We start from the raw sequence: 117,682 nt of genomic DNA, 5'->3' as shown, positions 1-117,682 counted from the left end.
ATGGCAGAAGACACTATGCAAAGTACTGAAAGGTATTCAAGGTACGTAGTTTGTTCTCTTCTTCTCCTTTTCGGCTCTCTCTCTCCCTTTTATTTTTTTAAAGATTTCTCTCTTTTTCGAGAAAGAGTTTCTTTAGTTTTAATTTTTTTTAAATAAAAACTAAAAAAAGAGGCCAAGGATCGAGGTAGGGCGATTTTGATATCATATAGGTATGAATCTTCACATGTTAAATTAAATACAAGTGCTATTTCATAGTAGATCGAATATAAGTATTTTTATTTTTATTTAATAAAATGTGTTTCAAGAACACAGGTTGAGAAGACATTAATATTTTAAAATCTTAATGTTAAATCACTACCTACCCTTTTAGAAAGCATCTGTTAGATTCTAATAAGTGATGATCCCCTTAAATGTGATTCAACGACAAAAAAACGTTAACATATGTCTTAAAATTCTATGCTAGACAAACCCTAAATGTTTCAATCATGTTTCCTATCAGGCTCTATGAGCATCTTCATTTGCATGTCAGATAAGTTCATACTAGATTATATATCATGCTACGGCCTGCCTCATTCTATATATTAAGACGACTCCAACCGAATCCATGTAGTGTTTAAATTCTTAATAGTTGAGTATTGAGCTAGAAAGTTGATCATGTTGATCTTTTTATTTCCATGATAATCATATTTATTTTCTCCATATATGATTTTGTGTTAGGGGTGTCTTTCACCATCGACGCCAGCCGGGGGCGTGCAAGGGTCTCAGGAGAAGTAAACCCTAACAAACTTCTCCTAATTCTAGCCAAAGCAGGAAAACATGCAGAGCTTATATGGGTTCACCATGGAAATAGCCACAGCAATGCACAAAGCTATAGCCATGTATATGGGAACATCCCAATGGGTTATGGCGATGGCTATGGGTTTTACAATGATTATCCATATACTGATCCATATGGAGGAATGAACTATTATATGGATGATCCTCAACAGACATATTTATACTCATATTACCAAGATTACTACCCTCCACAGTACTACCCACCCTACTCATACTATGAGCCACCGGCCATGTATTTTCCCCAAGGGCCACCGCCAGTGCAGAACCAGCGGCTTCAATCTGTTTGCAACATGATGTGATCTCCTATGGAAATAAGCTACTGCATAATGCTTTAAATGCAGAGGCTTATTTTCCGTTGTTCTTTGAGGTCTTCTCCAAATTTTCGTTGGAGAAGTTTGGACTTCGGACCAAATTCTATCTTGCTTCTCCAAGTTCTCCAAGTCTTTTTAGGGAGAAGTTTGAGATTGAAGTTTTCAATGATGTAATTATTGGTGTGGAACTTTGAGAGATTTTAAAAGTATTCTCTGTTTTCTTTCATTTGTATGATGTTCTTTAATAGTGTCTTGTTTGCAATGCAATTGCATTTGCAATTGGGATGGTACTTCGTAATCTGATTTTATGGAAACTATTAGAGGAGATAATGATGATTCATTAATTGTCAGACCCCCACATCGCCATGTTTTTGGATGTCGAAACCAGATCAAAAGCAAGGACTTGATAATGTGCGATCAAAACACATTGCGGAAGATTAATGCTTCGTTTGATTTACGACGTATGCTAGTAAAAGTATCCATACTAATGAGTAGTGTTAGTTTTTACCCACATTGTAGTTTGAAATCTTAGTTGATTGAGTAAGTGAATAATTTGTGATAACTGATCATCATATATATAGTTTGAAGTATTATACTTATTATTTATTAATTTTTTGACGAGTTTTATTTTATGATATTTCTTGTTATAGTTTGATAATAAAACTTACTTGTAAAAATATGAAGCTAAATTTTTTATATATTTCTCATTGTTATATTACCTCATAATTGTATATTATTTACTTTTTAAATTGTTGAATTTACCCTCGTATTATTTAATTAGACTTGTAGTTTTGTTAGCAAGTTTTTTTTATTGAACTTTTAAAATTTATTTTTTTTAATTGTAATTGATATTATTTTGTTATGTCTAGTTAGTGTTTTATTTTTAACTGAATTGTATTAAAGATTATATTAAGATATTGATTTATGTTATAGACTTAATTATGATATCATATATTTTATAGAACTCTGATAGAGATAAACAAAAAAGTTTGTATATATATTTGGGTTTGTATGGGTAAGAAACCTGAAGGAAAAAATTATTTATACACCAATCATGAACCCGAGGATCGGGTATACAAAGCTAGTTAGGCCATGGTTGCTACTTTGAGTTCTTGGTTTTTCCAAGCTATTGTTCTTTAAGAACTGAATATTACGGTTTCCAGGACTTAAAACGCAATTTGGAGCCAATATCGCGTGCATGTTCTCATTTATTCATTATACAAGCCTAGATTCATGGCCTGCGTTAAATTATTACGGATCGATCAGTCTAATATGTGCTCACATTCGCATAACTATTTAATGAATAGGACTCAATTATGGCAGAGAGACTGGCACTTGCAAATGTCAGGGGAGGCAAGGAAGCACGAAGAGCCTGTAGCCTGAATTCTTTGTTTAATTGTTCGCAGCAGTCGCAAACATTATCTTCTCCTAAAGAAAGAATTAGCTGTTGCAAACTGTTGGGTAAAACTGCTACAATAGAATCAGAAAAGCAGTGGCACCTACATTATGATCACATGCTTGTTGCTTTTCATGAATAGGATTAACTGGTCACTGAATAACCATGTTCGTTGTGTTAGTTTCCTTGATGCAAACTTCCAAGGAAGGCTGGCGCGCGCGCCCACCAGAAATTCTAGGAAATTACCAAAAACTTATCAAGAAAAATCAAAATATATAAGATTAAAAAATTTGACAGTGTATTTTCTATTGATGAAGACTCCATTAGCGAAGAAAATTCAATTTAAAAAGGAAGATTCAAAATCAAATGTTTAAGGAATGAATTACAATTTTTCAAGGTTTAATTGAATTTAGTGAGGGTTTAATTACAAGAAAAATTAAATTTTAAAGTTATTTTAGGCTTTAATTGGAAGAAATTAAAATCTTGGAGTTGAATTGTAATTTTTAAGAGTTTATTTAGTCAAATCATGGGCTTAATTGCATAAATATTGAAGTTTGATGGACAATTAAGAACTTAATTGAAAAAATCCAAAACTAAGAATGAAACTAAAAAGGATGTGAGAATATAGGAGCTGAAATTGATTATATCAAGAACTAAATTGAAAAAATTGAGAGTTTGTTAGTTAATTGAGGGTTAAAATGCACACATTCAGAACTAAGGATTAAAATGAAAAAGTCGGTCAACTTTGGGGTTGACAATTGATTTTGGAAAGGGTGAAATTACATGAAACTAAACGTTTGGAGACAATTATGGATGCAATTAAAAGTAACTTGAAGTTCAGGGACTCAATTTAACTTTGCCAATCCCAAATTATGTTGTTTTCTCAATTATAGTGTAATGAAGCTGCTGTGATGAATAGAAAAGAAGGCTTCATAATGCGTTAATAAGATTATCCTTACAGTTTAAAGAAATTGAAATGGATGACTAAATTTCTCCAAGTAAATGCAGACACAAATCTAAATGGTGGGCTAAAATAGATGATCCAATATCATGCACAACTGACCTCATAGGCCAATGACAGTGGTTGAGCCAATGACTCAATAACTTGACTAAGTTACTGTCTTAGTCGGTTTCAATGACATTGGTCTGGACTCAAGGGAGTGAAAGAAGTTGCAACTGGTTTTAACAACAGAACTAACAAGAAATGAAAAATGGACTTTAACCATGATTCAACTATTTGAAGCTTCAACTCGAAAGGCATTTCAAGATAAGAACTCTGTTATGGCTTGCAAGATCGAGCATATACTAGGAGTTGCACGTAAAGAAATCATAGTTCATTGATGGTTCGCTTGACACAGATTGGGATAACGTATTGCTTTTCAAATTAACAGGAGTATTTCATGGTTTGGTAGATATTCTATTGCGTGGAGGACAACCTGATTCAAACATGATCATTAAAGATTTAATAAATGTGATGCAAGAGTATATCTGGAAGAATATGAGAAGGAATTGAAAAACGCAGAATTGGAGATGAGTGAATTCAAGGCTTCATATGGGTTTGTTTCAAAACAAGAGAATATGAGAATGCAGGCAAAGAAATAGTGGACATTATGCAGGTGCTATTGTTCATTTTCTATGAAAAATCCCTTCAGGGTTCCATTTTTGGAGTGCTCGAGTTAAGAATAACCTGAAACAACAAAAGGGGCATACAAGGGTGAAGCAGATGAGATTAATCGACCATATATTGCCAATCCATTAAAGCACACAGGTAGATGTTTGATTAGGTGAAGGTCAATGCAGAAGTAGGATTCATGATTGAGTACAGAACATATAATATTTATATAATAATTAAGAACAGTAACTATTTACTATTTGTTGGCACCAATCCATTGCAGTACACATGTGGATGCTTGAGTTAGGTTGATGTCACTGCAGAAGTTGGATTATGATCTGCACATCATCAATAATAAAATGAATACAAACTAAAGGATTTGGTATTATTTGAATTATATCTTAAAGGTAATGATTGGTTCTCTCATCCCCAATAAACCCTGATTTCTGATGTCCAAATCCTGATGATAAGAAGGGACTTGTTAGCATGCGATCAAGTCACTTGTTGAGGAGGGCGTCTGTGAGAAGTTCTGCAAGTGTTGGCAAATGGGGGCTATGTAGCATTTAGCAACCTGCTTCTGCAGTGGGCAGCAGATAGACCAACGTTTGCTACTTAAGGTGTTTATTTTTTTAATTTTGTTCCTTGAGCACCGAGAAAAGAATAATTGTACAGGCAACCAGCTGTGCTGTCACGATTTCATATGGTTTTCATTACTTAAACGCAAATTGGAGCTAACATCAATAATTTTGCCCAAATTGATTCTTGCTTACGAGCCTAGATTCATGGCCTATCATACAATCTTATTTTTTTCATCATCAAGAAGGGCGAGCCTGGCCATTTATCGAGCGCGTAATGATTCAATGAATAGCCACCTATTTGTGGTCGAGACTTGAAAGGAATGTACCAGCAATGGAAGGGGAGGCAAAGAGGCACTCTGTACTAATGCCCTCTAGCCTGCAATCTTCGTTTAAATATTCGCGGCAAACTATAATGTTATCTCCTCCTGTTTCCATGACCGAAAGATTAAAGAAAGAGTTAGATGCTGCAGATTGTTGGATAAAATTGCTACAAGAGAATTTAAAAAGCAGGGCGCAAATCTTACTTCAGGAAAACAGTCAATGAAGCACCATTTTTTGAGAGTTAATTCAAAGTTAAATCGAAGGGTAAACTACAGATCCCTCAGCTTGGTCGTGTGTGCATTTTAGGCTAACCTTTTAGGTCCTTTTGTGCGTATTCCTGTTAAGACCACCAGCCAGGTCCTGCTCTGGCAGGAGCCAGCTTCTGAATCCTAATATCAGAAAAAAGTTAGCAGTGATACAAGTGTTGATCTCGCGAGTAATACACGTATCCTTACCAATGCGGAAGATTGGTGGGAGAATCAAGCAAAAGAATTAATAATGCTGCATATGTTACTACAATGAAGTTTAATAAAGGCGTCGGCGTATAAAACGGAGACAAGCGATGCAAGCCACTCGTGCAAAGTGCAAACAATTTAATAGTGTCTTGAGCTTTAATAATTATCTAGAAATTCTAACAATGGTCCAAGTAATTCGTGTATATGTCGTCCATTTTTCTCTATCTCGACGGATCTGGATCTTGATTTATTTAATGAAGTTTGCAGCTCAAGGCGCTTCAAATGGAGACAATCCAGACAGACCATATTCTTTTAAGATGCTGAAGCTACATAAAATACTAGAGAGGTTAATGTGGCAACAGGGGAGGCGAAAATGAAGATGACTCTTCTTGTTATATTTATAAAAAACACAGAAATGAAAAACTAGCGAGACACCTCACACACATGACATAACCTTCAAGGACTTAAATATTGCGTATCATTGGAACTATGTTGGGCAAGAATATGACAAGGTAACCGAATTCAAAGGAGAGCCTTCTCTGGCCTCACATGCTCACCACGTCAACTCTGCACACAGCTGTCTCCTTCCATTACCATCTTGTGTCGCTATATAAAAAGAACCACATCATGGATTAAGCATCTCAGTTTCAAATCATCTCTCAAAACAAAACTTTCTGCACAAAAAAAGAAAAGAACAGATAAAACCAACAATGTCCGGTAAATACCGTGTTAGATCAGTTAGCTTGCCTTCAAGATCACACCCCACAACACTAACAGTCGAAGAAGAGCTGAACAAGCTCAAAGCATGGGAGGCATTGTCAACATCAGGGTCCATTTGCAATGGTCTATTGGGAGTGGAGGACTTGTACAAATATGTGGATGAGTTTCTCAACTTGGCATCAACCCAAGAAGTCCTCTCTCGCCATGAAAATGGAAAATGCCACAACGAATTATTGGACGGGTCAGTGAGGCTCTTAGATGTTTGCAGCATTGCAAGGGACACCATGTTGAGGTTTAAGGAGCAAATTCAAGCACTTCAGTCCTCTTTACGCAGGAGAAAGGGAGATTCAAGCATAGAAAGCAGTGTAGCTACTTTTACTTGCTTCAGGAAGAAGATGAAAAAGGATGCCAAAAAGTTGATTGCTTCATTGAAGCAAATGGATAACAAACTTGGGGCATCTTCACTTCTAGATCAAGACCAGCACCTCTCCGCGGTGATAAAGGTGATCAGAGAAGTTAATGTTGTTAACTGTTCCATCTTCCAATCCCTCCTGTTGTTCATGTCAACATCATCCAAGCCAAAACAAAGCAGGTGGTCCCTTGTTTCGAAGTTGATGCACAAGGGAGAAATAGCCTGTGAAGAGAAGCAAGAAAATGTTAATGAGTTGGTAGCAGTGTATGCTGCACTAAGTGAAGTGTCTGATTCCGAGAAGGTGAAAATTACCTATAAGAAACTTGAGGCTTTGGTGATCAGCATTGAAGATCTCGAGAGTTGTTTGGAGCGTGTGTTCAGGGTCTTGATTAAAACAAGAGCCTCTCTTTTGAACGTAATCTCCCTATAGAGTTTTCTCAATCATCCATAGGCATCCAAATATTAGAGGATCTGCTATGGGATTCAGTATTGAAATGAAAAGCTATGTACATGAATCAAACTCTGTAACTAATACAATGAAATACACACAAGTTTTGTGATCCATATCTTGATCATTCCAGTTCCTTTCTTACTTTCTCTTTCGGTTGATAAAGGGTCAGGACAGATTAACATTCTACTGAAAGATCCTTTTCCCAGGATATCCGAACACGTAACCTTACTGTCGATTAGCAAATCATAGTTCCGGACAGAGAAAATTGCAAGTTAGAAAATGCAATTTTAATTAGCTGAGACAGAATTAGCAAACTCACAGAAATGAATGTCTGCTGCATCTTGGATTCTTTCACAATAAGCTATACCCCTGCTGCAATCCCCCTTGCAGTCTTATGTCCTTCTGCTAGACTGATTTGATATTGTTTCCATTTTCGATAATCTTTTGATCTAAAAGCTAAGACTCTTAATCTTTTGCTAGATATATATATATATATAAATCAATATTTCAATCTTGGATTCTACGGCAGTAGAAGCTTCATTAGCAGTTAATTTCCTGAAAATTCTAGCTCAGCGTCTGTGCTACATGGAAAAAGGAGATGCAAGTAAAGAAACAAAAAAATGGTTCTTCATTATAAAAAAAAAAGGGGGGCTTTTTGTCCATAGCAGCCTGGATTTGCAGCAAATGATACACTGTCAAATTAATTAATGCAATTCACCCTTGTGTCCAACAAGCCCTGATTTCTGATGTTCAAAACCTAAGGAGAAGGTTTTGTAATTATGAGATCAAATCACATGCTGAGGAATCTGCATGTGTTGGCTAATTGGAACTGTTTCGCATTTAGCCATCAGCATCTGTGAGACACCTTCCCTGAAGTGGGCAGCAGACTAGGCCATTGTTTGCTACTTGAGGTCTCGAGGGTTTTTCTTCATCTCAGGAGTAGTCTGTCACTAACATTACATATGGTTTTCATTACTTAAATGCAATTGTTAGCTAACATTAATAATCTTGCCCTAATTGATTCTTACATACAAGCCTAGATTCGTGGCCTACTATTTATAAATTATTAATTGTCGTTCATCATGTAGAGCGAGCCCAGCAATTTTATCAAACACACAGTTACCATTCAATGAATAGGACCTAATTGTGGTTGAGACTCGAGAGGATGCTACAAGCTATGACAGAGGCGGCAAGGAGGCACACTGCACCGAACCCTGTAATAGCCTGTATTCTTCGTTTAAATATTTATGGCGAGACCATAATGTTATATTCTGCAGCTAGCAGCGTTGAGAATATAATTAGGTTCCGCAAAATTGTTGGATAAAAATGCGACAAGAAAAATATAAAAGGCAAGACAAATCACATAGCTATCACATGCATATTCTCTGTACATAAAACACCCTTGAATAATTAGTTCAGTTGATAAAAGAGTTAAATGGAGGGCTAGTCCACAAGTCCATCAGAATGATCCGATGTGCATGTTCTGGTAACCTAGATGTCCTTTCACGTACATTCCTGTTAAGATCATGAACTAGCTAGGTCCTTCTCCGGCAGGATCCTCTTTACGCCCATGTATACGAGACGCACCACTCTTGCCTAACAGCCACATTCTGAACCTTACAGCAATAAACACAACGTTATCAATAGCCAAAAAAAGAAGTTAGCAGCGATACCACGAGTGATGCACCCGTCCTTACCAAGACGTACGATCGGTGGGAGAATAACATGAAATAATTAACTACACTGCATATTTTTTGCTATGTCGTTTAACAAAAAGCATCACCATATAAAAAAGTAGACATCCACTCGTGTGAACAATTTGATAGTGACCTGAGCTTTAAATATAATAATCATAGGCTATATAATTCTTGTATCATAACATTTTTCTTCGTCATAAGAGATCTGGATCCTGATTTGTTTAGTGAAGTTTGCATTTCAAGGTTATTACGCGACAATCCAGACAGGTCGTATTTTATAATCTGATGAAGCTACATAAAATACTAGAGAGGTTAATGTGGCAGTAGAGGATCGAGGCGAAACCGGTGATGACTCTTCTTGTTATATTTATAACCTTCAAGGACTTAAATATTGCATATCATTGGAATATGTTGGCCAAGAATAAGACAAGGTAACCGAATTCAAAGGAGAGACCACAGTGGCCTCACATGCTCACCACATCGACCCTGTCCAGCCATATCTACTTTTATTACCCTCTTGTGTTTCTATATAAAGAGAACCGCATCATTGGCTAAGCATATCAGGTTCAAACCTTCTCTGAAATCAAAGCATCCGGCGAGAAGAAAAGGGAAAATATAAAAGCAATCATGGCTTGTAAGTATCATGTTAGATCAATTAGCTTGCCTTCAAGATCACATCCTACCACACAGAGAATCGAAGAAGAGCTGAACAAGCTCAAAGCATGGGAGGTGTCATCAAACTCAACATCAGGGTCGATCTGCAATGGTCTATCAGGACTAGAGGACTTGTACAAATGTATGGATGATTTGCTCAATTTGGCATCAACCCAACAAGTCCTCTCTCGCTATGAAAATGAAAAATGTCTCGACGAATTATTGGATGGATCCGTGAGGCTCTTGGATGTTTGCAGCATTGGAAGGGACATCTTGTTGAGGTTCAGGGAACAAGTTCAAGCTCTTCAATCCGCTTTCCGCAGGAGAAAGGGATATTCAAGCATAGACAGCAGTGTAGCTACTTTTACTTGCTTCAGGAAGAAGATGAAAAAGGATGCCAAAAAGTTGATTGCTTCATTGAAGCAAATGGATAACAAACTTGGGGCATCTTCACTTCTAGATCAAGACCAGCACCTCTCCGCACTGATTAGGGTGATCAGAGAAGTTAATGTAATTAACTGTTCCATCTTCCAATCCCTCCTGATGTTCCTGTCAACATCATCCAAGCCAAAACAAAGCAGGTGGTCCCTTGTTTCGAAGTTGATGCACAAGGGAGAAATAGCCTGTGAAGAGAAGCAAGAAAACGTAAATGAAATAGAAACTGTTGATGCTGCACTAAGTGAAGTGTCTGATTCCGAGAAGGTGAAAATTGCACAGAAGAGACTTGAGGCTTTGGAGATGAGCATTGATGACCTTGGGAATTGTTTGGAGCGTCTGTCCAGGCCCTTGATTAAATCAAGAGCCTCTCTTTTGAACATAATCTCCCAATAAATCATTCTTGATCATTGATACAATCCTGGCAATCCAAATTTTAGAGGATCTGCTATAGGATTCAATATTCATATCAAGTGCTATGTACATGAAACGAATTTTGTAATTAATACAGTGAAATAATTAACCACAAGGTTTTCTATCCATGTTGTGATCATTTCTTATCTTTTTGTTTCTCTTTTTTACTTTCCTCGCTTCTATCCTTAAAAATCCTTGTGCAAGCCATCTAATTATGTAACCATGCTGCTATAAACTGTGAATAGGGCTATGGTATGATTGTGATAGACAGAAATCTCAAGTGAAAAATGAAACAATAATCATCTCTGGCAGAGTTCTTTACAATAATTTTTACATTGCTCCCATCTGCCTCTCAGTGCTAAACTAATCCTGTCTTGTTTACAAGATTTTAATCATTTTCAAAACTTAAAAAGTTTTGGTTCAACAGATTCAAGTATCTTAATCTTTGAATCCAGGGTATAGAAGCTTCACTAGCAGCTAATTTTATGAAAAAATACAACTCTAGATGCGTGGCTACTAATGCGGACTGCAGGATAAAACAAAAGTTACAAGGCCAAGGGCTCAGGACACAGATGGTTGATCATTATAATTCATCAGTGAAGCACCAAATTATTCTTTGCATTTAAACTATGTGAATATGATATTGCCAATAAATATTTAACCATGGGTGTCATTAATCTCCGATTGATGTGAGTTTAAAATCTTTATGATAACAGGGTGGTGGTGGCGGCGGCGATGATGCCTTGCATTCTAGCTCTTCCTTCATCTCTTGCCTTTCTTTTTCAAATGTCAAATCAGTTTATTTCTTTTTTCAAGATTTTACATTTATTAATTTATCGTACTCCTACTCCACGTGTGATCGACAAATTAAGACAGCAAGGGAGAATATGAGCTAAGGATTTATTAAATACACACGCATATATACCGAGAAAGAGAGAGAAAAGGGAGAAACGATTATATATATATATATATATATATATATATATATATATATATATATATGCATGTTCATGTGTGTTAAATACATTATTATTTTAAATCAATTTAAAACTCCTATTTATATTTGTCGTTAACTCATAGGATCACCCCTTCTCGTTATGCAAATTTTAGATATAATGAAAAAATAAAAAAATCTAGCTATACATATTTATGTGTGTTAAATACATTGTATATTATTTTAAATCAATTTAAGTCTCGTATTTATATTTAGTAATGTTACATTATTGATATTTCATATCCCGTCATTACAGTACTTTATTAATTATAAGTATTTTTTAATCATGTTTTAAAAATTGATTATGTTTATAAATCATACATACTCATATTTTTATATTCTTCTATAAACAATCCTGTCTCTTAAGCTTCCATCATTGACTAATATTACATCCTAATTAATGAGTAAGAACTTACCTAATTAATTAGTTTTATTGGTGCTCTTTCTATTTTTTTATTTTATGAAAGGAAATAAAAAGTGTTGAAAATTGTAAAATAATGGTTATTTCAAACATATAAGCCCACTTAAATGGGAGATGACTAACATATTAGCTGATTTATGATAGAAATTTATAAAAAGTACTTGATTGATGATCAAAATTTACAAGTACAAGTATTCAAATAAAAAAATTTAGGTACTTAAATATAAAAACAATCATAAAATATAAATAATTTACATGTTATTATCCCTAAGAAAATAAAAAATAAAATAATATCATGTTAGACCAACCTGTCTATTGCTAACTATCACGCTATCATTTTTATAATAAAATCAGTAGAGATAGCTAATTGATCAAACATTAAAAGTTTAAGTATTGAAATAGAAGAAAAAAATTAGTGTATTTAATCAAATGAATAAATAATAAATTAACTACACGTAGTTTATAATGCAATTATCTCCTAATCATTTAGTATTAAACAATTTGTCACATAAAACATGGTTTGGGTTCAGTTGTATTCCCAGTATATATTACATTATTTAAAATTTTGATTACGTTGTTTAAAAATTAAAATGATTTTATCTTTTAATTTTGGTTTTGATTGGTCCACAGAAGAAATAGATTTATAATTTTAAAAAAAAGTTTGAAAATTAAGATATATATTATTTAAATCTTCATTATGTAATCCACGAGTTTTAAACAAGGGATTCGTTTGAAATAGGAAAAGTGAAGAGGTAAAAAACAAATAGTTAAAAGATTTGCGGCAATCCTTTTAATCAATGGATATCTGTTGTATTTGCCTCGAGCAACTTCTCCAAGACATTGTTCTATAATAGGAAAAATGCGAGACTATGACAGAACCAGTTAGCAATATTGAAGGCTGTGAATTTTCCATTCAATTCTATTAAGGTGGAAGAAGGCAACACAGCTTAATTATAATTAGCTGCTAATATTAATTTCTAAGACAAATGTTATATTTTTTCATAAAATTAAATGAAATATAAAATGTGAATTAAGTTTCTTTACAAGGCATTTATATTTATTCAAAATAACATAATATTTGCTTGCTTTATGATCTTGAAGAACAATTTAGCAAAAACTTTATTTTTTACTTTTATTTTTTATCATTTCAGACAAACTTCATTGAAAAGGGGATACATACATCAGATTTTAGTTGCCACAACAGCAATATCTGAAGCCAACAGATGCGTTTCGAGCATAACATTTTCCAGTATCTCTGGTATTTAAAGCTGCCTGTGCTTCACCAACTGTTACTGAAATCCGGCGTAATATCCATTTATATGCACTAAGCATAACCCGTCCGAAATCATTTCTGATAATAGCCCCTCCTCCACATTCCAGAGGACATGATGATGCATCAATATTGATCTTAAAACAACCCTCAGGAGGCGGCTGCCGACCTGAAATCTCCTTGTTGCGAGATTGTCCCCTGTTAAGATCAACAACTCCATGAGCTTCTTTGTAGTTAGTGTCGCACGTGTGCGGCGTCGTGGTGATCGTTCACCCTCTTAGTGTATGGTGTCTATGTCTAGTAAATGTGGGAAGACAAGGAATTCTTATCTTTTATCAGTGAAAAATTAAAATGAGAGTTGTCACCTAGTATTCTGGTCACTATAAACTCTAACTAGTCTCAGAAATCAGGTACGGAGACTGGTTGTGTAAAGAAAAGATATTAGCACCCTAACTACATCCTACCTAAGGTAAGCTGCATTGTTTTGTTGTCTGATAAAATTTAAGGTCTTGTTGTGGTTTCTAATTGTCGGTCTATCTACGGTTTCAAAAAAGTCCTCTTCTATAAGGAAATCCTTATCTTATCGGATAAAAACCTAATCGTTCTATGTCATTGAAAGAAATACCTTTTTTTTAATATCAGGAATACATTTTAGGTATAAATTCATAATTTCTTATACTAAAACAAAACAAAATATATATTTTTTAAAAATTTTTGAAATATTGGTCATATTCTCGTGACTTTAATAAACTAGTTATTAAAGCCATAATGCATGCTAAAATATATTTTTGATGTTTTCTTTGTTGTATGGAAATACAATATGATTTTTTAGCTTTGAGAAACTTGGTCGAATACATGAAACAAAAATATATTTTTTTTCTGAAAACCGGGTATTTTAATACCAGATTTGTATCTTTTACGGTACAAAAATACAAACCAATTTTACACAAAATTTATTAGAAAAATACATGGGACAATCACAAATTTTTCAAAATGATTTTTTTATTTTTGTTTTTGACTAGGTCGAACCTGACCCACCCATTTTGGGCTAGGCCTGAAAGTGAACAGTGGAGCAACTCTCCATTGTTCACTTACAACATGAACAGTCGAGACGGGGAGCAGAAGAAGAAGAAGAAGGAAGAAGAGAGCGGTAGGGAAGCAAACCTGGCAGCAACTCACGGTGGCGTTGCTTTCAGTGCTAGTGGCAGTGGCGCTGTTGTCGCGGTGGATGGTTGTGATGGCAGACAGTGGTTCTTCCTCCCTTCTCTTCTGTTTCTGCATTTTCTTCTTCTCTCTGTTTCTATTTCTCTATCTCCCGTTCAGTTTCTGATGGTGGTTATGTGGTTGTCAACGGTTGGCTGGGGCTGCGGACGTTGGCGTTGCAGTAGCTGTTCTTCTTCTCTCCTCTACTTCTCCCTTATTTTTTTTCTCTCTCTATTTTTTCTTCTCTTTTTTCTTTTTTTGCTACCCCCCTCCTTTTTCTGCTCTCTCTTCCCCTGTATATATAGGCAGAAAAACAGGGGAGAGAGAGGCCTACTACCCCTGCCCGGTCGCGGCGCAGAGGTAAGGTGGTCGGGGCGGCCACTATGTGACTGCCTCATGATCGCCCAAGGGGTATGTCCCCTCTGCTTCTTCACCATGTGGTAAACCACGAGTCAGAACTTTGAAAAGTGGGGAGTGATGTCGGTGTGTTTTTGAAGCTTTTAAAGAAAGAAGGAGAGGAGAAAAGCAAGGGAAAAAATGCTTCTTCTTCACCTGCCTCGCGTGTCTAGGGAAAGAAGAAGACCCACAATGCCGTTCAAAACGGCATCGTTTGGGGCCGTTTTGAATAAAAAGTGTTGTTTCATTTAAAAGAAAATGGCAGCAAAAATATGTTAGAGTCCAAATCAGTCCTCAATTTATGCTTTGTTCAATCAAATTCTCAATTGCAATTTTGATTTTAAAAATTAATTCAATTATATCCTTGCCAAATTCAAACGCCGGCACTGAAGTTGGCCGCCTTTTTCAAATTGGTCCTTGGTCTCGAATTTATGCAATTGGACCCTTAATTGATCAATAAACTTTCAATTTCTTCAATTCAGTCCCTGATTCTGTTAATTACAATCCTTTTATTTACGCGTGTTTTCCAATTTGATTCTTGATTTTGGATTTCTTCAATTAAGTCCCTAATTGGCCATCAAACTTCAATATTTATGCAATTAAGCCTCTGATTTGACCAAATCAACTCTCAAAAATTCTAATTTGACCCTAGAATTTTAATTTCTTCTAATTAAAGCCTAAATTGACTTCAAAATCAATTTTTATTGAAAACAAACCCTCCATAAATTTAATTAAACCTTCAATAAAATTTTAATTGAGTCCATAAACATCTGATTTTGAACTTTTCTTCCTCAAATTGAATTTTCTTTGTCAACAAGGCTCTCATCAGTCAACAAAGTACTGTCAAATTTCAATCTTTGTATTTTTTAACCTCCTTAACCAAATTCTAGTCATTTTCAGGGTGCTCCGGCATCCTCTTCTCACTACTATTATTTTTTTAGATTTTTTTTAGCTCGAATATTTTTTTTATTTCTTTGGAAGAGAAAACGTGAATTTAGGAAATAACCCAAAAATAGGTTATGACAGTTGCCCCCTCTTTACAATGCTTACAACAGAAAATCTCATAAGAGATTTTAGATAATAAGCTTTGTAAAGAAGAAAAATGAAAAGATAATGGACACACCATATCAAAAAAAATGATGAATTGTTTTGAAAATATTTGAAGTGAGGGTTAGAAAACGCACTCAATGGAAAAACATAAAGGTTTTTTTTGTGAAATTCAAATGTTTTTGAAATGATCAAATTGTCATGGGTAACTTACCCAAACGATGCATGTTGGAAGGAACTAGAAGCGAAAGATGTGGAAACTATTAGGCTTTGTTTGGATGATGACGTGATGTATCACATCATGAATGAGGAATCATCGATGATAATTTTAGCAAAACTGGAAAGTTGGTATATGTCCAAGTTGTTGATGAAAAAACTTTATCTTAAGTAGAAACGGTTTGATCTTAAAATGTTAGAGGGCACGGATATAGATTAGCATATCAACGTGTTCAATCAGAACATTAGTGATTTGAAATGAACTAATGTGAATTTCGATGACGAATACAAGATGTTGATGTTATTGAATTCCCTACCTGCTCTTTCTATGAATGAAACTTTGGTTACAACTTTGATATGAGAGGAAAAACACTCCAATTGAAAGAGATTACAAATGCCTTATTAAGCTTTAATAAAAAAAATAAAGCCGGTAATGAAAATTCATAAGGTGAAGCCATGTGGTGAAGAGAAATCAAGAATGTGTAAAAAACAATTCTTGAAGTGAATCAAGAAACAACACAGCTCAGTCTTGGAACCAAGTACATAAATGTGAGGTTTCACAGGATCATGGAATTGGTTTTTTCTACTGAACTATTATTTGAGAAAGTTCATACTTCTGATAATACAGCAGACATTTTGACAAAACATGTTACCATAGATAAGTTCAAGCATTGCTTGAACTTGATCAATGTCTCTAAGTGCTAAATGGGAGACATCCCAACCTATTTTTCTGGGTGGAGTTCCAGGTTATGGTTACTTTACTTTTCTCCTAAGAGGTGAATATTCATTAATGTGAAGATTGTTGTAGTTTATGGTTCTTAGGCAGATGTCAAAGCGGAGCAGAATAAAAAGGTTTATTATTGAAAATTACTAATAATCCACTAGATTGAAATCCACAAATCAGATATTTTATTTTTCTTTCTTTTTCTCCAGATCTACCTCTCTGTCAACTAATCGTTTTTCCTTCTTCATAGGTTTAACGCCACCATTGCTTGTTGTTGTCTTGAAGGTCAAAGATGGTCAAAGAAAAGGCTATCATGATTGGTGGCATGACAATACACGCGACGATGGGATCCGGGGGCAAGTAGACCCATCTGCAAGATGTGCAACGTTTTCTTCTTTCTCCTTGTGTTGGCAGTGCAGTTACCAATACCGAGGGAAGCAAATCGAGACTAGAGAAGGTCTGTCATTGCTCTCCTCTCTACTAGAATTTCAACAGTAGTTAGTTGCGAAGGTCCTTAACTAGAGAGAGATATATTGGGTCAATGAGAGGCGGGTTCCAGTGGTGACTGGATTAGTGATGAGTCTGGAAGTCTTGGCAATAGACATGGAAGTAAATGTGTGTGGCCAGAATAGAAAACATGAGGGGGTTTCGGTTGGAAGTATGGGGTGCTGGTTTTGGCAATGACCACGGCTAAAGGGGGAAAGGGAGATAGGTGTTGGTGAGGGACACGATGGTTGGGTGGTTGGCCGAAAGTGATAGGGAGGATAGTTGGGAGGGAAAGAGAGATGATACCCACCCCCCAACGGGTAGTTTTTTTTAGGTTTAGGTCTTGGGCTATGGTTTTTTTTATGTTTGAGAGATTTTGAGAGAAAAGTGTGGGAATGTTTTTTGTTTTTTTTTTAACTTTCTAGTTCCCTAATTAAATCCCCCCTATGTGTGGTATAACCACTAGGTAAATAAATTTCTTTGGATTAAATGCAAAGCAAATCAATATCAATCATTAAATTTCAAGAATAAATCACAATCATTCATTTGATAACTTATAGACAAAGTAAAGAAAAATGAACCATTGGATTAAAGAATGATTGTAGACCATTTGATTATACAAAAATGTGTTGCGTAGTGAGAGGGTTTTTAATTTTTAAATTAGTCATCTCCCTTCCACAATTATAATTAGATCACTAAAAATTAAATGTTTTTTTTTTGAATTCTTTAGAAAAGAAGCTGAAAACGACGCAAATACATCAAGAATATTTTTTAAGTTTTTTTGTTGGTTTTTTTGCTAGTTTTGGTTTTTCTTGAAAATGTTTTCAAAAATAGGATTGAAATTTGGGTTGCAACAACAATTATTGACTAGAAATGTCCTGTATAAAAATGTATACTTATAAAGAGTTCAATAAAGCATAGAAGATTTTGTGTATGTGGACAATGTACGATGTTATATTTTATTTTGACTCTTCAAAACTCGATAAAATATTTAGTGTATGTGTGTTGAAAAGTATTTAATTAAAAAAAAATTCATAACCAGGTAAGGTTGGGTATAGCTGTTTAGGTTTTGACCCAAAAGAGCATGGTGTTGATAGTTACCATGCAAGGCAAATCATTTTTTGCTAACATTTCTAGCTGTTCATGGCTAGGGTTTTATTATTATTATTATTATTGAAAAATTGTGTGCCATCACATATGATGAAATCTCTGCGACAGTTGCAGCCTGTGCTCCAACATGTGGTTCATGGTTCGATAAGATATTCCATATCTATGAATTTTAACCTCAACAATAATCAAATCACATGAACAATGACTCAGGACACCATTACAAGTTTTTGAAGTGACTCAGATTCTATCTGCCGCGTCTGAATTTTATCACGTTAACAAAGGGTCCATTCCTGTGAAAAAAATAGCAGCCTAAATGGTTCGACGGGAATCGTGCACCGGAAAAATTAAGCAATGGAATCTGAAAAATAAAAATATTAAAATGATGAAACAGTTCTTACACAACAGTTCACTTTAGAAGTTCAATGTTTTTCTTCTGATTGTCCTTGATCACTCCAACATACGGTTCAAGTTTCGATAAGATGCCTCATATCAAGAAGTTCCAGCCTTTTTTTTTATTTAATTTAAAGGGTAACCTCACTACTTATCCCAAAAATGACTTGATTTATTGAATTATTATGTAAATTTGGAGTCATTAAATCAGTATGGATCAATTATTTTATTAAATCAACATTATTTTATATATATATTTAAAATATTTATTTTTATTTAATTAAATTTGAATCAGATTTATCTAAACCACCTAAATTTCACCATGTCAATATCTTTTAAAATTTAACTCAAAATTTAATTTGATTAAAGTTTTAAATCATGAATTTTCTGAGTGAACTAGGTCAATAAATATGCTCTTATCTTCAATCACATCAGTCAGAATCCAAACAAGTTAAGGACACAATAATATCATCTAATGACTAAGACATTATCTAGACTTCAGGAGTTTCCTTGAATGAACCAAAGGGTTTTTCCTAGGAAAATAACAGCCTCAATAAGTTGGCTGAAAATTGTGCAAAGTAAAATTCAAACCGATCCCCTTGGATGGCCATTTTTGAGTGAATCATGCTCAGAATATAATCATTGCAACCAAAATTAAACCAATAATCAGAGAATTATTCTTCTATACATTGCAAATCCATTAAAGCAAACACATGTATTTTGAACAATGTAAAGGTCAATGCAGAAGTAGGATCCATGATCAAGTACAGGTATGATATGAACATCACAACAATAATATCAATCAACAAACATATAATCTAGCATAGGAAGGTTGTAGCCTTTAAAGGGAACATAGCCAAACATGCCACTCGTGCAACAATAAATAATTTACATTTTTCTTGGTTTATACTAACCACCGTATCCATGTAAATTTTCAACTTTGATGAACATACAAGGCTCCTACATCTTCCCAGATCTCAAAATATCCAGACTTTCTAGGTTACATTTTCCATATCCAGAGAACTTGGGGTGGCCAACCACTTCTTTAATGGTACCAATTTCCATGAAATAAAACGTTGACAAATTAGACTGGCGGTGGGAATGCCGGTGCGTGAGAGGGAGAAAAAGGGAAACAGCTAATGAATGCTAAGAATTTAGAACAGTGAGATACACTGTACCCATATAACAACAACCAGATTTTGTTGCTTTATTTTTAGGTGCCAAGGATGTGACAACATAACCCCATGCCACAGAGTAGCCCACTCTGTCCTCACATGAGCCTTGTTCTTGTAAATTCTGTTGAGTATAAATAGTCCTAATAATTCATATCACCAGTTAAGCTATTTAAAAAACTTGACCTTTCCATGTTAAAAATAGTAACCATGGCTGCTTTCTCTCCAAAATCTACTCCTCCTTACAATGTTCGTTCGGTTAGTTTTCCAGCTCGATCACATCCTAGTGTAGCCAAACTTGAACAAGAATTGAACAAGATTAGTTCTTGGCAGGTACCAACTTCATTGAAGGCAGAAACAGTTCTCGGTCGCCTATCAAGCCTTGGAGAGATATACAGATGCGTTGAGGATCTTCTCAACTTGCCAATGACCCAACAAGCTCTATTGCAACATCGAAATGAGAAATTGATGAACGACATGCTGGATGACTTGATGAGGTACTTGGATGTATGTGGCAAGACAAGGGATGCTGCTGTCTTGATGAAAGAAAGCATCCGGGATATTCAATCTGCCCTTCGGCGAAGTAAAGCAGGTGGAGAGTTAAGCATTGAAAGCAATGTCAACGCTTACTTTTGTGCGAGAAAGAAGATGAAAAAGGAAGTAGCAAAATCTCTCGCATCATTGAAGCATGCAGATAACATTTTCGGAGACTCTCCTTTGTTCAATGCAAGTGATCATCTCCTTTCTGCAATTGTTAGAGTGCTTAGAGAAGCAAGTCTGGTCACAGTTTCGATCTTTAGGTCACTCTTGTTATTCCTTTCTGTGCCAATGTTGAAGCCAAGGCCTAGTAAATGGTACTTGGTTTCAAAATTGGTGCACAAGGGTGTGGTCACATGCGAAGGCCAACAGGAGAACCTGAATGAATTGGAAACTGTGGATGCTGCTCTTGCAAGCTTAATGGTGCCCAACTCAGGTAAAGATTTTGAGGCAAGGGACATACATTCTGTTCAGAAAAGGCTGGGAATTCTGGATACTAGTATTGAAGAAATTGAAAATGAATTGGACAGCTTGTTTAGGCATTTAATCCATGCTAGAGTCTCCCTCCTGAATATACTGTCCCAATAGCTAGAGGGATTTCAGTGTAAATTTTTATGTAACTATGTATCATTGATGACATCCGAATTTTAGAGGATTTTCATCCTTTCAATTGTACAATTATGTTCACGAGTCCAGTTGTATAGCAGAAAGGTTGAAATAAAGCTTGAATCTAAGTAGATTAATTGATCAAACTGTTCTCTCTCTGTTTTTTATTTTCCCCCGATGGTTTCGCTCCTTCCTGAATGTGTTAGAGGGATTTGTTTCCTTAAGATTCCAAGACTTGATTGAACCTTGTCGTTTCTGTATATGAATTTTGGCCAAAAAAAAACAATCAAATACACAATGCAATACAATTCTTGAGAAATTATTAAAAAAACCAAAAAGAAACACCCTTTGTAGTATTGTCGAAAAGTTTAAGCTTCAAATGGCCATATGAGAGTCCCTCACCTTGAACAACTTCTTACAAACTCAAGTTTATGTATACCAGACCAATCAAATGTTCTGTTTAATGTTTACTCCAGTAGAGAAAAGAAAAGCTAGGAAAAGAGAGAATGAAAAGAATGAAAAGTCTGTCATTTTATCAAATTATCAAAACTTGTAATGTCTTAAAAGTTTTATATAAATAATAAATCCTAAACAATCACGGGTAATCCAGGAATTGTAAGCATAGCTAAAGAGGGCAATGGAAAGCGGTCCAGAGGAAGAAACTTCAGGGGTACTCAAGATTAAAGGATACACAAATTTTCAAGACAGAAGTAAAACACAGAACCCTTAGTGAGACATGAATAAATTAAGAAAATGTAGTTGCAGGGTCAAACTAAAATAAGAACTTGCATAATTAAGCTGCCCTTTTCTTCAGTCAGGGTTGGTGTAAAATTGATGCAGCAAGCTACCTTTCGCAATCTTTATGTTTCATTTGTGTACGCTCTGATAGCCAAATTTGTCAACCAACCTGCAGTTTTGACTTTCGAACAGAACTTTCATTGTTTCTTTCAATTTTCTCATTGCCCACAACTTTAATGGGAGGAGGGCTTTCCCTGATGGATCTTTTTCATTTCGGCAGGACTTGCTATACTTCGTAGCTCCTCCTCCCATAGAATGACAAATCAGTCTCCAGCTTAGTAGGATTTATTATTAAAGCTCTCTATGAACTCACTTTGTCGTCAGCTGGTTCATACGACTAACAAGATTGCCGGCACCGATTTCTTTTTCTATTTAGAAGTGATTGCGTTTTCCATCTCGTCATTCCAAGCTCACTAGGAATCTTCTTCCTCTCCTTCTGGACCAAGATTTTATGTGTGTTGAAATTTCCCAACACTGGTGGCACAAACAAACATAGATAATTAGCCCACACTTCAAGAGGTTTCAGTTGAAAGCTTCAAAAGAAAGATAGATTGATAGATACTCCCAGAAAAAGAAACTATTAAAGATGAGTGGGGCGATTGAGATGAGTGCAGCTCCCGTAATGCCAAGTCCGGAAACCAATGCACCACAAGTTTTTTGCATTGTTATAAACCCGGTCCAGCTTGACGGATACGAACCTTAGCTGAGATTTAAATAGACAAAACTTAGACTTGTAATTGATTGGTTTTAAATAGACAAAACTAGTTTAATAACTATAGTTTTTTTGTCCACCTCTCAAGATAACTCCCCATCTTTGTCTGGGCCGCCAGAGGAACCTAAAATAAAGAAAAGCCCGAGAACCCCACTAGCCTCTCCGTCTCCAAGGTTTATTACTCCTTTGGGTAGTCCAGTGAGAAAAGCTCTTCGCGTAACAAAGTTTGATCCTCAAGATGCTTGGTTACCCCTAACTGAATCAAGAAATGGCAATAAATACTAACAGTGATGGAATGACCAGATGCATGATCCAAACCCATCTAAACAGTGAATGCACCAACAGACATTTATTTGACAAACATTTCTGTAAACTAGACAGGGAGGCTGCTATCAGCTGCACTTGGAATCCTACTCTCTTTTTTCTTTTTCTTTTTTGCTTTACATGGCAATTTGAATTCGAAAAACCAACACCTTTAGATTGATTGGGGCGTGAAAAAATCAGTACACAAACAATTCTGAAAATCTCCATCAAACAAACATTACAATCACCATCCAATTCAGACTACAAAAACCTAAAGGCCCACAAAAGGCTCCAACTTAACCATCCGTACTGCCATATTCTGTAGCTAAAACAACTGGATGCTCGGGCACACATTCACATGGAGATCAAAAAACAAATTTGGAGGCAAAAATGTTTTCATTGATATCACAATGCCCTCACAACCTCAGCAACAACGGCAGGTCAAAAAACCTAAGCATGTGTAAGGTCTTGACTTGTCTTCAAGTTCCATTGCCGTGGGTAATCTTTCCAAACTGTATATGCTGCTTCGAGCACAACAAAATTTGTATAAATTTCTGCAAACTCCTTCATTGAATGGATACACTCGTTCAGGAATTCCTCTGCATATCAATGAAAGTTGGTGGACTAATAAATCAGCATATAAATAATGGTCAAATCATATTTGCTTTTCCCAGTAAAATATGGTGCCCTAAGCACCATCCAGTAGAAGGCTGGCACCAAATAATGCAAAGTGAATGCCCATAAATGAACCCAGCATGTGGTTTGATTTGTTATATTTTGTTGATCAGTAAATACAGATCCAACACTAAACAAATGGTTTAAAATACAAGATTTAAGAGTGCTAGCAAACCTTAGATATGGAATGCGTCTACGTCTTATGAGTTCATAGGTAGTTTGATTTGTCAGAATAAGATAGCTGCATCAAAAATCATGAAGTTAATTAATCATGCTGAAGCAGGCTAGATGTATTTCATGCAAGTAGACAATTTTTATGATCTTTATCTATTTATTGGGTGTAAGGCCAGTTGTTTTCTGCCATTGTCAGTGAACTTTAGAAGCAAACATGAATTAAGCCATAATCTGCTTCCAGCTTTTCCCTTTCATGCTGGCAAGCTGCAACTGGATATCATTTCCAATTCCTTATCAGCTTTTGCATGATCTTTACAGCATGAGTAACTATTCCTTGGTCCAATTGGGATTGAGCTTTAGAAGCTTAACAAGGGAAGATTTTCTATTTCTTCCCTCAGAACCTCGTGAACAATGGATCGTTTACTGGTCTCAATTAGCAAACAGGACAAGCACTATTGTAAGAAAAAAGATGAGCCAACTAATCATTTTTTGGACCTGGCCATTTCCTTTTCAAGTGGTATTCAGATTTATTCTTAAAATGGACAAGTTAATTCCATGCTCCTACTTTTCTGTTAAAACTTTCCCACCCATCAAAATGATATCATCAGAGAAAGCGTTAGAAAACAAACTAATATGACATTAGGATAACTAAGTCAGCTCACTAGAAGCACCAGAAACAATAAACGGGATATTCTAGTTACTCTTGTGGCTTTTAGAGTAAACATAAACATGACAAAAAAGAAGCAAAGCTGCTCAGAAACCATGTTTCTAAGAATCTCATGTGGGAAACAAAGTACTGAGTGAATGTAAACACTTGCCTATGGAAAATGAGGAGCAGCAGGAGAAAGATCACGGCAAATGACATAGTAACCAATAGCAAGATCATAATCACATCCTTCCACCTGACAGTACAGCATAATTTAGATTAAATCTAAAGCTGCAGGAGTCGTAAAAGCTGATCATATGTGTAGCTAAGTTAAAACTTCATCATTGAAACCGCTGGCACCAGCATGATCATAAAGCTCGATAACTACTCTTTCCCTTTTCTTCTTTATTAGCAAGGCACCAGGGCCTTTCAATGAAAGTAACAGAAGCGGTGAAGAAAAAACAGAAAGGACTTCTAAAAATATACTGTACCAAGCTCTTGAGATGTTAGCCTTCAAGTATGTGATGTACAAGATGCCAGTCCAAATGCATAGTGCAGTTTCTTCAAAAATGTACCACCTAAAAAGAACATAAATATTGGAAGTGCATTAGAAGTATACGGAAAATTTGAAAAAGTCAGCCTGTAGATCTAATTTGGATGGAAATTCACGCAGATGATTAATAAGATATCCCCAGGCTGGCTATGTCATTTCTCTACGTTTAGAGTGCTTCCCCGCAAAAAAAATAAATAAATAAATAAATAAAAAATAAAACATAAAATGGAAGGCAGGAATGATGATCCTACATGTTTCAACTGGCATGCTTTATCAAAAAGTAAACTATACAAACGTACATGTAATGTTGGGAACAACCATTATGCACACAAAACTTCTCTTTTGTCAATAAGACCATCCAAGAGCAAAGCATAACTCTTTAATCAATAGAGCTGGTCCATTGCAGCTAAATTTCAAGCAATCAAAATTCCAATTCCATGATGTAAATCATTTTATCCAATGCAAACGGAGTTTATCTGAATGCAAAAAGACTATGACATTGTACAACAAAATGTCAGCCTTTCTCTTCATCAAGCAAACATGTTAATGCTAGCATGTGGTGGGCATCAGATCCATAAAAGATAACTAGAACAGATTATAATTGACATTGAATTCAATCACTACCAAAGAGTATAAAAATCAATCATGAACAGCTCTAGCTTAAGCTTATGATGAAGTATAACCACTCTTACGGAATTTGAAGCAAGGCCCATTTTGTTTACAATCCATCCAACACAATTTTCTGTAGAGGACTTCCAAAGGATAAAATGCTCACCAAAATCGACAATGATTTCCCCAGCCAATGCATGCCCCAAGCCAAACACAATGATGGTCAAACTGAAGAACACATCTATCACAATCATGGCAATGCTTCGCTCGTGGAGGCTGCAATTATGGCAAAGAAAAAAAGTAAACAACAACCAAATGCTACCATAATGGTGAAATAGAGTTCCTTGAAAAGAAAAGAAAAAACAAGTTTGTAACAACACAGCTCCATCAGAAACTTCATAATTTATGCAGTCAATGACAATCAAAATACTAACATCGGGAGAAATAAGACCACGGAGCAGGAAAAGCAGGACGTCTGGAAATTGGCTAAATTTCTCCAGAGGTTTAAAGCATCATCAGTTAGGACCAAGGTTTTTACTCAGCAACCTAATGCAACCTCATGTTTCTATCAAAATTATTGGAAACAGATCATTAGTTACTTTCTTTGCACAAATTCCTGCAAAATGTGTGTTTTTAATTCATTGCAAGAGAAGAAAAGGTTGTCCATGAAGTAGATTGCAGTGAACTTTGAAAGGTTAGTGATGGGTAAGTACTACATATGATCTCTGATCATTTTTCTTCTGCATATTCATTTGTAGATTTATGAGATGATCATTTAATAAAGTCTATCAAATATTGGAAAAAATAAAACATAGAGAGAGCAATTTAAGTGCAGTTGTACTTCCAAGCTTAAGAGGGCATTGCACCAAGTCTTGGGCTTGCATTCACAGGGGTGTATGTTCAAGTCTTGGGGACCAACTGATTCGTGCAAAAATGCTGAAGGACAAAACACCATCCAAATTCTCCACCCAGAACTTTTCAATGGGCTCATAGTTAAGTAATTGCCTCCATGAGAAATAATTGGGAACAAAAATTCATTTAGGCACTATTAGATGCTCCACTCACCCTAAATAAGTCGACCTTCTTTCTTATATAATCAATAGAACAGTATGAAAGCAGGTAGTTCTAGATTTAAGCATTCTAGAGTTGGAATGAGATTTTAATTGATGCAACTGAGTGTATAACACAAACTAGGATGTAAACATGAGATAAGAAATACCTGTTCAACATTGCAAAAGGAACATGTCAAAGTTCTGTGAAAAAAGGCAAAGTAGTCAGTAGTAGAGTATGTTAGTTTTTAAATAGATACAGAACAACTGCATCTTCTTTTCACCTTTGTAATCATCACATGAAATCATATAGAAATGAACTCAGTGGCACTACAATCTATTCAATTTCCTGATTTATATCTCTGCTAAGATTTTGTTGAACATCATGTTATCAAATTGAAGAAAACAACAGAAATTAATAATGGGGGAACTTAAAAAGTTCATCATCTTCACTTTTCAAGACCTTATGTCCAGAACTTTTGCATCAAATCACATAATCTTCTAAATTCAAGACTCTGGATACAGTTAAGGTTTAGTCTAGGCATTGGCACTTTTTGAACAAACTAAGTTCTTTTTACATCGAAAGTTATCTCACTGCCACTGCAGTCAAGAACAAACAATGACTGTCTTCGGTCAAGTGGATAACAATCCAATCATCATCTAAGAGGTAACAATACACTAAAGCCAGCCAATCATCTTGTGACATAACAGACCAACAGGCCAAAGGAAGGGATTCCTGCATGTAGCCAGCATTCATAGTTGTCATTGATTAAAACATCAAGCACACATATCTGCAAAGCACTTGCATACCTAACAGACGTTCCAGGTGGATACAAGTCCAGAACAAGCTTTGTCCAAGATGTAACATTACTTTCTGGAATATTTCTTTCTGGCTGACTTCCTTCCACAGTAATAACCAAGCTTCCATTTTTGCTTGAAGCAGGCTGTCTTTGCTTAAACATTATAACAATTGGCAGTCAGAGAGATCAATTTGAATGCAATTCCACTCCAGTTTATTTTAATTAGTGTTATTTGCAATGATTTCCTATTAAAAGAAACTTCAAAATCAGGGCTTACTTGGACAACATTGATGCCTTTCTAAATAAAGAATTTTTCTCACTCACGTCCCTCATTACATCAAGGACATAGCTGAAAGTGTTGCAAAAATGGGGAAGAAAACAAAACAAAAGAGGAAGAGAGAATATTAGGCAAGTAGTTATATAAATCACAGAAACTAATGAAATATATTACAGAAATTATGAGTTCTAATCACAATTCAGATTGATCATGAGGCATTACAACTCCATCAAAATTTACCCGGGAGAAGAACATGATGCAACAAAGTATTGAATCAATGTTGCAACAAACAGCAACAGATATAATCCCGTGTAGGACCTGAAGGGGGGAAAATGGCAAATAAATTCTTCAACGTTATGCTACATTGCACACTCAAGTTAAAGCAAAGATGAGAACCATATCAAAGAAATTTTAACAAATTTTAAAAACACATCAGTAGTTACACCCTCCTTGCATAGATTCGATAACATCCACTAACAATCACATAATTATGCACTCTATTTACCATAACATTTACCTGAAGTTCCCATCACAAAGTAAAAATAAAAAACACCCTTTGATTACCATGCTAGCATAAATAAACATCAAAGGTTTGTGAACATGTTCACAGTGAATAATTAAGAATCTTGAAATTCCTAAATTTCCTCTCATTGTCAAAAGAAAAAAAGGCCTAATTCACCTAGCATTTTCCAACCAATTTTATAATTTCACCCTTTTTTGCGCAAACTTGCAAATTATCTTGCTGAAACAGTAATCAATGTTAGCTATTGACTGTAATTAATTCATTTTACCTCAAAAACTCAATTCATTAAATTCTTTTGACCAATTAACTTCCTAATCCAACATCACTAATATGATCATAACAAGCCACCTTCAACTAAATTTTCAATAATTCAATAACCCATTACAAGTTACACTCCAGCAATCCAATTCAATCAACTAAACCAAAAGGTAACAAACTTTCACTTTTTAACTCGATCATTACTCTCAAAAAAAAAAAAAAAAGAAACAACATACCATGGTTCTTGTTTTGTTTTCTCTATTAAATCACTGTCAAAAAGAAAGAGAATGCCCGCATATACAATATGCAACACCACTAATGCTGTTTTCAACCCCAACGAAGATCTCCTTGCTACACAAACAAAATGACACCATTAACCACAAAAACAAAAGAAACCCATTATTTCATTTCTGATTTTCTATCAGAAAGTCACCTGGATCGGCAAGGCAAGGAACAAAACGGTGGCAGAAATTGAAAATCGACATGGAAGGTAAAAAAATCATTAATTGAGAGAGAGAGAGAGAGAGAAGAGAGAAAAGAAAGCAAGAGTGATGGTTATCTAAAAAAGGACTGATTTTGAGAGAAAACTAAGTAGAATTAAAAAAGAAAAAAGAAAAAGATAGGGAAAATGGGAGAAATGATAATGTTGCCAGTTAAAACTAATTAGGACCTCTACGAGAAAAAGAGTGCGGATTCTTAGGTCGCGGACTTTCAGTAAGGGTATCTATATCACTTTGGAATAAAACAGGAGAGTGTCAAGAAGAAGCATTCCAGGAATTAAAGTCTATTTAATTTATAGGGTTGACCAGTTGCTGTAGTGGTAGTAGTTTGAAACGAAGTTTTACTGAATTCGTCGTCACAAAATACGTGTTTTTTAAAAAAAAAAATATATTTTTTAATTTTATACTAATATTAAATTTTATTTCTATTTAATTATTATATTTTTATTACATAAATTTTAGATTTTATGGGTTAATTTAGTTTGATGAATTATCTGGTTGACTCGGATTTATTTTGTTTACTTTTCATTAAGTTATTCTCATCTCATGATCTGAAAATAGTATTTAAGCGGCTATTCTAATTTAACTCGGGTTGTTTTTTGTATATTTTATTTAATTAGTTTTTTTTTTAATTTTACGGTTCAATATTGGATTAGTTGAAAATTAAACTATTTTAATTTATTTTTTTTATGAGAATATCTTAGTCTTAATCAAGATAACAAGTTTTGACATTTAAACTCTCGTTAAATATCATTAGTCAAATATTATTTTCAAGAATTGTATAAATTGTTTTTAAACTAATAAAATTAACCAGATTACATCTAATAACCGTCACATGATTTTATTTTATTTTTTTACTAAGAAGAAAACATTACCAACATTTTTACTATTATTAAGAATATTTAAAAAAAATTAAATACACGTACTTTAATAAAAATAGTGTACTCATAAAAGTATTGATTTGAACTCATAAAAATTTGGATCAATAATAAAATCTTAAACGAAGAAAGTAGAAGTTTTAACTACTTTTTATCACATGATAAATGTTTTCCCTCCACATTTCTTGGTTTTCGGACAACAGAAGAAAGTTTGTCGGGTGTATAGTCATAAGAATGTCTCATGAAAGTCCTTTCTTTTCTTTATTTTTTTATTGTTATCTGATATTGTTAAAAAAGCATATTTTTTCCTTGATTATCTTAATTATTAATACAAATAATATTATAGATGCTCAAATCCATTTTTTTTCCTTCAAGGAAGCTGAAGCTGAAGGTGATTCATTTATAATTATTATTCTCTTAGTTAAGGACATTAATTTTCTCAATTAACAGTCTCATCTTCTTCTTTATGAAGCCGACAGGATCCTCCGCGCACATCAGTGAAAAATATGGCCACATTATATATATTTTTCTCCTTGGATACTCACTCAAATTAGTAAACATAAGAAAAAAATGGTCAAGAAAGTTAAATAACACCACGTCTTTGAACTTATCATGGCTTTAGACATCAAAATACCATCGTGCTCGACATTTTCTGAGACACATTTGCAAGTTCTGAGCTCGCCAGTTTGCTTTGCGTTTGACATGACTGAAAAGATGAGTTTATGTTCAGATATTGGGGCCATGCTTGTTCCATCTGTCTGATTCAGTGTTAGGTCTATCTGCCCAATGAACCAGAGACTGGTAGCTGAAAATTTTGAATGTATATCATTGCAGGCTGGAACTGGGGACACTAACAGGTTCGCCAATTAAAACTACACCTGTGCTTCCAAACTGGTCATGACAGACCTTATAATTATCATATGACCATTGTAAGAAACACTCTTACAGCTTGACAAATTCCGTTAGTCAAATCAAATGAATGCATAAAGTATTATCGAACGTCCTGTTGAGATAAAAATGTAAGTGGTTTTTTTAAAAAAAATTACTTTGGCAGTGCAAAGAAACAGAAGAAATAAGCAAAAAGTGTAGACAGAATGAGAAAGAAAAGGAAGAAATATTCAAGATATATGTAAATGAAAAATTCTCCTTTGCTTTTCGACTTTTTTTTTTTTTTGCTCGATAATTATAAAGTGGGCCTCTATACTTCCACAGCAAACAGAGACAAAAATAGTCCGAGAAATCAAAATATTAGATTGTGCTAGTTGAAGTAATTAAGATTTAAAAATGGAATAATTTCAAAAAAGGTTAGAAAATGCTAGTAAAGGAACGCACACCATACTTCAAAAGAAGATATATAACTCCCCTAATCATCACCCTCACATAATTATTTACACCCATCAAGATAAAAGACTTTGTTTAACATCTACTTTTTATGGTGTCGCCTTCATACACTCGTACCTCCAAGAAGTTTTGTTTGTTTAACAAGAATAAATGACATGATATGAAAGATTGCTTCACAAAAAAATTGAGAGGCTGATAACCAAATGTTATCTAAAGCAATTTGTCAAAAGGCACGCCTATTTGGAACATGACAGGGAAGAGCCCAGCCAACCTGCCCAAACCCTACCTGAGATCAATGTGATTCTAGGTGGCACTTTAGCTAGGAGGGATACTTATAATGGCCAGAGAAAGTATAGAAAATATGTCTTCACAACGGCTCGTCAATAGAACCTATAACACAAGCTTGTAACTTTTATTTCAGAAGATGAAGAGAGGTGACTAACCCCTATAGGGATGCATTGGTAATTTTCATAGTTCTAGCCAATCATCAAGTCCACAGGGTGTTGGTAGATGATAGGAGCTCGGTTAATATCCTGTCTAGAGATGAGATATTGCAATTATTGCACTTTGACGGTATCCATTCATGATCAGCTAAAATTGTTATGAATAACCCATTTGGACAACGTAGGTCGTATTCCTTAACCAGCATCTATCTCAACGCAAACTCTTGCGCATCTAAGCCTTTTACGCAACAATATAGTATGATCAGCATGAAAGGAAACCCCAATAGCACTTGCTACACAACTCAACCCCTTAATAGTCTAATACTCGAGAGGAACATTATACAGCCTAACCCATACTGGAACTCTGATCAAATCACCTTTCAAAAATTACATGTTCGGTTGCTAACATTTAAGCACCAACGATATGTTTGTAATGAGGCTCTTTCCAGAACATTTGTGGCACGATCAACAAAATCAAAAGTGAAAAGGAAAAAACCATTATCCGAATATAAAACTTCTGATAGACCGTAGAAGCCTCATATTCTTTTGGCAATAACAGGATACGATAATTTCTAACCCACAAAATGACCAACTAGGGTAGATTTCCACAGTTCACACCCATCTTCAAATACATCAAGTGGAGGAGCTACTGTTACACGACCATCAGTCATAGTGGGGGGTGCAAAATGCAGATTATGAACTGGATTAATATCAATGGCCTTGCTAACCTCATTGTCATCGACATCATAACCCTTTAAAGCATTTAAAAAATTCAATTTGTGGCTAAGGTTTAGATGTTCTTGTTCCTGAAACCCTACCTTTAATTCATCAACTTTAGAACCCAACACATAATTCATTTCTAAAACAGCATGAGAAGCTTGGAAATTAGAGTGTTTCTCTATGCTAGTTTCAGAATCAGCTTGATTATCACTAGTAAACTAAGAAATCTTCATACCATGACTATTTAACATATCTTGTAGCTCTAATATTAAGGTATGTCAAGACTTAACTTCATTGTGTTGTTCAAAGTTATAGCTAACCATTGGAACAGATTCCACAGCAAAACACAAAAGCATTATGGCATCAGACAAATACTAGAGATAACAAAGTTCTAAGTAGAGAAACCGAGCCCAAGAAGAACTAATAAGTAACCTAAGCTCAAAAACAAGATGAGTTACTTGACTGAAACATTCATGTCCATAACTGCCATTGGAAAATCCAGTAAGAAAACCTACTGAAAATGATGCAACTGCTCTTTTTATATATACTCCAAGAATAAACAACAGAATTACGAGGTCAGTATCTCTCAGCTCATTGATTGGAACGATGATCCGTTCGGTCAAGATTTAGAGCATGTTCTGATGGACAACATACTCAAACATGGTGACGATCCAACGGTGAACAAACGATATCTAGCTTCGACAACACCACTTTGTAACTAGCAAGGAAATGAACTTTCTAATGAGCTGTAATATAATCTTCAAGGGTGGTAAGGGCCTTTCAATTCTAAATTCGAGATACTAATTTGAAACATTCATGTTAACTATTGAAAGTGAAAAGACAAAGAAAGGGCTAAGCTTAAAGAAGAAATGCTGGTTCAATTCAAACTGAAACATTATTCAGTTATTGGATCATAACTAGAGTTGTAGAACATGGATTTAGGTTTGATTTATAAGGATTGAAAGCTAAGACAGGCCTAAAACTTTCATTAAGAATTCAAGATTCAAAACGGTTGTTTTCAAGTTTAAATTGTAGCAACAAAAAAGAAGTTATCACTATGGAGTTTGTTTTAGGTTTACCTAGGTCAAAAAAAGATAGAGACTATTTTTGTTGTGGCTGATAGGTTTTCTAAGATAATGCATTTCATTGCATGCTATAAGACTAATAAAGCATCTTATATCGCATACTAGTTTTTTAGGGAGGTTCTATGTTTGTATGGCATTCCTAAGAGTATAGTTCCAGATCATGACGTTAAGTTCCTTAACTACTTTTGAAAGATTTTGTGGGGAAAGTTAGGAACTAAACCTTTACTTTCGTCAACTTGCCATCTAAAATAGATGGACAAACTCAAGTAGTGAATAGAATTTTATCACAACTTTTGTGCGTTGTTATTCTAAAGAATCTGAAAAGTTGGGAAGAATGTTTGCCTTTTATTGAGTTTGCTTATAATAGAAATGTGCATTCAACCACTAACTTTTTTTCCTTTTAAAATTGTTTAAAGGTTTAATCCACTAACTCTTATGGATTTAATTCCTTTATATTTGGAAGAAATGATAAGTTTAGATTGTGAAAAGAAAGCAAGGATGACGAAACAACTCCACGAGGGAGTTCGACTGCAAATAGATAAAAGGTTGAAATAAGCAAATAAGAGGCTTAAACAGGTTGTTTTCCAACCCGATGATTGGGTTTGGATGCACATGTGTAAAGAACGGTTTCCTTACCTTAGAAAATCAATGTTAAAGCCTCGTGGTGATAATTCATTCCATGTTTTAGAAAGGATCAATGACAATACCTACAAAGTTGATCTTTCAAGTTAGATTAGTGTAGAGTTACCTTTAATATTGTTGATCATACTTTGTTTGACACAAGTTTTGATTCGAGGTTAAATCCTTTTAAGGAGAGAGGGGATGATATGGATTGGTCCATGAACACCAAGGACCCATTACATGTTCCAAGTGGGCCCATCACAAGGTTCAAAGCGAAAGCATTGGAATAAGTGTTCAATAGACTAGTTGTGCAAGTTTCGGCCAAGGTTGAACTTGGAGATCCTTTGGAGCATCAAAAGGAGGCCTTAGTTCATTTAATCCATGTGCAAGAAAGGCTCAATCCACCCTTATTTTGGCCATAAAGTTTCGACAACAAGGCTGTCATTTTTGTATCAACTTCATCCAGCCTTGTTATGTGATGTTTTCATGTGTTTTATGGAGTACTAACTATTATTGGATTTCCTATTATGTGAGGGAATAATGATTATTTCCTTTAAATATTAGGATGTCTTTATTTCCTTGTTAAGTGAGGAGAAAACATAGCAAATAAAATAAAGGAACTCAAGGAGAATATAAATCAAAGAGTTATGGGCTGAACACTGAACAGTGTTTGGGCTGCAGAACAGATTCTGACTTCTCTTTTGTTGCTACAATTTGAACTTGAAAACAGTCGTTTTGAATCTTGGACTCTTAATGAAAGTTTTAGACCTATGTCTTAGCTTTCGATCCATATAAATCAAACCTAAATTCATATTCTACAGCTCTAGTTATGATCCAATAACTGAATAATGTTCCAATTTGAATTGAATCAGCATTTCTTCTTTAAGCTTAGCCCTCTCTGTCTTTTCACTTTTAATAGTTAACATGAATGTTTCAAATTAGTATCTCGATGTTAGAATTGAAAGGCCCTTGTCACCCTTGAAGATTATATTACAGCTTATTTGAAAGTTCATTTCCTTACTAGTTACTAAGTGGTGTTGTCGAAGCTAGATCTCTTTTGTTCACCGTTGGATCGTCACCACGTTTGAGTATGTTGTCCATCAGAACATGCTTTAAATCTTGACCGAACGGATCATCGTTCCAATCAATGAGTTAGGAGATATTGGCCTTGTAATTCTGTTGTTTATTCTTGGAGTATATATAAAAAGAACAGTTGCATCATTTTCAGTGGGTTTTCTTACTGGATTTTCCAACGGCAGTTATAGACATGAATGTTTCAGTCAAGTAACTCATCTTGTTTTTTTTTAGTTTAGGTTGCTTATTAGTTCTTTTTTTACTTAGTTTCTCTACTTAGAACTTTGTTATCTCTAGTATTTGTCTAATGCTATAATGTTTTTGTGTTCTGCTGTGGAATCTGTTTCAATGGTTAGCTATAACTTTGAACAACACAATGAAGTTAAGTCTTGACATACCTTAATATTAGAGCTACAAGATATGTTAAATAATCATGGTATCAAGATTTCTCAGTTTACTAGTGATAATCAAATTGATTCTGAAACTAGCATAGAAAAACACTCTAATTTCCAAGCTTCTCATGCTCTTTCAATAATGAATCATGTGTTGGGTTCTAAAGTTAATGAATTGATGGTAGGGTCTCAGGAACAAGAACATCTAAACCTTAGCCCCAAATTGAATTTTTTAAATGCTTTAAAGGGTTCTGATGTCGATGACGATGAGGTTAACAAGACCATTGATATTAATCCAATTCATAATCTGCATTTTGCACCCTCCCGCTATGACTGATGGCCATGTGACAGTAGCTCCTCCACTTGATGTGTTTGAAGATGGGTGCGAATTGTGGAAATCCACCCTAGTTGGTCATTTTGTGGCTCACAAATTATTGTATCTTGTTATTGCCAAAAGAATATGAAGCTTCTACAGTCTATCAAAAGTTTTATCTTCGGATAATGCTTTATTCCTTTTCACTTTTGATTCTGTTGATCGCGCCACAAATGTTCTGAAAGAGCCTCATGGCACATGGGAAACAGACCTTTGGTGCTTAAACGTTGGCAACCGAACATGCAATTTTTGAAATGTGATTTGGTCAAAGTTCCGGTATGGGTTAGGCTGTACAATATTCCTCTCGAGTATTGGACTATTAAGGGGTTGAGTTGTGTAGCCAGTGCTATTGGGGTTCCTTTTTATGCTGATCATACTACATTATTCTGTAAAAGGCTTAGTTACGCAAAAGTTTGCGTTGAGATAGATGCTTCGAACACACTAGTTAAGGAATACAACCTACGATGTCCAAATGGGTTATTCATAACAATTTTAGCTGATCACGAATGGATACCGTCAAAGTGCAATAATTGCAATATCTTTGGACACACCATAGCGATATGTGCTACTAATAAAGTAACCAATAGCAAGATCATAATCACATCCTTCCACCTGCCAGTACAGCATAATTTAGATTAAATCTAAAGCTGCAGGAGTCGTAAAAGCTGATCATATGTGTAGCTAAGTTAAAACTTTATCATTGAAACCGCTGGCACCAGCACGATCATAAAGCTCGATGACTACTCTTTCCCTTTTCTCCTTTCATTATTAGAGGCACCAGGGCCTTTCAATTAAAGTAACAGAAGCGTTGAAGAAAAAACAGAAAGGATTTCAAAAAATATACTCTACCAAGCTCTTGAGATGTTAGCCTTCAAGGATGTGATGTACAAGATGCCAGTCCAAATGCATAGTGCAGTTTCTTCAAAAATGTACCACCTAAAAAGAACATAAATATTGGAAGTGCATTAGAAGTATACGGAAAATTTGAAAAAGCCAGCTTGTAGATCTAATTTGGATGGAAATTCACACACAGGTGATTAATAAGATATCTCCAGGCTGGCTATGTCATTTGTCTATGTTTAGAGTGCTTCCCCGCAAAATAAATAAATAAATAAAAAATAAAATGGAAGGCAGGAATGATGATCCTACATGTTTCAACCGGCATGCTTTATCGAAAAGTAAACTATAGAAACGTACATGTAATGTTGGGAACAACAACCATTATGCACACAACTTCTCTTGTCAATAAGACCATCCAAGAGCAAAGCATAACTCTTTAATCCATAGAGCTGGCCCATTGCAGCTAAATTTCAAGCAATCAAAATTCCATGATGTAAATCATTCTATCGAATGCAAACGGAGTTTATCAGAATGCAAAATGACTATGACATTGTATAACAAAATGTCAGCCTTTCTCTTCATCAAGCAAACATGTTAATGCTAGCATGTGGTGGGCATCAGATCCATAAAAGATAACTAGACAGATTATAATTGACATTGAATTCAATGACTACCAAAGAGTATAAAAATCAATCATGAACAGCTCTAGCTTAAGCTTATGATGAAGTATAACCACTCTTACGGAATTTGAAGCAAGGCCCATTTTGTTTACAATCCATCCATCACAATTTTCTGTAGAGGACTTCAAAAGGATAAAATGCTCACCAAAATCGACAATGATTTCCCCGGCCAATGCATGCCCCAAGCCAAACACAATGATGGTCAAACTGAAGAACACATCTATCACAATCATGGCAATGCTTCCCTCGTGGAGGCTGCAATTATGGCAAAGAAAAAAAGTAAACAACCAAATGCTACCATAATGGTGAAATAGAGTTCCTTGAAAAGAAAAGAAAAAACAAGTTTGTAACAACAAAGCTCCATCAGAAACTTGGAGCAGGAAAAGCAGGATGTCTGGAAATTGGCTAAATTTCTCCAGAGGTTTAAAGCATCATCAGTTAGGACCAAGGTTTTTACTCAGCAACCTAATGCAACCTCATGTTTCTATCAAAATTATTGGTAACAGAACATTAGTTACTTTTTTTGCACAAATTCCTGCAAAATGTGTCTTTTTAATTCATTGCACGAGAAGAAAAGGTTGTCCATGAAGGAGATTGCAGTGAACTTTGAAAGGTTAGTGATGGGTAAGTACTTCATATGATCTCTGATCATTTTTCTTCTGCATATTCATTTGTAGATTTATGAGATGATCATTTAATATAGTCTATCAAATATTGGTAAAAATAAAACATAGAGAGAGCAATTTAAGTGCAGTTGTACTTCCAAGCTTAAGAGGGCATTGCACCAAGTCTTGGCCTTGCATTCACAGGGGTGTATGTTCAAGTCTTGGGGACCAACTGATTCGTGCAAAAATGCTGAAGGACAAAACACCATCCAAATTCTCCACCCAGAACTTTTCAATGGGCTCATAGTTAAGTAAGTGCCTCCATGAGAAATAATTGGGAACAAAAATTCATTTAGGCTCTATTAGATGCTCCACTCACCCTAAATAAGTCGACCTTCTTTCTTATATAATCAATAGAACAGTATGAAAGCAGGTAGTTCTAGATTTAAGCATTCTAGAGTTGGAATGAGATTTTAATTGATGCAACTGAGTGTACAAACTAGGATGTAAACATGAGATAAGAAATACCTGTTCAACATTGCAAAAGGAACATGTCAAAGTTCTGTGAAAAAAGGCAAAGTAGTCAGTAGTAGAGTATGTTATTTTTAAATAGATACAGAACAACTGCATCTTCTTTTCCCCTTTGTAATCATCACATGAAATCATATAGAAATGAACTCAGTGGCACTACAATCTATTCAATTTCCTGATTTATATCTCTGCTAAGATTTTGTTGAACATCATGTTATCAAATTGAAGAAAACAACAGAAATTAATAATGGGGGAACTTAAAAAGTTCATCATCTTCACTTTTCAAGACCGTATGTCCAGACCTTTTGCATCAAATCACATAATCTTCTAAATTCAAGACTCTGGATACAGTTAAGGTTTAGTCTAGGCATTGGCACTTTTTGAAAAAACTAAGTTCTTTTTACATCGAAAGTTATCTCACTGCCACTGCAGTCAAGAACAAACAATGACCGTCTTCGGTCAAGTGGATAACAATCCATCATCTAAGAGGTAGCAATACACTAAAGCCAGCCAATCATCTTGTGACATAACAGACCAACAGGCCAAAGGAAGGGATTCCTGAATGTAGCCAGCATTCATAGTTGTCATTGATTAAAACATCAAGCACAAATATCTGCAAAGCACTTGCATACCTAACAGACGTTCCAGGTGGATACATGTCCAGAACAAGCTTTGTCCAAGATGTAACATTACTTTCTGGAATATTTCTTTCTGGCTGACTTCCTTCCACAGTAATAACCAAGCTTCCATTTTTGCTTGAAGCAGGCTGTCTTTGCTTAAACATTATAACAATTGATAGTCAGAGAGACAATTTGAATGCAATTCCACTCCAGTTTATTTTAATTAGTGTTACTTGCAATAATTTCCTACTAAAAGAAACTTCAAAATCAGGGCTTACTTGGACAACATTGATGCCTTTCTAAATAAAGAATTTTTCTCACTCACATCCCTCATTGCATCAAGGACATAGCTGAAAGTGTTGCAAAAATGGGGAAGAAAACAAAACAAAAGAGGAAGAGAGAATATTAGGCAAGTAGTTATATAAATCACAGAAACTAATGAAATATATTACAGAAATTATGAGTTCTAATCACAATTCAGATTGATCATGAGGCATTACAACTCCATCAAAATTTACCCGGGAGAAGAACATGATGCAACAAAGTATTGAATCAATGTTGCAACAAACAGCAACAGATATAATCCCGTGTAGGACCTGAAGGGGGGAAAATGGCAAATAAATTCTTCAACGTTATGCTACATTGCACGCTCAAGTTAAAGCAAAGATGAGAACCATATCAAAGAAATTTTAACAAATTTTAAAAACACATCAGTAGTTACACCCTCCTTGCATAGATTCGATAACATCCACTAACAATCACATAATTATGCACTCTATTTACCATAATATTTACCTGAAGTTCCCATCACAAAGTAAATATAAAAAACACCCTTTGATTACCATGCTAGCATAAATAAACATCAAAGGTTTGTGAACATGTTCACAGTGAATAATTAAGAATCTTGAAATTCCTAAATTTCCTCTCATTGTCAAAAGAAAAAAAGGCCTAATTCACCTAGCATTTCCCAACCAATTTTATAATTTCACCCTTTTTTGCGCAAACTTGCAAATTATCTTGCTGAAACAGTAATCAATGTTAGCTATTGACTGTAATTAATTCATTTTACCTCAAAAACTCAATTCATTAAATTCTTTTGACCAATTAACTTCCTAATCCAACATCACTAATATGATCATAACAAGCCACCTTCAACTAAATTTTCAATAATTCAATAACCCATTACAAGTTACACTCCAGCAATCCAATTCAATCAACAAAACCAAAAGGTAACAAACTTTCACTTTTTAACTCGATCATTACTCTCAAAAAAAGAAAGAAAGAAACAACATACCATGGCTCTTGTTTTGTTTTCTCTATTAAATCACTGTCAAAAAGAAAGAGAATGCCCGCATATACAATATGCAACACCACTAATGCTGCTTTCAACCCCAACGAAGATCTCCTTGCTACACAAACAAAATGACACCATTAACCACAAAAACAAAAGAAACCCATTATTTCATTTCTGATTTTCTATCAGAAAGTCACCTGGATCGGCAAGGCAAGGAACAAAACGGTGGCAGAAATTGAAAATCGACATGGAAGGTAAAAAAATCATTAATTGAGAGAGAGAGAGAGAGAGAGAGGAGAGAAAAGAAAGCAAGAGTGATGGTTATCTAAAAAAGGACTGATTTTGAGAGAAAACTAAGTAGAATTAAAAAAGAAAAAAGAAAAAGATAGGGAGAATGGGAGAAATGATAATGTTGCCAGTTAAAACTAATTAGGACCTCTACGAGAAAAAGAGTGCGGATTCTTAGGTCGCGGACTTCCAGTAAGGGTATCTATACCACTTTGGAATAAAACAGGAGAGTGTTAAGAAGAAGCATTCCAGGAATTAAAGTCTATTTAATTTATGGGGTTGACCAGTTGCTGTAGTGGTAGTAGTTTGAAACGAAGTTTTACTGTATTCGTCGTCACAAAGTAGGTGTTTTTTTTTTTAAATTAAAATTATTTTTTAATTTTATACTAATATTAAATTTTATTTCTATTTAATTATTACACATGACTTTTAGATTTTATGGGTCAATTTAGTTTGATAAATTAACCTAGTTGACTCAAATTTGTTTTGTTTACTTTTTATTAAGTTATTCTCATTTTATGATTCGAAAATAGTATTTAGTCGGTTATTCTGATTTGACTCGGGTTGTTTTTTGTATATTTTATTTAATTAGTTTTTTTTATTTTATCATTTAATATTGGATCAGTTGAAAATTAAATTGTCTTAATTTGTTTTTTTATGAGAATATCTTAGTCTTATAATCAAGATAACAAGTTTTGACATTTAAACTCTTATTAAATATCATTAGTCAAATATTGTTTTCAAGAATTGTATAAATTGTTTTTAAACTAATAAAATTAACCAGGTTACATCTAATAACCATCACATGATTTTTATTTATTTTATTGAAAAAAATCATTACCAATATTTTTACTATCATTAAAAAATTTTTAAAAAAAATTATAAATACACGTACTTTAATTCAACTCATAAAAGTATTGATTTGAGCTCATAAAAATTTGGACCATAATAAAATCTTAAACGAAGAAAGTAGAAGTTTTAACTACTTGTTATCACATGATAAATGTTTTCTTTCCACATTTCTTGGTCTTCGGACAACAGGAGAAAGTTTGTTAGTTGTATACTCATAAGACTGTCTTATGAGAGTCCTTTCTTTTTTTTTATTTTTCTTTATTTTTTTATTGTTATTTATTATTGTTAAAAAAGCATATTTTTTTCCTTGATTATCTTATTAATACAAATAATATTATAGGTGCTCAAATCCTTTTTTTTCAAGGAAGCTGAAGGCGATTCATTTATAATTATTATTCTCACTTTTGAGTCTTTTATATATATATATATATATATATATATATATATATATATATATATATATATATATATATATATATATATATATATATATGCGCGTGTAAGCACATGAGCCTTTCTTAAAAGCCCATGATTAAAAAAGTTAAAAACATAGTAATAACCCAACATATAGTTGGGTTTAGAGAGATATCGAACCTAATATTTTTGGATTCAACTATATGTTGAGCTCAAGTGCATTGAATTTGACAAGATATCAGACCAAGCATGTAAACCCCTACAAAAAAAAAAGTAATTGTGTGAGCACCAGTGAAAAAATTGATAACTATAGTGAAATGATAAAAAATTTATAAATGAAGTGAATGGTGAAAAGACCAAATGTATAAATGTTATTGGTGATTTATTGAGACAATTGATATGATTTATGGAGTGATTGAACAAAAAATACTCAAATTTAGGTCTAAACTAATAAATTGAGGATGGACATTGTCGATTTAATTGTAAAGAGAATGAATTAAATTGAGTTACATAAAGTAGAGCATGTTTGATTAATGAAAGATTAGGAAGAAATTCAAAAGGGGAAATTACACTTGCCTTTATAGGCATATTTGGCTAACAATGAAGAAAGGAAGAAAACATGATTTGGATTTTATTAACAAATTGATATGTTCTTTATGTATAATATGGTAGCTTGTATTGACTTTTTGTGAAGAAATAATAAAAAGGAACCTAAGAAAAGTGATGTGTTATGTTTCGGACTAGATATAAGAAAAAGGTATGGGTTAGTTTGTATTAATTACCATGTAAAATGAGTAGAATTATGAGAGCATAGGTAATAAATGAATGGATAAGGTGTTAATTAAAAAAAATGACGAAGGAAGTGTTATGTCACCATTGTTCAAGGGATTAGTCTTGATAAGCTTTAAGGGTAAATGAAATTGACTTAATTGATTCTTTAAACATGTTTGTTTATGTGGAAAAGGAATAAATAATGTGTAAGTTGTGTGTATTGAAAAGAAAATAAGCCTTTATTGTTCAAGGAAACTTCAGCCTAGGGTTGAAAATGAGGAAAGAAATGGAATGTTTTAAGTTTTTAACTGTTTGGATACTTATATTAGATTGTGCTAGTTGAAGTAATTGAGATTTGAAAATGGAATAATTCCAATAAAGGTTAGAAAAGGCTAGTAAATGAATGCATATAATATTCTAAGAGGAGATATATAACTCCTCTAAACACTACCCTCACAGAATTTTTTGCAATCACCAAGTGAAAAGATTTTGTTTAATATCCACCTTCTATGGTGTCGCCTTCACACACACGTATCTCCAAAAAGTTTTGTTTGTTTCATAAGGATAAATGACATGATACAAAAGATTGCTTCACATTATAAAAAGAGATTGAGATGTTAATAGCTAAGTGTTATCTAAAGCAATTTATCAAAAGGCATGTCCACTTGGAACGTGACAGAGAAGAACCCAACCAACATGTTCAAGCCCATGTCCACTTGGAATGTGACAGAGAAGAACCCAACCAACCTGTTCAAGCCCTACTTGAGATCAACGTGATTCTAGATGGCACTTTAGCTGGGGGGGATACTTATAATGGCAAGAGAAAGTATAGAAAATATGTCTTCACAACAGCTCATCAATAGAACATATGATACGAGCCTTTAACTTTTACTTTAGAAAATAGAGAGAGAGTGACTTACCCTTATGAGGATGCATTGGTTATTTCTATAGTTCTAACCAATCATCAAGTCCACAGGGTGTTGGTAGATGATGAGAGCTTCGTTAATATCTTATATAAAGATGAGATGTCCTATACAGGGATAGATCCCTCAAGGATGACTTATGTAAAAAAACTATTTAAATGAGATTAAACAGTCAAGAGTGTCAGGACAAAGTGTATTGGAGATCACAATCACAATAAGTACTTACCCTAAGTGTTTTACCTTTCAGCAAATCTTTATGAATCACCTCAATAACTATTACTAACAGATTTTCTCTTCACCTATAAAACTAATTTTGCTTTCAACACTTTAGATATATCAGGGATCAGCCTAGAGATATATGTTCACAAACTTCAAGTTAATCCAATTTTCCTTTATATTAGATAGAAGAAGAAAAAATTTAGGCAGGAAGACAATGAGCAATAACTATAGAAGTGGATAAATTATTAGCTGTTAGGTTCATTCGTGAGGTCATGTATCCAGATTGGTTAGGTAATATGGTAATGATAAAGAAAAGCACCGGAAAATAAAAAATGTGTATGGACTCCACCTCTTTGAACAAGACCTATCTAAAGAATAGTTTTTCTCTCTCAAAGATTGACAAATTGGTGGACTCTACAGTTGGCCTTGAATTCTTAAGCTCTTTGGATGTTATTTAAAGGTACCATCAAATCCTTATGTATCTAGAAGATGAGGAGAAGACTTCTTTCATTACATAAGGATGAATTTTTTGCTACAATGCAATGTCATTTGGCTTGAAAAACACAAGGTCTACTTACCAGTAAATGGTTAACAAAGTGTTCAAACATGAAATTAGGACAAACATGAAAGCTTATGTGGATCAAATGTTGGTGAAAAACATGACTTTTGAACAACATTTAAAGGATCTAGAAATTATTATTTTTTGGGCAAATGTTAAATGAAGTTAAATCTTTTCAAGTGTGTATTTGTCATCAAAAGAGAAAAAGTTTTAGGTTTCCTAGTAAGCAGCAATGGAATAGAACCTAATCCTGAGAAGATTCAAGCAATATTGGATATGACTCCTCCTAAAAAGGTCAATGATGTTAATGCCTCACTGGTAGACTAACCTCCCCCAACAGATTTATATTCAAGTTGAAAGAATGCAACTACCATTCTTTATGATTTTGAAGATATCACAAACTTTAAATGAATACCAAAGTGCCAGAAAGCTTTTAAAGAGGTCAAAACATATCTCATATCTTTTAAGATCTTGTCACATCCAAAAGAAATTGAGAGTTTATTCCTCTATCTTGGTGTTTTTAACTAGGTAGTCAATGTCATGTTAGTAAAAAAAGAAGATGGCATACAATGTCTTGTCTACTATTCTAGCCAAACTTTTCATGATGTTGAAACAAGATACTTGAAAGTGAAAAATATAGCCTTAGCTCTAGTGAAAACCTCTAAAAATTTAAAATTATACCTCCAAACTCATCAAGTTATAATATTAACATACTAGCTTCTATGACAAATTCTCCACAAGGTATACATGTTTGGATAGCTAGTGAGATGAGAAATTGAGTTAGAAGAATATGAACTTTTATATTAACCAAGACCAGCTATTAAAAGGTAAGCCTTAACAAACTTTATAGCATAATATTCTTTTGAAAATGATCTCCAGGATAAGTTTATTTCAATAGTTGAACATTAGATCCTCTTAGAAAAAGCTTTGATCCCCTCATAGTCAATACAATTGATTCCACATTGAGAATTATATGTTGATAGATCTTTCAATTTTGAAAGAAGTACTTGTGAGCCCTCATAGGCAAGTCTTTGAATATGGAATTCAATTTGAATTTTTAGCCACCAACAATGTATCAGAGTATGAAGCTTTCTTAATAGGATTGGGCCTGGCAAAAACCTTTGAAGCTTTCCCTCTCCGAGTCCACAGTGACTCCTGACTCATAATTGAATAATGCCAAATGATATTTAAAATTAGAGACCCTACTTTAATAAAATACTTGCTAAAAGTCCAAGAGCAACTCTCTAAGATAGATAAAGACAAAGAAATTCTAAATGATCATATTTCAAAAGAAGAGAATGGAAAGGTAGATTTCTTGTTCAAAAGTCACTGACTTTATCATCAAAAAATCTCTAAATCTCATCAAAAGAGACTATTTTACAAGTATTGAGTCTTATATCACCAATCATCAACTTTATGAACTCTGAAAAAAAAATATTGACATGAATATGTAATTACTCTCTATCTAAATACTCTAAAAGTTTAAACCCGCATCGAGCATATTAGATTTTAAAACATCATTACCATTAAAGGTTTTCAAACTAATTAATATAAAAGGTTTGAACTCAAAGAAAAAAAAAATTTAATTTGTAAACATACACAGTAGTCTAGATATAAAATTTTAATTTGGAGGCCAAGGTATCAAAATAAATTATATAAAATAAGCTCCCTCTCGTCATTAAATATTATTTATAACAAATTTTAGTCCTAGATTTTTGAAACAACGGCAAAGGACAAAACTAAAACTTGTATTGATATCTTTTATGTATAGAAAAAACACAAAATTGTATTTCTTATTTCACAGTTTGATTTAATTTGTCCCGTTTGCATCTATAGCATAGTCTTTTCCAATCAACCTTATTGCAATTTAATCTTAATTGTTCATTCAATGCTATCTGCTGATAAAACACCTCCTAATATCCTACTTACTAAAATGTATGGGGGAACATGTTAAGATCTGCTTATTCATCAGTTGGCATTTTTTCTATTGGGAATATGAATAATTAAAAATTGAACATTAATAAAATAATAAACTCACACACACACACTCGGCAATGAAAAATGCAAATATAAGTTACCATCAGAACTTTTGTATTGGGAAGCATATTCTCGTGAAAATCTTGAAATGCAAGCTGGGAGATGGTGAAACGTCCAAGTCGTGTAGTAAACACCAAGACATTCATTTCGTTACTAGCAAGGACGGAATCAAACATGGAATCTCAAGTCCATTGCAGTCCATGAATTGTAGCCGCATAAATCAACCATTAAAATCAAGTGCCTGTATTTTAATTTTTACTTTGGAATATGTGACCTTGGAGAAGATCCATTTTGTTGTCTTTTATTTTGCCAAATGCCAGTGGATCGAGTCATCCCTTTCTTTGTGAGGAGGTAGGTTTGTTTTTTAAGATTATAATTTCGTTTTTGAATCTAAAAGGAGGCTTTGGATTTATAGATGTAGATGAGTCGTCTATAAATTTTGATTAATAAAGGAACTGCTCTCTGTGTGTGAAAGCTTACTCAAGAATACCCTCGTCATTAACCAAAGAAATCTTGAATGTGTACAAATTGGCATATAAGAGAAAGATGCATCAGTTCAAAGATTGTTCCAGACACATTTTGATTCAGTGGCTAGGACAATCCGCCAGCCTTTTGTTTTATAAGCCTAATTACCAAGAAAATGAACAGCATAAAACCTTACTCTCTTGTCCACTCCTAAGGTCACTGGCTATATAATAATTATATGCATTCATGTTCATAACACAATCACTTAAAGTGGGAGACACAGATTTATTGCACAACCAAATTCTAATGACAAACAGAAACACTTCATGCTTTTGTTTTCTTTCCTTATTGCTGGCCAATCTGGCCTTTCACTTGGCTGATGCTGCTGTACCAGCCATATTTGTATTTGGTGACTCAACTGTTGATGTTGGTACAAATAATTTCATACCCGAGTGCCGAGGAAAGGCGAACTTCCTGTATTATGGGATTGATTATCCCGGTTCGGTGCCTACTGGAAGGTTCAGCAATGGCTATAATTCTGCTGACAGTATCGGTATGGATCGACTATTTGTAACTATTAAACAAAATTTGCTACTCATTCAAAAAAAAGAAGAGCAAGTGGTACTTGATAGCACAGATAGATTAGCAATTTTCTGAAATACTAGCAATTCTTTCTTTCATAACGTAACGAGAACTTGTTTAACATTTCAGAACTTCATTTATTGTGATATAGAATTTATAGCTAATGATCAATGTTTGCTTGGACAGCTAAGCTCTTTGGTTTTAAGAAGAGCCCGCAATCCTTTTTTTATCTTCTCAATCAAACATCGAGTTTCAAGCACAACATACGCTGTGGTGTCAATTTTGCATCAGGAGGCTCAGGGATTATCGACACCACCGGATTCCAATTATTTGTAAGCCTTAATTTCTGTCATTGAAAAAATGTTACATTTGTGTTATCTTAGTTTGTTTCTAAATTTACATCATAGGGCAGTAACTAATGAACTTCATTTTATAATAACTTTGCAGACGAAGGTCGTGCCGATGAGAGAGCAGATTCAACAATTTTCAACAGTTTGTGGAAATCTCACAGAAATATTGGGTACAGAAGCTGCTGCTGATATGCTATCTAAGTCATTGTTTCTCATCAGTGTTGGAGGCAATGACCTCTTTGAATATCAGCTAAATAGGTCTAAGAATGACCCTAATCTGCCTGAGGCACAAGAGCTGCTACGCATTCTATCATCAATATATCAAATTCATCTACGGGTAAGAAATTGCATTTCCAGGTGATGCAAAATATGTCGCTACTTATGCCACAATGTTTCCAAAACCGTCGGCAATCATTCCACTTACTGATGCTTTTGACAGGCATCAACGGCAAATATGAAGATGATTTTATCCAAGCCTTGATTCTAATCTATCTCTAACTCCCTTAAATTGTTTTCTAAATATTAGAAGAAAAAAATTGATTATATCAATTTGGCATATATTGTGGCAGAGTTTGTACGACTTAGGGGCTCGGAAATTCGGCATTGTAGGCATCGCACCAATCGGATGCTGTCCGCTAGAGCGTGCTCTTGGAACTGGTGAATGCAACAAGGAAATGAATGATTTGGCTCAAGCATTCTTCAATGCCACTGAGATCCTCTTACTAAATTTAACCTCTCAAGTTCAAGACATGAAGTACTCTCTTGGAAATCTTTATGAGATAGCTTATGAGGTCCTTCAAAACCCACGATCCGTCGGTAAGTATTTCATTCTAACAAAGAAATTTATCAAAAATGCTCGAAGCACTACAAGAAATCACGTCTAAGCTGGCAAGTAGAGCTGGCAACCTTCAAGTTTTTGTCATTTTTAGCTCTAAGACAATAAAATACGATAATTTTGTCACATTAAAAATTATAGTATTATCTTAATTTAATCATCCTGATTTCTCAGGTTTCAAGGAGGCGCAAACAGCATGCTGTGGGAATGGAAGCTACAATGCTTCCCCATGTAATCGAGATGCAAAGCTTTGTCCGCATCGTCGAGAGTACGTATTCTGGGATGCAATTCACCCAACTGAGCGAGCAGCCAAATTAGCAGCCCGAGCCCTCTTTGGTGGAGGAGCAAAATATGCAACACCTGTGAATTTTAGCCAGTTGATAGGGGATTAATATCCTGATACAACTAATTAATAAAATGCAAGAATATGAGTTGTATCAATGATGTAGAAGATCGATGATCCTTCGCCAAATCCGGAATGTTAATAATCCCACTTTAACTATCCTATTTCAATAAAGAACTGTTACTTTCTATACTTTTGGATCATTGAACTCTTTATTTTTAAAAAAAAAAAAACGAAAGAAATATGTCATAATTAACAAATATTTAGGAGAAGATTTAGCAGCAATCATGTGTCGCAATTACGTATATTTATGGCGATTTTCTATAATATCTATAGAATAAACAAGTCAAATGACATCATCCTCTAAAAGGAAAGAAAAAAAAAACAAGATGAGAAGAAAAGGTCAAATGGCATCATTTAAATGCCTTTTAAAAAACTATTGTGTTATAGTTACTGTCTAAAACAAAAGATGATAAGAGTCAACAAAATATTAGTATTTATTCAACGTTTTTTTTATTTTTATTAAAAAAGCCCTTGACAAGAAATTAAAACCTCATTTAATATGTTAATTTGTTTGTCGAGGATATATATATATATATATATATATATATATATATATATATATATATATTTGTCTTTGTTTGTCGTGGATTTTTGAAACATTGAATTGTTGAATGCATGCATGGAGGCAAGTGAAGATCCCAAAGAACTTACTAGAGAATACTTTTTTCTTTCCTTTCTTTTTCTTTTTTCCTTTCCCCGTTTTCAGACATGAATATAAAGCATTCAACAATTTAGGAGAATATATTTATAATAACTGAAATTTGAATATATAAAATCTTGAAATCACTCGACTTGGCGCTGAGAAGAAAGCAAATTTAATTTATCATCATAACTCTAATATACCAAACATATTCTCGTGAAATTCTTTTTTTTTTTTTCGATTTACGTGGATTGTCCGGGCCAACTTGCGCGCACCATGACTATTCCCCACAGCCCACTGGACATCCTGCAAGCCCAGGGGCAGGTTAGGCACCGCAGGGGTGACAGGCGTGCACATAGAGGATCGAACCCGGGACGGGGGTGGAACAAGTCACACGGTTGACCACAGCAGCTAGGTGAAATTCTTGAATGCACGCTAGCTAGTTAGGAGTAATAGAGTGAGACAGCGAAGGCTAAATAGACATGATCATACATATCTTTTTTTTTTTTATTCGTGGAAACTCCACTATAAAGTGTATTTTATAAATCAAGATGAGTGAGTAAAATTCTGATTATTTTTAAATTTTTATAAAAAATATGTGTGTTGATTTGAACTCGAGACATGTTATGCACATCTTAAACTTTTTACCATTATATTATACCCTCTTGGGACCATGATCATACATATCGTTACTAGCGAAGATGGAATTAAACATAGAAATCCAAGTTTCTGTAAACAAACTTGCTCATAAACTCTCGCTCAACGTACAAGTATAGTTTAATTTTTTTCCTAGCTAGAACACCTTTCGATCGAAGCTTGGCTTAGGTGAGAGAAGCATGACATAGGTGACTATAGATAATTTCCAGTGGCAGATGATTTGTTTAGGACTTTATTACCGAGGGATCCGGTAGGTATTTGATGATGTGATAATGAATATTTTTAATTTTAAAATATATTAAAAAAATTATTTTTATATCATCATATGAAAATATAAAAAAAATAATTTCAAGTGAAAAATAAAAAAATTATTTAAAAAAAATTAAAACACAAAAATGACCTGAAAATGATTGAGAATACGAAAATAAAAATCTTACGACAACATCTCCTCGGAAACATGTGTTCCACTTTGTTCAGTTTTTAATTTACATATTTAATATTAACTTGGAAATCCCAAATGATTGAGTCATCTTTTTCGTATAGTAGGAGTATTAACTACATCGTTTTCTATGAATTTGTACAATTGGAATATATAAGGAATATACGGTGACTCATAGATGCTTCTGTTTTTTTGAAAAGTATTTTTTGAGAAATTATTTTTTAGATTTTTCTGTATTTATTTGCTATTCAAAAAGTTAATCAATAAAAAACATTTTTCAATTAAAGAAATATTTGATTTGATTTATAAGGAAATATTTTCTTTTTATTTTGGACGGAAAACACTTTTCAGAAGTTGTGAAAAATTTAAAAATGTCATATTATTTGCTGATTATATCAAATTTGGTCCTTAAATTTTTTATTGCTATATATATTTTGTTTTAAATATTTATTTTTCAATTTCATCCCTTAGAATTTAATTTTTATATTAATTTTGGTCTTTATTTTTATAATTGTTATTTTCTTTTTTCTTATTATTTTTTAATTGAAATTTTTTATCTATCAAATTTGATCCTCATTCTTTTGATTGTTACTTATTTTATTTGAAAAAATTTATGAAATGTTAATTATTATTATTTTAATTTTTTCATCTTTCAAGTTTTTTTATTTTTTAGATTTGATCTCTATTATTTTGATTATTATTTATTTTATTTGAGATAATTTATGAAATTATATTTTTTTTCAATTTCATTCTCATTTAATCTTTTAATTTGTATGATTTGTTCCTTATTATTTTAATAAACTTGAAAAAAATAAAATATTAATAAGTTATTTTCCAGCTCATTTTCCATGACATAACCTAACACTAGAAAGTCTTTTCCAACTTATTTTTCATCACACTACCAAACATCGAAAAATAATTCACTTTTCTAGAATTTATTTTTCTAAAATTTATTTTTAAAAAAAAAATTATTTTTCAGCAAACAAACAGCGTCTAAAAAAATCTGGCGTGTCTTAGTTTCACTAGCTTAGGACAATAAAAACATACACCTACTCTCTTGTCCACTCTAAAAGTTACTTGTTAAAATATATGGGAAACTTTAAAAAACTAAAGTATTTTTATTGGCATATTAATTAAATTTTCATAAATTATACTTTATATATTCCACCAACAACACTTAAGAAAAAAGATGAAAAGATATATATATATATAAAAAAAAAAGTCTATGATATTAATTATAACCCAAGCATGAAAATGTGATCTAGAAACACAATTATTCTCTCTTCATCGAGAAAAGAACGAAAGCCGACGAAAGCGGATACCTTTCCCTTTAGATGAGACAGGTCATTGCAAAATAATTGTAATTAACAATATTTGGTGATTTCAGACGCCCAACAATGAATTTCCAATGAAGGTAAAATTATTATTGGAAGCTCAATTAGAAGTTATGATATGAAACAAACCCTAACCCTAAATATCGATTTGTAAATAATATATAAGTTAACTATCATATTACCAAACTTTTGAACAATTTGACCTTGATCTGAGTTTATATAATATTATGGATAAATTTCTTATTTTTTTTTTACTTTTTCTTATTTCAATAAAAAATATTCCACAACCTTCTAAAACTGAAACTTCTAATGTGAAATTTCAATTGGTTTACATGAAAATAACTAGCGACAACTGTATGCTAAGCAAATTGTGATCTAAGTTTATATATATATATATATATATATATAATATATATATATATATATATATATATATATATATATATGCCTTTTCAACTTTATATTTTCTATATGTTTCTCTACAAATTTGATAAATATAAAAAAAGGTTTAATAAATAGCAAAATGTTTTTGGTTAATTCAACCCATGTATCTCACACTAACCCATGTACACACACTAGATTTACACTATATTATTGACTCGCGCTACAATACGGATCGGGTCATTTTTTCTTGAATATAAAAAAAATATTCAGATATTGTTAATACTTTTTTAGTGAAAAAAGATTTTAAACCGTGTAGGGGTTGACTCAATATGACCCAATTAACTTTGTGGGTCCAAAAGTAACTCGGACGACATGTAAAAATATAGTTTAACAAAACCAAATTCAAAATTATATTATTTTAATATTAAGATAACAACATATTGAATTGACTTGAATCATGAGACCGAGATAACCTCATACAAATAAATATTTTTTAAAAAAAAAACTTCATTTAATCCAGATTAACTTATCAAATCCACGACTCTGATCATGAGATTGAAATAACCCTATAAAAAAATTATAAAACTTATTTTTTTAATTGATCCTATTTGATCAAATGTTGAATCATGAAATTTGTAAAAACATTAATTAAGAAAATGATACAAAAAATGAGTCAAGTCAATACAGGTTAACCTATTAAGCACTATTTTCATGTCATGATGTTGGGATAACTTCATAAAAATCAAACCAAAATAAATCATGAAGTTTAATTCTCATTCAAACATAATATTAAATAATAAAATTTAAAAAAACCAATAAAAAATGAATTAATCAGATTAACCAAATAAAAAGCAAATACAATTTTGAATTACATGAAATCGAGATAACTTCTTAGAAAGAAAATAAATAAAAAATGACATGATTTAACTAGGGTTAAAATACCAAAACCTGCAGCCTTGATCATGAGACCAAGATATCCTTATAGAAAATAAATAAAAATAAATTATGAAACTCAATTCCTAACCGACCCAATATTAAATGATAAAATTGAAAAATAAAATTCAATTTTACTCGGGTTAACCTATTAATCATTATTCTCGGATCATTAGACTGAAATAACTTAGTAAAAAACAAATAAAATAAATCATGAAGTCTAATTCTTCATTAACCTAATATTAAAGAATGAAATCATGACAAAAAAGTTGAATAAGAAAAAAAAACCCTAAATAACTAGGTTAATTGACCAGACTCGCGGTCCGTATAATAAGAATGAGATAACCCAATAAAAAATAAATCTAATATTAAAAGAAAAAAAATAAAAACAACATTGATTGAAAAAAAAAAAGTTTTCTTGCATTTTAGTTATATTTGTTTTTACATTTCAATATTACTTTTAAAAAAAATTGAAAATTTTTTATTTTTTCATTTACTTCAAATTAATATTTTTTTAATATTTTTAAATTATTTTAATACAATAATTTTAAATATAATATTTAAAAAATAATAAAAATTATTATTTTAATATATTCATAAATAAAAATCACTTTAAAAAATTATTCTAACTGCACTCTCAGCCCGAGCAATTTAAAGCACTGGAGATTTGGAAATCAATTTCGAATTGGGATTATGTTTTAGTCTTTTCTTTCATAAAGTAACATCTTGAATCCATTCCTACAGCTACACGCGTATGGATATATTAAGAAATAGGGAGTCTCTTGGAGTTGGTGAGTCTCTTGGAAATCCACTTATCTTCTTTTTTTTTTTTTGCCCCTTAAATTGGTCAGTCTCTTGGAATCTGTCAAACATAGATTATCCACAATAAGATTGAAGCATTGGTGGAAATCTTTTTCTAATTTCATAGAAATACGTGGACCAAAAAAAAATAAAAAAATCTCATGAATTTAAACAGTATATCGACAAAGACATCAACCCTGTTACTACATGCCATGAGCTTTCTATCCAAATCCAATGACCGGTCAACGAAGCCCAATTTTCCACATGAATGCAGGTCAAGCCGTCTTGGATGACTGGCGGTAACTTAACATAGACTCTTAAAGGAATCGATATGCCTAGATCAGACAGAAGTCACTCCTTCTCTTTACTCTCTTAATAAAATTTCTGGGAAAGGAAGATGGAGGTTGATGATGGTAGTAATCATAGCTGGGCTGATCTTCCAGAAGAATTACTGGAAATGATTAGAAAACGCCTTGATTCTCGTATCGATGTGTACCGATTTCGTGCGGTTTGCACGTCATGGAGATCATCAATCTCTCTTTTCTACAAGCAGTCTCCTCGTGTGCCCCTTAAGCTCCCTAAACCAATCCGGGCACACGCCTATTTGTCTCAAGTCACAATCTGCCGTGTCGAACTTGTTGATGATAGTGAGGATTCAAGCTCTTCGAGCTCTATGGCCTGGTTGACTAAAGTTGAGGAGTCAACCTATGGAGATATCCAGCTTTTAGTTCCAGTCTCAAACCGCCAATTGAGGACTAATTCTCCAGGCATGATGCCAAATATGTTGAACTTGTTGCATTTTCGCTTAGTAGAAATAACTAAAGCATGTAGCCTTAAACTTGCTAGCGGTAGTCCTCTTGGGATCAATAAAGTTGTGTTGCTTCCATCTTATACTAATAGGAACACTAATGAGTATGGTGTTCTAGCAATCTTCCATGAAGGAAAATTGGGTTACTGGAGGTTCGATGAGGAGAAATGGAAGTTTATAGATGAAACAAATTTTCATTATGATGATATTATTGTTTACAGGGGACAAGCATATGTTGTTGATAGCTTGGGGACTGTTTATTGGATTGATTCATCTTTGAATTTGATTCAATATTCGCCTCCGCTATATGGCTGTGGTAGCCAGAAGAGTTTGGTTGAGTCAGATGGTGATTTTTATGTTGTTGATAGGTTCTTCGACGGAGAAAGGAGAAGTTGGAATGATGAACTTCACAGTGATGTCGCGTATCCATTTAGGTATCTCCCAATTTGTCAAGCTAAGACGGTCAGTATTAAAGTGTATAAGCTTGATGAAGAGTGGGGTACCTGGGTGAATATAAGCTCGTTAGGGGATAAGGTTTTTGTCTTGGGTAATGAATGCAGTTTCTCTGTTTCAGCTAAAGATTTCTCTGGGCGTGAAGGTAATTGTATATACTTCATAGATCCTCTCGATGCTAGTCGCCAAGGGGAGTTGAGTGGGCGCGATGCTCGTGTATGTGATTTAAGTAGTGGTAGAATTAGCAAAGTAGCAAATTTTCCTGGCCATTCTTGCATGTTGTGGCCACCTCCAAATTTCTATTGTTGAAATCAAGAGGGATGTGGAGACCAAAAGTAACCCCAGTAAGGATATAACTTACAGGATCGATGTTTTGGTTTTGGAAACATTACAGGTAAACTGTGTTTTTACAATCAATGCGCGTGCTTGTACCATTTAAATTTTATTAAACATGGTGTTAATATGTTGTTAAAGTCATTAGATTTTGGATCTGTTAATAATTATTTGTTTTGCCTATTCTTTAACCATGTTATTAGGATTAGTGGGTTGCAATCTCTTATGATTTAATTTTTTAAAAGGCTACTTAAAGTCAACCTAGTTGTTTAATTCAATAAGATCATTCTCTAATCTCTTTGGAAGATTACATGATTTTTTCGTTCTTTAGTGGCATGCTTGCCCGTGCTGCTCTGCGGGCTACACGTAACCTAGTTTATGTAGCCATAGAATGCGACCATCGGTGGCACTGAAATCTGATTTCTTTAATCTCCTGTGAAGATTTACTGAGGAATGTTTAAATTATTTGTAAAAGCGAAGTTATAGAATGATTGACCTTCAATCAAAAACTTGGTGAATCTTCGTGATCAATTACTATATCCACCGTTGACTTCTACATGGAAGGACTCTAAAAGCAGCATGATAGTTAACAAATTTGAACTAAAATACTTTAGCGGCAAAGCTGTGGAAGAACTTAAAGATGCAAAAGCAACCTTCTAGTGCATGAACAATATATGAACAGTCATGTTGTGGAAGAACATGCGTTGAAGGTTATTTATGAAGATCAATCAAGAGGAAGAGGATGAGGTCGTGGTGGATTTAGAGAAAAAGAACGAGGTAGAGAAGGATTTGACAAGTCTATCATTTAGTGCTTCAACTGCTACAAACAGGGACATTTTTATGTGATGGTCTGAAATCAGCCATCATCCATTATAGAAACGGTGCAAGTTATGTCTAGGAGAGCGAGAAAGAAAATATGTAAAAGAAATGCTTTGAAATGGAGATATTTGTAATGGGAGGTATATTTGTCCTGACACAACATAAAAATTGAAGCATAAACATTCTTTGAAATGGGAAGTTTATATGTTGTGCAGAGGAAATGGCAGACAAAAAGTTTATCTAAAGCATAAATCTAATTGTTAGTGATGGCTTAGAAAAATAGATGAGTGTAACCTGTTGCAACAAAAACTATTACGAATATAGAAGGATCCACGAGATCCTCCTCGAACCTTCTATCAATACTCAATCTCATGATTCCAGGCAATCCCTTGATTATAGACAATAGCTATAGATGGATATGTTGACTTTGTATGTAAATTCTCTTGCTGTAATATTGCTCTGTAAATTTTAAAAATAAGACGCGCACGGCCATAAAACCTTACGGTGGTTTTTCAAACCTTATCATGATATCAGAGCGAGCACCTCTAAGGATTCACCTTCGTCGATTCAAATGGCCTCTGAAACTTTGTCCCCTACCCTGTGATGCGATCCAGGGTTCGCATCACCCTGTCTTTCAATACCATGATCCACCTCCTGACCAACAAGTTATCTTCTTCCAACTTTCTCCTCTGGCGTAGTCAAGTGCTGCCATTCCTGCAATGTCAACATCTTCTTGGATATGTTGATGGCTCCATCAAACCTCATCCTGCAACTGTCGGTTCTGGTGCCTCTGCCACTACAAATCCAACATTTACTGAAAGGCAGCAGACCGGTCAACTTGTACTGAGCCTCCCCCTTGCTTAGTTGATGGAAGAAGCCATGTTTGTTGTTGTTGGCCTAACCTCTTCGCATGCAGTCTGGTCCACTCTGAGGACCACCTTCAATCATCCACTTCGCATGGATGATCTTGACAAAATACAGTACTGGTATTTATGTGCTCAGCTTTCTCCACTTTTTCTGCTCCTTTCGGATTGGTATACAGACACCAGAGCCACTGTGCACATGACTAATGATTCTGCTCATTTGGACAAGTCTGATACGTACAGTACTGGTAAGGGTCGTGTTAATTATTGTCGGTAATGGTGCCTCTCTTCCCATGTCTTATACTGGTACCATCTCACCCACCTCTTCCCTTACTTTAAAGGATGTCTTAGTTATGCCTGGCTTAACCAAAAATCTGATTTCCATTGGTAAACTTACCTCTGATTTTCCTTTTTCTATCACCTTTACCAATGACTGCTTTATTATACAGAATCAAGTCACAAGAAGGGTGGTGGCAACCGGACAGCTTGAGAATGGTTTTTATGCACTTAAGCGTGGACATAAATCTTTAATTTTTGCTTTATCTAATAATTGTCCTCGAGCTTCATTCGATGTTTGACCAAAACGACGGCCATGCCGAGCGCAAACATAGTAATATGACTGAAACTGGTTTAGCGATGCTCTTTCACTCATTTATCCCTCTGAAATTTTGGGTTGATGCTTTTAGCATGACTGCTTTCACCATTAATCAGTTGCCCACGCCTACGTACGCTTGATGGCTTGTCTCCTTTTGAGCTTCTGTAAGGTAAGACTTCCATTTATTCCAATTTTCATCCCACAAATTAGCCCCTCGCAGTTGTCCATGTGTTTTTCTTGGCTGTAGTATGTCTCGTAATGGCTTTTGTTATCTTGATCGTTCCACTAATCACAACGTCTTTATTTCAAGGAATGCTATTTTTTTTATGAACTTAATTACTCTTTTAAGGGAACTCCTTGCTCTGGGCCCTTGCCTAACTCATTTCTTGACCCTACTACAATCCCAGTGGCCGAATCACCAACTCAGTCCGATCCCATACCACAGTCGTGTCTTGTTTTGTGCCTCTTCCTATTTCGCATGCCCCTGATGCCGAGCCTGCTCTCCCTTCGGTGCATGAGCCTTTGCATGCCTCAACTCTTATGCCCACTGGCCCAGATCCTGTCACCAACGTAGCCTCCTCTACAGCCTCGGGCCGTCCTCCTCTAATTGACCTCGTCCAATTCAGACTCAGGCTAAATCAGGAATCTTCAAGCCTGCCCTCCGATCCTATGTGAGCACAGTTCCTCCCTCCAGCCTGCTCCCCTCTTTTCTCCCCATGCGCGAGCCCAAAGGCTTCAGGTATGCAGCCAAACATCACGGTTGGATTGCTGGATGAAGAAATTCAGGCCTTTCATAAGACTAGCAGATGGGATCTGGTACCTAAACAGCCCAATAAAAATGTTATGGGCTTCAAATGGGTTTTTTCACCAAATATCAATTCGATGGCAGGATTGTTTTGATTTTTTTATTCTATTTAATTTGAGTTTTAGGCTGATTATAATGCATTTTATTGTTAGAAATAAGGATATAGAGGTATATAAATCTTTTTTTCATGTATTTTAGATGAATAATGTTGAAATCTAAATTTTTAGAATTCAAAAACTTAAATCCTAATTTATCAATCACAGAAGATACTTTTGATATCAACAAAATGACAAATGGACAACATGTTGTTTATCCAAATAAATGATGTGTTGTCCATCAAATTTATATATATATATATATATATATATATATATATATATAATGAAACGGAAAAAAAATTAGAAACTAGACATGTGGATCTAAGTTACTGTACCCTAATGTGCATGTCTAGCCAATGCACTCCTAGCCCTTCATTTGTTTTATCCCATTGTTTTTTTTTCATGTTTTTTTATTGAATTTTTGTAAATAAATATATTTAAATGACATTTAAATAATTACCTAATTATGTTATAAGTTTTAAATGATATTATTGTATTTCATTGTATTATTAACAATTGTTTTTTGAATAGTTATATATGAGCCTAATATGCATAATTTTATAAATACATATAGTTTTTGAAATTTTTATTGTTAACTTTTCTATATTTTTTATCAACATTATTATTTTTATATTCTTAATATATTGACATTGAAATTATTAATTCATTATTTTATTTTAATAAACTTGCTTTTAAGATTACGATAAGCTTTTATTTTAAAAATATAACTTATGATAAAAAAAATATTTTATCAAATAAAAAGAAGAAATGCATTAATAGAGGAAAGAGATTTGAATAAAGAGATGTTGTTTTTAGACTTAATTCAAATTGTTAAAAAAAAATTGTCTTGATTTTAATTGTTTATAGTTTCTATGCAATAAATAACATAGTTAAAGGAAGATATATTTTATTTTAAGAAAACAAAAACAGAGAATTTATATTATGGATGTACTCATCTCGAATATGGATTCAACTCCGGTAGAAAGTGCTTTATATTGTAGAAGTGCTTTTTAAATTGAATAGGGCTCATCTCTGGTATGAATTCAACTCCGGTGGAAGGGAGAATCCATGACATCAAATAACAGTTGAATATAAATATGATTGGTGGTGTGGTAATAGTTGTTTTTTAAATAATTTTTTATGTGAAAATATATGTTTATAATTTTTTTTATTTTTTAAAAATTATTTTTGATATTAGCACATCAAAACAATTTAAAACACATAAAATATATTAAATTTTAATAAAAAAATTAAATTTTTAAAAAATGCAATTTACATCACATTTCGGTTTCGTGGCTGCTAATTTAGTTCACTTTTCCTTTTTAGCCCATGTTGATGACAACGTAATGTTGGACGGTTAGCATGAAATTGTATGGTCAAGCTTTGTTTCATGCCTTCAGCTAAGCTCAAAATCTTTCTTGAAACTTGAGTTATTTCACTTATTTGTGTGCGTTTTGTATTTAAATTCAAGAAATCTGGAAGACTTTTTTAATTTTTAGTTGTTTGATTTAGGTACTATATTCTAAACTTTTTCAAACACTGCTTTCTTCCTAATACCATATGCATAAGAAGAAGCAGCCTTTAATCATCATTATCTCCATCAAAGTCAAACCACTCCTCTCGGAAATGACTAGCATTCAATGGGCAGACCTTCCGAAAGAACTGTTAGAAATGATCGGCAAACGCTTAGATTCTCGTGTGGACACACTTCGCTTTCGTGCTGTCTGTACTTCATGGAGATCCTCTGTCTCCTTACCTTCATCGGATCAAGAAATCCCTCCTCTCATCCTCAACCTTCCTGGCCCAATTTCTTATCCCCCGCTTTTCTTTCAAACCACGATCTGCCGCATGGACCATGTACGTAAAGATCCAAACTCTTCTTCTTCATCAAAATCATGGTTGGTTAAAGTTGGAGAGTCAAACTACGGTAAGTTGAAGCTTTTCAACCCGCTTACAAATCAAGAAATCAAGTATTCTCCTATAGCTTTGAACTTACTTGAATTCAAGTTTGTGGAGTTGAGTAAAGCTTTTTTACTTAAATCGCCTCATGGGTTTTCTGTTGATGGAATAAATAAAGTTGTTCTGTTTCGTGTCTCTGCAAATTCTAGTGATGAAAATGAGTTTGGGATTTTGGCTATTTTTCATGAAGTAGAGCTGGCTTATTGGAAATATGGGGCTGAGAGTTGGATTACATTGGGTGGTGATGAGAATGTTCAGTATGATGATATTACTGTGTGCAACGAGCGGGTTTATGTTGTTGATAGATGTGGGACGGTTTCTTGGATTAGTCCGGTGTTGAATGTGACTCAATATTACCCGTCGCTGTATTGCTTCGGCGGGCAGAAGGATTTGGTGGAGTGTTGTGGAGATATTTATGTTGTTGATAGGTATCTTGATGGAGAAAGAAGAAGATGGGTAGGTATTGATGGTCTGATGGATAGCGATGATGAAATTCTACCTAATGTGGGATTCACCCCGACACATGCTCCTAAGGCAATCGATTTTAGAGTTTATAAAATGGATGAAGATTGGGGTAAATGGATTGAAGTCAAATCGTTAGATGACAAGGTCTTCGTTTTGGGGATGGATTGTTCCTTCTCAGTTTCGTGTAAAGAGTTTAATGGAGTTAAAGGGAATTGCATTTACTACATGGATGGTGATGATTACGTGGGTAGTGGACTAAGTAGTGGGAGCATTCATGTGTTTCAATTAGAAGATGGTAGCATTCACAAACTTGCAGCGATTCCCGAGTTCTCTGAGATATTCTGGCCTCCAAGCAATGTGTCCTCTGTGTAAATCAATCCGGGCCTGGATGCTTCGTGTATGCATGATTATGCTATGATTTTGTTAGTTATCTGATTTACGCAAATAAGATGCGTGTTTTAGCATCATTGTAATATTGAAACCTTGGCTTCGGTAATGCTTGGTGATGTAAACTTGTTGACGTTGATCAATATTGTTTATCTGCGATACTCTGCCAGTGGACATTGAAGCCAATCAAGCCTAGTTTTCCCTTCAAAGCAGGGGAAGAGATGAAGACCCAGGTCTCATCTTTGTACAGTTGCATGATCCCATCCTCCGCAACCAATCGAATTTAAGGTGATTAATTACTCTGGGGAAGGATCCTTTAACAGTCACGTTCAAAACCAAGAATTTAAGGTGAGAAATTAAAGGAATTCTTTTTTATTCATTGTACATTCGAGTGCAGTGTGCATGTATTCTTGTTATCATTCCTTTGATTCTTTGATCATGCGCTTTTCATTTCTTTTGCAGACCAAGAAACGAAATTAATAGCATTGAGAGTATGCTTGTGATTATTTTTTATTAAAAATATATTAATAAATATTTTATAAATTATTTTTAATATTAGTATATTAAAATAATTTAAAAATATATAAAATAAATAAATAAAATTTCGATTTTCTTAAAAAATATTTTTCAAAACTGTGAAGATAATAGTTTGGTAAGCCCTGGTCTGGGGTAAAACAAAGATTGGCCCAATAGTCCAATCTCTCTCTCCAAATCCACTGCTCTAAATCCAGGAAAATACAAATCCAATTTAAGACCAACCATTCTCTTAGTTTGACTTTACAAACCGAGTCGTGCATAAAATTAAAACAAAAACATAAGGTAGCGTCCACTCCCATCAGTGTACTGGCATCAAAAATCCGTTAGTCCTCTTCTATTACCAAACTTGTGAGGGACACAGATCTGATCAAAACACCATGTCCCAATGGGCAGATCTTCCAAAAGAACTGTTAGAAATGATCAGCAAACGCTTAGATCTTCGTGTGGAAGTACTTCGCTTTCGTGCTGTCTGTTCTTCATGGAGATGCTCTGTCTCTCCACCTTCATTTGATCAAGAAATTCCTCCTTTTTTTCTCAAGCTTCCTCCACCCATTCGTGCTCCTGATCCCATCTTTGCAGGTGCAATTCTCATGCAAACTACCATATGTCGCATGGAGTTTCTATGTAACTATTCAAACTCCTCCTGCTCTTTATCAAAATCTTCGTTAGTTAAAGTTGGAGAGTCTAAACATGGTAAACTACAGCTTTTTCATCCACTTTCAAATCAAGAAACTAACGACTCGTTTAGATCATTGAACTTGCTTGATCTTAAGTTTGTGCAATTAAGTAAAGCTTGTTTACTTAAGTGGCCAGGTGGGATATCTGTTTTTGGAATAAATAAGGTCGTTGTGTTTCCTCTTTCCGGTTGTATTGATAATTGTGAGCTTGGAATTTTAGCCATCTATCATGAAGGAAAACTGGGTTATTGGAGATATGGAGATAAGGAATGGACTTTGTTAGATGATAGGAACTTTGAATATGACGATATTATTGTGTATAAGGGGCAGTTTTATGTTGTGGACCGATGGGGGACAGTTTCTTGGATTGACTCATCATTGAAGGTGATCCAATACTCACCTCCGCTTTATGGCTGCGGTGGGCAAAAGAATTTGGTGGAATCATGTGGAGATCTTTACGTTGTCGACAGGTATCTAGATGGAGAAAGGAGGACATGGAAAGATTTTGAGGATGTTATGGATACCAATGGCAATCCTCATCGTTTTTCGAGATTGATGAGTAAAGCCAGACCTATGGCTGTCGATTTTAGAGTTTATAAGCTGGATGAGGAATGGGGTACTTGGGTTGACAAAAAGTCTTTAGATGATAGAATCTTTATTTTGGGTATTGATTGTTCTTTCTCGGTTTCATGTAGAGATCTTAGTGGAGGTAAAGGGAATTGCATTTACTTCTGTGATAGTCGTTATGGCGGTCAAGGAATGAGTGGTGGTGCCATTCATGTGTTTCGATTTGAGGATCATAGCATTGATAACCTTGCCTTGATTCCCGATTTCTCTGAGATATTCTGGCCAGCCAACACTGGTTCCTCAACATAAACCTGTCTTGGTCTGGTTGTTCATTGTAAGTAAGTTGTAGACTTTCTATCTGATTTACGTTAATTGGATGGATGCTTCAGTATTGTTGCCTGTAGTTCTAATTTTGAAATCTTGATTTAGCTTGGCATATTTGGTCTACACATGCTCTCTTTGATTATATATGTTTAGTTGTAATGCTCTACTGATGGAGACGTTTAAGCAGAGACACTCTTCATGCATAGCAAGTGAGAGGAGAGTAATCAGCTTCAAGTATTGTCCCCTCAACCTTGAACAGATGAATGTTGTCGTGATCCCCCTGACTTGTCTGATATTTTATGTCTTGACATTTTGTTTCAATCAAATCGCAGAAGATTATTGTCCTTAACTATGTTTACCAAATTAATCCAAGAAAAACTATTTATGGTAGAAGGATCTGAGAGTAGTGCAGTGTTAGATTATAAGCATAGATTTCTCCTGAAGCAAAGCGTGAAATAGGGACTTCTCTAAGACAGGAGCAGGCATGTGCATGCTTAATTCTGCTTGTATTTTATTTCGTAGCAAACAATTCTTTTTTTATTTTCTTCCTAATTTGTGGCTGACAATGATAATTTTATGATATCAGATATGTATGCAGATTGAAGCCAAGATCCCATTCAAAAGAAGTGCAACTCCTCGTTGTCTCTCCCCTCTTGCATGTATTCTCTCTTTTCTTTTTCTTATTTCTTTCTCTTTTTTTTGGTAATTGTGGGTGTCCGGACCAGCTTATGCACACCTCGACTAATCCTTGAAGCCCTGAAATTAACGATCATGTAAGTCTTTAATAGCTTTGGAGTCTATGACAGTTGAGCCACACCTCTCGAAACTTGATTGTCCTACATGGTGAACTAGTACCTCTTTAACCTATGTAAACTTGTATTCCAGAATTTAATTATGGATTGTGAATATTGAGATCCATTTTTAACTTCCTGATGATTTCTCTCACGCTTCTAACATAATATTACTTCTCTCATCAGTTGCATCGATAATCCAGTGTTCTGACTCCGCATGCTCCTCTTCACATTCCAAATCCAGAGCTCTATAAATAGTCAACTACAGATAGTAAGTAGTTCCCGGATGCTGGGTTTCCATGAGCAGGAGGGGAGGAGTGGAGGAGCGGAGCAATCTTCCAAAGGAACTGTTGGAAGCAATCCGGAAACGCTTGGATACTCTTCCCTTACTAGAATACCAAAACCATCGAAAAATACAACAAAAAAATTTATCCATACCAAGAATAATCATTAAATGTCATAAAATATTCCATATCTTTATGAGTTTTAATATTTAAAGGACCACGCTCATTAAAATGAACAGTGACTAAAAGCCCAACAAAGGTGGTTATTTTTTATATTATTATCGTAGGAGTAGAAGAATAATTAAGAGACACAATCATATAATCTAAAAAATCATGCAAACTACGTAAACCCTAGCTATTCAACCCGCAATTCATTTCGAATAAGATAAATATTTTTAGTAAAGATATGAATATATAGCTTTTTTCAATGTATTTTTTGACAAAAATATCTTAATAATAAATAAATAAAAGTTTATACATATATTTAATTAAATAAATTAAGAACTATCTATATCTATAAATACAAAAACAAAATTATTAACAATAACTAAAAACTAAACTTAAAAAACTAAGAAACTAAAAAATAAATATAAATTAAAATATCTGATTTTGCAACACAGATCATGTACATAATTGTGCTTAATGACTTTGTTTATTATAATCAAATTTTTATTTAATCAAATGATAATAGAAATAGACACACATAAAAAAACAATTGAATAAAATCAAATAAAAAAATATTACGTAAGGTTACACGTATTAGAAAAAAAAAGTTATCGTTTTATGTAAAAACCAAGTAAAAAGTAAATGATATTTAACCAAAAACTAAATTGAAAAATTAAAATATAAATATGAAAGCAAATATTTGATCTCAAAACACAGGTTATAAACTCGATTGTATTTAATAACTTTTTTTTAAAATCAATATTTTATTTAATAAAATAATAAAAAAACACGTTGAGAAAAGCAATTAAATAAAATTAAAGATTTTTTTTATATGCGGCTACACGTAAAGAATACCTCCCAATTCAAAAAAATATTAAAGTCTTATTCATAAACTAAATATTCTACTAAAAAACATTAGTTAATACAAAAATTCAATAAAACTAGTGGTTTAGTAAACTAATTGAAAGTAGAGATGCTAGATTTTTAGACAAACAAATAGATATTGAAAATCCTAATAAATTAGTAGATTTATTTTAAGATTCTATATATATAAAAAAAATCAAAAAAATATATAATATTGATATTTTATATGTCGTAATAAATACATAATACAACTGGTAGAAGATTATCTTACATTCAAACATGAAAAAAAAAAATGAAGATCTCTTGAAGAAATTTTTTCTTTTTATTCATTAAATTGGAAGAAAACTAAAAGAAAAGGAATTAGATTCAATAATAAAAATGATGTCTTTCATTTAATTGATTTCCGTAGAGATAGAAAAACAGATTAAACCACAAAAACAAACTAAACTGATATTTTCTATAAATAAGTTCTAACTCTGTGAAAAGAACCACAATTTCTTTATGAAGAAATCCCTTTATGAAGAAAACCCACAGTAACATAGGAAAAGCAGGGGAACTCTTCCAGATAGTTTAAAGCAAGGCCTCTGTGTCTTGAACCCAGATCAATTTCTTTCCAGTTTAAAACTCGATGTAAGACACATAATGCAACATGATAATTCCTGGGTTCTGTTCTTGTCTTTAACACGAAAAGAAGATGAAAAGGCTGCTTAATAATGCTTTTCTATGGATTGCTTGAGGGCTATTTCAGAAACATGTTTCAAGTTTTGTCCTTGCCTCCCAGGGAACCTGAATTGGACCTCTACTACTCATGAAGCGTCGGTTAAATGGATAATCCCTCGAGCCACAGATACTCTTAGACATCCTCAGTTTTTATTACATCTCAAATATCTGACTGCCTGTTAAAGAGATAGAAATTTACAGGAGGGCAACTATATCTTGCAAGCATAAGAATAGCAAGTGCATGATACATTATTAGAGGTTCATCTACAATGACCAAGCAAGTTCTCTCTCCATGCACACAAAGCCCTGTCAAGACAAGCTCCACACAAATTCACTCTTTATAACATCACATTTTCCCAGAGGGAGAGGCTGCGAGAGGGAACCTCCGATCTTCATAGCTGCATAAAACTATTAAAATTCCATTGTGAACCAACTATTAGGAAGAAAACAGAAGGAGACATAAGCATTAGTGGTGTAATATCCATAGTATTATCAAGTATGCTAATCATACACATGCCTATTCCTCTATCATAACATGTGAAGCAGGAGATATTTGTGCGTTTGTTCAACTTTAGCTCAAATCAGCCCCAACACTACGATTATCATCTTCGCTAAAATCTCAGATCCTTTTAGAGTATATGGTTAGCTTTGATGAATTCGGTAAGATTAAGGACAATAATGTTCTGTGATGTGATTGTAAAGATAATGCTAATTTCAAAACAGCATTATAACATTCTTCTGTTCTTAAAGTGCCAGAGACAGACTTGAAGCCGATCACTCTCCTATCTCTTGCTTTTCAGGAACAAATATGAATGACTTCGCTTAGATATCCTTTATTAGAGCATTACAACTAGCAGCAATGATCTAAACAGAAAGAATAGAGATACTATATATCTTTCTGAATAGAGGGTTTCAAAAAAATAGTAAAAGCATTCATCCAATTAAGTCAATCAGATAAAAGATTTTGCGACTTCTAACACTTACATCAGAGATCTAGACCAGGATTGTTCTGTATTGAGGAATCAAACATGTTGGGCGGCCAGAAAATGTCAGAGAACTCCGGCATCACATCAAGTTTCCCAATGCTACGATCCTCTAATTGAAACACGTGAATGCTACTAGCACTTAATCCTCTACCCGCGTGATCATCACCATCTACGAAGTAAATGCAATTCCCTTTACCTCCATTAAACTCTGTACGCGAAATCGAGAAAGAACAGTCCGCACCCAGGACAAAGATTTGATCATCTAAAGATTTCACATCAACCCAGGTAGCCAACTCCTCGTCCAGCTTATAAACTCTCAGATCAACAGCCCTGGGTCTGCTTTGCTTCCTGAGTTTCCTAACACGAAAACGATTGTCACTGTAGTCCATAACATTCTCATAAACTTTCCATGTTCTCCTTTCTCCATCAAGATACCTATCAACAACATAAAGATCTCCACGTGACTCCACCAAATTCTTCTGCCCTCCACAACCGTAAAGTGGAGGGGAGTATTGAATCACTTTCAATGATGAATCAATCCAATAAACCGTACCCCGTCTATCAATAACATAAAACTGCTCCCTGTACACAATAATATCATCATATTGAAAATTCTTATGATCTAACAAAGTCCATTCCTTATCTCCATATTTCCAATAACCTAATATCCCTTCATGATAAATTGCCAAAATTCCAAATCCATCCATATTACTACAATTTGCAGAGATAGGAAATGGAACAACCTTAATAATTCCGAAAACAAGAAACCGTCTTGACTGTTGAAGTAAGAAAGCTTTATTCAACTGTACAAACTTAAAATCAAGAAAATTCACTGATATTGGTGAGTACTTGATTTTATAATTTGTAAGTGGATTTAAAAGCTGCAGTTTACCATATTTTGACTCTCCAACTTTAACCAACCAAGATTTCGAAAAAGAGGAGGAGGAGTTGGGATATTTACTTATAAGTTCCATGCGACAAATGGCGGTTTGCATGAGAATCGCATCTGCATGGATTGGTGAAGGAAGCTTGAGAATTAAACGAGGGATTTCTTGATCAAATGAAGGTGAAGAGGCAGAGTATCTCCATGAAGTGCAGACAGCACGAAAGAAAACTAAGTCAACTCGAGAATCTAAGCATTTGCTGATCATGTCTAACAGTTCTTTTGGAAGATGTGCCCATTGGGACATGGTGTCTTAAGCTCTCTCCGTCACTTACAGGGCTGGAGGTAATCAAAGAAGACTTGCAGATTTTGTAACGCTAGTATTGATGGAAGTAGAGATGCTTTATGTTGCTTTCATTTGGATAAATCGGTCAACTAACACCTAAAAAATAAATAAATTGTGAAATACTATTTCGATTAAAAGGTTTTAACGAAATATCACGGATTGAGGATGTTAAAGTTGAAAAACATTGACATTTTAATAATGTGACGGTTAAAATTTTTAAAAATTGATTTCGTGGATCTCAATCATAATATTTGATTAAATTTTACATTTTAAAACCACAACATTTCATCATATATCATAATTCTAGAACATGATACTTTTAAAAAGATTGCTTTGAAAAATAATTAGATATATAATAAAATAGTTGTACAATAGCAAAAACAATTCGATTATTTTAACTATTGTCGGGTTAATATAAAATTTTATTTACTTTATGATTTTAGAGAGTAAAAACTTTTACATCAGTCTGACAAAACAGTTTGATTGTTTTGATTGTTGTCTGGTTTATAAAATCAAAATTTTTATTAATATAAAATTTTATTTACTTTATGATTTAAGAGAGTAAAAAAAATTACAATTTTATGAAAATTTAGATAGAGTTTCTTATGTACAAAAACTATATAAAAAAAATTATCCCACTTAAAAAAACTTGTAAAAAACCACAATAACTTCTATCAACAAATTCTAACTAAACTCAACATATTCTCATATTCTATTATCACAAATAGTCCCAAGAATTGAAAAAAAAACATATTACATGCAAAATGAATAAAAATAATTCAATAATATAATATTCAATAATCTCAAAATATATAAACACGACTCGTCTATTTATTTATGTTTACATCATCTGCTGGATTATCTGAGCTCATCAGTAGCACGACTGAATCTATCTCCTACTCCTGTCTAAGTGGCATCGTGCTCTACTACAGCATCATCTAAAGTTAGCTTCTCTTCAAAAGTTTTAAGTCTAATGCAACAAACATTTAACCACTGGGACATTATGATGTGAACTTCATTTTCTTTGTCAGTAATATGAAGATAAGATGCGGCCTCTCGATCATCCCGTAGCAAGAAGTCAACATAATATTAATAAAATATTTATGTTAAATTAAGAAATAAATACAAAAAACTCAAGATTTAACTTATATTAATCATGAAAAGACTTTACTTACAAGATGTTAAATCCATTGGGTATGTTGCTTGCACTACATATATCCAAGTGGAGAAACCTGCTCAAGATTTGAAGCAATGACATGTCGTATTATATTCATGTACCAAATCATATACTCCTCGTTAATAATCACATAATACATCTCTGTAAATATCTCATTCATTTGTGCATTTCATTATAATACATAAATATTATGTCAGCCTAATTAATCATAATCATTATTTTTACTATAAACTATAAATTAATTGAAATGATTAATTCATAATTTATTTTTATATTCAACTATATTAAATAAATCATAATTAATTGAATTCATAAATAATTTATCATTAATTTAACAAATTTTAAATTCACTATAAATCTTAAATTTAACTTAAATAATTACTTCATTTCAATCAAATCAAATATAAGTTTATAAAAGTGTAGTATGTTTTTCTTGCCAATAGAACAAGAAGAGCCGGTGGCCGTGGCCGTGGCTGTGTAAGAACCTTTTATTTATTATTTTTCATCGAGTAGGGAGAAGACTGGAAAATTATTGGTCCTTTGGCACGTGGCGATCATTGTGGTTCCAGTTGTTTTAAATTTTTAATTACTTCTCTCCGTCACTCACAGGGTTGGAGGTTTTTCATTTCATTTTTTTAATCTCTACTTTCTCCTGTTGTTTTTTCTGCATGCTAATTTCATTTTTAAAAAAAATTATTTTTAGTTTTTTTTTATAATGAAATTCTCTCTTTTTTCTTTTCAGGGGAAGCGCTTATAGGGAGTTTGGGTGTTAGGAGTTTACTTTTAGCTTTTTATATTTATTTTTTTCCCCTCTTGCTACTCCTCTCAACTGATTCGTGTTCTGAATAACTTATTTCCTTGTCATCTTGTGTTATTGTTTTCTTCTTCTATTTGTAGCTATTTTAATCTTTTTTCTCTTGTTTTATCCTTTCTTTTTAGTAGTTTTCTTTTTCTTTCCTTGAGCTTTATATTTATTTCTCACTTTTGTTCTTTGCCTTCTCTGCCTGGAGAAGGTTTAAAAGCTGGTTGCTTTGCTATGAGGTTTGGAGTGCTTTTTTCTTTTAAAAAAATGGATTCATGGTCCTTCAAGCCCCAGAAACTATTCATATTTACCCCTCTAGTTTAATTTTGATCATATATGACCTTATACTTTTAGTTACTGGTCAAATCCGGTCCCTCCACCCATGTTCATAGATGATGGTTTGAGAGACTGATTAACCGTTTCAATTTTGTGAGATCAAGTGTTTTGGTTAGACTATATGGTAAGAGAAAACAACATCGATTCTTCTCCAGCAAATGAAGATTTCTCGCAGCTGCGGCAGAGCATTTTTGTTGCTTGGAAAAAGATAAGCATTTCGATATATTAACTGGATCAGAAACCTGCTTGCCCGTCTTCCCTCTTGAACATGCTTTATAAAGGAAACGCTGTTAATTACAACTGTAAACCTTTTTGTATTGTACAACTTGTCTTGGCTTGGAAACTTTTTCAGCTTGCTAGGGGAATGAAAGCACTTGATGGGAGTAAGAACATACAGGATTATAACTTTGTTTCATTGTTTTTTTGTTTTTTTTTCAAGAACATGGTGACAGAGTTCTGTATATCCTGCTCTGGTTTCAACATCTGCTGGAATCCACCTGATACAGACTACATTAATTTCATGAGAATCCAATTTAGTCAAAAAGATCAATTCCTAATCGAATTGTTGCTATCTGAATCCAATTATACTAAGGTAGAATTATCCAACTATGGCATTATATTGACTTAGGCATTAGAATTACTCCGATTGTGGTTTACCGCATGCCCTTGGTTGTTTCTGCCAAGAACAACACCAAAATTAAATCCTTGTACAATAGAGCTAAGATGGAATTCTACGCAAAAAGAAATGGAAAGGAAAAGGGAAAACTCTGTCGTTTGAAAATCAACAATTCGATAACAATTATTCTTAAAAAAAATACAATTTGAGAGTAATTATACTATTATTAACGTTATTATCATATGCATAAGTACTATATACATGTTTTGCTTGAGGCTTGATCTGTTAATGGTGGAGTTAATATCTTACGGGGGGAAAATGCACAAGGGTAGACATTTTCTGCAGCTTTGGTTACTCCTCTGCACGTTCACGGGACATTGCACTGAACTCAAATGACTTGAACTCCTTAGATCAATAGTTAAGATTTCACAATCATTGAGAAAAAAAGCTTCATTCCAGAATGCTACTAGATTAAGTTAATGGCAATTATCAGAATTAGTAGGATACACACCTGTAATGATTGCTACAGGAGCATCCAGACACAAAACTATCCATGTTTTATGCTCATGCAGTCGTATGATTCTTGCCTAGATATTCAGCAGACCAAATTCCATACTTATAAATAGTTCTGTTTTCTTCTTTTCTTCTTTTTGATGAATGACCATGAAATTTTTTTCTTTTCAGATATAGCAATCCTTTATCTGTCTCTTTAGAGTAATTTTCTTAACTTGATCTTTACACGGGAGCAGTTAAAGAAGCCTTTTTGGGAACTAACAGAGCAAATAGAGGCTTGACATCCACGTTGATATGATTTAACAAATTCAACAGCAGTTAAGGGATGGTTGAATCAGCATCATGGGGATTTGATTTTTCTTCTTTCAGCAGATTGGTTTTAGATTTAAGCACCAGACAAATGGTAGATTGGTGATCCCTTCTTTATGCATATTAGTTGACTTAATCTAAAGCGTAGTGGGAGTTTGGTTAACGACAGTTTAAAAGTTGTCTTTGTAAATTCTATATCTTTTCTTTATTATATTTTTCCCGCTTTTTAAGTAAAAAATGGATTATATGATCTTCCCTTCATTGTGTGGAAGGAAAAGGACCTTCCACAGCAATGTCAAACCAACACTTAAGCAGTTAGTTCACTAGAACAGAACAGTTATGAGCTGAAGACAATTACTCAGTGCTGGAATTCAAGTTTAAAAATGAATAGGATTATGAACCAGACACATGTTTTACAACAGCATTGCTAGACTGATGAGCAAAAAACTTTTGCCTAAGTTGAACATATGGGTACCCGATAAATGACGGAAAGTTTAAAAATGAATAGGATTATGAACCAGACACATGTTTTACAACAGCATTAACTTTTGCCTAAGTTGAACATATGGGTGCCCGATAAATGACAGAAAGTTTAAAAATGAATAGGATTATGAACCAGACACATGTTTTACAACAGCATTGCTAGACTGATGAGCAAAAAACTTTTGCCTAAGTTGAACATAGGGGTACCCGATAAATGACAGAAAGTGGGCAGGCTTTGAGAAGGAAAGGACCTCGTACCACACTTGGTTCTTCTCATCCATTTCAATTGAAAAACGCTCTTCCCCAGCCTGTTCCCCAGTAAAATGTTAGTAATGGCCTGTGTTTATGTATGCCAAAGAGGCTTAGCAGGCTAAAACTTGAATGTGGAAATGACTAGACAGTATGAAACAAAACATGCAAATGCTTTTCTAATATTACTTCATCCATTAAAAAGAAGAGTCAGCAGAAAAAAACAAAAAATAAATAAAAGGAAAGCTCAACACTCAACAGACAAAGCAAACAAGCTGTAGCAACATTCTGCAGTAGGATGTCAAGCCAACCCATAGTCAAGCAACCATGATTGTTCGCGGTTGCTATGCTACATCAAGTTATTAATTAGTTGATTTATTGATTGTATCCATTTTGATAACATCAGTAGATCATGATAGCTCAACTACCTAAAGACCAGGAAAAAAAAAGAAGGAAAAATCAAGCACCTCATTGCAAGCATGATGTGTCAACTGAATGAAATGATGTATGCCAAATTCTTGATTCCTATATATTGACATGGTGACTAACAAGGTTCGAGTCATCAAATTTCAACGTCAGCAAAGAATCACTAACCAGCAAGTGACCTTGAAGGGTACCGCCACCGAAGCAAAACGAAGCCATATCCTTCTTGGAACTCCTGCTTTCATTTACATAAACAATCTGAAGAGGCATCATAACCCAAGGCAAAAACTCCTTTACACATACACAAAACTTCACTCCACTTCGAATCGGAGTCTTCGAATCAACAAATCCCCAGTCAAACCCAAAATGCCTGCAATCAAATTAAACAAAAAAATATTCATACCCCACCATTAACATTTCTCACTTTAAAAAAAAATCACAGACCTCCAATTTTCAAGAGCCAGCTTGCCCTTTTCATAAGTCTCAACACCAGAACCAACTAAAACACGAGCATGGTTAATCAAGAAACCATCTTTTGAAAGCTCATTGAGAGAAGACGCATGTTTGGAAGTAGCTCCCCTGTACTTAGAGTCATAATTAAATCCATCTGACCTGTTAATAAGCAATTAAGCATCAACTATACATAAGAAATGACAAAACTGTGGAAGAAAGAAATTCAATATTAAAGGGTCAGTTTCTTTATACTTGTTTAGACAATCCTTCTGTTCTTGAAGTGATGGCTTAGCCCAGCACAAGAAAACCATTGCTACTCAAAAAAATATGAAGTTCCTTCAAAATAATAAATGTCAGTGATGAGAACATGATTCCGAAATTGTAATTGAATACCATTTCTTTGAGGAATTGGATTGCAAAGTAATGGTCTTTATACGTTTTCAGAGCTAAAAGAAAAAAGCAAAGCCCTGCTTTTGAGTTGAAAGTCTGGAGCTTTTTACCTTTTATAGTGAAGAAAGGTTTGGATTTGTGCCTTCAATTCTCAGCTCTGCGTGATAAAGAGTCTGAAGTTTATGATTCAGAGAATCGGAAGAGAGTGAAATGGAAGAGGGGAGAGAGATGTCAGCTGCAAAGGTCAGTGAAGCCCACAACGACTTGTCTCTTGGAGCTTATTCGTATTAAACGACTTGCCACCTGCATTTATTGGTAGACGTAGACGACATTGGTGAAATTGGATTCTGATTACAATTTCCGACTATTTGGAATGTACCAATATTTGTTAACTTCTTATCATCTTCTCCTCTGTTTTCACAGTCGAATAATATATTAAATTTCAGTGCAAATTAATATATAAATTAGTGTCTTTTTTGGTAATTTAACATTCAATAACAACTTCAACCATACTTTTATACAAACACTTATAACTTATTTTTAATTAAAAAACATTTTAAATAATATGAGAATTAATTTAATATGACTGGATTGAATTTATAAATTCATAAATAACTTGGATGTCTAATAAAAACATAGTTGACTAAAAAAATCAAGACAACATTTAAAAAAAAATATTGAGATGATAAAATATTGGATCGATCCGGGCCAATCTACGTTAACATTTCAAATTTGTAACCCAAGTCATGAGACCATAAGAAACCCATATAAAGCAAATTGAAATAAATTATTAAGCTTACTTCCTAATAAATTCATTGTTGAATAATGAAATTGAAAAGAAATTAATTAACAAAAAGAACATAATAAAATTACCTAATTCTACTTGAGTTAACTCAAAAACCTTGTGATCCAGGTCACGAGACTAAGATAATTTCATATAAAACAAATTGAAACAAATTACAACCTAATTCATAATTAACCAAATATTAAAAATGCTGAATAATGAAACTAAAAAGAAAATATCAATTAAAAAAATAGACAAAACAAAATTTTGAGTCAACCGGGTTAACCCGCCAAACTTATGGCATAGGTTATGATACTGAGATAATGTAAACCCCGGGCCTAAAAATTGTTAAATCAATATTAAATAGGGTCATTCTTTATTGAAAATGATAAATTATGAGGAAAAATGTTGTAATTTGGGATGAAAATTCTCAATAAATTAACTTAAGATTTGGATAAGATAAAGTAATAGATCGGTACATGAAATATCAACCTAATGATAAATTGCTTAAATTTTCTAATCGGGTAAAATAATTATTTAAATGAAAAATTTATAAATTGCGGTGAAAATAGTTAGAGGATGATGATGATAGAGTGAAACTCTATATAAAATAATGTATGATTTTATGCACGAAAAACGTTGATCGTCATCATACCCGACGTATAATTGTGTTATTTTGATCGAAAGTGATGTAAACTCTGAGAAAACTAACATATTATTCAATATGGGGTTAAAGTTTCATGTCAATCAAAGTTTGGAAATGCATTGCAAGAGTGCTGATAATTGGACAAAAAATACAAAAAATAACACATGGACTCATTAATGACATTGTCATAATTTTGGCCAAATCTTTTTCTTTTATACTTTCTTGGCCGACAACCCTTTAAAGAAGGAAGAGCTTGGTATTTTTGTTCATTTTATCTTGAAAATTGGTGCTTATTATTCTAAATAATAAGTTAAAGAATGTGTGAGGATGATTTTTTACTAGGGAGGCTCATCCATGTAAGAAAAACCAAAGAAAAATGGGTTATGAGAGGAGAAGTTAGAGAGGAAAAGTGTTCAAAGTATAGAGAAAGTTTGGGTTTGGAGAAGAGGATGAGCAAAATCCTTGGAGATATGATGAAGAGCTTATTAAATTCAGCTTGAAATTTATTGGTAAGGTGTTATTCCCTATTTATTTTCTTATTTAATGGGTTTAATGGTGGAAAAATAAAAAAGCCTCAAATTCTGTCAATTCAGGGTTCTTGAAACAAATTAAAAAAAATGATAATTGTTATTAATTATGTAACTTGAAATGGAATTACTGTAAGATAGAGTGAAATTATGGAGGGATTAAAAGAAAAGTCATAGGATAACCCAATACCTAAAACCGACCATGTATATAATTTTGGGGAATGGAGTAAAATGATTTTAACTTAATGATACTTATGTTTATTTGATTGTGTTGTTAGAATAAATTGTATTTGAGAAATATTTTTAGTTGTATATGGGGATTTCATATTATGTGTGTTTTGGGAATTTTGGTTAAAAAAATAAATGGCATGTATGGAAGCTAGGATTTGTTGTTGTTTAAAGGGTATAAATAATGGTTAAGATTTGATTTTGTGGTGTGTGTGGTGTTTTGGTAGGATGTATGATTTTCATGTTGGTTTTGTATTGTATAAAAATTAAAAAGGAAAATGAAAGCTTGTTAAATTTTGATATTGAACGTTTATAAATTAATATGAATGCTTAAGATATTGTTATAAGGGTAGAGATTGTTTGGAGTGTATGAATTAAATGTATGGAAATTAAGAAACTTATTCAAGTTGTATGGGAAATTATTGAGATGAATTGTATGGAGTGTTTTTGTGTGTTTGGTATAGGAATTAATATATTTGAAAAATAAATTATAGAAATTATGACTAATTATGAGTTCGTTTGAAATGATCAAAAGTTAGTTTGGAATAATTTGAAAATTTAATTAAATGAAATTTCTTGTGATGTTCTAAGTATCTTTAGAAATCTTGAGTTTTGTATTGAACATTTAATGAAGATTTCTGAGGGTTTAAATGTTTTGTGTTAGATATATTAGAATGTTGGAATTGTAGATTTTTCACTAATTTGGGTACAATGATGATAGTCTTGATCTTTTAATGATGTAAAGATGTTTAAATGTGATTATCATAGTTTTAAATTGGTGTTAATAGATAAATTATAATTAAGTTTATATATTTTGGAAAAGTTACCCATGTATATGCTTAAATGTAAAGATGCTTAAATGTGATTATCATTTCATAATTCCTAACTCTAGTAAACTCCATGGTTAAAAGCATAAAAAAATATATTAATAGTCTTAGCATTATAACTGTGTCTTATGTTTTGTTTATCATTTCACTCACATATAAGTATTGTAATAACCTCTGCATTCAAATTTATCTTAACAAGTAGAGTGTATCCACTCTTAACAATATCTCATAATTCAACATCCAAGAAAGGTTTGTATCATAAATTTTCATTAGACATGGTTTTTACTTCAAATAAAAAAATCTTAGTTAAACATTGACCTTCTTGTGTTATGATCTTTTTTTCTAGATGATTAAGCTTTAAACTAAGAGTACAAGCTCTGATACGAATTAAAAGTCTAAAATATCTTAAAAGAGGGGTCAATTAGGGCTAAATTAAACTTTAAAAAATTTAATAAAAGCACCATTTTGATTTTCAATAATAAATTATAAAGCATAATTTCTAATCAACTCAATAAAATTTAAAAAAACATAAAAAACGATCTGGGTCAACCTATGTTAACATGATAAACCAACAACCTGAGTTATGAAACCGAGAAAATCTCATAAAAAGTAAATCAATAAAACAACTTGAGTCAACTCGAGTTAACTTATCAAACTTATAACCCAAGTCATGAGACTAAGTTAATCTCATGAAAAAAAAATTGAAATAAATTATAAATTTTAATTTTACATCAACTAATTGTTAACGGATGAAATTGAGAAAAAAATCATCTAAAAAATTACATAATAAAATGACCCAAGTCTATCTCGGTTAACCCACAAAATACGTGACTCAAATCTTGAGATTAAGATAACTTCATAAAAAGTAAACTGAAACAATTTATGAAGTCTAATTTCTAATAAACTCAATATTAATGGATAAAATTAAAAAAAATTAAGTCAATTAGATTAATCTGTAAAACCAATAACACGAGTCATAATATTAAAATAATCATATAGAATCAAATCACAATAAATTATGAAGTATAATCTCTAACAAATTAAATATTAAAAAAAACATAGATTTTAAAAGAATCATTTCTTTTAGTTTTTTTTTAAATTAAATTAAATTAATATATTTACATTTTCAAACATGGAAGCAGAGGAAGGATTGCCTCGCCGTGTATGCGGTGAAGAGTAATCCCCGAACCCCTTAAAGCTTAGCTTAATTCTAATTCGATTTTTAAACGAGGCTATGAGAAAATGATTTTTTAAGAACGTTGAAAAAAAAACTATAGATGTCGGAGTAGATGGAAAATATTACAGAGGGAGAGATAAAAGAGCATAGGGAAGAAATAGAAAAAAAAATAAAAAATAAATGTTGGAATAACTTGTGTTGAATGGAAGGAAATAGAAACTTTAACTTACGAACTCCTTTGAGGTATTTATAAGAATGAGTTTTTAGTCAGGAATCATAGAATTAATTAAAATATGTAGAAATTAATTTAAATATTTATATTAATTTAAAAAATAAGTTTTTAGTGGTGTAATAAATTATAGATGAGTGTCATGATTTGTATAATAAATTTGTGAGCTACATGGTGTTTTTTTTAATATTAATGTTGATCGTTAATTGTACCTATCCCAAAAGAACAAGGGGGTAGCAATAGCATGTAACGTTTTAGATATTTCAACAATGATTTTAGTATATTTAGTCCATAAACTATTGATATATTGTTAATGTGGTCTTTTCAACTTTAGTAAATAGTTGTTTAGAAAGTAATTTTTCTTATAATATTGAATTTTGATAATTTCCCTTTTATTTTTATGTTTATCTTTTTCTTTAAAATTAATTATAAAAAATAACTAATAGAATATCACCCGCTATTTCTTTAAAGATTTGAGTTAATATTTAATAACATAATTAAAGTTTTTTAAAAAACCTGTAATTTAAAAAAATATATATAGATTGCAAATCTACTAGATTGCACGCTAGGGTCAACTCATTAATTATTTTATTTAAAAAAAAAATTCAACCGTGCTAATTTTTTGTTTTGCTTTTTGAGAAAATACTGTTTTTTTTTATATAGAGAACTCAAATCAGTTTTGAATATATTATCTCATTATCAAAAGTTTCAAAGTTTTTTACTTTATCGGTTTCGCTCAGACCATGATTAACGTTAGACATTAATGTCTTGATGTTGATTACGTTTATTGATTTGAATATTATGTGACATATTCTAAGGCCCCACGCACTTACTTTCTGATTTAAAAATAAAAGAAGAGGAAGTTGTATTTAATGAGTAAAATCTAAAGTATATAACAAAGCAAAGTTGTACTTAGATTGAAAACGATATCATTAAATAATATCCATAAGTATAATTTTAAGTTAAGCATTCGGTGACATTTTAATAAAAAAAGAAAATTAAAATAACAATGGTTCGTTGTTTGAGATTAAAGAAAATTAGCATGTGATTAAGAAATTGTTTGAGAACGCGGTGCAAACCATGTTCTTAAAAAATTTAATTTTTTTTTTAAATTTAATATAATTTGTATGTTTTGGATTGTTTTGATGAGTTGATATAAAAAATAATTTTTAAAAAATAAAAAAAATATCATTAGCATGTATTTTGATATAAAAAATTATTTGAAAAATAACTACTACTACACTGCCAAATATACTCTAAAAAAGCCATAAATTAATGTAAAAATTGCACCATAAGCTTGAAATCTTGTTCTTAGCACTTCATTAATATATATAAAAAATATAGATCAAGCAACAGTCGCCATATGTGATTGTGTTTTCCAAAATTGATCTTCGTTTGCACGTGTTTTGGCTATAAACAAGGCAGGCAGCTTTGCCTATTAATAAAAACAGTTTAATGGAGCACCAGGGCTTGTAGCCCAGCGGCAGAGGCAAGGTTTTCTTGCCTCTGTCACCTGGATTCGAGTCTTAGCGTGCACGTCTGTTATTCTCTGTCATCCTCGTGGTGTCTTACATGCCTACTGGACTTGTAAGGTGTTCAATGAATCCGAAGATTAGTTGTGGTGCGTGTAAGCTGATCCGGACACTCCGGGTAAAAAAAAAAAAAAAACAGTTTAAATGGATTTTGCATGGATCATCCCCACAAGAGACGACAACATAGTGTTAGGTATATCAAAGACAGAACACGTGCTTGGATTTACTACTTTGAAATTAACCCTCCCTCTGCCCTTTTTTTTACTTTCACTTCTTACGTCTTATTCCCACTTTTTCTTTTTCTTTCTGCATTGTCTTGTTGTTATCTTCTTCTTCTTTTACAGAGAGAGAGGGAGGGAGGGTGAGGGAATCCAATCTTCATGAATAGTATTACTTTTCTAAGCAAAGTGGACATTAATGCAAAATTCTGTATAATATGATATAGGATAAGGTTTAAGTGTAGGAACGATCGATTGCAGTATTTTTTTTTTAAATCATTGTTTTTCATAAAAAAAATTTAAAATAATAATTAATGGATTGAGAGCATGGTTTTAACTGAGTTAATATATCAACTTGAGTTTTTTTTTTGTTTTTTTTAACCTAGACCGATTCAAATATATAGCAAATCCAGGTTTTACTATTATGGCCAATAAAAATAAACATCATCCCCGTGACAAATTTAATTTCTTATTACAACTAGAGCAAATAATTCTTTCTTGTTTTATTAGTATACTCAAATCACTTCTTAATTTTATAAATAGTGTTTTTTTTATTGGATAATTGATGTGCATTATTGCATTTAGACTCATGTTCAAAACCCAACAATAATGAAGAAGTGGGTTGGTGGTGTCGCTGTTTGTTGTTTGTTTCGTGAAAAATAAATTTTTATATTTGTTTATTATAAGAAGAACTAATCAACGAAAAACACTTTCAGGTCAAAGATAAAATTTTCATGGTTTTTATGAAAGTGTTTTTATTTTATTGAGCAAAAAATACTTTTCTAGAAGGTGTGGAAAATTCAAAAATTTACTGTTATTTGTTGATCATATCAAATTTGATCCTCAATCTTTGAATTGCTATATATCTTGTTTTGAATTATTTTTAATTTCAATTTCATCCCTTAAATTTTGATTTAATTTGATTTCATCTCTTATCATTTTCTTAATTGAAAATTTTTATCTATCATATTTAGTCCCTATTCTTTGATTGCTATTTATTTTTATTTGAAATAATTTATAAAATTGTAATTTTTTTATTTCATCATTTTTTACTTTTTTTACGTGTTAGATTTGGTCTTTGTTATTTTAATTATTATTTATTTTATTTGAAATAATTTATAAAATTATATATTTTTCAATTCCATACTCCAACTTTTTTATCGTAAGATTTGGTCCTTATTCTTTGAATAAACTTGAAAAAAATTAAAAAGTTATTTTTTAGGTTATTGACTTAGTCAAATACTAAAAAAAACTTTTTTAACTTATTTTATATAATACTATCAAATATTAAAAAATAATTTGCTTTTCAAAAATTTATTTTCTAAAAAAATAATTATTTTACAACAAAGCAAATGAACTCATCTAAACACAAATCAGAAAAAATGAGATGGAAGTGCATTGAATGGTGATGACGGACACGACACCCCTAAATTTTGCATTTTACGTCTAAAATCTTTTTTTTATCCATTTATTTTCGATTTATTTCATATGAAAAAACACATGTTTGCATGTTTTGCACACTAAAAAAAACGTGCTATCCTCTCTCTCTCTCTTTTTTTTTTTTTTCCAATATTGATATCGGATCCCACATTTTTTTTTAATCACCGGTAACGTATTTGGTCCCCATTGGACCCATTCCAACTCCGTGTTTTCTCTTCATTTAAAAAGTGTGGATGAGAGAGTGGTATATATTATTTTTTAAAATAATTTTTATTTAAAAATATATTAAAATAATATATATTTTTTATTTTTTTAAAATTTATTTTTATGTTAAAATGATATAAAAATATATAAAAAATTATTTTAAAACAATTTTTTTTTTAAAAAAAGCTTTGTTGGATTCACTTCTAAACACTCTCGAAAGTCTCTTGTAAAGTTTAATATTGAAAAGTCAACAACATAATTCTTCTTACACATACATTTCTCACATTGCAATTTAGGAACACTGCCAAATTCATCCTAAATGGAATATATATCAAACCTCAAATTAGTTGTTGAATTTGATTTATTATTAAAAATTATGGATCAACTAATTGTAAAGAGGATATATCATCTCATGTATCATATCATAAATTTTTAAATAAACATGCAATAATAAAAAAATAAAATGTGTTTTAAGTATGAAGATTTGAAAGTGTGGCAGTAATTGTTTTTCGTTTAAAAATATATTAAAATAATATCTTTTATTTTTTAAAAATTATTTTTAATATTATTACATTAAAAAAATTTAAAAATATATTCAATTTAAAATGCAATGACAAACGAGGAGATGGAAGGACAATTCCGGCAAATAAAAAAAAGAGATCACATCACACACGTATTGCAATTGTAACAAACACTCTGTTCTCTGTAGAGCTTGGAAAGCGTTTGGTAGAGCTAAATTTGCTGTTGCTCCCCTAACGGCTGGGCAGCTGGCTGGCTGGCTGGCTGGCTGGCTGGCTCTCTCCCAAGGTCCCCCTCCCTCTTGTCTGTCATTATCACTCAACCATTACTTTGTCGTGGTGGTTGGAATTGTAGTTGGAATTGAAATTCATGATTATATTTGCTAGGTATTTGAATGTGAGATTTTTATTATTTTTTACAGTATTTTTTTTATATATTAATTAAAATAAAAATATTTTATTTTTTAAAAATTATTTTTAATACTATTACCTTAAAATAATTAAAAAAAATTAAACTGTACTTGAGGGTCTAGCTGATGTGGTCAACCGTGTGACTTGTTCCGTCCCCGTCCCGGGTTCGACCCTCTATGTGCACGTCTGTCATCCCCGCGGTGCCTAACCTGCCCCTGGGCTTGCAGGATATCCAATGGACCGTGAGGAATAGTCGTGGTGCGCGCAAGCTGGCCCAACACACCCACGTGAATAAAAAAAAAAAAATTTTAAAAATACTTTTAGCACATCAAAGACAAACAATTGTATATCAATTCATAATTCAAGATGCAAATCATATCTGACCCACCTCGAGAAAAAAAAAAATTTATCCCCCCCCCCCTCTTGGTCAGTTAGCTCTTTGACTAAAAAATTGACTTTTCACTTTGACCCGGGCCTGATCTTATTACGTGGATTTGAGATTTAAAAAATAAGTCTCATGCACTAATCTGGATAACTGAAATCAGCTGCTGAGAGATCGAAGAATCCATGTCCTAATATCCCTGATAATTTAGTCCATGAAACTGCTAATCATCATGGTTAAATAAAGAAGCCATCTCTTTTCGGGTTTCTTGTTCGAGTCCAAAAGCTAGACATGGAAGTAGTATAAAAATGAAGATAAACATAACACAGCAAGAACACACAAAGGGTCACGAGGTCTAAGCTCTATGTGACAAGCAAACGCAATAAACCCACCACCCCAACAACGCTATTCCTTCGTTGTCTCCTACCTCGAAGATTCCTTCCTTTTTCCTCCTTTCCTCTTACTATAAGAACCATGATAACCTCCCTGTTCAATTAAGACCCTTTCTTCACAATCTCTGAAAAATCCCGCCCAATAAAATGGCTGAGAGCTCCAGTCACAGCCACCTCATCTACCTTCACGGTGACCTGGACTTGCTCATAGTTGAAGCCAGATCTTTACCCAACATGGATGTAATCTCCAAGAACTTCCGCCAGTGCTTCAATGTTTGCATCCCTTCTTCCGCCACCACCACCAAATCCATCGACCGCCATGACCGCGACCACCGCCACCGCCATGATGCCGACAAGAAAATCCACCACCGTCACATTATCACCAGTGATGCATACGTGACAGTGACAGTCCCTCAGGTGACACTCGCCCGCACCCGCGTGTTGAAAAATGCCGCAACCCCCGTTTGGGAGCAAAGGTTCAATATCCCTTTGGCACATCCTGTTAAAGATATTGAATTTCACGTCAAAGATAATGATTTGTTCGGTGCAGAGTTGATCGGGACCGTGAAGATACCTGCATCAACAGTGTTGTCGGGGGAGTTTATTCAGGGATGGTTTCCAATAATTGCTGCATCGGGGAAACCACCAAAGCCCGACACAGCTCTTTATCTGGAATTGAAATTCACACCTTTTGAGAAAAACCCTTTATACCAGAATGGGTTTGGAGGTGATCCTGGAGTAAATGGGGTGAGGGGTACATATTTCCCGGTCCGAAAAGGCGGTCATGTGACACTCTATCAAGATGCTCATGTGAAGGATCATGACTTGCCTGAGATTGAGATTGATGGAGGGAAGGTTTTTAAGCAAGAGAGGTGCTGGGAGGATATTTGTTATGCCATATCCGAAGCTCATCATATGATTTATATTGTTGGCTGGTCTGTCTTTTATAAGATTAAGTTGGTTAGAGAACCAACTAGGCCATTGCCAAGAGGTGGAAATTTGACACTTGGGGAGCTGCTGAAGTATAAGAGCGAGGAAGGTGTGAGAGTCTTGTTGTTGGTTTGGGATGATAGGACTTCTCATGATAAATTTGGGATTAAAACAGTAAGTGAGGATTTTGATTAGTGCTATTTGATTTTTATTATTATGTGGGTTTATTTGGTCCGTTGTTGCTATTTTGTGTGATGTTTGTTTTTTTTTTGGTTAATGAGCGATGAATGGTTAAATAATTCAATTATGATTGTTTAACTTGGGTGATTGTTGCCACTTTCTTGTGGTAGAAAGTTAAGGGGAGATTTTGTCAGAAGGTTTTAAAATTTAATGCCAATTTGTAATGTGATGGCAGGGGGCACATGCAACTTCTATTTGTAATTGTATTTTTTCCCCTCATGATTTTAGCAGTAGTGATATTTAATAATGAAAGATGTCTGCAATAGTTTTATAATGTGAAAAGCTATTTTGGGATACAGGCAGGAGTTATGGCAACACATGATGAAGAAACCAGAAGATTCTTCAAGCATTCATCTGTTACTTGTGTGTTGGCACCTCGATATGCCAGCAGTAAGCTCAGTTTTCTCAAGCAACAGGCAAGCCTGATTTTATTTTTGAGTTGATTGTTGTCTCATAAGAAGCACATGCAGCTAAGTGTGTTGGTGGTTTTAACAATGCACATTCTTTTGGCTAATGGGTTTTTATTTTACATCTCTTTAGCGTATGCAAAAATATTAATGGGTAAGTTTTGGTTTGTGGAACAAACTTGGTTGTTCTTTCGGTTTCATTTGAGAGGTCACAATTGCTTCTCTTTGAACAATTTATTGATGTGCAGTGGTTTTTCCCAGATTGTTGGAACCATGTTTACGCACCATCAGAAATGTGTTCTGGTGGACACCCAAGCATCCGGTAATAACAGGAAGATCACTGCATTTATAGGAGGCATTGATCTCTGCGATGGACGGTATGATACTCCTGAACATAGACTGTTTCATGATCTCAACACTGTCTTTCAGGATGATTTCCACAATCCAACATTTCCTGTAAGTGATAGACAAATCAAATGATCAACTTTTAGTTTCAGTAGTCTTTTCACTTTCAGTATCTGCTATTTATATTCAGATCAACAGTGTACAAATGGTGCTATTATAGTTTGTTTTCCACTTTTTCAAGCGCATAATGTACCTATAATTTCAATGTGACTTGATGTTTAAGTTGCCATGAAATTTATATCACATTCAAGTGATATTTTCTTTATCATCCCCAATACTTACATGGTTTACTAAATATTCTGAATTCCTGTTTATTGTCTTCTGATATTGTTCCGCCAGATCCTTTGGTGCTGTATACTTTTTTCTTTTCTTTTCTTTTTTCTTTTTGCCTCAACTCTCCTTTTTATGTATGAAAGGCTGTAACCAAAGCACCAAGGCAGCCCTGGCATGACCTGCATTGTAAAATTGATGGGCCAGCTGCATATGATGCTCTTATAAACTTTGAGCAGCGTTGGAGGAAAGCAACAAAGTGGACAGAGTTGGGACTGCGTTTCAAAAGAAAATCTCACTGGAGCGATGATTCATTGATAAAGATAGAACGGATTTCGTGGATACTAAGTCCTCACCTTTCTGAAACAAAGGATGGAACCACAATAGTTCCACCTGATGATCCCACAGTATATGTTTCCAGTGAAGAAGGCCCTGAGAATTGGCATGTCCAGGTTGGACATCACACCCTCTAATTTTGTCGTTTAGATTACAACCTTTACCATCATCATCATCATCATTTTATTGACCCCTGTTTTTACTTATTTTGTTTTTGCAGATTTTTAGGTCCATTGACTCTGGATCACTGAAAGGATTTCCCAAAACTATTAATGAGTGTCAGGATCAGGTTTACAGCAAGTTGAACATTTTATTTTTCTTCTTATTTTTAATATAAGCCAAAGATAACATAGCTTTATTGATGTTAATTTTGTGTTGCAGAACCTAGTCGTTGCAAAAGATCTGGTTGTAGATAAAAGCATTCAAACAGCATACATACAAGCCATCAGATCTGCTCAGCATTTCATATATATTGAAAATCAGTATTTTCTTGGATCCTCGTATGCATGGCCATCATACAAGGATGCAGGTCAGAATTGCAAATTTTCATTATACCGGTTCTCTTTTTTTTTTTTTTTTTGGATCAGGATTCCTTTTTTAAGAGACCCATGTTGATGCAGAGCCTCTATATACAAAATTTTGCAAGGGTATTTGGATTTTAGGAATAATATATCTTGGTAGATGTTCTTTTGCTTGATAAGATTTGGATTTTGGACCTTCTCAAATTCATATCTTTTACCACAACCTCTATGGCTTTTCATCTATTTGTTTGCCTTTTTAAGTTGACAACTCAATTATTTTTATTTGTTAGCATCTCACTAGTTTAGCCACTACCATCATGAATTCTGTTATGCTCACCTTTGCTTCTTATGTTATTGTCAAGCTGTTTTGAATGGAACTTTTTGCTATTTCTATTGACAACGATTATGGCTGTAACTACATGCCTTCATTTTACACACGACAACACAGATAAAACACACACACACACACACACACATACACACATTTGTTCTCAAGTTGTTTCCATTATTATGATGTGCAGGAGCTGATAATCTAATTCCAATGGAGTTGGCATTGAAGATTGTTAGTAAAATTAGAGCCAAAGAGAGATTTGCAGTATATGTTGTTATTCCATTGTGGCCAGAGGGTGATCCAAAGACCAACACTGTGCAAGAAATTCTCTTTTGGCAGGTAGTGTATAATCAACTATGTTGACTTGAAAGATCAATATATTTGTTCAGACATCAAGATGAACCATCTTGTATATTTGGAACCCGGTCAACTTTTTATTATTCATGAGCTCTTCTAGTCATAGTGTACTTCTCATATGCCTTGTCCCTAGTGACATGGGATAGGTTCACCTTATACGGTCTTGGATCAACATAAGTTTCCACTTTCTGTCCTTAAACAATAAGAAGTATTTGATTTTCAATTCCATTGGTTTGGGATGCTTGATTCCTATACCTTCAATTGGTAATTTTTCATGGTAAGATGTTTAGTGACTTGCAGCTAGAACAGCTGTTTTGCTTCTTTTACTGTTTTTATCCTTCTTATAGGCAAGACCATGTTTTAGATACATAACAGAGAATAATAACTGTTACTCAAATTTTGCTGCTAAAGCAGCTTTATTAAGGAGTTTCTTAATATTGGTGCACGCTGATTGGGTGACTATTGCTTTGGGTTGTGAGTTGATTTCTTTTAGTGATTCTGTCAGCAAGTTGGATTTGATTGTTGTGAGACGCCAAGGGTTTCTGTTGAAACAGAGCAACAATTCAATCTATTTTGTCGCTAACTTTAGAAAGTTTATACTTTGCAGAGCCAGACAATGCAAGCAATGTATGAAAAAATTGCACAGGAACTTAAATCAATGGATCTTGTAGATTCACATCCTCAAGACTACCTCAATTTCTATTGCATTGGTAAACGAGAAGAAATTCCCGAAGAATTGTCGAGTGCTAATGGTGGAACGGTAATTCTTTCAGATTATATCCTTCTGTGGTTTTTCATCCTTGCCATTGAATTAGCTGTTTTCTTTCTGTGTATAAAATAGTTTGTTGGCTGCTATGTAACATATATTATGGATATAGCTGCGTCTGCAATTGCTGCCAATTTTCAACCTAGAAAGTGGTGTGCACGGTATCTGATTGGCTATAATCCAAAAGTTGCTTATAGGAACTGAAATATGTGGCCTTTGAAACTTTGAACTTTAGTGTAAACAAAGCCCAATTCAAGTTCCCAATTTTAATTGTCAGCCATGCAACAATTGCCATAATAAAATGTCAACACAATGAAGATAAATAATAATTTCCCTTCTGAAATTTCATTTTAGCTCACGTATTTTCCTTTGGCGTGGAGGTGCATATGGAAAGGTTTCTGCACTCCTGTTTGTCTCATACTCTGGCAATTCTGGATTATCCCGGTTACATAGAGTGCTGCCATGTTTTCAAGTTTCTGACATAGATTTACAAGGCAAATTTTTCTTTCATAACCATCTCAGTTCTTGATTGTGTCCAGTGACCTAAATGATGGGAAAACTATCAGGACTTTCTGTTTCTGAAAATGTTGAGGCAGAAATCTTCTGTGACCTGCTTCTCCAAGGCACGGTTGTTGTTATTTCACTAAAACAAATGTCAGCTACTCTTATAGCCTTAAAAATTGACTTCATGATATTTATTTTTGTTCCTTACCATTTAATCTTGCAGCAGTATTCCGTTTTTTGAAAAGGGTATGATAGTTGAGGTTGTTATCTTTGAAGTGTGAACTTTTACTTTTTATCTGCATTGAAGTCCTAATAATGTTCATAATCACATTGTTTCAATCAGGTCTCCGAATCTTTTAAATCTCAGCGATTCATGATTTATGTCCATGCAAAGGGAATGGTAGTGGACGATGAGTATGTGATAATGGGATCTGCAAATATTAACCAGAGATCCATGGCCGGGTCAAAAGACACTGAGATAGCTATGGGCTCATATCAACCCCGGCACACATGGGCTGCAAGGAAGAAGCATCCACGTGGACAGGTTTGTTTGGCATCCTTCTTCATGCCATAGCAAAAATCTTGTTTCTGGCCTAGTTTTGCTGTTGCTCATGAGGTGGTCAGCATGGAAAAATGTTTTCTTTTCTGTTCTTTTTTTGTGTGCAGATTTATGGATATAGAATGTCACTATGGGTGGAACATCTTGGTGAGATAGATAAACTGTTCATGGAGCCCGAGGATTTGCATTGTGTGAAGAAAGTAAATAAAATTGCCGAGGACAACTGGAGGAAATTCACCGATCCGAATTTCAAACTGTTGCAAGGACATCTTCTCAAGTATCCTTTGCTGGTAGATGCTGATGGGAAGGTGTGTCCACTTCCTGGACATGAGAATTTCCCGGATGTTGGTGGCAAGGTGCTTGGAGCTCATTCCACCACACTTCCCGATGTGTTAACAACATAATCCCCTTCCCATCTCGTGTTCATGCAACACTGATGAGGAAAATGGGCAGCATGTTTCTGGGTTTCTCAATGTGGAGCTTTATGTTTTGTATGTTTTCCTTTTACTTCATGTCGGGGAAGCTCTAAGTATGTCATTGTGGAAAGCGAGACAAGGATGAGACGCTGTGAATACTGGCTGATACGAATGGTTTCTAGGCTGTCCTCGATGGGAGAAGGCTAACGAAACAAGCTACATAGCAAGTCCGTACATGCCTGGTTCCTGTGTAACATTTAAAAAATGGAGTGCTAATCACATTTCCTGTTCACCTTCTATTTGTGTTGCAAGTTTATGAATGATGTGGCTGGATGTCAATACCAGGCAAGCAGGCAGGTGTTACTGTTCTTTTGCCTTCTGCAATCATCCGGCCGTTCAAAATTGCATTTGATTGTGCTCCTGGGATTTTATCTCTAAATAATTTGTTTTTACGCCTTGTTTATACTATTTATTATTAAATTAAATTTTTAAAAAGGGGGAAATTACTATAGCCTAAGACTCAGATTACTAGCTATTTGATGAAATTGCCTCTTGTTCAAAATTATCTGATAAGATGATTTTTTTACCATAATATAATTGTTTTTTACAAGTTGCATGGGTTAAATTGATTATTTTGTTTTTTTATTGCACAGTGTAAGTATTAATTTAACTCTAGAATAAATATTAAATTGCGTGGGGTTAAATATTCATTTTCTCCCTTCAATATTGAATTTTTTATATTCCGCAGGGTTCATGTTCTTTATTTTTCTCAGTAATTTTTTAACATTGATTAAAAAAACTTGACCAGCCCACGACGGTGAATCACTGGCCACAAATCTAGCAAAATGCAATAAATGGAGGAAATACGGCATTCTTCTAGTGGGAATATCGTAGCATGAATGGTACTGGAATGGAGATGGGGAGAAAGAGATGCAGAATGTGAACAAATGTTCTTTGGCCATATACTTTTGGATGTGTTTACGTCACTGCACTCTCAATGTTTATCGATTCAGGAGCTGCTGAGTTTTAATAAAATGTAGCTCAAATAAAATTACTGTTTTCTTTCTTTCTTGAGGTTTGATGTTTGAGCAAGCTAGAGTCATGAACGGGTTTTGTTCAAAGAAATTGTACTGTGGGAGGAAACACTATGGATTCACATGGTAATTTGTTTTTCGATTTTACTTTTATACATTAGATTAATTAAAAATTACATTTGATTATTTGTTTTGTTTGGCTTTGTATTGACTACTTGCAACGTCAAAAAAACAAAATGAATTATTGATTGATGCTCAATTTGAAAATATTACATAAAACTAAATTGAATTTAAACAATTAAAGTAACGAGGATCGAATTTCAATACTAGACAAATATTGAGCCCTTTTTTCTTTCAAACTTCGGGGACTTGAATGTGGACATGGGAGAGATTCAACCCTTTTGTTTTGGTCCCTTTATTTTTTTTTCTTTTCAATTTAATTTTTTCATAGTTAGTTTTTTTTTGGATTAGACTTGAAAGCTTTTTTGGGTTGCCTGGATATGAGGATTTCATGATATCAAGAAAAAATTAAAACACGTGTTTTATAATTAGTTTTGCAAAATAAAATTTAATTTAATTAATCTAAAATAATTAAAGCTTAAGAGATCAAATTTGACACTAGAAGAATTTCAAGAGCAAAAAAGGATAGGCATGAATTGATGTGTGCAATGCATATGTCACCGTGTATGGTGATGTCGTCGCACTTTAGAAACAAATGCAACTTCCTTCATGGTATCACATTGTTATCAGCGGTTGCATTCAAAGTGACGCAGTGTGTTTTTTCTGATTATGTTGTGCATGTTGATGGAAGAACAGTGACAAAAGCTCCAACTACCTTTTCTTTCTTCTCCTCCCTTTCTCTCTCTCATGTTCTCGTGATTGTTATTGGTTTGCCAAAATTTAAAAATGTCTTGTCATTTTTTTTTATAATGTCAAGTTTAGTCTTCATCTTTTTAATTGTTATTTTTGGTTTTGGATCCTTCTTTAAAATTGATTTTTTTCTTTTAATTTTATCCTTCAATATTAGATTGATTTAGGATTAAGCTTCATTATTTTTTTATAGTGTCATTTTGTTCCTGTGACTCAGGTCACAGGTTCGAAAAGCCAGTCTTGGTTGACATTGATTGTTTTTTTTTAGGTCTTGTTCTTACACTAATTTTCTTTTTTAATTTTATCATTCAACAATGAATTTATTAAATATTTGGGCTTCATGATTTTCTTCACATTTTTTTTTAACCTTTAAGTTATATATTTATATTTTTATATGTTTTGACGATAATAATAAAATGAAAATTAAACTAATAATATACTTAATTAAAAATAAATATTAAACATGCTTTATACAATGATCATATCGATAAGCATGCAAGATATTATGCTAAAACTCCACATTATATATGTAATTTATTACACATTATACTATGAAAACTCCACGTATAACACACTAAAATTATTTAAAAATATATGAGAAATTAAAAATAATCAAGAAAATGATCCTTTATGCTCATATGATTGGAAATTTAGAAACAAAAGCGTACATTGGAACATCATATTGGAATATAGAAATATAAAATGAACTTTGGGAATCATTAAAAGATAAGGACTAAATTGAAATATATGAAACATTATAGAAATCAAAGTGTAGTGTAGTATCCTATGATTTCTCTTCCTTTATTTTATTTTAAGTAAGACTTTGGAGTCGAGCCCTTCATTCAAAACCAAAGAAAACCCTATTAGGTCTCGGCTTCTTCATCGTTTCCAATGGTGAAATTTCTCTCTCATTCTCTCTTTATATATGTAATTTGTTGAAAATTTAAAGACCTAATTAATCTTTTCCTTCTCTTACAGGCTGATTCTCCAGTCAAAAGGTAACATCTCGAACTAGTTTTAATATAGATTAAGGGTTTTTTTATATATTTATTTTTATGTTTTCATCAACTTTCGATGTTTTAAGATATGGGTTTTGTGTTTTGAGGTGTTTAAGAATGATTAATGTAACGAATCTTAGGTTTGTTAATATTGGGGCTAGCTGATATACGTTTGTTTACTTAACGGGATTTTAAAAATATTGAAGGGTTTGATGGGAGGGATGACAACTACAAATAATGACTTCAGGTTCTTATGTAATAGAATGTGTCAAGAGCAACTATGGCTTTGTTTTGGTTTCAAATTGCTGCAGATCTAAGGAACCTGAAAAAATATTGGAGGGTTTGATAGATGGCATTTCCATCACAAACAATGGCTTTATGTTGTTAAAGTTTGGATTTTTTGAGTTTATTAAGATTTGTTACCTCGCCAAGCTTGTGTTGCTTAGATATATATGGTTATTTGGCTCTGCACCTTTTGTTTTGTGTTGATGTTATTTGAACTGGGCATACCAGGGATTCACGCTCTCCTTCGCCTTGGAGAGAGCAGTCGAGGTCCAGGTCAAGATCGTGGTCGAGGCCCAGGCCTAGGTCTAGATCCAGATCAAGATCATTGCCAAGGCCAAGGCATAGGTCACGGTCACAAAGTCGTGGAAGGTACTGTAACCCTGGGTTTTTGCTTATTGTGTGCTGGTTTGTAATTGTGGCACTAATGCACGTCTGCATTCAACACTAATTTTATGGCTTTATTACATGGATGGTTGGTGGTCTCTGCACAGATCAAGGTCTAGAGATCATGACAGGTTAGTTGCAGCTTTTAAATTGCAATTTCTTAGAATGACAGACATGTGTTATGGTGTTTCTTCCAATGTGTCTTGTGGATCTGTATTGGCTTCATCATTGTTGTTTAGATGGTTTATATGTTAATATTTACTTGGTTGATTATATGGCAGGACGGAAGTCGTAAATCCTGGAAATACACTTTATGTGACAGGGCTGTCTACAAGGGTCACAGAAAGGGATCTTGAAGAACATTTCTCAAAGGAGGGAAAGGTTGGTCCCTTTTAAGGCAGTTGTTCGATGTATAATTAATATTTCTTAGTAAATGTGGTTGTCATCCATTTTTATATCAATTAATAATTATTGGAGAATTTATATTTTTTAGGTTGCTTCTTGTTTTCTTGTTGTGGAGCCCCGGACACGCATTTCTCGTGGGTTTGCTTTTGTTACAATGGACAATGTTGACGGTGCCAATCGTTGTGTGAAATATCTCAACCAGTCAGTTCTGGAGGGGCGATATATCACTGTGGAAAAGGTAATGTGATTATCTCGTTGGTGATGCTCACCAACCCATTTTGATTGGATCTTTATTCTTAACTTGGAAGTTTTCTGGTTATATTCAGAACACATTGCGTCAGCTATGTTGGCAGCAATCAAAGATGATCAGTTCATCCATGTCAACTTAAGTGTAACAGCTTGATCAATGGCCAGCTTAAACAGCTTTTCAAATGCTAGTGATCAACTAAACATAGCAACTATATTGTTCAACAACTATACAACATCAGCATTCAATTTCAACCCTCAACTAATCAACGGACATTATCAAGCATTCAATTTCAACTCAACTAATCAACGGACATTATCAAGCATTCAATTTCAACTCAACTAATCAACGGACATTATCAACTTCTTTCTAATCAGGCTTTATGGTATTTCATGCCCAACAGTTAATAGACAGTAGTCATATATGCCTGATTGTTGTCCTTGTGCTTGGTAGATAGCCTGCCCCTTGCTGTCTTCCTAGGTGTAGTTTTTCTCCTTACAATATGTTTATGCTTGCGTGTGTGTTTATATTATTTAGTTTACAGGTAAGCATATGTTCTTAAAGTTTCAGTTCTGTACTTTACCTAGTTTGTTTTGTCCAAGGTGAACATTTTTCATAGTTTGCTGTATTGAGGTGATTCATGTAACTTTCAGTCACGGAGGAAACGGCCAAGAACTCCAACTCCAGGACACTATCTTGGGCTGAAGAATACCAGGGACTATGGTAAGTTTATATTGTATAAATGTAATTTTATCTTAGAAAGAAAGAGCTCTATCTACACTTTCAATGCATGTCCTTGCTTGAATTTTACTAACTTATCTTGCTTTTTGGAAAGGCTCTCGTGGTGATCGTGGTGGTGATCGTGGTAGGTATCGTGGTGGCTATGGTCGTGATGACCATCGCAGGTCTCCAAGGCACTCTCCTTATCGTGGTGGTCGTGATTATTCTCCCAGGCGCTCTCCCTATGGTGGACGATCACGGAGGGACAGGTCCAGGTCCCCTTATTCTCCTAGAGGCTCTAGGTGAGACAGGCCTTAAGTTATTTTGAGAAGTGGAAATCATGGTGATGTAACAATATTTGCTCAAATTTTAAGCAAATTATGTGTTTATTGTGAGATCTGAGTTTACTTGTTTACATCCTCCAAGAAACATGTAGTTGTGTGCTGTTACTGCACTTTCTTTCCTTTGAACGACTGGGTAATATGTTGCTACCTAACTCTACTGTGAAACAGTTGGCTATGAAATAGTAAGATGGTATGCGCGAGACTTGTGTAATGTTTCAGCTTCTTCTGCATGATTGTTATGGTGGCAAACCTTTATGTAACAGTAAGCCATTACTGTGTATTTTATTTTCGAGCGATTGTTGTTCAATGCTTGAGAGTTGAGACCTTTCACAGTAGCTTATGACCTTGATTGTGAGCACGGTTTTTATGGCTTTGCTTCGCAATGCCATGGAAATGAAAATTGGTCAGAGTATGGTTGTCTTTTGATCGTTGCCTTAAAACAATCTTACCATATTATACCGTGTTATAAAATAAAGGTGCAAATGAAAGCACCGGTCAGTAGTTCAATTTTGTTGTCAGTGGCCAGCTACAGTGGCGAACAAAAGCAGCTCGCTTCCATTGTTACCATCAGCTGATGCACCCTCACGTTCAGCTTGGGAACGCAGAAAATTTCAGGTTACCATCAAGAAGTGGAAAGGCGATTTGTTCGTTGTGGGGTTGCCCTGAAGTTGATGGAAGATAATTTGTCCACTAATTTAAAAAATCCCCTTGTTTACATTTTTTTCTTGCCAAAAAGAAAAATCCCTTGTGAGATGATTAACATGTGGAAAGAATGGTGCAAATGTAAGGGAGAAAAAGGATGGCACTGGAGATGGTTTGCTGTTGTGTGAAATGAACAATATTAGCCATCTGGTTAACCCATCTTTAAGATTTGGAACCTAAATAGGTATTTATTTGAAATTAGTTTTTCGAACAATATCAATAAACGATAATGACAAAGTAGATCCAACTGGCTAATCACCAATACGATGGACCCAAATCCAACGAGTTGGTGATAACAACAGTCAAATGGAGAGGATGAAGATTTTAGAATGAAAATCATTCTTGTTCTCTAATCTCTACCCCCCAAAACAATGGGAACTAACAAAAAGTCAAAACTTGTTAAGCCAGTCTCAAGTCTCAACCCACCACATTAGCCCATTAATTTGTGCTATAATCCAGCCCCTACAAATTCTAAAGAAAGAGGACGTATAAAGGGACACCAAAATCAGCTCCAGTTCTTACTCCAAAGTTGCAGAAACAATGTCATTCCCAGCTCTGCTAAACCCACCACAAACCCCAAAATTACACGCCCTTCTATCTCTCCCTCCACCTCTCAAGTTTTCATCTTTCAAAATCCTGAAATTTCCCCAAAAAATCCACTCTTTCTCACCTCTACAATCCCAATTCGCTATACAAAATTACAATTTTGAAGACCAAGACCATGCCATTGGTGGCTGTCTACTCTTTGAAGAAGGCATTTTTGAAGACCCATATTTGGAAACCAACTCAAATGCCATTGAGGACCCAAAGTTGAAAACTTTTAAGAAAAAGAAAAAAAGGGCTGTTCCCACAATTGAAGCAGAGAATTTGGTGCCAGAGAAATGGAGAGATGCGCAAGCAGAGATTAATATTGGCAAAAAGGAAAGGAGAAAGATTGCTCAAGAAATGGAATATAATAAAAAATTCGAAAGGAAAAAGAAAGGGTTGGTTCCTATTAGGAGTGTGAATCTAGAGGAATATCAGGCTTTTAAAGAAGCCAAATTGGCACAGTTGAAGCCACTTGTGCTCGGTAATCCAGAGAGTTTTAAAGAAGAGGAGAAAATGAAAGAGGACGAGGTGGAAGTGAAGGAGATTGTTAGCGAGAGAGTGAAAGGGAAGCATCCTAGATGGGCAGTTTATGGGAGAGGTTTAGATGATGTTAGAGAGTTTCTTAACAGTGAGGATTATGAGCCTGGCGAACATAAATCTGAGGGTAATTGCTTTTCTATTTTCAGTTTTGAACTTGGGTTTGGTATCGGTTGTTGTTTTCTTGTTGATATTGTAGTTTGTTTGTTTGTTTATTGATAAGAGGGATTGAATTTGTTGTTATTGGCTTGATTGATGCAAAACTAGTTAATTTTAGTGTGAATTTGGTGTAAGCTGTGAAGAATATGATTTTTAATTCTCTAAGGGTTACTCGATGCTATTTCACCTTATGTTACTTAGTTCTTAAAGCGTATGAGATGCATTCTGGATTTGAGTGCTGATGTTGCTTTGTTTTGTTCTATGTTTTGCATGTGAGCTTCAAGATCTTGCTATTCATATCGCTGCCTTGTGTTTTTGAATAAATAGGTAAACGCAAGTTGTTTACGAAAGAGGAAAAGGTTTTGTTGAATAAGCGGGTACCTGATCTAGCAGTTGCTAACTCTGTGAGTTCACTATCTGTTGAACCACTCTCGTCACTGTATTTGACTTTGATGTATATTTATTGTTGTTTAATAATTAGTTGCTGCTTTCTCAATTTGTAGTTATCGAACTGCTAGCTGATGTTTCAATCTGATTTTGGAATCAAATGAGAAGTTTCTTACATTACAATAGCTATATCCCCCCCTGCATTTTTTGGTCATGCATGTCTTTCTTGTTTGAAGAAGACATGAGAGGCTGTACATGGTGCGATTTTTTTTTTGGATAATATACATTACACAAATCTGCAATTCATTTGTAGTTTTTTATTTTTGTTGAATTCTCTGCAGAGCAAATGGCTACCTCTCCACACCCTTGCTGCATCAGGAGAATTCCACCTTATGGATGCGTTGTTGAAGCACAATGTGGACATCAATGCCGTGGATGTGGTAGGTGGAATTGCCTTGTGCTGAATTTGTTGGATTTTGTCAATCCCATTAAGTTTTATACACTTCCCTCCCTTTATTTCATATTGGATGCAAAAATGCTTGGAATTCTTAGTATTTCATGTTTGCTCAGTTTTAAACTTTGGATTGTTATATTTTCCTCAGAATGGTTGGACTGCACTTCACAGAGCAATAGTATGCAAAAAGCAAGCTATAACCAGCTATCTGTTGAGAGAATCAGCAGATCCTTTTGTTCGTGATGCAGTGAGTATTGACGCAATGACTTTCTTTATCTTATATTTATTTTTCTGCCAGTACAATCATTATATTTATTTATCTTATTTTACCATGTTCAACTTGTTCTCTTATGACTAATCATCATCTTTTATGCAGCCATTTTCTAATGAGATTGTATTTACTTTCCTCTATCTCTTTTCTTGCTGATGACAGGAGGGTGCCACCTTGATGCATTATGCAGTTCAAACTGCATCTGCTCCAGCTATCAAACTTCTTCTGTTATATAACGTTGATATAAACCTTCAGGACAATGTGAGGATGATATAACCCAACTTTTTTTTTTCCATTTCAGTTTCGATGCTTCATTGGTGAACACTCTCATTTATTACCCTTTCAGGATGGATGGACACCGTTACATCTTGCTGTTCAAACCCAGAGAACAGACATAGTGAAGCTTTTATTAATTAAAAGAGCGGACAGGACATTAAAAAACAAGGTAATTATACAATGATTCTAGGAATCTCTCATACCATCACATCGTATGAATATTCATGGAAGATATCAGGCAACCGCTTGTATGTGTTTCTGGCTTTTGTACTGTGCTTTACCGCATTGAGATGATAGTAAAGCTTAGGTTGCATACTGTGTCACCACTGCTAACATACGAGAGATACATACAAAATTGCCTGCAGTTTGAAACTTAGAGCAATAGGTTGATAAGAATCGGCTGCCTACTTTATGTGGAGGATCCATGGTCACTAAATGAAACGGGGATTAAAAAAAAAAGAAAAAAAGCTTAATAGCTGGGAAATGGAAAAAAGAAAGGAAAATCGTAGGCGGGCATTTTTTTGGAAGTCCTATCACCAGTAGTTTCAGCAACCTTTTTCGTTACATTGTCATCACAAATCACGTTTTTTTTTTTTACCTCCCTCTCAGGATGGCTCAACACCACTCGATCTCTGCCTCTCTTCTGGTAGAGACACAAGGACCTACGAGCTGATCAAGCTGCTGAAGCAGTTCACGAAGAAACCAACTTTGGCAAAAAATCCTTATAACGCCTCAGCTTCCCAACTGCTTTAACGGAACCACTTCGTATCTTCCCATTATCCAAGATTCGCAGGAAATTGTTGCTCTGACAGTGAGTCTATCACTTCAAGCTCCCTCGTGTACAAGATTATACCTTGTAGTATGGAGGAATTGGACGGATGCAGATAATGGAATTGTCTCCTAGGACAAAAATATGCCAAGGACGTTTTCCGATGGGATAAAAAATGGCAGCCCATATATATCTGATATTACTCTATATATATATATATATATATATTAGTCATTATTATATAATTAACACTGCCATTTTGTTTCCATTATGATAAACGAAAAATGACTTTTTTTTCTTTTTCATTTGAAGTAAAGTAACTTGACAGCACGTTGTCACAGTATCTAAAACTCGTTCCACCACAATCACTGTCCTACCATTAAAGAGAAATCTTGACATTATCCAAATCCTAGATTAAAAAACAACGAGTTGTGTAAAATGACTAGACCCATGCAATCATGTTGGGCTAACAGATAAATATTATATCCTTAAAACTAATCCTAAGCACAGGTTCCTTTTCCTTGCTTCTTATCTTAGCTATCCACCGAATCATTGGCTTGCGCAACGCGATAATTATTTTTAAGCTTTAAAGAAAAATGTTCAAGCATTTTTATCATGTTTTTTTTGAAGAAAATAATTTTTAAACTATTCGAGAGTTAGTTGGATATTGTGGGTAAGTGAGTAAAAAACAACTTAAATGATTGATGGAAACAGAATGGATTCATATCGGTTAACATTTTAAATTCATAACTTATATAATTATAATAACTTTTTAGAAAATAAATTAAAATAAATTATAAAGTTTAATTTATAATTAATTTAATATTAAAAAAAATTCAATTAAAAAAACCAAGAAAAACCCAAGTTAACCCGAAATACTCGCTAGATTATAAAATTAAAAAAATCTTATAGAAAATAAATCAAAGCCTAATATTTAATAAACTCAATACTAAAATAAATTAAAAAAAAAGTAAACTAAAAAACCAAAGCAATTTTCTAATAAATCGTTTTTTACATATTGAGGTTGATTTTTTTTTATCTGAATTAATATATTAACAAAAACTTTCTCTTGCATATTCTGCATCATAAGAGTATATTAAAATAAATTTATTTAGTCAGTTTTGAAACAGTGGATGATGATAAAAGCCTAATAAATAAGCACAAGACATGCTGTATTTTAATTCGCGGCTTCCAAAATCCAACCACCCCCGTCCCTCTCTCTTCCTCTCCCCTTCCCTGTCTGTTAGAAGAACCTTTAACATCTCTTCCTAACAAACACAGACACGAACACGAACACGAACACATCCACATAGACAAGGAAAAAAAACACGAAAAATGCTAGGAGCTCAATTCCCAGCTCGTACATTCAGTGGCTTCAAGACTATGAAGACAACAGATCAAGGAAATTACCCGACCTGTCGTTTAATCTCACCACAAAAAAACCCTCCTTCTAGTCCATCTTGTTCCTTTCAGTTCTCAGTTAAGAGGATACGGTGTCGCTTTCAATGTCCCAGATCAGTATCAGTTTCTTGTAAGGCTTCCAGTGATAGCAGTGGATCCACTAATGCTCATAATAATAATAATGGTCTTGATTATCTCCCTGCATCCCTTCTTGTCTCAGGTTCCTCTCCCTCCCTCCCTCTCTCTATGTTTAATAATTATGTTCTTTGTAGATAGATACTTGTGTGTAGATTTTGTTGTTGAACTTGTTTCAAAAAATGAAAAAAGAACACTAATTTACGAGGTTTTGATGAATTTAAAAAGATGGGTTGTGGTTGTTTTTATTAGATTAGGTTTAGAAAGCTGTGGATTTTGTTATTGGATTTGCCTCTAAAAATGCAAAAGAACACATTTTTGTGAGGTTTTGGTGCATTTTAAGAAATGGGTATTGGTTTTTTTGATTGGATACGGTAAAGGGGAAAAAGAGGTGTACTTTATGAGTTTGTTTGCAATGTGGAAGTTAAGTAACCTTAATTCAGGTTAAAAAAAACCCAACTTTATGAGATTTTGGTGCTCTTTCATAAATGGGTTTTGGTTATATAGATTGGATAGGTAGAAGGGAAAAAGAGAAATGAAGTTAATGAGTTATTGTGAGACAATCTCTTAATTGGTTTGATGGGCTGCAGAGACAATTTCTCATTATCGAATGCGGAAACAAGGATTTCAAGAGGAGGTTAGATGGCATTCATCTGGTAAATTGGTGTTTCCTTTTGGTCTGCAAGAAAGAAAAGAAGCGAGGCCTAATACAGGATTATTAGGACATGGTTTTCTTCGTGGATTTCAAAGTCCCACGATTTTCCTTAAAGTTTCTTGTGATGGTGACTTTGTGCTGCCGATTATTGTTGGTATATTAGAAAGCTGTCGTTTCATTTATTTCTTCTTGTCTTGTTTTTTTACAAATTTGGACAAATTTGCTAGCTGTTAAGTTTTGTTGTTTTCTGACACAGGGGAGTTTGCTATTGAGAAATTGATAGATGGAATACAAGGAGATGATAATGCAGTAATTTTTTCCCCATCTCTTGTATTTATTGTTGGTTTATTAACTTTACTTTTTAATAGCCCTTGTGTTTGCATGATTTTTTCGCAGGTTTGTGCTGATCAGTTCCAACTTGTGGGAAATGTAGCAGAAGAGCTTGGATATGATGTATGGAACTATATGTGTTGGGCACTTAGGCTATTAGTTGTAGTACATTGAAAAGTTTAGAAAGATTCATCCTTAGCATTCCGTGTCTTCTTTCTCTTCATTTCAGGTAAAAATGGTACGGATTACAGAGAGAGTGGCAAATACTTACTTTGCAAGATTATGTTTTAGCAAGGTAATAAAGAAAGTTATGAATTAAATGTCTTAGTTGTCCTAAAAAACATTATCACTAGTACTTGTTATTTTTGTTAAATGGAACTTTAAATATACGCAGCCTGGGGAAAAGGATATTCTTAGTGTGGATGCACGACCATCAGATGCCATAAATGTGGCAAGTAGATGTAAGGTATTTATCTCCAAACCGTAGCTATTCAAATGCTGTTACTATCTTCAATGTTGAATGATCACTGTTTGTTTTCTGATTTTAGTTTAACTGTTTTGACAACCTTTTTCTGATTGTACTAAAAGATTTACATGCTGCTGATTATTGTTGGACTTTGCTCTATGCAGGCTCCAATTTATATAAGTAAACAAGTTGTTTTAACTGATGCTATTCGAATTGGTTATGGGGTGGGAAGAGTGCGTAATTCAAAGCATATTTATGATGTGTCCCTTGATAGGTATTTGGCCATGCTTGCTTATTTATGCACCATCATCAATGTCATCTCTATGGGAGGCTGATTCTAAGATTGATTTGAATCTTTTTGTCCAGTGCTGCTGATGGTCCAGATTCACTAGTCGAGGAACTTGATCTCGTAAGGAATATGAATTTAGCTGTTAAAGAGGAAAGGTACACTGATGCAGGTACTTGAAATAAAAATTACTTTGTTTTGACAATGCAAATTTCATTTTCATTATCAATTATACTCTATATCAGTCACACAATGAAGTCTCTTGCTTCTTAAAACCATTTGATTCTGATCACTTGCTCTTGCAGTCATGTGGAGAGACAAACTGATGGAGCTTCGCAAGTCAAGGCAGGAACATTAGCCAACTTAAGGTATATCAAGTTTTAAAAGTGTTGCTTCTACCTTGCATGTGTAACTTCTACCTTGCCGCTTGCATATGTAACGGCTGCCTTAATGTCTATATAACTTTATTTCAGGATGTTTTTATTATTAAGGCTCCCACTGTTGGCTTGTGGCTGGTCTGTTTGAGCTTGTTCCTATGTAGTTTCAGATGAAATTTGTCTGGTGAATACTGGTCAGAAAACAAATAATCATGGGCATTCTTTTGCATAGCACTTCGATAGACACATTCATGTCAGTTAACAGTCCAAGGGACTCTTGTATAGTCGTCAGAAGTGCAAAATATTGGTATGTACAGCTTAAACTTGCTTCCAGAAATGATATGCCCACCATGTAAGTTCGATCAAGTCTCCCCCTGAATTGTTGAAAGCTATTAGATGATCAATTCTCTCTTCCATACTGAGTGAAAGATACTATTGCTGCAGTGACAAATGTAAACCTTTGTAGATGATGTGTATGTAAAAAATAGAAATGATGTTTCTCAAAGAAAAAGATCAAGGTGTTCTATCACCATGTAATTCTAATCCGTTCTCTTGTCTTTTATGTCTCTTATTTCATCCCTTGGTTGGAGAAAACATGACAAGCTACCCGTTGTTTCGTTGCGCTGATTTTTGTGTTTGATTTAACTCTTCTTCACATGATTTTTATAGAAAGGAAGAAAGAACCTGCTATAATTGAATATATTCGCAGACAGTGACATGGAAGGCTCCATGAAAATGGGCTTGAATATGAAGTCCGATCTTTAATTGGCCGTTTTGCGCCACCCTATGATGTAAAGCTTTTTAGATATATGTGTATTTGCAATGAATACTTGTGTACAGTTGTGAGTTGTGACAGTGAAATTAATTATCAAGTTTTCATCTCTGCCTGTTCTCCTTTGCTAATTGCATTGATATAAACGTTATTCAGTTTTATTTCTACATTTGAGCTCGTTAATTTTTTTGTCCGAGACAGAATTGTACATCTTTGATGTCTTTAAAAAGCCAGCATATCTTTTAGAGCATAAAGCCTTTGCGTTTTGTAGATCTTACGAATTGCCAATTTGCAAGATACATAATGATAAGATGCCTCTCTTTCTGACAATAATCACAACTATTTTCTTTTCCAACTTGAAAATTTACAAGATGCAAGCAGCAATAATCCAACGAAAAGTGGATAAGTGCCGCAGCAATGAACCAATAAGCAATACTGCCTTATTCCATGGTAATGCATTGCAACTTGTTACATACGCATTACGTATCCAGTTCTGATGGACATATCAGACGCGTTGTCGGCAGAAGTAAGGAAGTCTGGGATGCATGTGCAGACGAAGAGGTTTCGGCATCCTCTCCCCATCACCCCACAGCGCATAGGCTTCTTCACCGTGCACAGCATCATCACCTATTTCTAGGTCATCTTCCTTCATCCTAAGATCGACAATGCGGCTTATCAGAATACAAATTAAGCTTGTAGCGCCTGCATTCCAAGCAGTAATAAAAGCAGCTCCCAAAAGTTGGATGCCCATCTGTTTAAAGCCATCCGCATGTCTTCCGCCACTGAAACTATAAATTAATCCTGTATGGTACGTGGTGTCTGGGTACATCAACTTTAGAAGGGCAGGCTTAGCGAAGATGCCAGAAAGAATTCCTCCCAAAAGTCCAGCCACAGCATGCGTGTGGAAGACAGCCAATGTGTCGTCCACGCTTTGGAAGAACGCAAACCTCCTGTGCAACACCATCATTGTGTACCATGGAATTGAACCAGACATTATTCCCATCAATAGTGCTGCCCATGGTTCCACTATCCCTGCCATGTATCAATTACCGCGTCATGTTTCATACTTTTATCATCGTGTATAGAATGCGTAATGTGAATGTAAGAAATTGCCTAGACAAAGGGCTGACCTGCACCGGGAGTGATGCAAACAAGTCCAGTGATCATCCCCTGGACAGCACCAATGACAGAACTTTTCCTGTAAAAAACCATGTCCAGGGAAACCCATACCAAGAGGCTGGTTGCAGTGCAAAGATGAGTGTTGAAAATGGCCAACGAAGCAACCAGGCCAGCAGCAAAAGGAGATCCACCATTGAAACCTGTCCATCCCAGCCATAGGAACCCTGCACCTCCTAACATGTGAATTATGTTGTTTGGTGGAAAGTTTTGCCTATCATGTGAATGCCTTGGTCCTACCTATATGTATATGATCACCCACCATAATCGCAGATTCAGCAGTTAGATAGCTTGCATACAACAAAATCCATTGGCAGACAACACAATTTCTCTTTTATTTATTATTAATAACTCTTCTTTTTCGAGGTGAATATCTATTTTCTTAAATTAAAATACACAAAAGTATTAGGAGTGCATGTGAATTACCCAATATGCAGCAGTGAAACCAGCCACCCCAGAGGAAAGATGAATTACATAGCCACCAGCATAATCAATTATACGTCTTTCAAGAAAGCCATCACCCCAGATAGTTGAGGCACCAACAGTGTAACTGAAAAACAGCCATAGAGGAACAAACAACATCCATGCATAGAAGTTCATCCTCCCAAGTAAAGAACCTGCCAGCAATATAACAGTAATAGCAGCAAAAGCAAATTGGTAAAACACAAAATCAGCCACTGGGACCAAACCCCTCCTAGAGCGTCCAAGGAGTAGTTTTTCTGACAATGCAGAGCCAGGTCTCCCTAACAGTGGGCTCATCTTGGCCCCAAAGGACATTTGATGGGCCAATAAGACCCAACAGACTAGCACCGCTGCAAAGGCATAGAAGGCCATGAAGGCAGAGTTGACAGCCCATTTTTTCTTGACCATGCTTCCATATAGAATAACTAGCCCAGGAACACTTTGTAGGCAGACCATTGTGGTTGCTGTTAGTTGCCATGCGCTGTCTGCCTTGTTCATCCATTCTGGAGATCCTTCATCTGGATTTAATCCTGGTGGGAAATTCATAGGGAGGAGAAAGAAAGCTAAATTGGCTCGATAAAGTTGAGTCTATGTTTCCCTTACTTTTGCTTTCGGAAATTTAGCTTTCGTTTCTGGTGGGAATTGCAATAAATAGAAAACTGGGTTTTGCAGCTATATATATATATGATGCAATAGCATTGTAGCATTCTCCACATTGTTTTCACCAATAGTTAATAGGATACTCTAAAATTCCTAGCTGTCCAAAGTGATTGGCTTCAGGATTCATTCAAATTCTATTAGAGCTTGGAGGATTCATTTATGTATTTAATTATTTGCCGAAACCATTAGATATTTACAAAGGATCTTGGACAATTAAAATCATAAAAAACAGAAACTGAATCCTGTATTATGTCTATTCTCCACGTAATTTTTTCTACTAATTAAAGAAAATTTTTATGATTCCTAGGGGAGATTTTGTTTTGAGCTGGCCATTTACTCTTAAAAAATGAGATCCATACATGCCTGGTTGTCTGCCCTTCGTTTTCTTTATCATATATACGTATGAGTTCAGCTGCCATTTGAAAGCAACATCTTTGGTACCGTCTATCAGATTAGGACACAAACATGGACAGCTTCACATAACATTTTGAAGTCCAAGATGTTAATGAGCTTCCTGGCCCCTCTTTCTTAGTTGTATTGATTGTTCATCAATTACAGTGGCAACAAGCTTACCTGTATTCTTCTTTAGTAATATACTAGTTTGATGTTCGCGTTATGCGGTAGATTTACTTTTTATTATTATAAAAAATATCGTAAAAATTTATAACACAAAAAATAATATTTTTTTAATATTAATAATAATTTTGTTTTCAAATTTATTAATTATTTTATTAATAATATTAATTATAATAAAAATAATAAAATTTATAACATAAATAATTATATTAAGAATTCCAAGAATGATTATAACACAAATAATAATATTTTTTATATCAATACTTTGAGTTATAATAAAAATAATAATATTTATAACACATATTATTATATTAAGAAAACTAAAGAATATTTATAACACAAATTACTTGGGTATTAGTGATGACCCAAGCGAATTGGTCACGAGGCAAGACCCATTAGACATGGGTCCTGCATAGGACGTAAAGGTATTGGGTCTTGCGCAATAGAGTTTTTAAACCCAGTCCGGTGGCTGGCTCGGTCCAAGGCTTGGGTTCCGGGTTTTGACCGGGTCACCAGGTCATTTGGGTCAATTTTGATTTTTTTAAATCAAAACGACGTCGTTTTGATCAAAACAAAAAACAAAAGTCAAAGGGTTGCAACCAGGTTTTTGACCGGGTCAACACGCTGGGTCAGCCAGGTCACCTCAGGTTTTGACTTTCTCTATTTTTTCTTAAACCTGACCCGGTTTCAACCCCGAGTCGTTTGGGTCTCGGGTCGACTCGCCGGGTCGAGTTTCAAAACTATGCTGCGCAGGATCCATTGCCATTTGGTCCTGCGCTGGACCCATTATCATTGGGTCGTGGCGTAGGACCCAAGCGAATTGGGTCCTGATAATGGCCCATTACCATTGGGTCCTGATGCAGGCGCCCAAACAGGGTAGCCCTAGCGCCAGGTCTCGCCATGTGGCGTGCAAGTCCTTGGCAATCAAGCTTCAATGCCACATGGCACTCAGGTCCAACCCAACGTAAAGACAAGTAGCCCAGGCGCCAGGTGTCCCCATGTGGGGGCGCAAGTTAACTCCCACTTAGGGCAAGGGCAAGGGCAAGAGCAAGCCAACTTCAGCGCCACGTGGTGCCCCGATTTGACCCAGCACAAGGGCAGACATCCCAGGTGCCAGGTGTCCCTAAGTGGGGGTGCGGGCCTGGCTTACACCCGGGGCAAGGAAAGCCAGCCTCAGCGTCACGTGGCACTCGAGTCTGACCCAGCACTAGGACAGACAACCCATGTGCCAGGTATCCTCACGGGGGGACGCGGGCCTGACTCCTGCCCAAGGCAAGGGCAAGCCAGCCCCAGCACCACGTGGTGTTCGGGTCTGACCCATTGCAAGGGCAGACATCCCAATCTCCAGGTGTCCTCACGTGGGGACGCTAGCCAGCCTCTCACCCAGGGCAAGGGCAACCCAGCCTCAGCACCACGTGGCGTTCGAGTCTTACCCTGCATAAGGGCAGACAACTCAAATACCATAATTATTATTATTTTTATTATAATTGAAGGTATTAATTTTAAAAATACTATTATTTGTGTTATAAATATTAATATTTCTATTATATCTCAAAACATTAATATCAAAAATATTATTATTTGTGGTATAAATATTATTATTTCCGGAACAAATATTTTTATTTGATCGAGTCAAGCTAGATCAACCATTCCTTTATTTTTTTTTAAACTCAGACCAGTCCATATCCGGTTTAACTAGGTCATAAGTAGACTTATTTGGCCAATTCATGTCCTAGGTCGCCTCAACTAGCGAGTTTGGTTTTTATATTTAGGCTCATTATACTATTATTAATTTCAACATTCAAAATAAATTAAAATAAAAAAATAATATTTAACTCTTTAAAAATATATAAGTTGTAGTAAAGATAAATTATAATTTTTTATATTTTATTATGTCTTATATTTTATTAACAAAAGAAGATAAAAAGATAATCAATCCTATTTTATATACCATTACTAGAAATAATTTTATCTCCATCTCTTTTATCCCTACTATCTATATTTTTTAGGTCATGGAACAGTTAACAAACGATACTTATGTTGTGCAATTATAATTTGAGGTTGGGCTGGAAATGTGACTATTTGAGTTATTTTTGCGAGTACAAGTCACAGTGATGTTTTGCTGGTGAAACGGCAACTTCTGATCAACAATCCAAACACGTTGCCGACAAGTCTCGTACGCAAGCAGTCGAAGAAAAGAGACCACTAATTTCCTTTTTCCGGTAGTTCGAACACGATCATCACATTTAAGTCGTCAGTGTCGGTGGCGATCTTTTCAATCAAATGAGATACCATGCGGGACGCTGTTGCGGCTTTATAAAATAAATATATTTAATAGAGTTATAATTATGAATCAACGCTAGATAAATAATAGAAATTAAAGGTTTGGTGGAGCAAATATTTCATGATGAAAAAAAAAAGTTAGAGACTGAACAAAATGATTTGTAGCAATTTACTGTGTTTTGTGAGAAAAAATACAGTGCTTTCACCACATGATTTAACTTTTCAGTTAATAAAAAGAAAAAAATTACAAAGCTAAATTCTCTACCAACTTAATATTAAAAAAAAACCAACAAAGATAATTTTGGAAGGAAAAAAACCCATGAGAAAAAACATTGTAGCAATTGATAATATTTTGTGAGGAAAACTATAACGCTTTTTCCAATAAAATAAAATAAAAAACCATTTAGAGAAATATTGTAGCAATCCACATTGTATTGTGAGAAAAACTACAGCGCTTTTCTCATATGATTTAGTTTTACTGTAATTATAATTTTTAACCAACTCAATATTAAAAAAAAATCGACAAAGATAATTTTGGAAAAAATCATAAAAAAATCACATGGGAAAACACTGCAACAATTCACAGTGTTTTAAAGAAAAAAATTACAAAGCTAAATTATTAATCAGCTCAATATTAAAAAAAATCGACAGAGACAATTTTAGAAAAAAAAAAGAAAAAAAACAAACACAAAAAAAGAAAAAAAATCATGTTAGAAACACTGTAGCAATTTACAGTGTTTTGTGATGAAAGCTACAGTGCTTCCCTACATGATTTAGCCTTATTGGTAATGACTTATAATTATAATTTACAAACAACTCAATATTAAAAAAATAAAATTAAAAAAGATAATTTGAAAAAAGTTATAAAAAAAACCATGCGGAGAGACACTGTAGTAATCCACAATATTTTATGAGTAAAGCTACAATGTTTTCCCCACACAATTAAGCTTTATTACAAAGTTAAATTCTAACCAACTCAATATTAAAAAAAATAAAATCGACAAAGATAATTTTGAAAAAAAATATCACAAAAAAAGAAAACACAAAAGAAACTGGAAGAAAACCATGTGAGGAAAAACTGTATCAATCCATAGTGTTTTGTGAGGAAAAACTTGTATTTACTTGTAATTACAATTCTTAACCAGCTTAATATTTAAAAAATAAAATTGACAAAGATAATTTTAAGAAAAAACATTATAAAAACAGAAAAAACCATGTGGGAAAAAACACTGTAGCAATCAACAGTAATTTTCAAAAAAAGTTACAGTGCTTTCCTAATATATTGTAACTGTAATTTTTAACTAGCTCAATATTAAAAAATAAAATAAAAAAAAGATAATTTTGGAGAAAAAAACCATGCGGAGAAACACTGTAGCACTCAATAATGTTTTAAAGAAAAAAATTACCAAACCAAATTCTCAATCAGCTCAATATTAAAAAAAAAATCGACAAATATAATTTTAAAAAATAAAAAAATAAAATAGAAAAACTATGTGGAAAAACATTGCAACAATTCACAGTATTTTAAAGAAAAAAAAATTACAAAGCAAAAAATTTTAACCAGGTCAATATTTAAAAGGTAAAATCAACAAAAATAATTTTGAAAAAAAAATAAATGAAAAACAGGAAAAAATAGGAAAGTTGAAAAAAAGGAAAAAAAATGAAAAGAAAAAAGAAAAAAGAAAAAATTTAGCCAAAAAAAAGGAGAAGAATCACTGTGGATTACTGTTGTAATCCACAATGAAATGTGTGTGGGGGGAACAGTGATCCCCCCACACCATATAGAGTATGTTTTAATTTCACTTCCTTTTCAAATATGGGATTGAAGGATTACATCATTTTTCTGATGAATAAATAGTACCTAATTAGACCGTGCTCCGCACTGCGCTACAACTTCACAATTTTTTTTAAGTAATGTCTAGGTGCTGCAAATATTTTTTTTTAAATTACAGATTTCGACTATGTTTAATAACTTAATTTTATTTGGATTAGACAATAAAAAATAGATAATAATAATAAACAAATAAATTATTTTCAGACAAAAAAGAAATCACAGTAACTTGAAAAAACCTTTGAAAGTACAAAATTAGATTAAAAAAAGGACAAAAAAATTAGCCCGAGTAAACCCGAGATAGTATGATAGACATGTAACTTGGATAATAAAAAACGAGGCAACTCGGGTTGAAAGATGTGTCGCACCCGACATCGCGGCGGCCCACAAAATATTCTTGATTGTGGAAAAAGAATAGATATCTGGCATCTTGTTCTTTTAGGGGAAAAGGTCTTGTTTGAGGAGTCGCCACCTAGTATTATGGTCACTAGGAACCCTAACTGGTCATTAGAGATTCTATGGCTCGGGATTGGTTACGTAAAAGGGAAGATATTATCACCCCTTAAATGTTCTGCCTGAGGCAGACTGCATTGCTGGTTTTGTCTTAAATTGCTAAATGTTTATTGTTTATGTTGTGATAATTTACTTATAATATTCCTGACTCTGGCGCCAGTGAATATTCACATAAAAAATTATTTTTTTTACGCATGCACATATTTTTATTTTCTAACTAAATGAAATAAAATATAACGAATAAAAATAATATAAATTTAAACCAGTATTTTTATTCCCAACTCTGGCGTTGGTGAATAAACCAATAAATTTACATTATTTTTATTCATGCATACACATTTTATTTTTTCTGTTTTTTTAATTTTTTGTTTTTAATTTTTCTATTTTTTGGGCTGGGCCCAGCTCAGCCCACATGGGCTGGGCTGGATCCAGCCAGCCCGGCCTGGTCACTGGCCCAAGCCAGTGACCCGGCTGGGCACTGTTGTGAGCATGCGTGAATTATTCACGCATGCTGGAAACAGTAATAAGGTAAGTGTATTACCTTTGCAAAGTAATAAGTGAAATGAATTTGAAAAGTGGGGAAGAGGAAGAACTTACCTGGTCTGCTGGAGGCGAAGCGTTCTTGTTCTCTGGCTCTTCTCCGTTTTTGTTCGCCTGGCTTGCTCTCTGATTTAGGAGACGGAGACGTGATGGATGAGCGGCCAAAACTCTGCTTCGGTTCCTTTGTATGCTCCTGCGTTGTCCTCTTGTTCTTCCTCTGTTTCTGGATTTCTTGATTTCTAATTTAAATGAAATAAAAAAGGTATATAATAATAATAATAATAATAATAATAATAATAATAATTCAAGGGGATTCAAAATTGAGATATGAACTTGATTATTGCCTGTGATTCTCATGCCTAACAAATCTAGACTCTTTGGCCTTGTTTTGCCTCTTGAATACGCATTCATGCACTTTTGCTTAATTTTGTCAAAATTTTATCAATTTTGAGTTATTTTGGCTAGTACAATTCACAGTGATGTTTTTGCTGGTGAAACCGCAACTTATGATCAACAATCCAAACACGTTGACAAGTCACGGACGCAAGCAGTCGAATAAAAGAGTACAATAATTTCTTTTTTTCGGTAATTCGAACACGATCATCACATTTAGAGGGCGGCTGCACGTTTTAACTAATACGCAATTTAGAGCTATTTGCTAATGAAAAAAAGTGATTTATTGTACATGGATCTTACGTGATTTTTACGTCCGAAACACTATTAATGAAAAACAAAAAAATCTTGTTTTTCAAACACCGTACATGCTAATTATATTATTCATTTGTATTGTTTACGAGTGAATTATATTGTTCACATTTTTTTTAGAGTGTTATTTTTATTAATATTTTTAAAAAAACTAGTTTAGAGTGAATTAAATTCATTCGTACTGTGATGTGAATAATATTATTTTTCCTGAAAAACTAGTATAGAGTGAATTAAATTCACTCGCACTGTAATATCAATTTTATACATGATAATATTTTATTTAATTTTATTACACGCTTAAAAAATTATGAAAACTGTAGTTTTTATCGGATGAATTTTATACGTAATGGAATTATAAATAGTTTAATGGAATAATAAAAAAATATTTTATATAAAGTATTATTTATTTCATGATATAATAGAAGTAATTAATTCTACAATATTTAAATTTAAAACCATCAATATTAATATATATTTTTTAAAATTATTTTATAACCTCAATTTCAAAAGTATTCTTAACCAAACATATTAAACTACTTTTTCTTTAACCTCAATTTCAACCACAGTTTTAACCAAACACTTATTTTTTCAAACCAACCTTAACTAAAAGTACTTTTTATAAAATAATTTTTTTAAATCACAATCACAACAGTTATCGCAATATCAAACACTCTTAGATCGTCGGTGGCAATCTTTTCTATCAAATTCCACCTCTTTTTCAAATTTGGGATTAAAGGATTAATGATGAATAGTCTCTAACTAGACGCTACAACTAATTCACAATTTTTTTATATGTTTTGATCATGTTTAATAATTTAGTTTTATTTTGATTCAAAAATAAAAAATAAATAACGATAATGAATAAATAAAATTTTGTGTACGGTCTTTGTGCTTTTCACTTAGAAATGCATCAAAATAATATTGTTTTTTATTTTTTAAAAATTATTTTTGACATCAATACATCAAAATGATTTGAAAACATCCAAAAAATATTAATTTGAAGTAAATAAAAAAAATTTAAAATTTTTCAAAAATATTTTTAAAATACAAAAACAAAGATTACATAAAGTGGCTGCATGCATTGTATCTGTGAACTTGTCAGCATGTCACCCCAAAGAACAGGACATTGCATTGCATATAAGGTATAACGATCAGTGTTTTGAAAATGCAAGTGGGTAGCTTTTCGGCATTTGTTTAACCATGGGAAGTGTTTCGCTAGTCTCTGCAGCCCTAAGAAGGTAATTCTAATATTTTGCTTTCTTTAGGTAGCTAATACTACTAATAAACAATATCTTTGAGGAAAAAATTGACATGATTTCAGTTGCATAATTATCCTTAAATTTATGCAGTATTCGAAGCTAGATTTTAAGGCACACATGCATATAACGAGATGCATGCTTAATTAATCTCTCGGCAGGTGATCTAACTAGTGAATGTTTTCTGCTGGTGTTGTAGGCTAGAAGGTAAGGTGGCACTGATCACTGGAGGATCAAGTGGCATAGGAGAGTCCACTGCAAGACTCTTCGTTAAACATGGAGCTAAGGTGGTAATTGCAGACATTCAAGATGATTTGGGCCACTCCGTTTGCAAAGAATTAGAACCTGAACCTGCTTCATTCATCCATTGTGATGTTACTCAAGAAAAAGATGTTGAAAACGCTGTTAATACAGCTGTTTCTAAGTATGGAAAGCTTGACATCATGTTCAACAACGCAGGTATAGGAGGAACGCCAAAAACAAACATACTTGAAAATGACAAGGCCGAATTTGAGAAGATCATTTGTGCCAATTTAGTAGGTGCATTCTTAGGCACTAAGCATGCAGCCCGTGTAATGATCCCTGCTCGGCGCGGTAGCATAATTACAACTGCAAGTGTTTGTGCAACAATTGGAGGAGGTTCATCACATGCCTACACTAGTTCAAAGCATGGTGTGTTAGGATTAATGAGAAACACGGCTGTGGAATTAGGACAATATGGCATCCGTGTAAATTGTGTGTCACCGTACGCGGTTCCTACCCCATTGTTTAAGAATTTCTTTAAGATGAACGATGATGAAGTTAGTTGCATTTACTCTAACCTCAAGGAAGCTGTACTTGAAGTAGAAGACATTGCTGAGGCTGCTCTTTATTTGGGGAGTGATGAATCAAAGTATGTTAGTGGACACAATCTGGTGGTAGATGGTGGCTTCACTATTGTAAATCCAGGTTTTTGCATGTTTCCACGATCTAGCTGATCAATCCTGTCATATCTTGTTCTATCTATCTATCTATATTTACCTTTTTAAATATGCTTTTGATCTTGGTGTTTCATCTCTAGCCCTCTGCAATTGGAATATCACTAGATTGATGTACTGCATCACGCTGCCGCGGGCAGACCAAATGATTTTATCAAGCTGAAAAAATAATATTTAGGAAATGATTGTATTTTTAAAGAAGTAAGAGAAATTTAAAATTCGAGTTAAATCTTAATTAATTTGATAATATGATAAAATATAAATAGAAAACAACAAAAATAAATAAATTAAAAAAACAATATTAGCTTGGGCAAAGCTGAGTTAATAAGCGAAACCTGTGACTTGACACATGAAATCGGAATAATAACGAAGAACAATGGAATCAACAAAAAAAAAACAATTGTAAAAAAAATCCTGAAAAATAAAAGAAAGATCCAAGCCAACCGGATTCAATCTTACAAACTCATGACCTGAAAGATTAACAAAATGTCAATCAATAAAATGCTGAGGGATGAAATAAAAAAATTTTCAAAAAAATATTAAAAACAAAACAAATAGAAATAGCAATCAAAAGAATAGTGACCAAATTTAACATAAAATAAAATGAACTAAAATATTGAGGGATGTAATTGAAAAGATAATTCAATTAAGAGAATGATATAAAATATTGAGAGATGCGCGCAATTGAAAATATAATTCAATTATTAAGAGAATTAATGATTAAAAAAAATATCAATCAAAATAATAATAACCAAATCTAAAAGGTGAAAAAAAATCGAAGGAGGGTTAAATTAAAAGACCTCTAGTTTCATAGATTATTTAAAATAAAACAAAAGGTAATACAGAGAATAGAACCAAATCTAAAAAGAAAAAAATCAAAGAGATGCTTCGAAAATATACAGGTGAAGGCTTTGAAACCGAGGAGGAGAGAGGAATGAATGAAGGAAAAAAATAAATGGTCATCGATGCAAAACCCAATATTTCTTTACCACATGCGCTATCCAGGAATAGAGGTGACGACCTGGGGATTAAAACACCGTCATAGAAGCTGAATTTTGGTTGTTGGACGATGTCGTACGCGATTTCAAAAGAGCATGAGACCATTAACGCACATCCGTGTCAGTTTCACACTTAGCCAACTTTTTCATATTAAATAATATTTTATATATACCAAAATACTAAATTGGCCTTAATCAAACCTGATAATTATTTAAAAAAGAAAAAGAAAAAAAACCCTTAACCAAAGGCAAATATAATTTAATTTAAGGACTTTATGGTCATTTTACTATGTATTTAAAATGAAAAGGTCAAATATAACACTAGTGGAGTGCATTCATTTTTGTCTCTAAGAGCATACGAGTCATTTTGTTGTTCAAATAACGATAAAAAAAAACTATTACACCCCTACTTCCAAGGCCAACTATGTTATGTTAATAAGAGGAAAATCAATATTTTGCTATTCCGATCTATAATGTCAAAGAGTCTTAAGTTCCCAAGTAAAGAAAAAGAAAAGGAAGCTAAAGTCGAACTAGGACTCCTTTTAGTTTCTTAGTAGCGTAAATTTCGAGTTGCATTTAACAGATAACAAGCCATTTACAAATAATCATGAGATTCTACAATCAATTTTCTTTCCAAATGCCCGACCACCTTTTGGTGATGCCATGTTCATTTGGCCAAGCTTTGCATGGGCCTGGTCGTGAGCTCCTTGTGCCAATTCTTTTTGGAATGGATGGTCATCTTTGACGACGCCATATCGATTTAGCCAAGCTGCGTGCTGGCCAGGCCATGAGCTTTTGATGTTCAGCCTCTCTCTAATGGTTGGTAGTCTTTGGCCATGCCATGTCCATCTAACCAAGCCACACGCTAGCTAGCCTCGAGTTCTCTACCCTAAATTTTCTTTCCAAATGGCTGGTCGCTTTCTGCGATGCCGTATCCTTCTGGACAATAAGCTCCTTACAATTGGTTATTTTTTATATATGGTCATCTTTGATATTGATGCCATATCCATTCCGGCCAAGTATGTGGTGTTTAGGTCATAAGTTCTTCGATTATTTCTCGTTGGCTAGTTGACTATATCCATCCTAATTATAAATGCATTTGTGCACTAGTTAGGCCACAAGTTATTTATCCATGGTTTTCTTTCGATGGATGGTCATATTTGAGGATGCTATGTCCATCTAGCTAAGCTAAGCTATGCTAGCTAGGGTACGAGCTCCCTCTGCTCAGTACTCCCTCTCAGATGGCTAGTTGTCTTGGCTTGCCATGTTTATTTGGAGAAGTCACGTATTGCCTAACCATGAGCTCTTTATGCTTAGTTCTTTTTTCAAACGTTGGTTGCTTTCAATGATATTGCCATGTCTATATGACTTTGTTGTTTATGGGTTAGGCACGAGCTCCCTATGCTCGATCCCTTTTTTAATGACAACCATTATTTCCCATGACATGTCCCACTATACCATTAAATAATTTTACTGATGGATTTATTCCGTCGATGTAAGGCATGCAATTTGTCGGTAAAATTCTTACCAACAGAATACATCCGTTAGAATATCGATCGTCAGTAATTCCCCGTCCCGTCGCTACCTTTGTTGAAATAAAAAAACCAAACACCGACGATCTTACAGACGGCGAAGCGCACAAAAAATAAATTCCCACGAGAACTTTACTGATGGAATATGTTCGTCTG

General features: G+C 33.8%; 16 protein-coding genes across 22 annotated transcripts; 11 read left to right on the top strand and 5 right to left on the bottom strand.

Moving 5' to 3' along the window:
* The first annotated feature begins 6,220 nt into the window (after positions 1-6,220).
* On the top strand, positions 6,221-7,072 carry LOC133694831 (uncharacterized). The gene has a single exon (XM_062116533.1). It carries the CDS (start codon positions 6,221-6,223, stop codon positions 7,070-7,072), a length of 852 nt encoding a protein of 283 aa, XP_061972517.1.
* Positions 7,073-9,239: 2,167 nt separating this feature from the next.
* LOC133693123 (uncharacterized) lies at positions 9,240-10,392 on the top strand. Its single transcript, XM_062114258.1, has one exon. The coding sequence runs from the start codon at positions 9,418-9,420 to the stop codon at positions 10,273-10,275; it is 858 nt and encodes a 285-aa protein (XP_061970242.1). The 5' UTR covers positions 9,240-9,417; the 3' UTR covers positions 10,276-10,392.
* Positions 10,393-19,674: 9,282 nt separating this feature from the next.
* LOC133693254 (uncharacterized) lies at positions 19,675-20,999 on the top strand. Its single transcript, XM_062114433.1, has one exon. The coding sequence runs from the start codon at positions 19,915-19,917 to the stop codon at positions 20,845-20,847; it is 933 nt and encodes a 310-aa protein (XP_061970417.1). The 5' UTR covers positions 19,675-19,914; the 3' UTR covers positions 20,848-20,999.
* Positions 21,000-22,832: 1,833 nt separating this feature from the next.
* On the bottom strand, positions 22,833-29,022 carry LOC133695062 (protein S-acyltransferase 10-like). Its single transcript, XM_062116832.1, has 11 exons — positions 28,676-29,022; positions 28,479-28,593; positions 27,702-27,779; positions 27,462-27,533; positions 27,195-27,332; positions 26,555-26,588; positions 25,502-25,611; positions 24,665-24,751; positions 24,346-24,429; positions 23,529-23,594; positions 22,833-23,277 (listed from the first exon to the last, which is right to left on the bottom strand). The coding sequence occupies exons 1-11, from the start codon at positions 28,743-28,745 to the stop codon at positions 23,103-23,105; spliced, it is 1,029 nt and encodes a 342-aa protein (XP_061972816.1). The 5' UTR covers positions 28,746-29,022; the 3' UTR covers positions 22,833-23,102.
* A 1,092-nt stretch (positions 29,023-30,114) lies between these two features.
* On the bottom strand, positions 30,115-40,790 carry LOC133695178 (protein S-acyltransferase 10-like). Of its 3 annotated transcripts, none has more exons than XM_062117042.1 (9): positions 40,437-40,790; positions 40,240-40,354; positions 39,464-39,541; positions 39,224-39,295; positions 38,958-39,095; positions 38,323-38,356; positions 37,335-37,444; positions 36,519-36,605; positions 30,115-30,425 (listed from the first exon to the last, which is right to left on the bottom strand). In XM_062117042.1, exons 1-9 carry the CDS (start codon positions 40,504-40,506, stop codon positions 30,347-30,349), a joined length of 783 nt encoding a protein of 260 aa, XP_061973026.1. In that variant the 5' UTR covers positions 40,507-40,790; the 3' UTR covers positions 30,115-30,346. The 3 variants fall into 3 exon arrangements, with proteins under 3 accessions (XP_061973026.1, XP_061973025.1, XP_061973027.1); XM_062117041.1 differs by lacking the exon at positions 30,115-30,425 and adding an exon at positions 36,115-36,281; XM_062117043.1 differs by lacking the exons at positions 30,115-30,425; positions 38,323-38,356 and adding an exon at positions 36,115-36,281.
* A 5,806-nt stretch (positions 40,791-46,596) lies between these two features.
* LOC133694830 (GDSL esterase/lipase At5g55050-like) lies at positions 46,597-48,926 on the top strand. Its single transcript, XM_062116532.1, has 5 exons — positions 46,597-47,320; positions 47,536-47,681; positions 47,797-48,036; positions 48,269-48,515; positions 48,709-48,926. The coding sequence occupies exons 1-5, from the start codon at positions 47,014-47,016 to the stop codon at positions 48,924-48,926; spliced, it is 1,158 nt and encodes a 385-aa protein (XP_061972516.1). The 5' UTR covers positions 46,597-47,013.
* Positions 48,927-54,385: 5,459 nt separating this feature from the next.
* LOC133694108 (putative F-box protein At1g65770) lies at positions 54,386-55,869 on the top strand. Its single transcript, XM_062115549.1, has one exon. It carries the CDS (start codon positions 54,526-54,528, stop codon positions 55,696-55,698), a length of 1,173 nt encoding a protein of 390 aa, XP_061971533.1. The 5' UTR covers positions 54,386-54,525; the 3' UTR covers positions 55,699-55,869.
* Positions 55,870-60,257: 4,388 nt separating this feature from the next.
* On the top strand, positions 60,258-64,743 carry LOC133695404 (putative F-box protein At1g65770). 3 transcript variants are annotated; one of them, XM_062117383.1, is made up of 2 exons: positions 60,258-62,061; positions 64,405-64,743. In XM_062117383.1, the coding sequence occupies exon 1, from the start codon at positions 60,463-60,465 to the stop codon at positions 61,696-61,698; it is 1,236 nt and encodes a 411-aa protein (XP_061973367.1). In that variant the 5' UTR covers positions 60,258-60,462; the 3' UTR covers positions 61,699-62,061; positions 64,405-64,743. The 3 variants fall into 3 exon arrangements, with proteins under 3 accessions (XP_061973367.1, XP_061973369.1, XP_061973368.1); XM_062117385.1 differs by lacking the exon at positions 60,258-62,061 and adding an exon at positions 62,366-63,832; XM_062117384.1 differs by lacking the exon at positions 60,258-62,061 and adding an exon at positions 62,367-63,828.
* A 1,883-nt stretch (positions 64,744-66,626) lies between these two features.
* LOC133693773 (putative F-box protein At1g65770) lies at positions 66,627-68,916 on the bottom strand. 2 transcript variants are annotated; one of them, XM_062115086.1, is made up of 2 exons: positions 67,627-68,916; positions 66,627-67,040 (listed from the first exon to the last, which is right to left on the bottom strand). In XM_062115086.1, the coding sequence occupies exon 1, from the start codon at positions 68,816-68,818 to the stop codon at positions 67,628-67,630; it is 1,191 nt and encodes a 396-aa protein (XP_061971070.1). In that variant the 5' UTR covers positions 68,819-68,916; the 3' UTR covers positions 66,627-67,040; position 67,627. The 2 variants fall into 2 exon arrangements, with proteins under 2 accessions (XP_061971070.1, XP_061971069.1); XM_062115085.1 differs by having other exon boundaries at positions 66,627-67,050; positions 67,627-68,915.
* A 4,059-nt stretch (positions 68,917-72,975) lies between these two features.
* Positions 72,976-74,891, bottom strand: LOC133693835 (UPF0548 protein At2g17695). Its single transcript, XM_062115166.1, has 5 exons — positions 74,719-74,891; positions 74,471-74,554; positions 74,210-74,377; positions 73,937-74,135; positions 72,976-73,401 (listed from the first exon to the last, which is right to left on the bottom strand). The coding sequence occupies exons 2-5, from the start codon at positions 74,527-74,529 to the stop codon at positions 73,219-73,221; spliced, it is 609 nt and encodes a 202-aa protein (XP_061971150.1). The 5' UTR covers positions 74,530-74,554; positions 74,719-74,891; the 3' UTR covers positions 72,976-73,218.
* A 9,040-nt stretch (positions 74,892-83,931) lies between these two features.
* Positions 83,932-90,676, top strand: LOC133694087 (phospholipase D delta-like). Its single transcript, XM_062115513.1, has 10 exons — positions 83,932-85,227; positions 85,593-85,709; positions 85,962-86,156; positions 86,522-86,827; positions 86,932-87,000; positions 87,093-87,240; positions 87,754-87,902; positions 88,528-88,680; positions 89,534-89,734; positions 89,857-90,676. Exons 1-10 carry the CDS (start codon positions 84,271-84,273, stop codon positions 90,151-90,153), a joined length of 2,592 nt encoding a protein of 863 aa, XP_061971497.1. The 5' UTR covers positions 83,932-84,270; the 3' UTR covers positions 90,154-90,676.
* A 2,151-nt stretch (positions 90,677-92,827) lies between these two features.
* Positions 92,828-95,663, top strand: LOC133695200 (serine/arginine-rich splicing factor SR45a). Its single transcript, XM_062117075.1, has 8 exons — positions 92,828-92,963; positions 93,048-93,067; positions 93,581-93,721; positions 93,844-93,867; positions 94,018-94,117; positions 94,230-94,379; positions 95,042-95,111; positions 95,224-95,663. The coding sequence occupies exons 1-8, from the start codon at positions 92,961-92,963 to the stop codon at positions 95,412-95,414; spliced, it is 699 nt and encodes a 232-aa protein (XP_061973059.1). The 5' UTR covers positions 92,828-92,960; the 3' UTR covers positions 95,415-95,663.
* Positions 95,664-96,496: 833 nt separating this feature from the next.
* Positions 96,497-99,840, top strand: LOC133693663 (ankyrin repeat domain-containing protein, chloroplastic-like). Its single transcript, XM_062114926.1, has 7 exons — positions 96,497-97,406; positions 97,766-97,842; positions 98,167-98,265; positions 98,428-98,526; positions 98,713-98,811; positions 98,897-98,995; positions 99,436-99,840. The coding sequence occupies exons 1-7, from the start codon at positions 96,695-96,697 to the stop codon at positions 99,577-99,579; spliced, it is 1,329 nt and encodes a 442-aa protein (XP_061970910.1). The 5' UTR covers positions 96,497-96,694; the 3' UTR covers positions 99,580-99,840.
* Positions 99,841-100,757: 917 nt separating this feature from the next.
* LOC133693193 (bifunctional nuclease 2) lies at positions 100,758-104,128 on the top strand. Of its 2 annotated transcripts, none has more exons than XM_062114356.1 (10): positions 100,758-101,216; positions 101,722-101,940; positions 102,043-102,095; positions 102,183-102,239; positions 102,346-102,411; positions 102,511-102,582; positions 102,747-102,856; positions 102,949-103,040; positions 103,174-103,236; positions 103,915-104,128. In XM_062114356.1, exons 1-9 carry the CDS (start codon positions 100,931-100,933, stop codon positions 103,224-103,226), a joined length of 1,008 nt encoding a protein of 335 aa, XP_061970340.1. In that variant the 5' UTR covers positions 100,758-100,930; the 3' UTR covers positions 103,227-103,236; positions 103,915-104,128. The 2 variants fall into 2 exon arrangements, with proteins under 2 accessions (XP_061970340.1, XP_061970339.1); XM_062114355.1 differs by lacking the exon at positions 103,915-104,128 and adding an exon at positions 103,342-103,788 and having other exon boundaries at positions 100,759-101,216.
* A 215-nt stretch (positions 104,129-104,343) lies between these two features.
* Positions 104,344-106,320, bottom strand: LOC133693192 (ammonium transporter 2 member 3-like). Its single transcript, XM_062114354.1, has 3 exons — positions 105,620-106,320; positions 105,148-105,433; positions 104,344-105,049 (listed from the first exon to the last, which is right to left on the bottom strand). Exons 1-3 carry the CDS (start codon positions 106,199-106,201, stop codon positions 104,523-104,525), a joined length of 1,395 nt encoding a protein of 464 aa, XP_061970338.1. The 5' UTR covers positions 106,202-106,320; the 3' UTR covers positions 104,344-104,522.
* A 7,624-nt stretch (positions 106,321-113,944) lies between these two features.
* LOC133693591 (borneol dehydrogenase, mitochondrial-like) lies at positions 113,945-115,057 on the top strand. The gene is made up of 2 exons (XM_062114828.1): positions 113,945-114,001; positions 114,219-115,057. Exons 1-2 carry the CDS (start codon positions 113,964-113,966, stop codon positions 114,994-114,996), a joined length of 816 nt encoding a protein of 271 aa, XP_061970812.1. The 5' UTR covers positions 113,945-113,963; the 3' UTR covers positions 114,997-115,057.
* The last annotated feature ends 2,625 nt before the right edge of the window (positions 115,058-117,682 follow it).

The sequence above is a fragment of the Populus nigra genome, chromosome 5 (assembly GCF_951802175.1).
Source record: "Populus nigra chromosome 5, ddPopNigr1.1, whole genome shotgun sequence".
In the NCBI taxonomy this organism is placed as follows: domain Eukaryota; kingdom Viridiplantae; phylum Streptophyta; class Magnoliopsida; order Malpighiales; family Salicaceae; genus Populus; species Populus nigra.
This window is presented reverse-complemented; position numbering and strand designations above follow the sequence as displayed.

Coding starts and splice junctions, on each gene's coding strand:
- LOC133694831 (XM_062116533.1), top strand. CDS start 6,221: ATGTCCGGTAAATACCGTGTTAGATCAGTTAGCTTGCCTTCAAGATCA.
- LOC133693123 (XM_062114258.1), top strand. CDS start 9,418: ATGGCTTGTAAGTATCATGTTAGATCAATTAGCTTGCCTTCAAGATCA.
- LOC133693254 (XM_062114433.1), top strand. CDS start 19,915: ATGTTAAAAATAGTAACCATGGCTGCTTTCTCTCCAAAATCTACTCCT.
- LOC133695062 (XM_062116832.1), bottom strand. CDS start 28,745: ATGATTTTTTTACCTTCCATGTCGATTTTCAATTTCTGCCACCGTTTT. Junction 26,589..27,194: donor CCACCTGGAACGTCTGTTAG/GTATGCAAGTGC, acceptor CTTTTTTCACAG/AACTTTGACATGTTCCTTTT. Junction 23,595..24,345: donor CTGCTCCTCATTTTCCATAG/GCAAGTGTTTAC, acceptor TTTTTGATGCAG/CTATCTTATTCTGACAAATC.
- LOC133695178 (XM_062117041.1), bottom strand. CDS start 40,506: ATGATTTTTTTACCTTCCATGTCGATTTTCAATTTCTGCCACCGTTTT. Junction 39,296..39,463: donor GCATCATGTTCTTCTCCCGG/GTAAATTTTGAT, acceptor CAACACTTTCAG/CTATGTCCTTGATGCAATGA. Junction 38,357..38,957: donor CCACCTGGAACGTCTGTTAG/GTATGCAAGTGC, acceptor CTTTTTTCACAG/AACTTTGACATGTTCCTTTT.
- LOC133694830 (XM_062116532.1), top strand. CDS start 47,014: ATGTTCATAACACAATCACTTAAAGTGGGAGACACAGATTTATTGCAC. Junction 47,682..47,796: donor CCACCGGATTCCAATTATTT/GTAAGCCTTAAT, acceptor ATAACTTTGCAG/ACGAAGGTCGTGCCGATGAG. Junction 48,516..48,708: donor TCAAAACCCACGATCCGTCG/GTAAGTATTTCA, acceptor CTGATTTCTCAG/GTTTCAAGGAGGCGCAAACA.
- LOC133694108 (XM_062115549.1), top strand. CDS start 54,526: ATGGAGGTTGATGATGGTAGTAATCATAGCTGGGCTGATCTTCCAGAA.
- LOC133695404 (XM_062117383.1), top strand. CDS start 60,463: ATGCATAAGAAGAAGCAGCCTTTAATCATCATTATCTCCATCAAAGTC.
- LOC133693773 (XM_062115086.1), bottom strand. CDS start 68,818: ATGTCCCAATGGGCACATCTTCCAAAAGAACTGTTAGACATGATCAGC.
- LOC133693835 (XM_062115166.1), bottom strand. CDS start 74,529: ATGGTTTTCTTGTGCTGGGCTAAGCCATCACTTCAAGAACAGAAGGAT. Junction 74,378..74,470: donor CAGAAGGATTGTCTAAACAA/GTATAAAGAAAC, acceptor GCTTATTAACAG/GTCAGATGGATTTAATTATG. Junction 74,136..74,209: donor CTGGCTCTTGAAAATTGGAG/GTCTGTGATTTT, acceptor ATTTGATTGCAG/GCATTTTGGGTTTGACTGGG.
- LOC133694087 (XM_062115513.1), top strand. CDS start 84,271: ATGGCTGAGAGCTCCAGTCACAGCCACCTCATCTACCTTCACGGTGAC. Junction 87,903..88,527: donor AAGAAATTCTCTTTTGGCAG/GTAGTGTATAAT, acceptor TATACTTTGCAG/AGCCAGACAATGCAAGCAAT. Junction 88,681..89,533: donor CGAGTGCTAATGGTGGAACG/GTAATTCTTTCA, acceptor TGTTTCAATCAG/GTCTCCGAATCTTTTAAATC.
- LOC133695200 (XM_062117075.1), top strand. Junction 93,722..93,843: donor CGGTCACAAAGTCGTGGAAG/GTACTGTAACCC, acceptor GTCTCTGCACAG/ATCAAGGTCTAGAGATCATG. Junction 94,118..94,229: donor ATTTCTCAAAGGAGGGAAAG/GTTGGTCCCTTT, acceptor TATATTTTTTAG/GTTGCTTCTTGTTTTCTTGT.
- LOC133693663 (XM_062114926.1), top strand. CDS start 96,695: ATGTCATTCCCAGCTCTGCTAAACCCACCACAAACCCCAAAATTACAC. Junction 98,527..98,712: donor ATCCTTTTGTTCGTGATGCA/GTGAGTATTGAC, acceptor TGCTGATGACAG/GAGGGTGCCACCTTGATGCA. Junction 98,996..99,435: donor ACAGGACATTAAAAAACAAG/GTAATTATACAA, acceptor CCTCCCTCTCAG/GATGGCTCAACACCACTCGA.
- LOC133693193 (XM_062114356.1), top strand. CDS start 100,931: ATGCTAGGAGCTCAATTCCCAGCTCGTACATTCAGTGGCTTCAAGACT. Junction 102,096..102,182: donor TACAAGGAGATGATAATGCA/GTAATTTTTTCC, acceptor ATTTTTTCGCAG/GTTTGTGCTGATCAGTTCCA. Junction 102,240..102,345: donor CAGAAGAGCTTGGATATGAT/GTATGGAACTAT, acceptor TCTTCATTTCAG/GTAAAAATGGTACGGATTAC.
- LOC133693192 (XM_062114354.1), bottom strand. CDS start 106,201: ATGAATTTCCCACCAGGATTAAATCCAGATGAAGGATCTCCAGAATGG. Junction 105,434..105,619: donor GTTTCACTGCTGCATATTGG/GTAATTCACATG, acceptor ATATACATATAG/GTAGGACCAAGGCATTCACA. Junction 105,050..105,147: donor TTGCATCACTCCCGGTGCAG/GTCAGCCCTTTG, acceptor GATACATGGCAG/GGATAGTGGAACCATGGGCA.
- LOC133693591 (XM_062114828.1), top strand. CDS start 113,964: ATGGGAAGTGTTTCGCTAGTCTCTGCAGCCCTAAGAAG. Junction 114,002..114,218: donor GTCTCTGCAGCCCTAAGAAG/GTAATTCTAATA, acceptor CTGGTGTTGTAG/GCTAGAAGGTAAGGTGGCAC.